This window comes from Phyllostomus hastatus, unplaced genomic scaffold, assembly GCF_019186645.2.
Source record: "Phyllostomus hastatus isolate PE091 unplaced genomic scaffold, TTU_PhHast_1.1 phas_contig_1, whole genome shotgun sequence".
NCBI lineage: Eukaryota > Metazoa > Chordata > Mammalia > Chiroptera > Phyllostomidae > Phyllostomus > Phyllostomus hastatus.
This window is the reverse complement of record NW_025333498.1, coordinates 15,546,871-15,691,049: the sequence shown is the minus strand read 5'-3', so window position 1 is coordinate 15,691,049 and position 144,179 is coordinate 15,546,871. Positions and strand designations below refer to the sequence as shown.

At 35.5% G+C, this 144,179-nt stretch overlaps 1 protein-coding gene and 1 pseudogene across 3 annotated transcripts; both read right to left on the bottom strand.

The window, feature by feature from the left end:
• Window positions 1-26,559: 26,559 nt before the first annotated feature.
• Window positions 26,560-99,842, bottom strand: LNPK (lunapark, ER junction formation factor). 3 transcript variants are annotated; one of them, XM_045858273.1, is made up of 14 exons: window positions 99,718-99,842; window positions 94,498-94,586; window positions 92,927-92,968; window positions 91,743-91,930; window positions 81,250-81,308; window positions 73,764-73,804; window positions 63,538-63,621; window positions 63,402-63,453; window positions 47,247-47,459; window positions 36,464-36,569; window positions 35,151-35,221; window positions 34,168-34,338; window positions 32,574-32,656; window positions 27,453-27,588 (listed from the first exon to the last, which is right to left on the bottom strand). In XM_045858273.1, exons 2-14 carry the CDS (start codon window positions 94,522-94,524, stop codon window positions 27,580-27,582), a joined length of 1,146 nt encoding a protein of 381 aa, XP_045714229.1. In that variant the 5' UTR covers window positions 94,525-94,586; window positions 99,718-99,842; the 3' UTR covers window positions 27,453-27,579. The 3 variants fall into 3 exon arrangements, with proteins under 3 accessions (XP_045714149.1, XP_045714281.1, XP_045714229.1); XM_045858193.1 differs by lacking the exon at window positions 32,574-32,656 and having other exon boundaries at window positions 26,560-27,588; XM_045858325.1 differs by lacking the exons at window positions 32,574-32,656; window positions 91,743-91,930; window positions 99,718-99,842 and having other exon boundaries at window positions 26,560-27,588; window positions 94,498-94,588.
• A 6,974-nt stretch (window positions 99,843-106,816) lies between these two features.
• Window positions 106,817-107,569, bottom strand: LOC123812663 (annotated as a pseudogene).
• Between the last annotated feature and the right edge of the window lie 36,610 nt (window positions 107,570-144,179).

Below are 144,179 nucleotides of genomic sequence, written 5' to 3'. Positions count from 1 at the left end.
ACGAGAAGATCAATATAAAACTAAGTCCTTTAAAAATATTTTTGCATTGTCACCCTTATCTTACTCAGGTAGCATTTACTTTTCTAAATCTTGGGGTTAATGAGACAAGTAACAAAAAATTAAATTGGATTTTTAGAAAAAGGGATTCAAATGGACGGCATTCAGCTAAAGCTTCTTTTTCTATTACTCTGCACAGTGGTGAGCACTACTTTGGTTTTCAACCTCATTACACATCTATTCATAAAGCATGGTACAAAAACTTTAAACCTCAAATGTTTTAAGAATGAAACAAATCATGCATCTATGAAAAGATGAGCATAATGGCTTTTTTGTAGCATGCCTAGTGCACTTCTTGACTGGTCTTGCACAGCATTATTAGCTGAACAATTCCCATTAGCATTAATATGCTCTTAAGTTTCTACTGTCCTATCATTTAAGCAATAATTTGAGGATCAATTCAATTTCATGGGAATTTCACTATTCCAGGCTGATTGTGGCTTTTTGACATGGAGAAATTTAGTTGTTGAGACACTTAAGGTTTCACTGTCTCTTGTGGAGTAATTGAACACATACACACCCACCGTATACATATCATTAATGTCATAGATGAAACCAGATACAAAATAAGGTAGTTTCTGAGGTATAGATATACCAGTCAGCCTCTCGCCTTCCTTCTCTCTGTTTCCAGCTTATTTTCAGACACCATAATGAATAGGTCATCCAGTGAAATATCAGGGTTGGTCCCTTAAGAGATTTAAGAGACACAAAGAATACTTGAGTCCTTGTTCCATTCTGGTTGCTGTCTTGGGTTAAGGCATTGTCTCTAGAAGGTCTCTAGTAAAGACACCAATTTCTGATCTGGGAGAGTTAACCAGAACTCATTAGCAGAGTTCTGTACATGTAGTAGGTATTCAATATACGCTTATTGAATTAAAATAGCACCCATGAGATCACCCATGTGATTTTCCCAATTAGCAATGAGCAGAAGCATCAGAGGACAGAACAAGAGTCCTGAGTGCTGGGGGGTGGGTGGGGGTGTGGGCACAGAGGAGAGAGCAGAAAATTAAAATCCCACCTGAAATTCATAATTCTTATGTAACTAAAAAAGGTTGAGAAAGAGGCTTCATTGTGTGCTGAGCAAACTATATTCTTGACACTAAAAATTACTTCTAGTGACTGCAGAAAGGTTCAGAGGAGTCACCATTACAAACTTAGGCAGCATTTTATATATGCTCATTCATTGGAACTAGGAAAGGCCTGAGGAGTTAGAACATTACACTAAGACTAATAGGTTGTGAGACTTTTTAACTTTGACACTAATAAACCTACAAAAATTTCAGCAAGTCTCATGGCTGATCTTGGAACCTCTTAGTGTTTTGCTGTTTATAGATTACTCTGTTCCTTAGGTTAGCTTCCTAGGATAAGCACTGAAGATGATCAGTTATAATAACCATATAACATACATTAAGAAAATGAAATAGAGGCTCTTCTGCTATAAACAATACTTGTATTTCAAAAAATATTTGCATTCTGCAGTCACAGGACTTATAGGAAAAATAAAGTTAGAAGCAGATCACTAAAAATTTAAGCAACTTTGTTACAAAGACACCAACAAAAAGAATAAACCTAATAAAAATATTTTCACAGTTTAAAAAAATGTCAAGTTAATGTCCTGATTTTAAAAAGACTATTGTAAACAAAGGAATTTTTACCTTGAAAAAAAGAGATAGATATTTTGCCACAATAAAAAAGGAGAGAGGGAGAGAGAGTGTGTGATGGGAGCCATGAAAAGGATTGAGGCTGCTGTTTTTTGGAGACAAGAACAAAACACCCAAACATCAGACAGAATCACACAATAAGCACTTGCAAGAAAAAGCACATGGTCAAACTGCTCACAGTTTGGTCTTTTCCTTAACTTAGTTTGATTGTTTGTTCTGTATTCCATGTTATTCCACAGGTTGCTGCATTCAGCTGTTGTCATTTGGTAAATCTAGCTTGTGTGATCTGAGAACAATTATGTACAACCAACATGACTTCTGAGTCCTCCTGGCCTCATCTCCTATTCACCAGTTGTATGAGAGCTAATTCATGCCATAGAAACATACCTCAGGCTCCACTGGAAAAGCTACTGCCCAGATGTCAACATGGCATTTTTTGAGAAAATGTAAGACATCCAAGTGTCCTATACACATTACTTCTTTAACAATCTAAAGACAGAAGCCTAAACCAAACAACCCCTAAGACCCACCTAGCTCTTCTATTTCAGGGATATTCAATTCTGGAGGCTCCACAGCAATTTTGGTTTTTACTGATAGGTAAATGACAACACCTATAGATGATGTCAATATAGATGACAATAAATGCAGGTACTAATAGGTGATAGACCATTGCCCAGTACCTAAAATCAAAGAGGAAGTTTTCATAAGGACATAATGATTTTGAAATTCCTATGTAACAAGGGAGCACAGTCAAACAAGAGGACAGCTAATCAAAATACCCATGTCTTCAGAAAACAAGTGGCCAAGGTCCATCAGGGTTTTAGATTCAAGAAGAATCTCTTCATTTACAGCCCTTTAGAGACACATTCACCATAGTCAACACATTTTACCCTTTGGGCCTGACCAGTTAATGAATGGCCAACAGACTGTGTCTTGTACTCTATTGCTTTTCACCAAAAGAATTTATCCAGGACTCTTTCTTTTAGTCCCATCTTGATGGTAAACAGCTTACCCTTTTAATCTGCTTTATTCAGCATAAAATATGAAACACAAAATAAAGTCAGTAGTTGACTTCCATAACTGCTTTGTTGTACCTTGTTGCCCCACCTCTGCCCTATTTGAATAGTACTGTATCCCCTTCACATTCCATTCCTTTTAAAAAAGATTGTATTTATTTATTTTTAGAGAGAGGGGAAGGTAGGGAGAAAGAGAGAGAAAGAAACATTCATGAGTAAGAGAAACATTGATAGGTTGCCTCTCACACGCCACCAACTGGGGACCTGGCCAGCAACCCAGGCATGCGCCCTGACCAGGAATCAAACCAGTGACGTTTCAGTTTGTGGTACAGTGCCCAACCCACTGAGCCATACAAGTCAGGGCCACATTCCATTCTTAATGAGGTGGTTTACCCTGCGTACCCAATGAGACTGTACCTTATATAATAAATTCTCTTCTCTGAGATATGCCTGAGAGGACGGTCTATTCAACTACTTAAAAAAATAACTTTTTGCCCTGGCTGGTGTAGCTCAGTGGATTGAGCATGGGCTGGGAACCAAAGTGTCCCAGGTTCGATTCCCAGCCAGGGTACATTCCTGGGTTGCAGGCCATAACCCCCAGCAACTGCACATTGATGTTTCTCTCTCTCTCCCTCTCTCTCTCTCCCTTCCCTCCCTAAAAATAAAATAAATAAATAAAATCTTTTAAAAAAATAACTTTTTAACTGAGAGTGGTCTTAAGGCTGGACATAATTTTCATGCTGAGCTTTCAATTACTTAAAGATGTCACCACAGCATACAGAGGTGTTTATATTTACATATATTAGTAGATCAGCCTTAAAAATAGCCACTCACCAACTTTGCAAAGTGGCTAGTAAAGAAATCTCATTTGTTACTACATATATATTGCTCTTGCTTATGTGTGTTAATGAAATACAGGTGTGCTGAAAATACAACCTGGGAAATAAATAATATAATTTTTAATGCATTAGCATTACCATCAATTACGTGTGCTAATAAAATACATGGAGGTACAATCCATATAATCCCTTCAAGTTTCCCTTTAGCCAATAACTGTTCTCTTCTCCTGGCAAAGCTTCTTACCATAAGTGATAACACTGACTACCTTACTGCATCTTCTCATATTGTCATCCCAGGTGGGAAACAGTAACACAGAAGTGGCCCAAGTCTAGAAACAGAAAACATATGAGGGAAAAGCAAATGGCTTGGTTAGTATAGCATTTGAACAATAAATTTGGCTTTACCTCATCAATGGGATTGTGGTAGAGGTGAGGGGGGAGGTAGATGATGGTTAGAGATTAGAAAAAATAGGGAAAAAATCAGTTATTTAGGTTTTATAGGTCAAATGTTGATATTATATTCAAAAGTAATATGAAAAAGAATTTTCATATATCTTTTACTCCCTAAAATCCAGTCAACTTTGCATTATGGTACATCTCACTCTCAGATTCTCATATACCTCATTACCTAGTCTACTTGATTAAATGTTGTACTAACCTTAAAAGGGTCTGTGTATAGTGGTATCCAAGGCACTGGAAAACCCTCTCTTAAGCCAAAACAACTTGGACTCTATTCTTACAAAAGGAGAATCTCCTCTTGGATATAAACCATTACGTCCATCTCTTTTTCAAAAGTCCCAGGAAAATTTAGCCTATTTACCAATATTCTGGGGTTCATGGATTATTCCTAGAGAATATTTACTGATACCCTACCAACTACTAGGTAATGGGAATACAGAAAGAAGCAAAACATTCAGAAATTCCTAGCAACATGGACTACTTTCTACTGGGGGAAGGGGTGCAATAAAGAAAAATGCAAAAATATACAGTAAGTTAGATGGTAATAGCATTGCTATTGAATGTTAGTGATAATAGTGAAATTTTAGACAATTTTAATGGAGAAAAAAGGAGAAAAGGAAGGTGTAGGGACATTTTAAGGAGGGTGTTGCTAGGTCCGGGAAAGCAAGTTGATATTTGAGTAAAGAACTGTTGAAGTGACTGGAAGCAATAGGCTAGCCCATTTCCTCACCACTCTCCTGGGAGGGCCTGATCTCACAGCCCTAAACTACTTCCTTACCTGCCTTACCAAACATCTGGCAATAATGTCTGACAGCAAAACGTGTTAGTAGAAGTTTATAGAGAAAGCATACTCTTTGTGAAGAGAACCATCACAATGCATGAATTACATATAATAAACAGGAGTCATGAAAACTACACAGAAAAGGCATAAAAATTGATACCCAAGATTCAATAGGAAGACATGCAAAGTAATGGTGCTGCAAGTGCTGAGTGAGCACAGGATGATCACAGAAGAAGGATGTGAGAGGGATGCAGGAGAGAAGGCCCACACAAGGTAGCTGACTAGCATGGGATCTTTTGTGGTGCCACTAACTCTAACCAAAGGTTAAGTGGGAAAAAACAGTTGTTCATTTGTGCCTGGATGTGTAGGAAAAGCCAAAGGAGATGGGAGTGGTAGACAGCAGCAATCTATACCCTTACCTTTCTGGCTTCAGTAGAAGACCTAAAGGACTTCCATTCAAGATGGAGGACTAGGTAAACACAGTATTCCCTCAACCTCCCACAATCATATCAAATTTGCCACTAAGCTATAGAACAGCCATCATCTAACTGCCTGCAATCTAGCTGAATAGAAGTATACAACTAAGGATATAATTGAAAAGCTACATCGAGACTGGTAGGAGGAGCAGAGATGTGGAATGGTCTGGTCCCACACCCACATGTGGCAGATAAAAATTGGAAGGGATATCTTCCAATTTGCAGCTGCAGAGGTCCAGCTGCAGAGGTCCGCCTGAGGAACAAGGGGCACCAGCCCCACACCTGGCCCCCGAGTCCAGGGTCCCAGTGCTGGGAAGAAAATTCCCCGTAACTTCTGGCTGTGAAAACCAGTGAATATTGAGGCTGAGTGAGAGAGAGGGTGGCTGGACTCCCAAGAAGTTCCTCTTAAAGGGCCCACACACAGACTGACTCAGGCTCACTCCCTCTGAACCTCAGTACTGGGAAAGCTCAAAAGGCACCAGGGACATATGAGGAGGAACTGAATTATGTGGCGTCAGGATAAGAGCAATCTGTGGGGTAGATTTCTGCCAGAAAGAAGTGCTGGCAGAGGTCATTCTTCCTTTGATGAACCCTCCCCCAACAAAGGGAGCAGGCAGGCACCATATCTGAGTCTCCATTAACCTGGCTAATGCTGTTGGTCCCACCCTGGTATTCCCTCAGACCCTGCCCCACCAACTTTTGGGCCTACCCAAGCTGTTTCCAGTGGCTTTTCCATATGAAATGGATTGTCTTGGCTCATGCTTCACACTTTCCTAAAATCTCTCAAACAAGCAGCATCTGGTTTCAGCATGTTCCATACCTATTGTGACGTGGCCCCGGCCCAGCACTAGTAGCAGCCATCTGCAGATCACTTTGTAGCTCATGTCAGGTGGCCCTAGGCAGAATAGCAGCAGCTGACCTTGGCCTGCACTCTACTCAGGAGGCCCCAGAGCCAGCATATAGGTGGACAGCTTCAGAGCATGTTGAAGGATCACCCAACCACCTCCACAGTGACACACTCAAGGGGCAGCCTCAGCAAGCACCAGAGCTCCACTGAAGTCAGTCCTGCTCTGTAGAGTAGGCCACTGCACAGCTGATCCTATACAGTGGTTGCTGGACACAGCCAGTCCTTACAGGGAATCAATCTGGGGGTAAATCCCTCCCACTGATGTGCCAAGAGCAATCAAAGCTCAAGTAAAACAGGAGGGTGTACATAGTTCACACAGAGGGTACACCAGGAGTGCCTAGCTTGGGTGATCAGGAGACTACGCCACTGGGGCCTACAGGACACCTACTACATAAGGACACTCTACCAAGCCCGACCTAGACCTCCCTAACACATAAAAAAAAATAGGGAGACTGACAAAATCAGGAGAGAGAGAAACATTCTAAAATGAAAGAACAGAAAACTCCAGAAAAAGAACTAAACAAAATGGAAAGAAGCAGTCTACTAGATGCAGAGTTCAAAACATTGCTTATAAGGATGCTCAATGAATTTAGGGGAAGAGTAGTTGAACTTAGCTAGAACTTCAACAGCATAAAAAAGGACATGGAAACCATAAAAAAGAACCAGTCAGAAATGAAGGATACACTAACTGAAATGAAGAATAATTTACAGGGAATCAACAGTAGAGTAGATAAAGCCAAGAGTCAAATCAGTCATATGTAATATCAGGAAGCAAAAGCACCCAATAAGAACACCAAAAAAATCCAAAAAAATAAGGATAGAGTAAGGAGCCTCTGGGAAACTTCAAGTACATCAACATTCACATCATGGGGGTGCCAGAAGGAGAGGAGAGAACAAGAAATTGAAAACTTGCTTTAAAAAATAATGACAGAAAATTTCCCTAACCTGATGAAGGAAATAGACATACAAATCCAAGAATCACAGAGAACTCCAAACAAAGTGAACCCAAAGAGGCCCACACCAAGATACATCATAATTAAAATGTCAAAGGTTATAGACAAAGAGAATCTTAAAAGCAGCAAGAGAAAAGCAGTTTGTTACCTACAAGGGAGCTCTCATAAGACTATGAGCTGATTTCTCAATAGAAACTTCGCAGGCCAGAAGGTATAGGCAAAAAATATTCAAAGTAAATAAAAGCAAGGACCTACAACCAAGATTACACTACCTAGCAAAGCTATCATTTAGAATCCAAAGACATATAAAGAGATTCCCAGACAAGGAAAAGCTAAAGGAGTCCATCACCACCAAACCAGTATTATATGAAATATTCATGGATCTTCTTTAAGAATAAAAAAATATATAAAAATTATGAATAATAAAATGGCAATAAATACATATCTATTAACAATTAAATCTAAAAAGAAAACAAATAACCAGAACAGAACAGACTCATTGGTACAGAGAACATTTTGATGGTTGTCAAACGGGAGAGGGGTTTGGGGGACAGGTGAAAAAGGTAAAGGGATTAAGAAATACTACAGAAAAGTCGTGGGGATGTAAAGTACAGCAGAGGGAATACTGTCAGTAATATTCTAATAACTGTGTATGGTGTCAGATGGGTACTAGACTTATCAAGATGATCACTTAGTTATGTAATCTGAATCACTGGGGGTTACAACTGAAACTAATATAGTCTTGTATGTGAACTGTAATTGAAAAATAAAAAGTGATTTGCAAAAGAGGAAAACCTAGAGGCACAAGGAAAACCAAAATGGAGGCTTCTTCATTCCATTCAAGAATTCCAAATTTCAGAGAAGATAAGCACCTATATCAAGGGCAGAGTGTCCTGCTAAGAATCAGTTCAACAAACACGCACTGAGAACATACTGTTTGCCCGGCACTGTTGACAGTACCTAACACACAATTAGTCCCTCAGTCAATGTATACAGTCCAGGAAGAAGTCTTTACATCCTTTGTATAAACCAAACCAGCATTTGACCTATGCTCAGAAAAAAACATTTTGAGAGACAAAAAATGTTATTTTTTAATGCTTTCACTGAAAATGTCACTGGAAAGACAAATTTTTTGATGGCACAAAATCAAAGAATTTAGATGCTGGTTTTAGAAATTCACTTACTATTAAAAACAGAAGTGTAATTTATGTACAGAGCCACTTATAATCATCTTTTCTGCTGTTGTCGCAAACCAGCTCAACTCTGCATGGTATCCCAGAAGAGACAGAGCCAACAGTGAAAGTGGAAAGAATGCACACTGTGCTTCACCAAGTGGAGGGGGAGCCAGCAAGCCGTACGGTATTCTTGTTTCAGCTTCTAAAATAATAGTTATAATCCCCAGTAGTGTTTGGTAAAATTAGAGAAAACTAAAGACTGGCCATTCTTCAAGATATTCCTCAAGATATTCTTCAGAATATTAAACAAAAATATTACTATGGAACATTTTTACAGGGTATTTAATCATTTAAAACACACAAGGTAAAGACAGTGTTGCTAGTAAACAACCAACATTAATGAATGAATAATAATGGAGGTGGTGTGATACAGAGAAACATTTATGGGTCAAACTAGGTTCAAATCCTGCCTTCGCTACTTACTAGCTGTGTGACCTTAGATGAGTAAATAAATTTATGTGAACTTCAGATTCCTTATCTATAGGATGGAGATAAAAATTACCTATTTCAAACAATCCTCCTAAGGATCAAATGACAATGTGTATAAGACCTGTCTTACAGCAGGTTGGGTATGTATTTGTCAATTATGATTTTTCCGTTAGGAGACCAGAATATCAGCGTGGCCCCAGGTACTGCTATATATAATTAGATCTTTAAAACAATTACCTATAAAGTAAAATATTTCTATAAACTCTATAAAAACATACACTATAAATTTGCCTATCTAATCTTCTAAATCAGGAAATTCATTTTTATCTCTATCATAAATTAACACAAATATTCAGTTTGGGAAGCTTGAATCAAATTTTACTGTAATTGCTATCACAAACAATTGTGGACCAAACTGCACTAAAATGCATTACTACATACTACACTGTGATTATTTCTAAAGGTTTATCAGAAACCAGATTTAGGGAATAATTTGAATATCCATAAGAAGCAGTCTCAATGTTAACTTCATTGTAAGATTTTCAAAACAATATATTAAGGGAAGATAAAAGATTATGGTAAGATAATGTATATAACAAAGCTATTACTTATTAGAATATAAAACCTTTGATTTACTTTTTTTAGTTAAAGAAGTTAACAAGCTATATATGTGTTATATGTGCTTATAAAGGGAGACGGAGAAAGTAAGTAAATGGGGGAACTTTCATACCACTCTACGAGCTGAGAGCACTTTATTTAAACTGCAGGAAGAAAAAAAACAACCTTTAGATTCCTAAACAAATTAGATTCCTTCCTACTTTTTAAGTTCAGGTCATTCATAAACCATTCATTTTTCTTCTTTATTCCAAAGTAAGAAAGGCCTCTATATTTTTACTGCTCAGGTATTCATTTTTTCCCTCTTCATTTAAAATTTGAGCTTGTCAACACATTCTCAAGACTTTGCACATATGAAAATGTTCTGAATTTCGGAATAACTGAACTATTAGTTTGAATTTAGAAATATGTAACAGTGATTTGTTGTATGATTCTAGGTTTTTAAATTTCTCCATTAAAAGTTAACATTGTTAAAGTAACACATTTTTAATATTCAATTTGCAAAATTAATGAAGATAAAAGTAACCCATATCTTATAACCTAAATATAATTAGTTAAAATTTGCTATATTTTCTTTTTCCTTAAAGATCTAATTTGGTTTACTAAGCAATTCATGAATCAGGCAGCACCCCATCTAGCAACTGGAAGGGCCTCTGAGGAACTGTGCAGAATGGCAGGGTTTTATTGGAAGAAGGGTGAGGCAGGGGAGCTATTATATACAAAAGGAAAGATTAGTTTTTGGCCAGGGCATCCCCTTTGGAGGGGAAGGGAATGGCAAGAAAGTGTACCATGCAGTTGGGGTTGTGGCGGGGAGGGGGAAGGGCCGGTGAGAGGGTCCACATAACAGATTACCTTACTGGTGCTTGCCCAGAAAATTCCAAACTAGTTGATTAAGATTACATTTCTGGGAGAGGTTGAAGCAACAGTTAGGTCAGGCATTAAATCTAGCTTTGATAGCACAGGCTTTAGCACATTGTGGGCCCGTGGTTTCCTCTTCAGCACGAACACTCCTTGTCTATAGGCCAGCCCCACAAGCCCTTTTTCAGTGGTGAAAACCCCAGCATCCACAGGCCCGATGCAGAGGCAGTCCTCTCTGTTAGAACATCTAGCCCCGCCCCTTTGCTTATGTGGCTAATTCATTTATTCATACTTTAATCATTCAATATATACTTACAAAGCACCTACTATGTGCCGGGTACAGTTTAAGTGTGAGGAACAGCACTGAATAAAGTTAAATTTTTGTTCTCATGGAGCTTGCTTTTTAATGGGAAAACAGAAAAAATAATTGAACAATAACTATTGTAAAAACTCCATGTCAGGAGTTGAAGTTTCTATGAAAATAAGTAAAGCGGGGTAAGGACTCAGGAGCGAAGATGACACTATTGGAAGAGGGCCATAGTCGCTCACTCTGAAGAGATGACACCCAGGCAGAGCACTGAAGGGAAGGAATGAGCTACACAGGTAAGTGAAGAACATTCCAGGCAGACAAAGCAGCAAGTGCAAACATGTGAAGGAGAGAATATTCAAGGGCTGTTTGAGGCCCAGCCAGGAAGCCCATGTGACTGGAGTGCAGTGGGCAAAGGAAGGAGTGACAGAAAATGAGGGCAGAGAGATGGCCAGTGGCAGATCACGTAGAGCCTTGCAGACAATGATAAGGAACCTGCATTTATGGGGAAGCCTGGGGAGGGTTCTGAGCAACAGAAGGAAATGATCCATTGTGAAAGAATCCCTCTGGTTGCTGTTAGAGAAAAGAGTGTAGGAGCAAGAATAAAAATGGGAGGCCAGTTAGGAGGCTGCTGTGGAGGCCAAGGCAAGAGACAGTGGTGGCCTGATCTACAGCACAAGTGGTGGAGGGAAAGGGATTTAGGATATGTGGTCAAACGCTACAGTTGGCAGGGTTTTCTGCTGGACTGAATGTGTGAGGGTAGGATGACAGGTAGGTTTTGCCCTAACTGACCTGAGTTCTCAGCTCTAAGATTTTTCTGTAGGGAAGGTCTTCTCTGGCATCCAGGCTAGGTGAGGTGTCCTATAGAAAGGGGGTACTTCCAACATTCCTGCAGAGTATAAAACTGTAACCTGCACACTCCTGTCTTTGTCAGCACTGTATTTCTGTGAGCCACACAAGTATTGATTTGGGTATGCTAATAAAATCCGCCAGGAGCCAGAGCCTCTCTTCTGCTCTCTTCTGTTTTTTCACACATAAAGGAATGCCCACACCAACATGTGGCAAAAAATCACACCAGGAAGGTGCTGCTATTAGCGCCATTTGACTCACGAGGAAACTAAAGCTCAAAAAGTTTAAGTAATCTGTCTAAGGTCACAAAGCTAGAAGCAGAAGAGCTGGGATTCAAACCCAGACCCTGCTTCAGCCGCTAAGAGAGCACTCAGAGGAGCAGAGGAGTCAGTTAAAGAATAAATATGAGGAGAAGATGGGACAAGTGCCCAAGTACACTCTATTCATCCAGAAATTTAGTTGTAAATTTGTAAATTTTGGTGCTTATTTACAATTGAGGACTTCCCATTAAGTGGCAGGTGAACTAAGAAGGCACAAATCAAGTTATTTCAAAACTGAAACAGGCAAAGCCATCCTGAGAAACCATTTTTTAGCTAATACATCCTGAAAACCACCATCAGTGCTGCCAAAATTATTGGAAAACTGTTTCTTGTCAAGCAGCTGTATTTTTAATTCACACTACTTGTCAGTTTGTAATTATACACTCGTATGGTGATCTGATTAATGTCACTCTCTTGTTCGAGACTGGAAGCTGCGTGAGGGCAGGATCTGTGTCTGTTTTGCTAACATCGAGCCCATAGAGCCCAGCTGAGTGCCCAGCACCAGTAGATACTCAATTTGTAACTGTTGCATAAATGGATTGTTGTCACGATTAACTTTTTGAAAAGCAAGAGGCAATGTATAATAAGACCTGTAAGATGTAATATTATTTCACTAGTGAACTCCTGTGGGAAAAGATTCAACAGAAGAAAAAGAAAGACATGAAGATACTAATTTCTGCACTATCTGTGAAGGTAAACAAACAACTGTAGTCAGGATTCTACACATGTGGATGGTAATATTCAAAACAAAACAAAAAAGCATGTGTTCAAATACAGTCATGTGCGTGAGCAGAAAGGAAACTGGCATTTTTTAATTGATGGAACTAAACCCTAGAACTGGCACCTGTCAGCAGATTCTGGTCCCAGGCCCTCCCTTCACCACAGTAGAAGTTGGAGCCTGTTCTGGACTTCAGCCCCACAGCACCTTGTCGGCCATCAGCCCAGAAGTGCCCAGCAAATACCCACTGAACAGGAAGTCACTATTTATGTTTTTCCGCTCTTCAGTGATTGGTCTCCAATACCTCCCACTTTCATCTACTACCCAATCAATTAGGAAGTCCTGTCAATGGCAAATTGATTCATCTGTCCAACAAATGTTTGTTCAGGACCTACTGTATGCCCACTACTCTTCTAAGTGTTGGGTAAGAGTAATGAACTAAACAGACATAGTCCTTCCCTAATGCAAGTCCCATCTTAGTGGCAGAAACAAGACTGCTAATGAATAGACAAATATATGATGTCAGGCCACCCCTTCCATACTGCGACAGATTTTAGATATTTTTCTTCCCAATCAGGGGGCTGACAGTTGTAGTATAAAGTGCAAATCAGAGCTCGTAAGTCCTGATTAAAATACCATTGTTTAAATTTCTTATTATGCACAAGTAGCACTTCCAGATCCCCCTGCTTACCTTTCCTGCTCCCTCTCCAAGCACGCACACAACCCACACAGGGAGACCTTTTCATGACTGCCAGCCACCTCTGTTCCACCCAAATGCTCTCCATCCACCAAACGCCTGATGAAAGAGGTGAAAGGATTAAGAAGTACAAATTAGTAGCTACAAAGCAGTCACATGGGTGTAAAGTACAGCATAGGGGATATGGTAATACTGTAATAACCAATTGTATATGGTACCAGGTGGATACTAGACTTATACATGTTATTTAAATATCTAACCACTATGCTGTACACCTGAAACTAATATAATATTGAATGGTAACTGTAATGGAAAAAATAAACAAAAAATAAAGAAATAAAAATCAGAGAACTAAAACAACAGCAAACAAAAACACCAGAGTGCCTACGTGGCAGGCACCTGCTGGGTTCAGAGCTGTTATTTTCTTCTACGCCCCCTGCACCTCCAGCTCCTAGGAGGTACCGCACTCATCCGCCCGTCGTGCAATCCATTGTGTGGACAGGTGCTGTGCCTCAGTCATCACTCTGCCCAAGGACAGGCCTCCAAGACCCATTTGTGGGGGCAATGTAAGAGTTATGACTGCATTCTAGAAACGACGCTGAGATTTCTGCACTTCCAGTGGCGGCTGGATTGGCCCCTGAGGCTAGGAGAAGCGGCTGCTCTAGGAGCAGGGCTCCATGACTGGGAGGCCCCCGGGGAGGAGAGGGTGGGCAAATTTGTTATTTCTTCCCATTCTCTTTATATATGTAGACACACACATATACGCACATGTGTGTACTTTGCATATGAGACCAGAGCTAAATATACTGCATAACCACATATCCATGTTTCTCTTACTATTAAATCACGAGCATTTTCTCACATTATTAAAAATGCTTTAAAAATATTTAAATGCATTATTTAAACACTCTCCCATTCCTGAACATTTTGGCCATCTATTTTTTTCACTATCATAAATAATTATGTGATGAACCACATTTTACAATGCAGCAGGTTTAAATCTAAAAAGCAAATTGTTGTACAAACTCAATCTCCAGATATATTCTAAAGGAGAAATGGAAGAGGAGATACTTGGGAAAGGAGTGAGAGCAGGCATCCAAGCCCTCAGCGTGCCAGAGTAGGAGGGGAAAAATCTTATTACCACTTGACAGCTGCTTCGTGGTCTGTAAACAGTCAAGGGTTCAAACCTCTCTCCCAGTGACCAGATGTTCATGGCTCTCAGGTGGTACAGAGAGGCTGGTAAACTGATTCAGGAGTCTGATCATGGTCTGTATGAGAGAAGTTTTAGGAGGCCAGGACACCACATGGAGAAACCCTTTCAGACATTGTTTGGTTTGAGGATAAACTGTGTATGTATCAATTTATGAAGCATATAAGCTAAAAGGAATAAAGACTAAAAGAATACCTAAGAGAAAATAGTTAATGCATTACAATGATAGAAGGCAGTGAAACAGCTTTTATAATTTTTCACTAAGTGAAAAATAAGCAGGTATTGGTGAAACAAATTAATTTATGACATTATTGCATAAGCAGGAGGTTAATTGGGGGGAGGTGGCAGGAACAATTAAAGAACAAGCTGTGGATGGTGGTGGAACTATAATATTTATAACATCAAAATTCAGTAAGATACACTGTGATTCCTTGCAATACCACTATCTTATTTTTAAAATTCAACTTCACTAACCTGACAAGTTTTAAGCGATTCTCATATCTAAAACTGATTATTGCTAAAGCTATCAGTAGTCTAAAAACACACAAGATCCACATGCTGAACTATGGTTTTATTTTTTAAAATACTAATTTTGCCACTCACATGACACTGCTGCTTTCTATCTGGCATACAGCTTCTGGTCATGGGGATAATTTGTAGGGTTCTTTAATGCCCAAAGAAAAGGTACTTGAGGTTCAATCGATTTTTTTACATCATTAATCCCAACATTACAGTAATGTTAAGTAATATCTTTGATCGTTGGCCATTCTCCTAGAAGAGAGCTACCACATGTCTGCTCTACTGACTCATGGGCCCTTTGAAAATCAGATGACAGCCATGTTTTCTCTTCCTGGAAAAATGTGCAGGCATATACACCAAATTCTGCGGAAAGTTTCCAAAGGTGCTTGGACTCCCTGCCTCCCTGTTATTAACCTCTATACCAGAAAAAGAAGAATTCAGAGAGAAACAGTAAACTGGCTGACTAAGAGGTGTAGAGGGAGATAAGGGAGGGATGAAAGGTAGAAAAAGAAGTTTCCCGATCCAGGCCAGACTTGGTCTGGAGACTTTCCCTAGTCTGTACCTTTCACAGCAGCTCTCTGCACTACGGACTATTTTTTACAATCAGGAAATTAAAGTTCAGAGAGGTATGTAACTTCCCCACAAGGTCAGACTGCTGGAAAGTGGCAGAGTCAAAATGCAAACCTGCTCTTTTAAGTCAAATGCACATTTCACTTTGTACTTCCTGTCCAATTACTCCTTTTTCGCCTTGGGACTTCTTAAGATAGAGCTGAACTGTGAGACTAAAGGCATCTATCTACTAGACTATGAACTCCCTGAGAGTTGCATCAGTGTCTCATTCATTTAATATCTCCAGGGCCTGATACACAGAAGGTGCTCATTACAGGAGAAATGCTTGTGTAAATTAAAACACTGGTGCAGCGATCCCACAGACACTGGCAGAAGCTACATGAAGGCATATTTTGCCACATTCAGAGGCCTTCCTTGTCAACACTAATATTCCTTTACATAACCACTGGACGCAGATTTCAATATATTTTAAAACATACACGGTAAAACTCTTTTGTTCAAAAACAGCATTTATCCCTTTTGAAGAATAAACTATTCCTAAAACACAAAGTAGCTTTACAACTATCTGCCTAATACTCTCAGGTCAGCGAGTAACATCTTTTGGCAGTAAACTGCTGCATCTTACAAAATCCAAGCTCATGCTGAAAATAAGTGCATAGATTAGGACTATTCTAAAGATACTTAATTTTTAAATTTTCACCATAAGAACTTAAATGCATTTCTGCGTTTGCAGTAATTGCTCTGAAAATGGAAACTGAAGCACCATTTCAACGCAGTAACGGTAATCACTGCAGTGCTTGCCCATGTCATGTTGATGTACGACTGTGTGGCAGAGGGAATCCTTCTGTACTCATACATTATCAAATTTGAGAGCACAATATTTGATTCTGACCAACCTTTAAACTGCCCACAACGTTTGTGAAAAATAGATGGAGTTCTACCTTGGGTTTAAAGAAAAATGAACCCATGTTTCGGAAGCAGGAGGGTCAGGAAGCCAGCAGCAAGGTGAGACGTCAGCACTGTGAATCCCACACTGTTGCAGCTTATCAATGAGGTCTCGTACAATGATCACAAGCTAAAACTGCTGTACTAATGAAGACAAAGGTCTAAAAAATTAGATAGAACCAGCCCTCTGACAGAGGGCAGTGCCTGCTAGACAATAATGCAGAAATAAGGACATAAATCACTCTTTAGAAATAATAAAGCCTATAATGCACAAATTGAATTGTTTACATGTCTATTGAAGATACTGTTAAAAACAGAAGTGTCGGTCGCCTCACCTCTTGTGAGTCGTCTGGACGGCGGCAGCCTCAAATTCAGCCACTTGATTAGAAGGCAAGTCATCTGCTTTCTACCTCTCTTCTTCTAACTCCAAGAATACAGTACTCCTGTCCTGACACACAATTTAGTAGTCTTATACCATCCTGACCTAAGAGGAGTGCTGGACATTCAGGTTTGCTTCAAACTATTACTTACAATTGTTTGCTGGGTGGATAAATTGGTCTTATCAGAATCTACTAAAACCTGACCAGCTGCTGTTGGCGGTGAAGGGGTGGCAGGGTATGAGGAGGGGAGGACAGCAGGAAACAAAAAATCCCCCCTCTTCAGCAATGGCGGTGACTGCCCTTAAATAAATAAAACATCATTTAATTTCAGTAAGCTCAGCCACAGAAGACTGCATTATTGGAAAGATGATCATACAAACATACGATCATGCAAACATGCATGAAGAACCCAGGGCTTCAAAAACCAAAAGAAAAAAACATGCAGAAAACCATCTACAACATCCACCCAGAACACATTTCAAGCATATAAATTTTATTTCAGATTGTACTCAATGTAGATTATTTTATAAAATTCACAGCATCCTAATCCAAAAATTATGTATTCTTTGGCTGGGTGAACAGTCATAGTTGAGAATATAAGTTCATTCCAAAATTTGATTCCTTTCTGTTCCTAGGAAAAATAATTTTTTAAAAGCAAACCACTGTAATTTCATAAAATGTGTCAACACTTGGCAGGGAGGCAAAGGCTTTAGAATTCTTGCTATAGACAGTAAAGCACAAATTGCTTATTTTATTTTTAGAAAAAAATAATAACCTGGGTGACTATAATTCATAAAATATACCACACTAGTGCAAATTTTAATCATTCTTGCCATGTACGGTATGCACTGCCTTTTAATGATTTTTAAGGCAAGTATTCAACTTTAAGGTTTGAATTCTGATGGCCTATCTACTGAAAGCAAAAATAATCTTATTATACTGTGTGAGTGCAAGCATGTGTGTATATCTGGGCTCCACCAGAGAGTGTCAAAAAGCAGCAACTTTACCCAGAAAATTCCTAACTTGATGCCAGTTATAACATTAAATGGGTCAGGAATGAAATAATAAACAAAAAATTTTAAAAAGATTTTTAAACACACCATTCCATAGGTAAGTAAAATATGGGATCAGGGGGTGTAGGAATCTTCCAGAATGGGAGCTTGTTAAATAAACTCAAATTATTTTATATTCGACCTAGAAACCTTACCCAAATGATGGATTCATGTGAATTAGGAAAGACTTCCTACCCTGTAATCCCACCCTAGCATATTGGCTCTATGTCATCTCCAGTTCAGCCTATTCATAGTTATTGAGCATCTCTGTCAGGCACTAGGAATGCAAAAATGAATGACTCCTCCCTCCCATCAGTGTGCTCACAGTTTCCATATTCTCATATCTTGAGCTAGTCCTTCTCACTTTCTAGTCCCAATTCCTGAAACTCAGATAGAAACTCCTACTTCTGTAGCACACCAACCACTAACTGGTGCTGATCAAGCCAAGTCTAACATTTATATGAATCTACTCTCTATCAGGGCTGTCCAACCCGCGGTCCCTGGGGCCACAACTGGCCCAGGATGGCTATGAATGAGGCCCAAGACAAAACTGTAAATTTACTTAAAACATTATGAGGGTGTGTGTGTGTGTGTGGGTGTGTGTGTGATTACATGTTGCAATGTATTTAATGTGTGGCCCATGACAGACAACTTTTCTTCCATTGTGACCCAGAGATACCAAAAGGTTGGACACCTCTTCAACAAACATGCAGCAGACACCGTACCAGGTTTTAGGTTCATTTCAATTTGTGTTGTTTGGGGAGAGGAGGAAAAAATAAAAACTGAGAAACACAGTCTAACTTCAGTGTGTACAGTCAAATGAGGGAGGCCACCAAGAGCAAGAGGTCAGGGCACTACAAGTTACATATAGTATATAAAGTGCAAGCAGAACAAAAAGCAAGTAACTTCATAGGAAAGCTGAAAAAGATGTCACTCGGAAGATTACAGATAAAGCTAGGTCTTAAAGATGTGAGAGTTTAACAAGAATAGCATCATACAAGGCCAGTGCCAAGCATCTCTCAGAAGCATGAAGTATCTTTGATCAGAGCAGGAGGGGGAGTAGTGGGAGAGAGGTCTGGAAAAGTAATTTAAGTTCTGAGGGGCATCCTTACATACCACCTACGGAGTCAGCAATCCACAAATGCGCCTTAGAATATTTTGAAAAATTTGCATTTTAGAAAAGTCTAGCAGCAATGTGAAGGATGGATCAAAACAAGAAGACAAAGGAGTCAACTGGAATTTACCTAAATGGTGATTAAAACGTTATCTGGCCCTTTCCCTACTGAATAATTCAAGAAATTTGAGATTTGCAAAATTCCCCAAACTATAAAACCTGCACTGAGACTCCAGCAGTATTTTCCATTCTGTGTGAGTGTGCATGTGCATGCATACTGCCTATTCAACAGATCATTTGTTTCCTATAGGCCAGACACTAGGAATGTAATGATGAACAAAAACAGATATGGCCCTGCCTTCATATTATGAAAGAATTTCAAGGGGAGGGTGTATGAGTGGAGAGTCTGACAAATGTTAGGCTGAGAGAAGGCTGATGAAGTAACACTTGACTTATCACGAAAATATGAGAAGCCCAAAAGAACATTAGTCTATTTCTTGGAGCTACCAAAGGAGAGAGCTCATAGGTAGTGAAACAGACAAGGACTTCAAGATTTTAGGTTTCAATTCCATTTACAATATCCATAAATTGAGAGGTCTTGATGATTTTTTAATTGAATCTATTGAGGTGACATTGGTTCACAAAACCATACAGGTTTCAAGCCTACAGCTCAACAAAACATCATCTGCACAGAGAGCATCGTGCACCCACCACCCAAGCAAAATCTCTTTCCGTCTTCATCTCCCCTTTGCCCACCTCCACCTCTCCTACCCCCCTTTCCTTCTAGCTAGCAACTCACTGCTGTGTCTTTGTGTTTTGTGTGTGTGTGTGTGTGTGTGTGTGTGTGTGTGTGTTTAAATCCCTTCACCTTCTTCCATCCAGCCCCCTCCTCCCTCCGACAGCTCAGGCTCTTTCATGTATCCCCCCCCCCAATGTCGTTTCTTGCTCAATGGGATTCCGTCCCCTTCCATGGCTGTTGAGAACTACAGAGAATGTACAGGAGTACCTAGAGCACAGTGTCTGACCAAGAGTAGCATTCAAAAAATGTTCATTTAATTCCTCACTTTCTTCACCCGTCAAAATCAGACTAACTAGAAATATTTATTTTCACAAAAACAAATTATTTTCCCCAGTTTTCCTAAACCAAGTGCCAGGGATCTGGTAAAAATCTTTGGCAGCTGAAAATTTGGCCTATTGTCATATAATCCTGGAATAAGAACTTAAAAAACTAATTTATGAGGGAGATTTTTGAGAACACTTTTTAATCTTCTCAGAGTGCTTCCAACTTCTATCAAGTTTGCTGCCAAAGAAAAAGGATGGTATAAATGTTTTTTAAAAACCTACAGAAAAATACATAAAGCAGAAATATCCAAGTTTTTAAAAACATCAAATGATACAGAACAATTTAAGGAGATAGTGTTTTCTTCTAAAGCCGCTGAGCAGCATAAATTAAACCACGTACAACAGAGACCTGGAGAAGAAAGAAGGGGAAAGTAAATGGCATCGAAAACGCAAACTGAAGAGGGGCGACAGGGACACCTACGATCCAGTAAATGCAACAATTTCCAAAAAGGCATTTTAAATAGTATTAAAGCATAAAATTTGGTTTCTGAAGAGGAAAAAAATTAGACTGAGACAATAGTTTATAGATTGATACAATTTAATTAGATTTTCATTCTGTACTCATTTTTATTGTTTACATTCTAATAAAAGCACTTTTCTATTTTTATATATTTATTTACCTAAACTCAGAACCTGAATATATTTACTTATTAACTGGATGGACTTAATACATTTATATCTAATAATTTTGAAACAAGTCAAAGGACAAACTAAGATTTATTTGCCAAACCATCGACACAACCATCTCTGCCTTGCTTCATCTTTGCATAAGTAATTGATTTTTAATAGCTCTTTGGTAGCTCATGAACTATATTTAAATCTCATATAGTTCTTACAATAAAGTTATATTAGATAATAACACTACATTTTCTTCCAATTTCCTAAAGCATCTCTGTTCTCCATGATAGTTTCAAAATCTATCCACAAGTTATCACCATTCTTTGACCCTTTGACTGATTTGCACTTAATCCAACAGGTAATATTGTAATTTTGTAAAGTAGTATTATAAGAAATTTTTTTTTTTTAGTTTTAAGAGAGTTAAGTAGTTGCCATCAGCTGGAAATAGAAGTAAACATGTTACATTTTTAAGTAATTTTTAGCATCAGTATTGACTGGAGGGTAAAATTGGCATTTCAGTATAAAGCATCTTGCATGAAGAGTTGGGATCTGAAGCTCTGGCTTATCTGACATGCTAGCTATCCCTACAATTTTTTGTAAGTCATTTAGCTTTCAGTCACTTGACGTTTGACATTCAGCACAGAGTATTAAATAAATATTATTAATTAAAATCTCCCCCCAACACACATAGGAAGCTATACCTCTCCTGATTCAGTTATGTTCTCCGTAACAAAGTGATTGTGTCTAATGCATAAAATGAGAAAGACCAATTTCAAGAATAAAAGGCACAATTTAACAACTAGCAAAGCCCAAACTGGGGTTCTAACTGGAAAGACTTCAACGTAACAACTATTTATTGAGTGTCCCTGTGCCTATGTGAGTGGGGGGATACTGCAGGTAGAGAGGAGAAAGGCATAAGGAGGTTGGGGATTAGAAAAAGTTTGCATATGCCAACCACAGAAAACATTAGTAGAGCCACATTAAAAGTGTGTGGAGGCAGCAGGGGACAGTGGTGGTAGCTTGTGGTGAGGAATGCCAGGGGTAATTAGCCACAAAATTACACAGGCTTTGTAGGCCTTGTCAGTAAATTTAGACCTCTTCCCAAAACCAAAGAGGAACCTTTAAAGGACTTAAGCAATGGTGTGGTAGTATAATTCAATTTCTAATTTTGAAAACTCATTCAGTCTACAGAGCGCAGAACAGATCACAAGGGCCAAGACTATAGACAGGCAAACAAGTTAAGAGACAGTTTTGAAACAATAAAGGCCTGAGTTAGAAAGCAGTCCAACAGTAATTAATAGCAAGACTTCTGAAGTCATTTACCTGCATTCAAATCCCAGATTTTCTACTTACCAACTTGCTTACTCTCTCTACACTTCAGCTTTCTCTTCTATAATCCAGGTAAAAATCTTCACAGGGTTGTTGCCAAAGAACAAATAAAAGTATATATGTAAACGGCATGTGGCTCGGCACAGAGTAAGACCACAAATGTTTATTATTAATGTATTAATGGGACAGAGAAATGAGGACAATAACTAGAAGATGTTTACGAGACATTGAGTTAAGATACAGGACAAAGGGGAATGAAATTAGACTCATTTCTGGCTTGAATAATGGCTCTATTTGATGAGATGAGAAACACAGGTGTTTCAAAAGTTTTGAAGGTTTGAAGGAGAAGATAGTGTTCATTTTTTAATGTACTGATTATGAGACACATTCCAGCAGGCAGGTGAATATGGTGCTCTGAAGTGAAGGAAACAGATCAAGGCTGGGCGTGCACGAATCAAGAGCGACAGATGGAAATTACGTCCAAGGAGGTTGATGAGAGCCTCGAAGGTATGTAGAATAAAGAAATGCTGACACTAGATAGAAGCTATGGAACAGCAACATTTAAAGGACGGGCAGGGGAAGAAAAGCCTGCAAAGGACACTGAGAAAAAGAGGAGGCTGAGAAATGAGAATAGTGTGAAAATTCAAAATTCAAAAGGAAAAACAGAGTGTTTCAAACAGAAGCGAGTGCTCAACAATGTCAATACTTCGAAGCAGTGAAATGACTGGGAGCTTTCACTGATCTAGCAACAAAGTCTTCACTCACAGAATAAATGTGTCAAGCACTGTGCTAGGCTGAGGCGATGCCATAGTAAATACAACAAATGAGAGCTTTGCACACATTGATGTTGTGAAGATAAACTATAAACTAGTCAACAAAATACTTACTGCATTTGGAATAGTAGAGATTCAAGTGACATAATAGGGAGTAAAAAGCACTTTATATAGGCCACTTTAGATAGGGAGCTTGGGAGGGCATCTCTCTGAAGAGGGAAGGTTTAAACTGAGACCTGAAACGAAAGGGCTTAGAATGGTCAGAAAACTGAAAGAACTCTTTGAGACTATAGCATATTGGTGGAGGGACGGAGAGAAGCCAGGTCATGTTTTGTAGATTATGCTGAGAGCACAGTGAGAAAAGTTTAGATGATGACCTGTTAAGCATGTAAATAAGGAAGTTAAGGTCACTCGAGCTAATAGAGCTTAGCTGTTTGCTTTTTCTCATTTATCCTAGCCTTAATAATCAGAAATAGAACATTTCACCACTCTTAGCCATTAACTGTTTATTACAATAATATCAGAATAAACTTTTCTACTTCAAAGGTAACTATATGATTATGGCATGTTACTTGTTACATTAATTTTACTAATCCTCTTTTAGCCTTCCATATTTCTTTCGAAGACAATTCTCATAATATTTGCTTGATTCTATCACTAAGTTATATTTCTCTGGGGTATTTTCAAGAATTGTGTACCAGAATTTGAATGTTTTATAATAAGAATCAGCACAGTGTTACTAAAACCTGATGAAATTCATTAAAAAAGGTGATATTCCATACAGCCTATATCCCTTACTCTTCAATTCCTATTTCCTTAATCCATGTAGTTATATACATGTATATGACAGATAAGTTAATGCAGAATACATTGGCTTGATTCTGAGCCACTGAATTAAATGCTCATATAATTTTTTTTCATTTCCTTATCTGCAAGAGGAAGAATTTATGGCCCCTTCATATTTCACAAGGTTATCAATAATATAAAATGCTGCCATTTACTTAATATCTATTAATTGTCAGGCAGTGAAGTAGGCACATTACATGAATTATTTTCAATCATCCTTATACCCCCAAAATCGGTATTATTCTTCCCATTTTACAAATGAAAAAAACAGTCTCAGAGATCAGGTGGCTCGCTGAAGACTTCAGAGCTGGAATTTAAGCCCACTTCTGTAATCTCAAACACTCTGGTCACTATACTGCAATGCTTCAGACTATTAACAGAGAGGGTTTCTTAAAAATATCTACCAGATATAAGATTTAATAAGCATGAAGATGAATTTTAAATAAAAATGTAATTTTATTAACTTTTTAATAAACTGTACAACTTAGAAATATTAGCCATATACAATATTCATATATATTCCTCCTTTTCTCATAATACCTTGAATTCAATTTTTTTAATAATGGAGAATAGAGGTAAAAGAAAGACAGAAAACATAACCACACTGTCTTTAAGGCCCAAGAATTACCGTTCTGGGTCAGTTTTTCTCAGTATACCTTTTTAAGATTTTATTTATTTAATTTTTTAGAGAAGGGAAGGGAGGAAGAGGGAGAAACATCAATATGTGGTTGCTTCTCACACGCTCCCCCCCACACTGGGGACCTGGCCTGCAACCCAGGCATGTGACCTGACTGGAAATCAAACAGGCTACCCTTTGGTTTGCAGGCCAATGCCCAACCACTGAGCCATACCAGCCAGGACCCCAGTAAATCTTTAATACACGTTAAATCCAATGAACTACCAGTAACAAACTGCTTTTTCTCACAAACCTTATGTACCTCTCAAAATTAAAGATTACAAATGGCTTATGGTTTTCCTGAATCGGAGAAACCAAATCTGATTAGAATCTCTAGTTGTCACTACTTCTCTGAATTCAAAAAGTAACAAATCCCCACAAAAGAATCATAATTTTCCCTCAGCAGTATCTATAGATTTATTGTATTGTGAGCTCTTCCTACTAAGATTTTTCAGGTAGCTAAGTCATTCACCAAGACTCTGTCTGAAGAAGTCTAAATTTTTAACAAAAAGAGGGACTGGGGCATGCAAGGCAGCAGCTGGCAGATGTGATTTCCCACATTCACATGCAGATAAGCTGGGAGGAACAACTGGGGAGCAAGGCAAAGCACGCAACCTAGGGTTCCAGTTCAGGGAAATAAAGCCTCAAAACCTCTGGCTGTAAAAATCTGTGGGGATTGAGGGAGTGGGAGAAACTCTCAGCCTCACAGGAGAGTTTGTTGGAGAGACCCACAGCATCCTAGAACATATACAAACCCACCAACCCAGGAATCAGCATCTGAAAGGGCATAATCCACTTGTGGGAAGCAAGGGAGGGAAGTGACGGAAAGTGGGGTGAGAGCCAAGCAAGACAGCAAGTGGCACTGTTCCCTCTGACCTCTCCCACATATACAGCGCCACAACGCAGTGATGAGGGTTGCCCCACCCTGATGAGTACCTAAGTCTCCACCCATTACAACGTAACAGGTGCCCTGAGACAAAGAAACATGGCCCAAATGAAAGAACAGATCAAAGCTCCAGGAAAAGAGCTAAGTGATGAGGAAATAGACAACATATGAGATGCAGAGTTCAAAACACTGGTAATCAGGATGCTCACAGTAATGACTGAATTCAGTCACAAAATGAAGGAAGAAATGATGGCAATAGAAATTAAAATAAAGCAAAATATACAGGGAACCAACAGTGACAGGAAGGAAACTGGGACTCAAATCAATGATTTGGACAAAAGGAAGAAATAAACATCCAACCAGAACAGGATGAAGAAACAAGAATTCAAATAAATGAGGAGAGGATGAAGAACCTCTGGGACAACTTTAAGCATTCCAATATCCAAATCATAGGGGTGCCAGAAGAAGAGGAAGAGCAAGAAATTGAAAACTTATTTGAACAAATAATGAAGGAAAACTTCCCTAATCTGGCAAAAGAAATAGACATGCAAGTCCAGGACACTCAGAGAGTCCCAAAGAAATTGGATCCAATTTCTTAATCATAATTAAGTTACCCAAGATGAAAGATAAGGAGAGAATCTTAAAAGCAGCAAGAGAAAAGGAGACAGTTACCTACAAAGGATTGCCCATAAGACTATCAGCTGATTTCTCAAAAGAAACCTTGCAGCAAGAAGGGGCTGGAAAGAAGTATTCAAAATCATGAAAGGCAAGGACCTACATCCAAAATTACTCTATCCAGCAAAGCTATATATAGAATGGAAGGAAAGATAAAGTGATTCCCAGATAAGGTCAAGTTAAAGAAGTTTATCATCACCAAGCCATTATTATATGAAATGTTAAAGGGACTTATCTAAGAAAAAGAAGATCAAAACTATGAATAGTAAAATGACAACAAACCCACAACTATCAACATGTGAACCTAAAAAACAAAAACAAAAACTAAACAAACAACTAGAACAGGAACAGAATCACAGAAATGGAGATCACATAGAGGGTTATCACTGAAGAAAGTGAGGAGGAGAATGGGGGGGAGGGTACAGGGAATAAGAAGCATAATTGGTAGGCCTAAAATAGACAGGAGGAGGTTAAGAATACTATAGGAAATGGAGAAGCCGAAGAACATATATATACAACCTATGGACATGAACTAAGGGGGAGGGGAAATGCTGGACCATGGCAGGGTGGTACAGGGCAGGGCGGGTGGGAAAGGGAGAAAAAACTGGGACAACTGTAATAGCATAATCAGTAAAATATACTTACAAAACATGTTTAAAAGTAAATGTAAAAATAAAAAGAAATTACTGCCAGATCACCTTTATTTGCCTTAACAAAATACACACAAGAGCACAAAATTCACTTATAATATCATCATTATTTTACAAGTATAAATAATGCTCAGAATTCAAGTACAGTCAAGGGCAGAAATATTTCCTATATGTTTTATGTAAACATAAGCTAATTATATACATTATGTGCCTTTGGCCCAGCTGCAAAATAAGAGGCATCAAAAAGAAACACTGCACTTGACTCTTCAATTGCATTTTTACCAAGAATTCGTACCAATGCCTAGTTATAGTTAAAACTCTCGTACTGCTTAATGTAAATGCCTAAATAGACATTTTCCCCCTGGCAAATATCTTGAGAGTAAAAATTCTATCAATTTTTAATGATGAAGTATTAAAAATCTTAATTGAGTTTCATTTCTTAAAACAAACACCATTAGAACTTATTCCTAACCAAAGTTCTTCCTATGTCAAAATGAATATTATTTACAGGTCACGCATATAGAAAACAAGAATGTTATCATGTTTGTTTGCTTTTAGAATGGAAAAAATTTCCAAAAGCTGTCTAAACAATGTGGGTCTTTGGACATTCAAAAGGATCTTACTTCACTGATATCACTTGTCTTTAGTTTTCATATTTAGTAGATATAACTCTGACATATTGAAATAGCCAGGCAATCTGAATTCAAATGATATCAAGCGTATCAAAAAAAAAAGCACCACCTAAAAAGCAGTAACTGACATCAACAAAACTACGAATATCCAGTTGAAGGCACATGGAAGCATTTACTACATTGTCATCAAAGATTCTCCACTCAGTTCAGGATTAGGAACAGAATCAGCTCTGGGAACTGTTGATTTGGCTTCATTCATTGCAGTTTCCTCATTGTCGGTGTCTTCTTGCTTCTCCTCTGGTTCCTCTGTGCCAGGTGCTTTTTCAATCCCTTCGCTTGTCTGCTCTGTATCTGTTACCGCGTCCTCTGTCTGCTCTGTAGTGCTATCAGAAACATCTTGTTCTTCTACAGATTCTGAAAAGACAAAGAGTCAAGACTTCAGAAATACCCAAATGTTAATTGCTAAAAAAGATAAGCACAAGATAAGCACACACATACATGGACTAAGAAACAGTAAAACCTAAAATTTTTTAAATCTTTTTAAAAAGTCCCTTAAAATACATACTTAACTTCCTATTGCTTATTATATATGAATTTGTATGGATGAAGGAAAAAAACAATTTGAAGGAAATAAACCTGTAACATACTTTTACCTAAAGCCCCCTATTTTCATAAAATTTAGGAACTTTAACAATATTTAGGAATTTTCCTAAAGACATATTGGAAGTTGAATGTCAAATCAAACAATGCAGCAACAGAATTATGTGCTATAAGACAACAGCCTGGCAAACAAAGCAAAGGCATTAACTCTCGGGTTATGTTTCCTGAAGGCACTGTCTTCCTTGTGCCCAGGCAACCCTGTGGGCAATGCATAAATATGTACCTTTGCGTGTATACAGGCAGTGCTATTCCCCACACTGATTTCATCTCTATTATCCAAGGACTTAGAAGTAAGTCAGGATCCACCTTCCCCAAAGGCATGACAAGTCTCCCCTCATCCCTCTATGCAAGACAAATCCTCATTATTTAAACTTCTGGGTCTGAATATGCTTCATATCTACAATGCTAGGGAGGGGAAGAGAAGGGTCTTTTGTCCCTGTCTCTATAATAGAAACTAGTTAAAATTCTTGGTCCCTAATCTGAAATGTTTGAGTTTAATTAAATTCAAATCCCTTAATAATAATCAATAATAATGACAATTATATTAAAGCCCCTATAATTCTTTAAAGTTTAAAGAACAGGGGAGGGAAACACAGGAGCATTTTTGTTTTTATAATAAATAGCAACTAATATTCTTGCTAGCAAAATATGGTTAAACCACATCAGCTAAACAAATAAGCAGATTTACCCTCATAGAAGGTCCCTTATGGTATACTACAAGTGTTACTGATTCAAAATTTCTGGAGGAAAGGCCAGTCTACATTAGTAAAAAGTTCTAGTTCAGTTACTGGCATAGTATAATGTGTATGTGTGTGCATGCATGCATGTTTTGCTAAATAAATTTAATTAATAGCTTTACAAAGAAATCATGTGCTATATATACACACACATTAATGTGGAAGTTTTATAAATTCATAGTTTTACCCTACCAGTTTTAATAAATACAAATCATATCTCACACACTCTGTGCCAAAACTAAAAATATTTTAAAAGAATTATTTCTATAAACAAATATTTTAGACTCTAGTTTATAGAATTAACTGCAAAATTTTTTCCAATTTTTATATATAGGATGAAGGCCAAAATTATGGTTAGGAACATCCAACTTAATGAGGTTTTACTATATGAAAATTTCACATAATCACGAAAAGTAGTAAGGAATGGTTCTCAAATTATATTGTACCAAATGTCACAAAAATGCTATTTTTACCTTAAAAGGAACTTAAAAGGGCACTGCTCTAACACTTCAAATCTTTAAAAAGTCCAAGGTAAAAAGTAATAAATTATCTGAGTTTGTTATTTGAATGTTCCAGTGCACAAAGGAAAAGCAGAAACTGCAAATGAAATTCTGTGGATATGTAAATCATTTCTGCTATGTGGGCAAGTAAGTTCTTCAGTAGAAAACTTCAGGAATTACCAACCATTTGTAATTCTACCCTCAAAGAATTTATCCAGGATAGAATTTTAAGTCCAGGACAGAATTCAAGTCATGGTTTTCCACAACTCTGGCCGTAGAGCAATACTTACTTGCCAGGAACCTTACAATTTGTTATAATTTAGTAACCCTTCTGAAACAAACCAAAAAAACCACACAAAATGAAAAAAATAAAAAGCTCAGAATACACGACTCAACTCACCAATAAACGTGTTTAAGTGAACAGAGATGGGCCACATAGTTTGTTATACTGTTGGACAGACTGCCTCAGTACTAAACAGGAGTGCTTTCAAAGTTCATGGTTTATCATATTAAAGCTCTGTGATAGAACTATTTTCAGAAATACATCACTTACTTGAATTCATTTGATTTTAAAATTCTTGGACTTTAAAAATGTAGTTAATACAAAAAGCAGAATTACCATACTTAAATTTTTAAATGTCTATAAAGATGAATTCTAAGAAATACCATTTGCTGTCATAATTCAAATATGGAATTATATACAAAGTTTGAACATCAATGCTGTGTTGTATTTCAGAGATGATATGGAAAGCCAAAAATTGGTGAAATGATAGGTAGGGATTAAACATAATCAAAAAACCTGTTAATGACTACTTCTCTTTCCCCAAGTTAATTTGCAGAAAAATAATTTTAATAGCAGTAACACTATAAAAAACTGGCATGTGCCATGATACTTATAATGCAGAGTTGACTGGTCTAAATGACATAGATACTCACAGTCTGAATGCCAATCCTACTTTGTGACAAGTCACCCAAACAAGATGTAAATGAACGAGGTGTGTGAGAACAGAGAAATACTTACCAGTTTAATAACTAGACCACAGAGCTTTATAATACCATTAAGCATATTCTAAAGATACCTTATTTCTATGGGAAAGTATCATTTGCCCGGTATAATAAAAACAATAAATTTTTTCTGGGAAGTTGTAATTTAAAATAATTTAGTGGTAATAAATACATTAAGAAGATGTCAACATTTGGGCATAAAATACTAAAAGAAATCAGCCTTTGGAGTCATGCCAGTTTAGACTAAAATTAAAACAAAGTTAGCTCCATGATCTAATTCCATCTGCAAGAAACTTTTAAAAATCAACTTTGGCATCTGTAATGCCAGGAAGACAATACATTGCAACATGATAAAACAAAAATGACCCATGAAATTTGTTACATTCCCCACTCCTACCCCTCCCAATAACCTTAAGAGAGAAACTTTTTCTATCAAATCAGCTTCCAGTTGTTTGGGGAAAGCCTCAACTCAATGAGACAACTCAGAATCATAAAACTGAGTGTAATTGTAAAAATCCCACTGCCTCACTTAAAGCCATACACATGCAAAACCATGTAAGAACATCAACTTGCCTTTAGGATTTTAGTCTAGCTCTTCAGAGCATAATTTTCTATGAAACTTAAATAACAGTCTGGCAAAACAATTTCACCTATTTCTAAAGGAGATTATTCTCTCTCTCTCTCTCTCTCCCCCCCCTTCCCTCCCTAAAAATAAATAAAATATTTAAAAAAAATTAAGTAATGATAGAAAACTATTCAGTGAAGGTAATTTAGAAAAGGGAATCCCAAGGTCAAAATTCTCTATGTCTAAAGCATGCATAAACATACTACAGTTAAGTTACATCTTAAATAATTTTTACATAATTAAATATAAAGGTATAAGCTTTTTAGGTCAGGTAAATATACAGAACATGACAAAATTTATATCACCAAATAGTTCAATATCTTAGAGCATCATAACAACCAATACGAATAGAATTTTCCCTACTTCAACATAATCTAATAGTAGTAAAAGAAAGGAAGAACAGAAATCAGATTACCAAGACAAATTTCACCTTATATAAATTTTACTTGTTATTTTTGATGGTACTGATTGATCCCATGAAGTTTATTATTAGCAAGTTATTTCCAGTTGAATAGAAGCTACTTTTTAAATTTAATCTTTATTATATTTTTTCCATTACCATTTAGTCCCTTTATACCCCTTCCCCCAAAAGCTACTTTCTCTTAAAATAATTACATAAAATCTAGACAAATAGATTTCAGTTGAGCAATGAAAATAATATTAACATTTTTCAAACAGGCTAGCCTAAAATCACTATACTAGTATCCTAACAATGCAGAAATTTCATACTCTCTTACCATATCTAACAAAAAAATGCTATATATCAGGTATTTTGGAATGCCTATTTTTTTAAAAGGCAATATTGATAAACAACTTAAATGTGGCCTAGCAGAGATTCAGGCATCACTGTACTATTCATTTAACCATAAAAGAAGCAGAGGAACCTAAAAGCAGTTCATCACTTTGGCATACCATATCTAGTACACTCTTAGACAAAAACAGAATCCATAGTCCTAATTTCTTATGTTTCTCTAATACTCTATTACCAAAGCATTTTCTATATACAATTCTAGAAAAAAATCTAGGAATTCAAATGAGCAATTAATGGGGAAAGTTTCTTCTAGATCTCCTTCTTTGACGAAAACTTTCCAAGATTTTGTATGTTGTTCTAAAGAGTGACCCAAAAATGTCAAAAGCCTTGTGTCTCATTCTAACTGCAAAATCCTGCAGTAGTAGAATCAAGACAAAACTTAGTTTCTAAGTCTCACATCATAGATTTTTTTTAAAAAGCATCTTCTATTAATCCTAGATTACTCATATAAATGGTTTGAAAATATTTGTTGAAAGTAAAATTCAGATAGAAGAAAGTTACCTTTTCTTTCCATAGGTAAAGTCAATAACCTAATCTATAGTTTTTGCTGCTATCAAGGAGCTATTTCCATATTTAAAAATATATAAAAATTATAACAGGAAAGATTTTTTCAGACCTTAAGTTTCTTACATCAAGAATGTAGAAATCAGAACTCTAAGCCCTCAATTACATTGGCTGTCATCACAGAGAGCAGATGATTGAGATGATATGATCTTACTTAACAGTTTGATTTAATCATAAAGATATGTCTCCGGTGTTCAAAACAGATGCAGCTTCTCTGTTCATCGGAAATCCTTCCAGTCATTTACTAAAGGAATCCAGCTTGGAATTGATAACTGTGTATCATACTGTTGAGATAGGACTCTTGGAAAAAAGTTCAGTCTTCTAGAAAGCCAAAGAAGTAAAAGGTGCTCATAGCCATTTTAAGGAATCCAAAGAGAAGTATGAAAGAGTTACTCCTCTAGAGACTATCTTAACCAAATGGAACCACTGCTTCAGTTTCTAGCACTATGAGGTTATCAGACCCTGCCTCAAGTTTTGTCTTCACCTATTAATATTACCTTATTAGGGTTGTATATGAGCCAGTTAGACTTCATTCCGGAGATTTCAGACAGAAAATGAGACATCTGAGGTATTGTTCCTCCTAGATTAGATGAGAAGGAAAGATACAACTGGGTGTTGTGTGCTAACTATCTGTCTTGACCTTAGCAGAAGATACAAAGCATTGGACTCTTAGCAAGATTTGTATTTTGTTGCCTGATTTTTCTTTTTCTTTTTGTCCCAACTATTGGCTTTCAAATATTCATTTCAGCTTTCATAAGCAAGATTACTCATGGAAAGGACTTGAATTTTTCCTCTGGGCATCTTCAGTAAGAAATTCTTTCATTTCTCAGTTCCAAGAGGCTGAAATGGCCAGGCAGATGATTTGAATGTGATGGCATGCAGCTCAGACAGAGCATGACTTAAGCAACAGAAAAAATCTGGTATCTTGTGTTTGGAGTTGATAGTTGATGTTGCAGACTTGGAGGAGACGAACACATTGATTCACTTTTGGAAGAATACAGGCCTCTTGTCATGGCTACCTGTATTAAATTCATCCTGGTATTTGTTAGTAGACCAAAAGTCAAGCCTGTCAACACATGCATTATGGGTTCATTCTTCAAAGTTAAAAAAAAAAAGACACACAAATTTTCATAATAAACTTCTGATATATGAAAATTCAGTCTCATATTTATTCTTGGTTAAAGCAATTTTTCTTTAAATGCAATGCTTCTATAAAGAAATCAAATATATAAAGGATAATTCCTAGAAATTAAAAGGATGAATATTAATTGCTAAATAATGTGAATTACCCTTCCAATATAAAGTTTTCTTCCTATACCAGGTATAGCACCAAAATATCATGACCTGTGTCATAATTTTAGCAATCTTTATGATTCAGAGCTGCTTAACAAGCAGCTCCTCACCTCAGATTAACAGCAAGAAATTGTTGGCAATTAATATATCTTCCAACTTATCATCTCCATTTTTTAGTGAAACTTTCTCAAGAATTCCTAAAATAGAATTGTCAATGAGGTCTGAAACCCAATGAATTCTGATAAATTCTTTCTCTCTAAAATAAGGTTGTTTACATCAAGGTATGTGCCAGCAATGTTAGCCTCGTGAACCAAGATAATTATTTGTGTCAAAGGAACACCAGTCCTATCAACACAGTCATCTAAAGGATGCAAGGATGACTTTCCAATTCCAAAGTTTCCCGCTTCTAATAACGTCTATTAATGCAAAGTTTGTAAGAATTTTACCTGTATAGTTTTTTCATAATTCTTATGAACTGCTTCATTTAAATAAACTGAAAAAAACGATTCCATAAAAACATTACTAGTCAAATCTCCCAACAGTTATTAGAAGAGGTCATTCCACAAACAATGTTTACCTAGCTATTGCTGAATGTTGCTTAACAAGACATAAACTATATTTTAAAACTAAAACACATCATACCAATCAGATAGGAGGCTACCATATCATAGCAATAGCTGATATTTGCATGCTGCAAAATCTGATAAATAAACCCATTCTTATTTAAAAGAATTATGTTGTTATTGTTAAATAGCAAACATCATTAAGGGACAAACCTTTTTAGTTAACGTATCATACCTTCACTGATCTGATTCTCTGATGAAATCACACTTCCTGAGGGCAAGGGACCAACTGAACTTGAGACTTCCACAGCCTGCCTCTTCTCAAAACTGAACTCTGGAAGTCTTGGAGCCTGGGGTCTGGTTTTTCTTGCAGGATTCAAGAAAAAACAGTAGGCACATCGGAAGGCTGCAGAGAATTTCAAAAAAATAAACAAAACCATAAACCAAAGAAAACTCAAGATAAAATCAGATAACTCTCAAAATTACTTTTGCATATAGTCAAAGAACCCTTCAAAAGTTATTCATCCTTGTGAAATTACGCATGGTTTTAGTAACACTATTGCAGGTATCTAACCAAAGCTAATTTTTAAGCATACTTTCTTTTTCTTTTTTTTTAAGCATACTTTCTAAGTATTATTAGAATATTAATTTTAAAACAGAAAAGGTAAATTATATAGCAGGTTAACTAATAACAGTAAAACAATACTAATAATGACCTAAATGTATTACAGAAATTTCATTTCTAGTCACCAGAACCATTAGCTATTTTTAAACCCAGAACCTCACTCATTTGCCCAAGAAAATGTAGTACATCATATTTGAGAAGCATAATTAATTTAGCACAATATTTTTTAACAGTGGCTATACATGAGAATCATCTAAGGAACTTTCAAACCATGCTGATGCCTAGAACCCCACCCCAGATCAAGTAGAGCAGACTTTTTGTACGTGGGCCCTGGACATCATAATTTTAAAAAGCTATTCAGGTGATTCTGTAGCACAGTGAAGGCTGAGAACAGCTGGCCTAGAGGTTGTACAGTGTTATGAGAAAAATATGAATTGTCTTTCCTGCTTCATCTATGTTCTAAAATAAGGACAATATGCCTGACCAATATGTACAGAGACAGTACCAAAAATAAAATGACATTACATGGGGACTGGCATACAATGAAATATTTGAGAGTAAAATATTTTAAATAAGTGCCCAAGAGTTCTTACCAATGTATTCAAATTCTTCTTTCAAAGCCATGCCATTATGAGAAAAACACTGCTGACATATAAGGGCATACCTAAACCAAATGGAAAAATAAACAGACTAGTTACAAATGCAAACAAAGCCCATGGGAGAGTCTACTTTAGCCATCACAGCTAATTTATATTTTAATGTAGCTAGATATGTCATAACATTAAATGTTCTTAGTTAACAATAAATAATACTCTCTAAACATAGTAACAGCTAAAATTTCAACCATTTAAAAATATAATATACGTCATACTAAAAATAAACAAAGCAACAAATTAATACATCCTTATTAAGTTAGCAGAAACATTTGGTAATAGAACACTTAAATTTCAGTGTTTCCTAAAGTATATTCTAGGGGATGACAGAGTATGTGGTCATACTCTGACCCAAGTTCAATCTTATCTGACCGAAGTATGTGGTCAGATAAGATGGAACCTCTCACAGATTCACAGTGAGAAGTCTTGTAGTAAAGAAATTAATTTTGTTTAGTTCAGTCCAAAGGTTAATATCTGTACATCATAATTCCTGTATCTATCCCAGTTACACTTAAACATCTTCCTCATTTTCTATTTGAGTCATTCTATTCTCTGCATATGTACTTAACAAAATATTTATAAAAAACATTCTGTTTTGAATAGCATACAATTTATTAACTTTAAATTCTAGTCCCTTATTAAATTGATAATATTAACCAATAACCTTGTCAAATATCTACTCTACTATTCTAAAAAATTTTTTACTATGACAATTGCTTCACTCACATCATACCTTTCTTCCTACAAGTACTGTAAAGGTAAAATAAGATAATAACTGGAAGAGTATTTTGAAACCTGTAAGTGCATAATGCATGTAAATTGTCCTCATTGTTATTAAAATTATCACCATCACCAAGTCCAGTACTGACATCTATAAAATGCCATTTCTTACAACCTATGAAGTTTTCACTATCTGTGTACTCTTCAAATTTAAAAGTTTTAGTGAAATGAATCAATTTCTCTAAAAATAACCTTACAGTAATATTATAATATATAGAGTTACAATATTTTTTCTGTTTTATATATATATTTTCCATATTTTATCTAGATACTTTGTGCAAACTCCTACTGAAAAGAACAACTGAATATGCACTCTTTTATAAGGCTATAAAGTACTACTTCATTATGTTTTAAAAGAAGGAAACAGGAGCCACAAACCTACAGAAATCTAGTGTGTGCACACCCAACACATACACCATAACCAAGAAACTTTTTCTTCATTTGTATGTATTTACCACCCTGGTAAACATTACCTATTTTGTGGACCATCACCAACTAAATATTCAACAATTCTATCCAAAGCACCTCGTTCTCGGGGGAGAATGGGTCTTGCTAAAGGTGGGCCCGGAGGATGAAGGCCTAGTAAATAAATAAATACATAAAAATGTATAAGCATAATTCAGGTCCCAAGAACTACCTATGCTTGTCAGAACTTAAATGATTTTAACAAAACAAAAATAATATTGATTCTTATAAATCCTTATAGAGGATTCAAATTTTCATTAAAAAGGCTGTATGACAAGAAATGTTTAAATATGTGTTATACCAGAACATAATATAATCTATTAATCTATTAAGACATGAAGCTATGTGAGGTTCTGTATAAACTAATTTTTTAAATGCCACACTTTTAAAAGTATACATAAGAATAAATTAGGGAATTCCACTTTGAACCATAATAGAATCAGAGGGGTCATAATTTACCTTACTACCTAAAATAACTAAAATACTGTGCAAAATACGATGTAACAATTTCAAAGACATTGAGTATCAGGCAATGTAGGATAAAAATCTCTGAGAGACAAAAAGCAAATAAGATGAGCCATAAATTGATCCAGTTGGCTGCCTAGAAAGATTTCCTGGCGACAGCTCAGGGAGGGTAAACCCAGGTGAAGTGAATCCGTGTCCCTGAGATGAGGAGATAAAGCTGGAACTCTGGAGGAGCCAAGCAGTTTGACTTCACAGGAAAGGTAGAAGAGAATGCACAGAGCAAGAAAACCAAAGGTCTGCAGGCTATTCAACAGAGACTAACTGACACATGCATATGAGGAAACTACCTGAGGACAAAGAACTGACCCAAAACATTAAAGGCAACAGAAGCTTACGTGGAGCAAAATGTTGAACATTTTCACCAGCCAGCATGGAAAACTTCCTAACTCACAGGTCACTGGTTAAGTATTGAGGAGTTTTATATAGGAATATAAAAATACCCTGCATCCAGTAAGGGAAAGTTCATGTCTGGCATCAGATCAAAAATTATTAAACTTATAAATATTCAGAAAATTACAACCCATAATGAGAAAAAAACAATAAAAAATGACCCAAAAATGACAGAGATAATATGATTAGTAGACAAATACATCAAAACACTTATGACTATACTCCATATGCTTGAGAATCTAAACAAAAGATACAATGTTAAGTAGAGACACAGAAAAAATTTAAAAGACCCTAACTAACTTCTGCAGATGAAAAATACAGCATCTAGGATGAACAATCCACAGATGGGATGAATAGCAATTTAGACATTACAGAGAAAAAATTAGTAAATGTCATACAAAGTGAAACATAAAGACTAAAAATATTTTTAAATGAAAAAATCATCAGCGAGCTGCAGAACCTAATATACATATGATTGGATCCAGAAGAAGAGAGAGAGGGAAAAGAAAATAGTATTTAAAGAAATAATGCACAAAAATTTTCCAAATTTGATGAAAAATATAAACTCACAAATTCAAAAGTATCAACAAAACTTAAGCACAAGAAACATAATTTTACAAAGGATACAGCATATTCAAATTGCTTAAAACTAGTGATAAAGAGAAAATCTTAAATGCAGTCAGAAAAAGATACATGATGTACAGAGAAACAGAGATGGGAATGACAGCACACTTCTCATCAGAAAAATAAGCAAGCCAGAAAACAATGAAACAGTATGTTTGAGGTTCTGGAGAAAATTGATCAACTTAGAATTCCATATTAGTGAAGAAATATTTTAAAAATAAAGGCAAAAAAGAAGGCTCTTTCAGACATACAATCAGAAACAATTCATCCCAAGAATTACATGACTGGAAATGTTAAAAGACATCCTTCAAGCAGAAGGAAAAGACATCAAATGAAAAGCTGATCTTTTCACCAAAGAAGAAGGATTACCAGAATGGTTACCATGTGGGTAAATATAGAAAACTTCTATTATTTAAATCTTTTAAAAGATAGTTTATGGTTTAAAGAAAAAGTAATTTGTTGTGAGGTTTATAATATATGTAGAAGTGAAATATATAATAACAACAGTACGAAGGCCAGGAGGGGAGAAATGTAAGTATACTGTTGTTAGATTCTTAAACTATTGTGAACTGGTATCCTATCACTTGCAGATAAATTGTGATAAACAAAGCTATATACTGTAAACACCAAATCACTCACTAAAATTACACAAAAAAGCAATATAGCTAATAAGGAAACAAAAATTATAAAATGGAATAAAAAATACTCAATCCAAAAGAAAGCAGAATATGAGAAGAAAGGTAACAGAAAAGACTAACAGAAAAAAAGCACAATAGAACATTTAAACACAAACCTATGCATACCAATCATTGCATTAAATGTGTATGTCCTGAACATCCTCATTATGAGGCAAAGACTGCCAGAATGAATAAAGTAGCAAGACCAAATATATGCTATTTACCAAAAAATATATATGTCAAATAAATTAAAAGTATATGATAGAAAACACATATAAATATGCTGACAACCACTAATCAAAAGAAATCTGTAGTAGCTATATTGATATCAAGCAGAGTAGACAGACTTTACAGCAAAGTGTATTCTCAGATAAAAAAAGTAATTTCATGACAAAGGAGTCAATTTATCAACAGGGCATAGCAATTCTAAATATATATGTGCATCATAACAGAGCTTTAAAATACATAAAGCAAAAACTAATAGAACTACAAAAAGAAATACACAATTGTACTTGAAGATTTCAACAGCCTTCTCTCAACAGTTGACAGAATAAACAGACAGCAAGTCATTAATAATACAGTGTTGATACAGAACAGCACTATTTACTACCAACTTGACCTCACTGACATTTATTGCCACTCTACCCAACAAAAAAGCATATAGTAATGCATTGCTTAATAACAGAGATAGGTTCTGAAAAATGCTTCATTAGGTGATTTTGTCATTGTACAAACATCATATAATGCACTTACACAAACCTATACAGTAAACAGCCTACTATGCACCTAAGCTATATGGTACAATATGGCCTACTGCTACTAGGCTACAAACCTCTATAGCATGTTACTGTACTGAATACCATAGGCAATTGTAACCCAATGGTAAGTATCTGTGCATCTAAACATAGAAAAAGTGCAAGAAAAATATGGTATAAAAGATAAAAAATGGTACACCTGTATAGGTGCTTTCTATGAATAGAGATTACAGGACTGGAAGTTGCTCTGGGTGAGTCAGTGAGTGGTGAGTGAATGTGAAGGCCTAGGACATTACTGTAGACTCTATGAACACTGCTCCACAAGACAAGCTCTCCCCCTGCTTCCTTCCAACAGGATCGGAAATAGGCCACCGAAGTTGTCAATGCTGCTCCATGAACAGGGCTGTGGGCTGCAGTGACTGGAAACAGGGAGGAGAAACCGGCTGGGTAAGGCACAGGAGGCCATGATAGCGACGTAAGGAGGGAGGGGAAGGTGGCCTGAAGAGCAGTAGGAGTAAGAAATCAAGGTGGAGAGATACAGGGACATCAAGGATTGTCATGGCAACATGGTTTTGGCTACTGCATGTTGGAGCAGTGGTCAGATTAATGAACTTTGTAGTATTAAAAAAAAGTGTTTAACACAGAGAGGATGTAGAATTAAGGACTTAATATTTTCACTCTGGTAATTTGTTTTTCGTTCCATTGACCCTATCTGACACAAAGAGCTCTCTCTGGCACTGAGCTGATAAAAGAAATAAAACTTATCTATGCTTTATATCACTACAACCTGAAAATATTTCCAAAGTTCAAGGACAGGACGGCTCCACTCTACCCCATAAACTTTTACTAAAGTGGCAATAGCACTTAACACTTCTTAAGATGGTCCCTGTGGACCTGTGTCTGTGTACAGGATTTTAGTTCCTCAACAAAGGATTTACAGCAACATTCTCTGAAGACTATCAAGCTAGATCGGGGAGGGCTGAATACATTATGCTGGGGGGACCAGCTCCTCTGGGCTGAAACAGATCAGTGGCTGACTGACTGGGATGTAATCTGTATACTAAAAACTGAGGTTCTGAGAGTAAGATGGAATCTGTTGCCAAGTCCAACAGATACTGTTCCCATTAGAGAAAAAATTCCTCCTGAACCACATAGCCTTCCATTCCTTACAGGAAATTCATCTCCATTACAACCTTATGAGACCATCATCATATATGTGGTCTGTTATTCACCAAAACATCATTATGTGGCACATAACTACATTCTTTTGAATGAGCATAAAAGAGATGATATTCTGAGACAAAACAAGTCTCGATACATTTAAGACAATTCAAATAATACAAAGCATATTTGCTGGACACAACAAATTAAATAAAAATCAGCAATAGAAAGGCATAGGAAAAACCTCCAAATATTTTAAGATGAAATACCATATTTTGCTGTGCATAATGTGCACTTTTTGACCAAATTTTTGAGGGAAAAATAAGGGTGTGCATTATACATGGGTGGTACCTGAAATACCTTGTATCTGTCCTTGTATTTTGTAATCATTTGTCACATAAAATTTCCTGTACTATATGTTCAAAAAATGCTAAAATCCCTGTATAATACAAAAAACAAGTATCTAAATATAAATAAATAAATAATTGAATCAAAAAATTAAAACAAAAGTTTTATTTCTTGAAAGTTTGGTCCCAAAATGTGGGTATGCATTATCCATGGGAGCACATTATACACAGCAAAATATGGTAATATACATCTAAATAATAAAGGAAATTAGAAAGTATTTTTAAATAAATAAAAAATTTTAGAAACATATCAAATTATGACATGCAGCTAAAATAGTAATTAGAGGAAATTTTATAACTATATTTCCCTATAACTATAGGTACAGGAAATACCTATAACACTAAACACCAACAAAAGAAGATAGGTTTAAAAATCATGATTTCAGCTTCTACCTTAAGAAACTAAAAGCAAAGAGCAGATAAAACCCAATGTAAACAGAATAAAAGAAATAATAAAGACCAGAGAGAAAACAAGTAAAATAGAAAATATAAAAATAATAGAGAAAAACTGGTTATTTGAGATCATAAAATTGGTAAACCCCTAGCCAGACTTATCAGAAAAAGAGAGAAGATACAAAATACTAATATCAGGAATAAGAGAAATGGCATAAATCCAAATTGTAAAGATATTAAAAATAAGGGCATATTATGAATAAATTTAAACCAGAGATCTTTGTTAGATGACATAGACAGATTCCTTGAAAGACTACAAAATTACCATAGCTGACTCAACAAGAAATAGGTAACTATTCATTTGTTAAAATTTTGTTAACAATTTTTTCATCTCTGTTCATGAGGGATATTAGTCTATCATCTATCTTTAAAAAAAAAAATTAACTTTTGCCCTGGCTGGCGTAGCTCAGTGGATTGAGTGCCGGCTGCAAACCAAAGTGTCGCAGGTTCAATTCCCAGCCAGGGTACATGCCTGGGTTGCAGGCTATAACCCCCAGCAACTGCACATTGATGTTTCTCTCTATCTCCCTCCCTTCCCACTCTGAAAATAAATAAATAAAATATTTTTTTAATTAACTTTTTAATTAAAATCTTTTACAAATGAAACATCAGGTCAAGATGTTTCAACCTGTAAATTCTACCAAACATTTAAGAAAGAAATATCAATTCTACATAAATTTATACATAAAATTGAAGACAAGGGAATACTTCTCATATAAGGCCAGAATTATTCACTGATACCAAAACCAGAAAAGTATTACAAGAAAAAAAACACTATAGACTGATATCTCTAAAGAAAATTGATATAAATACTTATAACAAAATTCTAGTAAACTGAACTTAATAATATATATAAAAAATAAAACATCAAGACCAAGTAAGATTTATCCCAGGAAAGCAAGCTGGTTTAACATTAAAAAATCAATCAATGTATTCCACTAAACAAACAGAGGTTAAAAATACAACACACAAGCCCTGGCTGGCGTAGCTCAGTGGATTGAGCGCGGGCTGGGAACCAAAGTGTCCCAGGTTCGATTCCCAGCCAGGGTACATTCCTGGGTTGCAGGCCATAAACCCCAGCAACCGCACATCGATGTTTCTCTCTCTCTCTCTCTCTCTATCGCCCTCCCTTCCCTCTCTAAAAATAAATAAATAAAATATTAAAAAAAAATACAACACACAAAAGGAGAAACTAAAACCCCTATATAAGCATCTCAATAGATATAGAAAAAGCATTTGACAAATTCCATAATCCATTACTAATAAAAACCTTCAGCTAACTAGAAATAGAAGGGTACTTCCTCAACCTGGTAAACACTATAAAAAAACAAACAAATACACTATAACTAACATTATGCTTTCCTCTTAAGATTAGCAATAAGGCAGCCCTGGCTGGCGTAGCTCAGTGGATTGAGCACGGGCTGCGAACCAAAGTGTCACAGGTTCGATTCCCAGTCAGGGCACATGCCTGGGTTGCAGGCCACAGCCCCCAGCAACCACACATTAATGTTCCTCTCTCTCTCTTTCTCCCTCCCTTCCCTCTCTAAAAATAAATTAAAATAAAAAAAAATTAGCAATAAGGCAAGGATGTAAGTTCTCACTACTTCTATTCAACATTGTACTAAAGGTTCTAACTAGTGTAATAAGGCAAAAAAAAAAAGGAATCAAGATTAGAAAGAAAGAGTAGAACTGTCTTTATTCATAGACAATTTGATAGTCTATGTAGAAAATATCATGGAATCTATAAAAAAGCTATTAGAATTAAGTGAGTTTAGCAAGATTATAGAATATATGATCAATATACATAAATCAATTTGTATTTCTATATATATATAAATAATAAACAATTGAGCATAGTTTTTTAAAATACTATTTACAATTTGATCAAAAATATAAAATAATTAGATGTACATTTAACTAAAAAAATGTGCAACACCTATATACTGAACACTATAAAACAGCACTGAGAGAAACTAATGATCTAATTAAATGGAGAAATATACTGTGTTCATGTAAATAAACTTGGTAATATCAGAAGAGAGGAATGGAGCCCTGGCTCAGTTGCTTTAGCTCTGGCCTGAGAACCAAAATGTCACCAGCTGGATCCCCAGTCATGGCACATGCCTGGGTTACAGGCCAGGCTCCCAGTTGGGGGCAGACAAAAGGGGGCGGACAAGGATTGATGATGTATCTCTATCACAACAATGTTTCTCTTCCTCTCTTTCTCCCTCCCTACTGCTCTCTCTAAAAATAAATAAATGAAATATTTTTTTAAAAGGAGAGAGGAATGGAGAATGGGTAGTGGAAGAATAACCTAGAATTTAGTTAATGATTTATGTCATATAAAAACAGTAACAAGTATAAAGAATTACACATTCAAGCTTTATGAAGTGTAACTCCACAATCTCTCAAAAGTGAAAAGTGAATTGTTTGCAGGAGATACTCTGAACTGAATGACAACACAGAAGAAGGCACTGAGAAGAAAATTGGAGGATAAAATAAATAAGATGTGATGTTTGCCTTTGTAAACCAAGGCAAGATGAACCTAAGAGTAAGATGTACAGCAATGGAGATTTACATGAAAACCTCACAGAAGCCTTTGAAACCAAATGACACCTTGTTAGAACAAGCCTTGCAAATACAAGGATACAAGGTTTTCAAATTGACTATGACAAACACTTTAAAGCATTCAAGATAGGCTTTAGGGTAGGAACATTATATTAATATTTTAAAGAAGAAGAAAAGAGATTTGCTTTGTAAATAATCACGAACCTAAAGGCGGCTACCAACTGAAAAAGGGCAATGATGTCAAAATTAGTTATTAGTAAACAAAATTTAGGTTCTAGAAAAAGTTCTTAGGATTACAAATCAAGTACATTTTTCTCCAATTTTATAAGATAGTTGTTTACTTGTATTAACAACATTCCATCATCACCATCAAAAAATAAACTTTACTGTAGACATTAAGTGTCATCTCTTATCATAAAATTTTCAACTGGAATAAGCATGCCAAGTAAGATTTTATTGTTCAATTAGTTTTCTGTATTTTCTCCCCATCCCCCTCCCCCCGTCCAAATAAGATTTTGAAAGCATTTAAGCTAACTTAACTTTTGCTGGGATATTTTACTTCTACATGTTTAAAATGAAAATGTCCATAAAGGAATCTGAATATATAAAATAACAGATTTCATTAAAATGTCTTAAACTTCTTACATCCTTAGTAAATTTTAAAGTAACACATTTTCATATTCATGCTGTTAAGGATAACAGTAATTAATACAAACATCAAGAGCAATCATTGTAGGAATACTGGTCATTTTTATACAGCTTGGCAAATTATCAAATACCTGCTGCTTATTAATTTTCAAACATATGGGAGCCCTGTGGTAATACACATTAAATTGACTGTCTTCCACAAATATGGCATAATGAAAAAATGAATTATTAATCTTCTCTATAAGAAATCACTTAACTCATTCATACTTTTGGCAATGTATAACCTAAATACAAAGTCTTCTATATAGAAACCAATTAAAAACTTTAGTAAAATGTTATATTGAAATGACCATGAAATTTAGGCCATTATTCCTTCTAACCCTATGCTTACATGTGCAATACACTTATTATTTTATGTAAGTTGCTAAACTTTCATTTCTTTAAAACTAGTTAGATTCACAAATGTATATAATACATGCATTCTCACATAAAAAACATCATTTCATTAAACAACTAAGAACTTTACAAACCATGGATATCTCAAATCAGATTGCAACTGAAAGATGAATAATTTTCAATCAATTTATTTTTTTCTCAATTTCACAAAATATATGGCTACCTTAACGGACATCATATGTCAAGTTTAAAAGTATTTTTTCAATAATTGTTTTAAAAATTATGATTTGTATACATTTCATTTGCAGTCAGATTTCTTAATGTTTGTAAGTTAATAGTTTTCTAAAATCTAATGCTGTTTTTTTTTGAAGGAAGAGCAGGGAAAAAAATCTACTATAACATTAACATTTAGATTGTGTATTGATTTTATTACATAAATGCCCTGAATACCTGATCCAACTACTGACTTGCCTCAAAATCATTACCAATTATGTTAGTAATTAGTCATAAAAATACAAAAATAATCTAAATTAAAATTAAATATCCTAAAATAAAATAATTTACAATGATATTCAAGAACTCAACATGAAAATCTACATAAAATAATGTGAGGTGCTAAAGCAGAGAACTTCCAAGTCCCAATGACATCCCAAAAGAAAACTGCAGAGTAATATAATCTATTACACTGCAAAAATCAGATCTTCCCCCAGTGAGCTATATCACACTAAAAAAGGAGAATTCAAAGGAATGAAATGGTAGTAAATGAATATATTAATTTAATAGGACTTTGTGTTAAATTATCTGTCAGAAAATACTTAGGTTCTTTGGCTTAAAAAAAAAGACATAGCATAATCAATAAAATATAATTAAAAGAAAAACAAAAGATAAAAAAAGAAGACGTTCTCCAACGACAACATACAGATGGCCAACAGACATGGAAAGATGCTCAATGTCATGAATCATCAGAGAGGTGCAAATTAAAACCACAATGAGATATCACTTCACACAGGTCAGAATGGCCATCATCAATGAATCGACAAACAAGTGCTGCAAGGATGTGGAGAAAGAGAATACTTTTTGCATTGAGGAATACAGGCTGGTACAACCTCTGTGGAAAGCAGTATGGAGATAACTCAAAAAATTAAAAATGGATCTGCCTTATGACCCAGCAACCCCATTTCTGGGAAAGTATCCAAAGAAACTCAAAACACTAATCTGAAACAACATAAACATCCCTATGTTCATTGCAGCATTATTTGCAATCTCCAAGATACAGAAGCAGCCCAAATGCCCATCAGTAGACAAGTGGATAAAACAATGGTGGGACATTTACACAATGGAATACTACTTGGCTGTAAAAAAAGAAAAAAATTTACCCTTTGCAACAGCGTGGATGGACCTGGAGAACATTATGCTAAGTGAAATAAACTAATCAGAGAAAGGCAAATACCATATGATTTCACTTATATGCAGAATCTAATGAACAAACTGAAATAATAAGCAAAAAACAGAGACAGACTCATAGAGAGCAGGATGACAACTATTGGAAGTGGGGAGGGGGAGGTTAGAGGGTAGAGGAATTAAGCAAAAAGGAAATGACTCATGGACATGGACAACAATGTGGTGGCTTACAGCAGGGAGGTGGGTATAAGGGTTAAATGGTAATGGAAAAAATACAATAAAAAATCTTTTAAAGACTTCAATGCTAGTCTATATTAATAATAGTACCATATACCACAATGAAGGAATATTCTTCCTGAAATATGTTAAGTAATTCTCATGTTTAAAATATGTGAAGGGTGTAGCAAAAAGCATAAGTTTTTAACAATCATAAATATATTCCAAAAGTGTTCTCTTTTATCCCCATTTTGTAAAATCTGGAGCCATTCTAAAGCTGAATATAAAAAGATATGCTATACTGTTGACTACAGAATACTAAAAAATTTTATTGCCATTTAAACAAAGAAGCCATAACAGTTAAATGAGCTTAAGAAATAGGTTTCAGTATCACAAGGTGCCAGCTGTAAAGAGTTATGGCTAATTGAATATGGAACTCCTGCTTAATCAGATAACTGCTCTGCTATTTCCAAATGAAATGCCATTTCCATACTGTCTGAAAATGGCTCGTTTTATTGGTAACCGGAGAAAACAATATAAACTGTAAATAACATTAAGTGCTCTGTTTACCCATTCCAGGCACTGAAGTGGCAGGGGATCCAAGACGTCTCGGTAACACATTTGATGATAGGGCTGGAGTAACCGTTCTTTCTGGGGGTCCACCAGGGGCTGAAGTGTCCTTTGCTGGTCCAGGAGTGACTGAAACTTGTGGAGGAGGGCCCTGGCTAGAGCTTGCTGGTGTTGGAGAAAGGTTTCTTTGAGCTACAGTTCGCTGACGAATCTCTGGGAATAAGAAGTATATACTAAATTTAATATCCAATATACCACATCAGCCAATATCACAAATACTACTTAAATTAAATAAAGTTTTGTGCCACCAAAAGGCATCTGTAGAGCCAATATGCTTGTAATAAGAAGTCTATAAAATGGAACCTTGAAAACTGACTATAAGAGTACTCCATTTCTGAACCTACAAGTCAATCACATATATTTTACAAACCAAGCCTTGATCTCACTCTATTTACTGATATCACTTGTCAAAATAAATTAAAATAAAATCATCATCCAAGTATGTGTCATGTCTTTTATAGCAGTCCTTCCTAATACATGATAAAGTAAGCATATCAGAATTAGTGAAAATCCTACTGGAAATTGCAGATTTGTTTTTCCAGATAAAAATAATGTTAACTCTATGAAATGAATGAATAAATATATTCTGGAATTATCAAATAATTTATGAGGTAATTAATCTAAGTGGTCATAGAAACGTCAATAAAGATATTCTTTACTATTAGATACCATGTCTGTTCTCCATCATACTATGGCTATCTTTTTTTAGTAAATTTCTTTTTGCTAATATATTCAAAGGAAAACTTCCACCTAAAATAATGTATCCTCATAAATAAATCTTATATTTAGTTGTAGAAATTACAAGATTTTCTGTAATGGGTTGGCAAACGTGCCACATCCAGGCTGCTGCCTCTTTTTGTAGTTTTACTGAAACACAATAATGCTCTTTTGTTTACATACTGTCTATGGCTGCATTAAAAAAGAGTTGAGTAGTTGCAACAGAGACCATATGGCTCTCAAAGCCGTTTACTCTATTTACTATCTGGCCCTTTACAGAAAGTTTTATGATCCCCTAACTCAATAACATAAAATTCAATTCTATCATTCCCCATTCCCACCAATACCTTACTTGAATGTTGATGGTAACATCTCAAGTAAAGAAGCACTTATGGCTTTTTTAATTCTACATATCACAGTGAATTATTACAAATCTTGAAGTAGTGGGCTGAAACTAAAGAAATTAAATTTTAATTGGCATGATTGGCAAAAATGCACATTTTCACAAGCAAAATAGATTTGGACTTTATTTGACAGTTAAAGATTTTCATGAAAAGTTCATTGCAATCAAACGTACAGCTCTAGCATCAGATTTCAATTTACTACAATCTAATCTACTGGTTAAGAACCTCGGCCCAGTGGTCAGAAATGTTTGGTTAGAATCCTGGCTGTTGCTACATTACCCCAGAGGGATTAACTTCACTAAGTCTATTCTTAACTCATAAGATTGCTATAAAGATTAAATAAAATAGTATCTGTAAATTGAAAGCTCACATTTATTGAATAGTTATCACTTCATGTGACCATGCTTTCACACAATTAAATATTTTCAAATGACCAGATAGCTGTAATTACTGGAACCAACTAATTTTCCACTGATCGTTTTTTTTTTCAAATGTAATGGGTTTATTTTATTTTGCTCGTATGCAAAACCAAAGACTCCACCACAGCACAGAGATCATATACTAATCTCTGTAAAAGGCCATGAAAAAGTAGTGTGGGACACACAGGACGTAATGTACAAACTGGAAAAATGGGTTGTTTCCTTGATAACATGATACTACACTGTTGTTGCTGAGGAACACGTTTAAAATAATACTGTGAAACTGAACTGAAGTGTGGCACAAATATAGTACTAAACACTTAAGACCTATATAATTTTATTAACCAATGTCACTCCAGGCAACTTCCAGGCATGCCTTCCAGCACCTCACTTAGGATGGACTTGCCATCTCTAGACTTCAGTGTGTGGGAGGATCAACAATTCTTTGGAAGAATAAAAAATTCACACTTTTGAAATTATGGAGAAGAATTTTAAGTCCAAAACATAGTGGGTTCATTTCTCTTCATCTCCAGGGATAAGTCTAATGATTTATTCAATACCTCATTAAGCTTCTAGTTCAAATCCCAACCCAAACTTGTGACCTCCTGCATTGAAGTTCTTTCCATTGATTAAAACTGATAGGGTCAGTCTGACTCCTAGTTGAAGAGTCTGAGTATAACTCAGTCCAATCAGGCATTATTTACTTTAATAGAGAGAGAAGTTCTACAATCCAACTTATATTCAGCAGTGATGCCAAAATGGTTGTTGTTATTACCAGCAATGTAGTCTCTAACCTAGCCACTGCAATAATAAATTACAATCATGTCATCATTATATAAATAGAACTGTCTTTATATTTGGCTACTTTCATGCAATTTATATAGAAAATTCCAGATTTTACTTGGACTAGTTGTATCCTAATATCTCCTGCAAGTTAGCTAGTCACTTACTTAATAATCACAAGGAATGTGATAACAAGGAACACCTTAAAAGGTAGTTACACACTAGGAGACCCATTAAATACTACAAAAGGTACTGAGATCAATAAAGTCATATTAAGATATGGTCATTTAAATTAATTTTAAAAAACAAGGCATCAAAGATTATAAATCATTTTTAGGTGATTTCAGATAAAACATAAAAAATGACATTTTATTCCAAATAAAATTTAACATTTATTAGACTACATTAAAAGTAGCTATTATATTTTCACTTCTTAAACAAAGACTTGAGACTGCTTCCTCTGAATGTGCATTTACTCTGTGAAAATTAACCAAAGCACACTTTTAACAGCACTCATGTGTTGGAGCTCCAGTGGCACAATCGGTTAGCACACGGTACTTAACAGCACTCATGTGCTGCTGAAAGGTGAGGTATATAACTACCTAGTAAGCAAAGAACATCATGTCTAGCATTCCATAAGACATTTGGTATGATAACTTCTAAATTTAAATCTAGGCAGAAAGATGGGAGGGTAATGATAAGTTTAAAAGGAGAGGGAAAGGGAGAAAACAGTTTCATCATTTTCAAAGGAAAAGCAGGTACCAAAGACAGTATGGTGATTACCAGAAGGAAAGAGGAGTGGCGGAAGGTAGCAGAGGGCAAAGCAGAGATAAATGGTGATGGAAGGAGACCTGACTTTGGGTAGTGAATACACAATGTACAGATGATGTATTATAGAATTGTATGCTTAAAACCTATATAATTTTATTAACCAATGTCACTCCAATAAGCTCAAGTTTTAAAAGTTACATATCAATAGTTAAAAACAGCTAGTGATACAATCTAAATTTATATTTGGAAAAGTGTTATGAAATATTCTGGTAGTCTCAGTTTAAAACATCTAAGATTTCTCAACTTTTAGCTACTTGCCACTCACAAACGCCCATATTATAACTACACCAAAAAGTTTCTAGTACTCACCAAAGTAGCCATATTAGTTATATTCAACATTTCTTGCATTTAAACATAAAACAGCATCATTCTCCGCCCCCAACACACAAAAGATTTACCAAACATTCCACAACAATCTAGTATAGTATCATAAGGAGTATTCCATCAAGTCAACTCTTCTTTTTTTAAAGACTTCATTTATTTATTTTTAGAGAGAGGGGAAGAGAGGGAGAAAAACATAAATTGGTTCCCTTTTGCATGTGCACCCCCAACTGCAGGCCTGGCCCACAATGCAGGCATATGTCCTGACCAGGAATCAAACTGGTGACCTTTTGCTTTGTGGGACAACACTCAACCAACTGAGCTATACCTGTCAGGGCCCCATAAAAGTCAACTCTTGACAGGAGGATGTTTTAACATCCTTATCAATGACCAATCAATAATTTGATAAAAATCACACTCATTGAATATCAGGAAACATCTACATTTTAAATTCAAAATAAAATATAGTCAAAATGTGTTTAAAAACTACTGCCCTGGCTGGCATAGCTCAGTGTATTGAGCACTGGCTGAGAACTAAAGGGTCACTGGTTAGATTCCCAGTCAGGGCACATGCCTGGGTTGCAGGCCAGGTAACCAGTGGGGGCCATGTAAGAGGCAACCAATCACTGATACTTCTGTCCTTCTCTTTCTCCCTCCCCTCTCCTCTCTAAAAATAAATTAAAAATTTAAAAAAAAACTACTATATGTGAAAGACAAATACCATATGATCTCACTTTTAACAGGAACCTAATCAACAAAACAAACAAACAAGCAAAATATAACCAAAGACACTGAAATTGACAACAGGCTGACAGTGATCAGAGGGGAGAGGGGAGGGAATTTCAGGGGAAAAGGGGAAGGGTTTGTAGGAACAAGTATAAAGGACACATGGACAAAAACAAGGTGGGTTGGAAATGGGAGAGTGGTGGGAAGGGCTGGGGGGGTGAGTTGGGATGGAGGTAAAAGGCAGAAAACTGTACTTGAACAACAATTAAAATTAAACTACTATATGATAATAAACAAAAGGAAGAAAAGTTTAAAATAATGATAACACAGGACAGTTGCTAAAGCACATATTCTGGGATCAAACTGGTTTGATTTAAATTTTAGCCCTGGCTGGTGTGGCTCAGTGAATTGAGTGCCAGCCTGCAAACTGAATGGTAGCTGGTTTGAATCCTAATCAGAGCGCATACCTGGGTTGCAGGCCAGTTCCCCCACTGGGTATGTGCGAGAGGCAACCAATCAATGTATCTCGCACATCGATGTTTCTCTCCCTCTCTTTCCACCTCCCTTCCCCTCTCTTTAAACATAAGAAAATAAAATTTTTTAAAGAATTTAAAAAAGAAAAAGAAAAAATACATTTTAGCTCCACCCATTTATTAAATATACATGCAGCCTTTACCAAGTTGATAACATCTCTCAGTTCAGCTTCCTCATAATAAGAATATTTACCTCTTACAGTTTTTATAAAGATTAAATGAGATGATCAATGCAAAGAGCTTAGCCAGCACACAGAAAAATTACTTAATAAGCAATAACTAACAGAAGTAGTACACATCTAAAGGTTCCAGAGATTACAATAAATCAATAGCTAAGCAATCAAGAATTTCTAAATCAATTACTAAAAACAGTTATTGATTTACAAATTAAATGTTTTCCTAAAGCTATCTGTGAACTTATTTAAATGCTTAAATTCACAATATAGGTAAAAACTTAAATCTATAACCCTAGCTTGCTATTAAATAACTCTTGAAATAAATGTGCTATAATACACATAATTATCTCTTAATTTATCAGATTTTTTAAAAAACTTTCACTTACTCATTTTTAGAGAGAGGCGAAGGGAGGAAGAGAGGTAAACAAAAATCAATGTGCAAAAGATGCATTACTAAGAAAGGTATCTTCAAGCAGAAAACTTGCTAGTTATACCACCTGCCGGACTTTAGTTGAGTCTTCTTGTTGTTCTGCTTTTTAAATTAAGAATACATTTTGCTTTATAGCTCTGTATCTCACCCCCAACTGGGGACCTGGCCTGCAACCCAAGCATGTGCCCTGACTGTTACCAGATTTTTAAATGCTGCTTCTTTGCACACTGGTAGGACATTTTGTGTTTGTTTTGGTATTAAGCTGTAGTAGGAAGAATACCATACAATGTTTAGGAGGCATGGATTTTCATCCTACCTGATAGCACCTGTGAACTAAAAAGTCTTTTGTATAGTTTGGGTTTCAAATTTCTTTTTAAGAGTGTTGGCAGAACTACAAATACATTGGTACTTCGGTACTGGTCGTTAAATCGTTCTGGAACTTGTGACAAGCAATGGAAGAGTGCTGAAACCCACCAGTACAGAGCAAGCGATGAGTGATGAAGCACTGTCTCTTGTGGAGTGGCTCTGTGACTCATACAAGTTGTGGCAAGTGCAACAAGTCCCAAGCAAGAGCCAAATGCTGAAACGTTTTTTTTTCTCACCAAAATGCAGTAAGTATAGGATTTGATGAGTTCTGAAGCCAACGATTACCAAGATAAGACTGCACAATCCTCATTATTTCCCTTAGTACAGATCAGGTTTTCTGAACTATTGTGTCTGTTCTAAGTCTCATAAGAAAAAATTTCAATAAATTTTAGTAAGGAGAAAAAAATCTTTATGCATATGTAGAAGCTTAAATTTAGGGTGAATTTGTCTCTTTATAAGTATGACTGAGATATAGTATGGGGATATATCTTTAAGAGAGTTTCTATTTTTTAAAGTATATAAATTTAGGTCTCATTGTTTAAATTCATATAAATATAATTCCTTGAAATAACCAAAATAATAAATATCATGCATCTGACATCTCTTCCTCTCACTTTCAAAATTTATTCTAAAGTCTACATTCACTATAGCATCTTCTTCACATCCTACTCATATCAAGCTCCTTTAAATATAGTTTCTGACCTACTTCTCTACTGAAGTTATTTTCTTAATAAGTTGATGGCTTTTTATTAACAGAAATGACTCCATAGCATCTTCCTCTCCACAGAGGCAAAGTTTTTTGAAAAAACAATAAAGAACTTTCTCAACATTTCACTCCTCAACACAACACAATCTGGTTTTTGTGTTGCTTTGTAGCTACTACAGTATCATCCACCACTGAAGGTTACCATTGCTCTGGTTACATCACCATTATTATTATTAGGGCTGTTCTTTACCAAATCTGTTATCTGCTAGGAACTATATCGGGTGCTTTATGTGAGATTACTACTTTATGTAATATTCAGACCAACTCTTCTCACTTTTCAAAAGAAACCAAAGCTCAGAAGCTAAGTAACTAACTTGCCAAAAGTCTCACAGTAAAATAAGAGCTAGAGCTACAATTTAAACCCCAGTTTTTATGACAAGCAACAATGCCCTCACTCTTTTATATAACCTCTCAAATGCAATGAGCTCATTCGTCTTCTACTTACTTGACTCTTTCAGATTCTGACAGCGCATGCCATCTCTACTACACTTGAACTTTTTAGATGCCAAGTTAGTTCAGCTTTTAACTCTGTTCGTTCCTTCTGTCTTTCTCCCGGGAGCCTTTCTCCAACTATCCTTACATATTAATGTACCCTAGGGTTCTGCCATGGATCCTCTTCCTTTATTTTCTCTCCCTAGACTTCACTCAATCCCATGGTTTCAATAACTGTCACCTATACTTCCCATGATTCCTAATCTGTATCTACAACCTCAACCTTTTTCCTGAGCTCCATATGAAATAACTGTCTATCAACCACACCATCTGACCACCAACCACACCTACTACTCCAATTCTTATGTTCCTTTCTTGCTTAAAACACTAACATCTAACCAGTTACCCAAGCCAAAAACCAAGGCAATACTTTGACACCTACCCCACTCCCCACTTTCCAAATCGGAGTACGTGCCATCAAGTCCTGTCAATCTACTCTTAACCTCTTCCTTTCTCAATTCCTTCACCACAACTTTATGTAACACAGGCCTTTACCTCTTACTTATATTAGATGATGTCCTAATTGATCTCCATGTCTTCAGCCTTGCTCTCTCCAATCCATTCTCCATGTTTAAAAAAAAGTATCCTTGCCAAAATGCAAACTTGATCTAAAAGGCAAAGCCTCCAGTTGCTTTCCATATAGCCTATAATATCCCAATCTCCATAATGTTACATATAAAATGCTTCCTAATTATCCCTCCCTCACTGAAACTCTACTGCTCTTTTCTAGGCATATGGAAAATGAGCCCCTTTAGATACTAAGTTCTCTCTTCTTGTCTTTGTATGTGAAGTAGACCTGGAGAGTTTCTTCAGGTGTGTTCTCAAAGCAAATTGTTATCAAAATTTATAATGCTCTGTGATCCATGCTTATCTTCACTGTAGTCCTTAGCATGCTAAGATTATTTACATGTGCATACCCCTTTTTAAACCAAGAGCTAATGGGAAAAAACTGCGTTTTTGTAGTCCCAGGACATGGCAAGATAATTGGCAGAGTAAGAGCTTAATGAAGGTCTAAGAAACAAATTTATCTTTCTCCTGCATTTCAATATCAAATTTCCAACTGCCTACTCCCCACTTACATGATATAGTAGGGAGAATAATAGCCTCCCAAACATATCCACTTCCTCATCCCCAGAACCTATAAATATGTTATGTTACATGCAAGAGGAATTAAGGTTGCAGATGAAATTAAGAATATTAAATCAGTTGAATGTGTATTGCCAGCTGCACTGAGAATTTCAGCCTAACTTCAGAAGACCAGAAAAAGGTATCTTCAAGTAGAAAACTTGCTAATCATACCACTTGCCTGCCTTTAGTTGAGTCTTTTTGCTGATCTGCTTTTTAAATAAAGAACACATTTTGCTTTATAGCTTTCTCTCAATATTTACTTTTTTCAATCACTTTGATGATTTCTTTCTACTCTCATCTCCTACCTCTCTCAACTTTAAACCGCCTGTACCTTTCAGTTCACCAAGGTCCCATTTGGAAAATTACTATTTTATAACATTTAAACAAAATTCATGAATTCAAATTTTCCTTTTATTTTCTTCTGCTTAACACAATTAGTAAGCAACCACTATGAGTAAGGCTCTACTGAATGAGTTTCAGCACTGCGTATAGAAGTGGCAAACAACAATAATACAAAATTATGAAACACATGCATGCAAGCTAAGTGCCATAAAAAAGAACCAACAAAGTACCATGGAGATTTCAAGAAAGGGGAGATTAAACTTAGTGATGGGGTGAAGAAAGGGCTCATGATAATGGTGGCATTTAAGGTGAACAATGAAAATGGAAGAGGATAGAAATGCCTTTGCTAACCGTATTAAGGTACATGTGGCAGTTTTAGGATAAGGGTCCAAAAGTCTCTGATTTGCCTCCCATCAAATGGAGGAAAGAGGATGTATACGTCCCCTCCCTTGAATCTGTGCTCTGGTACTCTCTGACCACAAAAATGTAAGTGTGCCAGCTTTCAGGACTACTTTCTGTCTCTTGAGCTGCTTACTCTTAGAACCCAGCCACCATATTAAGAGGAATCCCAAGTGACCCCATTAGAGAGGTCCCTGTGGAGATGAACCAACAGCCAGCACCAACTTGTCAGCCTGATAAGCCATCTTGGCAATAGACCCTCCAGCCCCAGTCAGGTATCTCCAATCAATACAAGGCAAGTATGAGCTGATTCTACTAAACCTTGCTGAAATTACAAATCCATAAACAAAACAAATGAATATTGCTTTAAGCCACTAAGTTTTGAGGTGGTGTTACATAATAAATAACAGTGCAGATATGATACTTAAGTAAAGAATACTCAAAAGTGAATTTACTATTTAATAAGGTATTTACCAAATTTTCTTAATCAAATGTACGTATCCCCCAAAACAGCAAAATATAAAGTACCATTTGATTTGCTATCAAAATCAAAAATGATCAATGATTTCTACCTTAATCTCCCATATACACCATGGAATGGAACACGCGTAAGTAAACTCTAAAAACCGACTTAAATAAGTTGTAATCTATTTGCTAGAACCATTAAACTTTTCTGCAATACTTATTGATTTCAAATTTAGCTGTGGCAGGATACAATTGACTTTTCTTTTGTTAATTTCATTAGTAGAGATGCAGTGTTACACACAAGGTAAAAGAAAATGTATAAGTGGCTTCCTTTTAAAACAAATATAGAAAGGTCTGTTAAGAATTTATTTTAGCTATCAGATGGAATTCTTCAATAAGCTTATCAGTCTCCCTACTTCAATAATTCACTCCTATCTGTGGTCATAATCTACTCCTATATCCTTGCCATTAAGAACAGTTGCATGACTCAAGTTCAAACATCCTACTCTCAAACCACACTTAACTTCCCAGCTATTTTGTAAAGGATCAGACCATAAATATTTTATGCTTCGTTGACCATATATGGTTTCTGTTGCATAGTCTTACTCATTTTTGTTATTTTTTAGAACACTTTAAAAATGTAAAACCAATTCTAAGCTCAAGAGCCATATACAAGAGACATTGGCCCAGATTTGCAGGCTATAGTTTGCAGACCTTTATATTAATACTACCAACACCTTCTGACTATACATCATCCCCCTCTCAAGTTCTTATTGCCCTCATGATCATCTTAGATTTCACAATACAGTATATAATCACTCCTTTGTATACAAATTCATCTCCCTACCCCTTTATCAATTTATCCAATCCATTAGGCAAAATCTCAGCCCTGGTTAACACCAACTCTCTGCCTACTCCATGCCTGGTACCCATACAACTAAACACAACGGGGAAACACACAACCATGCTTTAAATTCATGATCATTATCTTTAAGTGGATGTCAGTGTCCCCTGGCAGTCCTGCCTATTCCTCATCCATTTACTCTCTTATTCTCCTAGAAAATTATTTTACATCTCCTCTTCAAAACACCAATATCTGCCCTTACCAGCATGAGTCAGTTGGTTTAGTGTCATCCCTCAAAGGGAAAGGTCACCAGTTTGATTCCCAGTAAGGACACATGCCTGGGTTGCAGGCCCAGTCCCCAGTTGGGGATGTGAGAGAAGCAACCAATAGATGTTTCTCTCACACATTGATGTTTCTCTGTCTCTCTTTTTCCCACCATTCCCCATTCTTTAAAAATAAATAAATAAAATCTTTAAAAAAAAACCCTCCAGAATTCTGGTCAAATAGAGGCATAGGTAAACACAGCTCACTGCCTCACACAACCACAGCAAAAATTAATATCACTCAGAATTGTCAGAACAAACAAATATCACCAACTAAACAAATATCACCCAGAATTGTCAGAAAATCAAGCTGTATGGGAGTTCAACAACCAAGGAATTAAAGAAGTCACACTCATCCGGATGGGTGTTTGAAAGTCTGTGCAAGTGCCTGACATTATTAACACATTTGAAAAGGAGGAATCAGAAGCTGGAAGTGAACAAACTGTAGAGCTGATGGATATGATGTTGGCAAAACCTGCCCCACCATTGTCACCTGTATCATCTTTATACAAGCTTTAAAGAACTAAGTAATATTATGTAAAGTTACAGAACTTGTTTAATGGGGCCAGTGAACAATAATACCTTTCTGGAGCTTCTGACAGTCCATCAAACTAAAAAATTAGAAAAGCATCTCAAGAAAGCATTTTTAGACTTCCGGTCAAGATGGAGGTGTAAACACGGCTTACCTCCTCGCACAACCACAGCAAAGATTACAACTAGACTACAAAAAAAAAATCACCCAGAGTAATCATAAAATCGAGCTGTATGGAAGTTCAACAACCAAGGAAATAAAGAAGCAACATTCATACAGATGGGGAGGAGGGGTGGAGAGGTACAGAGATGTGGAAACACAGAATGGGCAGTCCCACACCCAAGTGGTGGTGGATAAAAATTGGGAGGGATATCTTGGAGGTGAAAGATCCCAAACCCACTCCAGACCACCAAGCCCAGGGTTCCAGTGCCAGGAAGATAAGTCCCCATAACTTCTGGCTATAAAAACCAGTCAAGGTTGGGACAGTGGAAAATTGCAGTATTCTCAGGAATCTCTTTAAAGAGCTGAAAATGGACTTAGGACTTATGCAGATGCATTCCCTCTGGGCTCTAGCACTGAATCAGCAGCTGGAAGGGCACCAATGGCATACAGGAAGAAACTGAAGTGTCTGGCATCAGAGCAATTGCTGGGAGACAGCTTCCTCCCAGACAATGCTCCAGAGGCTAAGCACTGGCACTGTCTGCTTTCTGAGCCAACCCCTACACAGAGCCACAAAGTAGCAACATCTTATCAGAGACTCCATCAACCTAATCCACACAGGTTGCCCTACCCTGGTGATTATCCAAGGTTCTGCCACACCCAACTTACCCGTGTACTATTCTACAATAGCCCACCATGCTACCAAAGGCAGAGAGTCAAAGAAGCTCTACCCAATACATAGAAACAAACACTGTGAGGCTGCCAAAATGAAGAAACAAAGAAATATGGCCCAAATGAAAGAACAGAAGAAAACTCCAGAAAAAGAACTAAACAAAATAGAAATAAGCAATCTGTCAGATGCAGAGTTTAAAACACTGGTTATAAGGATGCTCAAGGAACTCAAAGGGTACTTCAACAGCATAAAAAAGACCCACGCAGAAATGAAGATTACACTAAGTGAAATAAAGAACAGTTTATAGGGAACCAATAGTGGAGTGGATGAAGCTGAGAATGAAATCAATGATTCAAAATGTAAGGAAGGAAAAGACCAATTGTATCCAATTGGTACAGGAAGAAGAAGAAAGAACCCCAAAAACAAGGCTAGGCTAAGGAGCCTCTGGGACAACTTCAAATGTACCAACATTTGAATCACAGGGGTGCCATAAGAAGAAACGAGCAAGAAGCTGAAAGCTTATTTGAAAAATAATAAAAGAAAACTTCCTTAATTTGGTGAAGTAAATAGACACACAAGTCCAGGAAGCACAGAAAATCCCAAACAAGACAGACATAAAGAGGATCACACCAAAACACATCATAATTAAAATGCCAAAAGTTAAAGAGAAAGAGAGAATCTTAAAAGGAGCAAGAGTAAAGCAGGTAATTATCTACAAAGGAGATCCCATAAGCCTGTCAGCTGATTTCTCAAAAGAAACTTTGCAGGCTAGAAGGGACTGGCAAGAACTATTCAAAGTGATGAAGAGCAAGGACCTACAACCTAGGTTACTCTGTTCAGCCAAGCTATCATTTAGAATAAAAGGGCAGAAAAAGTGCTTTCCAGACAAGGTAAAGCTAAAGGAGTTCAGTATCACTAAGCCATTATTATACAAAACGCTAAAGGGAATTACATAAGAAAAAGAAGATCAAAACTATGAATATTAAATGGCAATAAACGTACAACTGGATTCAGATCAAACACTGAATCTAAAAAACAAACTAAGCAAATAAGTAGAACAGAAACAGAATCTTAGATATGGAAATCATTTGGAGAGTCATCACCTGGGAAGAGGAAGACGGAGAATGGAGGAAAAGGTGCAAAGATTAGGAAACACAAATTGGTAGGTACAGAATAGACAGTGGGATGTGAAGAATAGTATAGGAAAATGGAGTAGCCAAAGAACTTACACGCATGACCATAGACATGAATTAAGCGGAGGAGGATATGGAATTGCCAGAGGCAATAGGGGTACTGGGTAGAGGGAGACAAAGGGGGAAAAGTTGGGACAACGTTAATAGCATAACCAATAAAATATTTTTTAAAAAACTCCAACATCTTCCCCATTCTCATTCTCATTAAGAAAATAGATAAAGACAGAAGAAAATTCCCACCACCTACCAATATTTACCCATGTCTTCCCTCTTCATTACGGAGGAACTGTGCACACTCCTATCAAAAGCCACTCTTCCACCTGTACCCTGAATCCCATACCTTCTTGACTCCTCAGGAATGGTTTTCCAACAATTGTGCCCACTCTCTCCTTCATCATCAATTATTCCTTGTCTTCTAGGCCATCTCCAGTAACACACAAGCACGCTATCATTTCTTTCTATAGCATGTTCACCCATACATGCAAATGCTTCTGCCTCCCAATACACATTATTCTACTCCCTTTACTCAAAAGAAATGTCTCTTCAAATTGTCTCCAACTTCCCTACTTCCACACTTTTTAAACCCACCTTAATCAGGCTTTTGCCCATTTTTCCACCCCAAACTGTTCTTTTCAGGGTCACCAAAGACCTCAACATTGCTAAAAAATCGGTCAATTCTTGACTCTCAACGTACCTTAGCAGCAGTTTTTGTCACAGATGGTCACTACCCTGAAACACTCCCTTCCACTAGCATCCAGGACTCGACACTCTCCCTGGTTTCCTATCTCAATGACCACTTCTTTTCAGTTTCTTTTTCTGGTTCCTCTTCATTAGTCCCAAACTCTTAATGTTAGCATGCCCTGAGGTGGCCTCGGTCCTCTTCCTTCTCCACATTTATATCCCTGGTAACTTCATCCATTCTCATGATTTTAATACCATCCACATACTGATGACACCTAAATTTGTATCTGCAGCCCAGAAAATTCCTGTATGCCAGATTCATACTCAACTGCTTCCTTAACATCTCCACTTGGATGTCTGCCTAATAGGCATCTCAAGCATACATGTTGAAAATTAACTCTTTCAACATCTCACCTCCAAACAGCAGTTAATTACAATAGACCTGGAATAACCAGGGATACTGAGACAATACACTCCAGAAGAAAAAACATTTTTTTGGTAAAAAGGTTTTCAGCATCTGAAGGTCAAAACATAACTGTCTGTTTATTCTCCATGGTGTCTGCACATGAGTTAATGAATACATTCTTTTAAATGAACAATTTATTTATATGTGTAAGTGTTAATTTATATGTGTTTATACACACACATTTAAGTGTTAATTCCCCCCAAAAGAATATTTAAAAGCAGTGCCGCAGTAATCTAAAGCAGAAAGACCAGCAATGGTTTTTCTATAATTATGACATATCAGAAAAAAATTTATGTGAATATCAAAGCTGCTAAGGAAAGACAAGTTTAGCTTCTCAAAGGAACTTGTGTTGCCTAAATATTAATAAATACTTAAGAATGTCAGTAAAAGGATCATACATCTGTCCTTTTTTAGTAAGAGAGAAAAACAGATTTTTAAAAATTGCTAGCAACAGCTTTCTGTAATATACCACATTTTAAAAATAAGATTATTTTTAAATAAGATTTAAATTATTTAAATTATATAAAAGATTAAATTATTTTAAAATAAGATTTATTTTCACTAAGATTATTTATAAACATTTTTGAGCCCTGGTTGAGTGACTCTGGTTGGAGTGTCGTCCCATACATCAAAAAGGTTCCGGCTTTGATTCCTGGTCAGGGCACATACCTAAGTTGTGGTTTTGATCCCAGGTTGCAGCGTATGGGAGGCAAACAATCAATGTTTCTCTCTCACATCAATGTTTCTCCGTCTATTCCCCTCCTCCTCCTGCCTCCCTCCCTCCTTCTCTGTCTAAAATCAATGAACATATCCTTGGGTGTCCCAGTTACACAAAATACTATAAAAATTATAGAAACCTAGCCTATAGGCTAAAAAATGGTTTTTATAATTACTAGAAAGAAGTACAATTTGTAGAAAAATTTAAACTGATTGTGAAAGTAGGAGTTTCATTGCAAGTATCTATGACTTATTTGTATTAACCATGTGTAAATTTTCACTATTATCAAAAGAGTAGGCTAATAGTTCTAAAAACCAAAGTCCCACTTATGGAATATGGAAGAGGGTGGGATTCTTGCCACATAGCTCTACTATTTAAAAAACCTAAAATTATTAGTACCCATAGTCTTTGTGGACATTTATAAAAGAATTGACTTCTCAAAGTTCTATATGTCATCCTAACTTTATAAACCAGGTTACAGTTCTGATTATTTATAGTACTAGATGTTAAATTTTAAAAAAACAGTATATTCTATAGTGCAACAAAAACCTTAATCACTATATTATATTTTAAAGAACAGAACAAAGAGGGAAGCCAGTACAAACTCAAAAGTATCTTTTCACATGCCAGCCTTAGGAAAACTTTATGTAACCACTTATAATAATGACTTTAAAATTTGCATAATAATGACATAACAGTGAATATTTCACTAATAACCTGGCAATATAACCCCCCAAAATTAACATTATATAACAGTAATTCAATTTTTTTCTCATTTCTAAATAATTTTCTTTCTAAATAAAAGTGTTATTTTCGAAGAAACTTCAAATTTGATAAAAATCTTCATTAAATTTACCTCAAAAATAAACCATAACAATGTAAGAACATTTTTTAACAACATATTGCAAGAAATACACTTAAAGAAAAAAAACTTTATGAAATATTGGTGAAATTATTTAAATTTCAAAAGATTAAAGCCAATTGTATAAGTTTCAACAGATAACATCTTTATTTATCAACATAATCCTGTAAAATCAAAATGAAATAAATTTATTGCAATCACTCCAAGTCATATCCCAAATTACCAAAAAAAATTACGACAAAAGCATTCTACATAAGTTTTTATATGCCTCTACCACACTTTTGAACTCACTTGGGTAAATATGGATCTTTCCAACAGCAGCAGCAGTTTCTACAAAGTTATTTACCTTGTCCAGGTCTTGCAGTTGCAGCTGCTCCAGCAGATGGTGGCTCAAACTCCTGTCAATTACAATGATGTTACTACAGTGACCTAACACAATGTGCAATTTATAATAAAATAGCAGTGATATATCACAACCTTACCTTTGTTTTCTTTGAGTCTGGATCAAACCTTTCAAGAATTAATTTAGCCGTTTTGTAAGTTTCTTTTTCCATGACTTCTTCAAGCTGAGAACAAAAAGTTCCATAAATTGCCACATTTTAAAACATCCACTACTTATAAGTCCTATTCAAAAAGTGTGTAAGCATAAGACTTAAAATAAACAGCACATTATATATCCAGATAGCATGAAAGACTTCCTATATTCAAATAATTAAAATCCAGAATTTAAAATGACTTGTAACCTCTAATATGTTACTTGTACTTAACAGCTTTACTGCAAGGAAATACCAAATATTACTAATTGTTTACATATAATGAGGAGAATAATTACATGCACCAACTTCAATAATGGAATGTGCAAAAATCTATCAGCCATCATTATTGGAAGTTATTAGACATGACAAGCAAATGACAGGCAATTGCTCAGATTTATTTCCTCATAGCACTTAATGCTATTAATTTAAAGAAGGTCGTTAGCAAGAGCTTTACAAAATAAAATCTCTGTGCCAATTAAGTCCTGTCAGCATCGATTTTAGATTATTTATTAGCAGAAGCAATTAGCTTGCTGCAAATGCAGTGAACACTCACTAACTGAGAGAACAGCCGTGGAATTTGCTCAAATGACTTTAAAAGCTGAAGCTCCCCTCTTTTACTTAGACTCAAACTACTTTAAAGAAAAAAAACATGAACATAGTAAGAATTAAAGTAAAATTTTTACTGACTTCTATGCTCACACTAGGGACTGTAATTAAAACACTTCATTATTATAGCACTTTATTTACAATGCACTCAAGTCACTTTATGGCTTAATACATGGGTTTAATTTTAAAAGTAATCACTAGTAAAGTATCATTTTAGCAGTTATGTCCCAGTATCAGAAAATGTTTACCTTTAGTACAAGACAGTCATAGTTATGACAAATAGCCAATGTGTAGAATAAAATGTTTTTACAATAATTGGAATGGGACCTTTTCCTTATCAGTGACCACAGACTGCCACTTGGATTCATTAAATGCCATATTCCAAAGAACAATTATTTTAAAATGCAACACCGAACACACTTACCAAGTTAAAAATATGCTACTACAATAACAGTTAATAGATTCCTCATTAAAAACTCAATTTAACATTTAAGAAGCTAAGTGCTTAGATGAATGATTTATTAACCTAGGTTTAGTAAACCTAAGACATTTTCCTAATTCAGAAATTCCCAAAGCACGCAAATGAATCTTGTGATGTAGAGGAAATGCTTGTAAGTAACATCACTTTGGAGTTGGGTAAAAACAAAATGAGTGGGGAGAGAGAAGACATTAAGAGGGGATCCTCCCAAAAATGGAATTATCTTCTGGAGGAGAGGTTCCTTGTAGTACAGGCTTCCCCTGTTAAGTGAGTGTTCTAGGAACCCATCTGTATCAGTGTATCAGTTGGTGTTGTGGTGAGAGGCTGCATTCTGCTTCAGTAAATTTGTTCCGAAGACTCTTTCTGAGCGTTTACCCATTTCATGATGTGCTGTTTACGAGCACACCTGCCCATACCACACTGTGTTCAGCAGTTTCTGACCAAAAATGGCATGATCCCTATACCCCACACCTCCTTACTGACCCTATCTCAGCCTCAAGTGACTTTTTTTTGTTTCTGTGGATGAAAAAATTCCTCAAAAGAAAATATTTTGCCTATGTGGAAGGGATGAAACAGAAAACGGCAGAAGCACAATGGTATCAAAACTGTTTTGACCAGGGGAAAATAATGTCTTGATAGGTGTACTGCATCAAATAGAGAGTACTCTGAAGGTGACTGAAGTTTAAACATGTAAGAATACACAATCTTTTATAAATAAATTGTTTATGGGGGGGTCACCCCTCATACATGATAGAATACCTCCAAGTCAACATAATCTACATTGAATATCAAAAAACAATATACCTGATCTCTACAAATTAATTTTTGATATTTTATTTTTTAAGTTTCATTTCTTAATACATTTTTATTTAGACATTTTTAGATACAAGTGTAATCATTAAAACAACACAGAAAACTCAAAACCAAAATACCACTTCATCAAATGATTCTACTATTTCCTGGTACGAGTATTCAACAAATATTCGTGTTTATGTCCATGTACATGTATAGTATCTTAAATAAAATCAATTTTAAAGGCACTAAATGACATAAATCTACTCTACTTTTCTTTTGCATTAATTAGTCAAATTTTTTTACATAATAGCTTAATTAACATACTTATCTATACAACATTTTAAGTGTATAAATAGACATTCTGATCAGTGAAAAGAACTTAAACTTGAAACTTTAAAGTCAGAAAAGTTCTGGATTCAAAGCACAACTCTATTCTTAATCAGCTAGAAATACTTTAAGAGAGTCTGTTAGCCTCAGTTTCTCCTTCTGTAAAACAGATACTTTAAAAATTTCTTCACAGCACTGTTGTGTAATTTAAATATAACAATGTAGGAGAAAGAGGCTACAACAGCACCTAATACAATACATCATCTTCGATGATACCTCAATTATTCAGAATGAGTCTCAAACAAGCAGTGTTTCCAAGTACCCAACATATATTAATCCCAAGATTCAGGAGTAATAAACTGCATTCTCAGAATTCCCTAAATATAAATCACTATGTATTTTTCACAATATTTTGTATATTTTAAATAATAGTGAATGATATAACAAAGAGAAAATTTTTTCTATGATATGGTTATACTGAAAGTTTCAGAGCTTTTTATTTAAGAAAATAATACATAGTTATTTATTTGTTATGAATCAACATTATTTTGACAAGGTTATATATTTTAATAACATGTAACAACTATTTCTACCAGGCATAGACATTTCATCATAGAGAACACTAAAAGGAAACACAAATGTCAAAAAAAAATTTTAATTTTGAAAGATAAGCCTACAAATCTTCAATATTTAAATTATTCTCAAAAAAATTTTTTAAAATACACATATTATTAATTGCCCTGTCCAATATTCTTGACTTTTGTTTCATGACAAATATCCTAGATAAGAAAAAAATTCTTTCATTTTATATAAACTTTGGACAAATTATTAAGAGTGTACTCAAAGGCATCTTCAATTCAGAGCATCAGGGTACATGTTGCATAATTCAAACTCATCTTTTTACAACACTAAAAATAACACTGTTTACACTGGATGCCACTATTTCACATATTTTTTCTGTTAAAATTTTTACAAAGATCTGTAGCCTATGGTGAATATTCATTCAAACACTGGAAAATGCCAGCAAACATTACTGGATAATATAAAAATGTAACATTTGAAACATATAGTGAGGTTAAAGGCCCTACACAGAATCACATGCTGAAATTGCCAATTTAAGGACATCTTTGCTTCCAAAGTTTATTTCATGGAATACCCTTTGCAGGATTTTGTACTTTAAAGTATACTATGTGTATAAATTTACTAATATTTATTTGTAAGAATAACTCACCATTAATAACAGACAGGCCTATAAAACATACTTATAACATGGCCACAAGAGCAAGACTGACTGACTAATCAGACTATTCCACTTCTCTTCTACATGGTCCTGTCCTAGTCCCAGAAATGTCCACATTAACCTATAGCTCTGCATGTCAGCATTCCTCTTGCTTTCAACTGACATGACTGGATTCCTTTGAACCAGTAATATTCCTTTGAACCAGTCATATTTGTAGTTGACTATTAAGCTTTAATTCTCAGAGAATTATAACACTTCTTCCAATGTTTCAAATTTCTCAACTGATTTGTCTAAGGATTTAGTAAATTTCCTGAGAGAGGCCAGAAAGGAATTACCACATAGAAATACTATTTTGGAAAGAGCACTGCATCCTCGTGAAGCCATTTAAAGAGGTCACTTTGACGGTTGTGTTTTGGATCTTGATTTTGAATTGTTTTGATAGGATGCTCATGGATGTAAAGGGATTATGTATTGAATAGTGATTTTTTTTAAAAAACCAAGATGCTTTTTTAAATACCACAAAATATGTGAGTGGCAAAATATACATATCCAGATTTGAAAGTTTTTTAGATAACCAAAGATTAATTCTTAGCTTTATTTTAAAAGGCAAATACATTAAGTTCTTAGATTTAAAATATTGGTAAGATGTTATTCATTTTCCTAATTAACTTTTTAATCAATTGATAATTCATTTTCATTGTTATAAATTACACTTTTACAAATTACATTACAAATCTTCATGTTAAAGAGATGGATCACTAGGAAAACCACCTTTAATAAAACGTGTAGTACTAAATATAACTTATATGTATTTTGTTAATAAAAGAGAAGGTTGCCCTGGCTGGTGTGGTTCAGTGGATTGAGCTCAGGCCTGTGAACCAAAGGGTCATTGGTTCGATTCCCAGCCAGGGTGTATGCCTGTGTTGCAGACCAGGTCCCCAGTGAGGGGTGCACCAGAGGCAACCACACATTGATGTTTCTCTCCCACTTTTTCTCCCTCCCTTCTCCTCTGCCTTATAAAAAAATAAATAAATAAATAAATAAATAAATAAATAAATAAATAATCTTTTAAAAAATAAGTAAAAGAGAAGGTTTAGGAGTCGGTGAATTTTAGATTGACAGTCACTTTTCCTGCAGGCATTTCAACAATAAAAGCATTTTTAAAGCTTTTAAACATCAATGAACAAGATAAGTTTTGACTATATTTAAATTTTGCTCAAAGTAATGTCCCTTTTTCCTCTCATTATCAACACAATCATTAGCTAGCCCTGTGCTACTTCCTAATTCCTGTGCTACTACCCTTCGCACCTATTGTTCTAAACAAAGTGTCAAGCAATTCTAACCAAGTAGTGTTGTTAGGGCTCCAGCAATAAAGGCCAGGGACTAAGTTCCCAGTAGCAACAATATTATAAGCAGCAACAATCAAGTCCATGTAAATTATGTTTCCTACTTTGTAAAATGAGTTAGAACAGCCAACTTATTTTCCTTTAATCATACTGCAAGAAGAATGCCATACTGAACTATTCCATTCGGAAATACTGATGCTTCCTGAACTATTTCAATATACACAACTATTGAACCCTAAACAGAATTTCCCAACTGTCACACCTAGATTAAGCATTTTTCATGTTGTGAGTCCTTCAGGAGCTATTAAAGAAGTAATAAATAGCTTGCCTTGCCCTTCCACAGAATTGTCCAAGTCTGCTCTGTTACTCCATTGAGAGTTTTCCCCAAGTCATACGTTCTCCAAGATTCTGTTTTCTGGTGATGTCATGAGACTAACATTGGGACAGTTCCTCATCGCTTAGGATATTTTATTTTCTTCTTTTCTCTTTTGTCTTTCTCCTCTTTTCTACTTTAATCAGTATTTTCTCCATTTTGATACATGTGGAGCTGGGTTCTGACCACCACTCCAGCCCTTCTTTTTAACATAGCAAACCAAACCAATCATATCACAACTTCTTTATTACTGAGACTCATCAGTATTTCCTCACTTTGTTTCTTTTTTCCAATTACAGTTTACATTCAATATCATTCTGCATTAGTTTCAGGTATACAGCATAGTGGGTAGATAATCATATTCTTTAGTGCTGTCCCTGATACTTCCAATACCCACTTGGCACCAAACATAGTTATTACAATATTATTGACTATATTCCCCTATGCTGCACTTCAAATGTACATGATTAATTTGTAACTACCAATCTGTACTTCTCAATCCCTTCACCTTTTTCACCCAGACCCCTAACCCTCTTTCCCTCTGGCAAACATCAATCTGTTCTCTGTATCTGTGAGTCTGTTTTTGTTTTATTTGTGTGTTTATATTGTTCTTTAGATTCCACATATAAGTGAAGTGTTTCCTTAATTTGAATTCTGGCTGTTCCATAATGTATAGAATGTCAGAAATATAATATAGTGGAAATATTTCTGTTTCAATTTAGGACCATCAGAACTGTTAATGCAATTTTGATAAATACCTCTCAGAACACTGAAGAAACATTAAACAAAACAGATAAGGAATCCTTTCAGAATTAAAGTTCCTTTATTTTTCAAGTACTTAAAACAGTCAAGACCAATGTCTTTTATTACCAATTCACAGAACTATTTTTTTCAAATTAAACTTTTTGAGATAATTATAAATTTATATGCATGTGTAAGGAATAATAAAGTTTCATGTACTCAGTTTCTCTCAATGGTAACATGTTACAAATCTATAGTACAATATTAAAACCAAGATATTGACATTGACACTGATACAATTCACTCATCTTAATTTCCCCAGTTTTGCTTGTGCATGAGTGTGTCTTTGGCTCTATGAAATGTTATTACGTAAGTAGGGTCAATTATCCACCACAGAGCCAACATAAAGAACAACTCTGTGACCAAAAAGATTCCACTCATGGCCCTTTCATACCCCTCCGCTCATGCCCTCCCTCTTTACCCCTAACCCATGGTACCACTAATCTGTTCTCCATTTCTATAATTTTACCGTCTCAGAACTGTTATATAAAGAAATCAACCAGTATGTAATCTTTTATGATTAGCTTTTTGCACTCAGCATAATTCTCTGGAGATTCATCTCAGCTATCACATGTTTCAACAGTTTATTCTTTTTTATTGCCAAGCAGTATTCAACAAGTAACTTGTTTTCTTTTATTGATTATGCTATTGCAGTTGTCCCAGTTACTCCCTATTTGCTCCCCTCTACCCGGCACCTACCCACTCCTTCTGGTCATCCCCCCTCCTTTGCTCATGTCCATGGGTCAAGCACACAAGCTTTTTGGCTACTCTATTTTCCTATACTACTCTTAATATCCCCATCTATTCTGTACCTACCAATTTGTACTGTTAATCCCTGTACCTTTTCCCTCATTCTCCCAGAACACAGACACCATCCCAATGTTCTCCATATTTATGATTGTTTCTGTTCTACTTGTTTGCTTAGTTTTTTAGATTCAATTGTTAATAGCTGTGAATTTACTGCCATTTTAATGTTCATAGTTTTGACCTACTCCTTTTTCTTATATAATTCCCTTTAGCATTTCATACAATAATGGCTTAGTGATGCTGAACTCCTTTAGCTTTACCTTGTCTGGAAAGCACTTTTTCTGCCCTTCTATTCTAAATGATAGCTTGGCTGAACAGAGTAACCTAGGTTGTAGGTCCTTGCTCTTCATCACTTTGAATAGTTCTTGGCAGTCCCTTCTAGCCTGCAAAGTTTCTTTTGAGAAATCAGCTGACAGTCTTATGGGATCTTCTTTGTAGATAATCACCTGCTTTCCTCTTGCTCCTTTTAAGATTCTCTCTCTCTGCACCTGGCTGGTGTAGCTTAGTGGATTGAGCGCAGGCTGCGAACCAAAGTGTCACAGGTTTGATTCCCAGTCAGGGCACATGCTTGGGTTGCAAGCTCCAGCCCCCAGCACCGCACATTGATGTTTCTCTCTCTCTCTTTCTCCCTCCCTTCCCTCTCTAAAAATAAATAAATAAAATCTTTTTTTTTTTTAAAGATTCTCTCTTTCTCTTTAACTTTTGGCATTTTAATTATGATGTGTCTTGGTGTGATCCTCTTTATGTCTGTCTTGTTTGGGATTCTCTGTGCTTCCTGGACTTGCAGGTCTATTTCCTTCACCAAATTAAGGAAGTTTTCTTTTATTATTCTTTCAAATAGGTTTCCAATTTCTTGTTTTTTCTCTTCTTGTTCTGGCACCCCATGACGTGAATGTTCAAATGCTTGAAGCTGTCCCAGAGGCTCCTTACCCTATCCTCAGATTTTTGGATTCTTTCTTCTTGCTGTACCAATTGAATGTCTTTTTCTTCCTTACATTCCGAATCATTGATTTGATTCTTGGCTTCATTCACTCTGCTGTTGATTTCTTGTAAAATGTTCTTTATTTCAATTAGTGTCTCCTCCATTTCTGATTGGATCATTTTATGCTGTTAAAGTACCCACTGATTCCTTGAGCATCCTTATAACCAGTGTTTTGAACTCTGCATCTGATAGATTGCTTATTTCCACTCTGTTTAGTTCTCTTTTGGTGTTTTCTTGTGCTCTTTCATTTGGGCCATATTTTTTTTGTCTCTTGATTTTGGCAGCCTCCCAGTGTTTGTTTCTATGTATTGGGTAGAGCTGCTTTGACTCTGTGCCTTGGTAGCATGGCCTAATATAGTAGGTGTCCTACAGAGACCAGTGGCACTGCCTCCCTATCCCCCAAGCTGGGTACTCAAGGTGTAACCTTCTATGTGGGATGAGTGCTCCCTTCTCTTTAGTTGAGCCTTGATTGCTGTCAGCAGGTCAACGGGAGGGACTTACCCAGGCCACACAGCTGGTAGGACTGGCTGTGACCCCTGGCGAGCAAACAACTTCTTCCATGGCTTGTGGAGGTGGTTGGGTGGTGTTGCACTGACATGTCTGCAATTGTTCACTGGGTACATAGGTTCTTGGGTTTCCCAGGTGGTGAAGGCCAAGGTCAGCCACCAACTGTGTTCTGTCTGGGGCCCCTTGGAATAAGCTTTAAAACAATCTGCAGATGGCTGATGCTAGTGCCAAGCCTGGGGTCACTCAGAAAGAGGTACTGGGGGGCTGGGCTCAACTGTTGCATGTTTGAGTGGATTTAGGAAGGTCTGAAGTCTGCACCTAGCTATTCATATGGAAAAGCCACTGTTACCAGCTTGGGTGGTCCCATAAGTTGGACGTGGTAAAGCCTTAAGTAATCATCAGTTTACCTAAGGGGCTAACCGTGTGAGCCAGGTTGATGGACATTCAGATATGGTGCTGAGGCACTGTGGCTCTTTGTGGGGGAGGAACAATGGCCACTGTCTGTAGTTCTGTCCAGGAGGAAGCTGTCTGCCAGCTGTAGCTCTAATGCCAGATATTTCAGTTCCTCCCCATAAGCCCTTAGTATCCTTCAAGGTACTGCCCCAGTGCTGGAGCCCAGAGGGAGTGGGTTTGAGTAAATCTGTGTGTGGGACCCTCCAAGAGGAGATACCTGAGAATCCCACAGTCTCTTCTGCTGACCCAACCCCCACTGGTTTGTAAGCCAGAAGTTATGGGGATTTATCTTCCTAGCACTGGAACCATAGGCTGGGTGGTCTGGTGTGAGGTTGGGATCCCTCACTCCCAAGATATTCTTCCTTTTATATCCACCACACGTGGTTTGGGACCAGCCCATTCTTCATCTCCATGTCCCCATCCCTCTGTCCCTCCTATCCATCTGGATGAATTCGTTTCTTCAATTCTTTAGTTGTCAGACTTCTGTACTGCTCAATTTTTTGATGGTTCTGATGATAGCTGTTTTGTAGTTTAACTGTAATTTTGCTATGGTTGTGTGAGGAGGTGAGCCATCTTTACCTGCACCTGCATCTTGTCCAGAAATCTCACAGAACTATGTTGAACATTGATCTTAACCATAATAATTTTGATTAATTTCATACAATAATTGTTACATATTACATATTAGACTGAAACATATTGATCATTTGCATCTGATTAAATTTCATTAAATAAGTGTCCATATATCATGATAGTGCTATCAATTACAATTTTCATACTTCAAAAATAATAACAAAAATGTACACATAAATTTAAGTCAAAACCCAAGTTCAATTCATTTCTTAGAAGCTATTATATATCAACCTCTAAATATCTGGGGCCCTTTCTCTTACTCATGGCCCTCTTTCCAACATATACCTGAAGGATGCATTTAACTGGCTCCACAATAGTTACCCATGTAACCAGAGCTGCTGATAGAAAATGAAAAAAAAAAAAAGAAAAAAATTCTCTCTCTTCCCCACCTTTCTTCAGCCTTTTCATGTTAAATTTGACTTTTACAACCAATCTTCCTGATTCCCTCTCTCCTAGCTTTATCATATAAAGAAAACCTGAGAACTGACATAAGTAAATGTTTGGTCCCGTTTTGACTCTAATTAATAATCAATTTGAACACCCATCTTTTTATGACCCCGTCTTATTTTGTCCTCCAGTATGATTCATTTACTTACTTCTCAGCTTCCAACTGACATAGATTCTCAGGATCTCAAAAATCCACTGAACTACTTTTTTCCTGTCAGTCATTAACTAGCAAAAATATTCACAAGTTAGCTTCATCATTAAAATGCTATGCAAAAGCATATTTGTTTCTAGAGAGTCATTATTTACAACATATAAACGTTAATTTTCAGTTCTTTATTAGTTTTATATAAGTTAATTTTAAATAAAAGTTAACTTACTATTTTTTTCTTCTGGGATTTTAAATCATCCAATGCTTCATCTAGAAAACAAGATTTAAACAAGATATCAGATATTAAGATACTTAATATAAGAAAAAACATGGCAAATGATATTCACATTAACCAACCATAAGAAAACTTTCTTATTTTAGTATTTCTCACCAATCTGTACAGATAAAAATTATTTCAATCTTTACCTATATATTTCATATTTTTGCCTATATTATATATTACAATCTAAGTAGAGAAAAAAATTGCCTTAACACAGACTACAACACCTTTCCAAGTTTAAAATATATATATATATTTAAAATGTTTTCAGAAACATTACTATTATTTCTCCTTCCTTTCAACATCCTACCCAAATTCACAAAATTAATACTAAAATTAATATATTAGTAATAAAAATGTTCTCTTTGTTTATAAGGAAAGAAGTGCATAATGTATTTTATTAAGTTACTCAACCTTCAAGATATTGAGCACTAATAAAAGAAAATCTTTTGAAAATTTATAATATATCTGAGGAGGAGCTTGGAAAGGAAGGGACTACTAAGCACTTTTCAAATTAAACTTTTCTAAGATTTATCTATTTATTTAGGTTGTCATGGTGAAGAATCAACTCAAAACAATGTAACTTATAAATGTCATTGTCTGCTTTACAAATATATTTTAGGTTTCTAATTTTTATATAAAAATATTGAACAAGCACAAACAGTAGTACTACTCCAGCTGCACAAAAAAGTTATAACTTGATTTAATATTTTATCAAAGAGAATTTAAATAATTCTTAATTTTTAATTAAATTTATAAATAAAATATTTTCATTGAAGTTGTGGGATAGCAAACATTTGAATATCCAATTCAAAGTATTTTATTTATATGAAAGTCCAATAACATACAAATTTATAGAAAAGAGGATTTTAACATAATTTTTTTTTCAAAATAAATATTAAGGAGTCTTTAATAAGCTAGCAGACTTGTTACTAAAGGGAGGGAAATCTGCTCATCTAACATTTTTAAAAAGAACAGTCATCTTATTCAGGTAAGACAAAGCCAAATATCTGACTTTTATTCCAGAGGTCAATAAACTTTCTCTGTTAAACACCACACTGTAAATATTTTAGCTTTTATGGACCAAAAGGCAAAATCAAAATCAAGTAGGTATTTGTAAAGCAAAAGATAAATTTCTACAAACTTTTTATTGAAAAAAATCAAATATAAAAATAACTGAGCTCAATTTTTTGTAATGGATTTACCAATTAAAAGAATGGAGTAATTTGTGGTGGGGGAAGTAACATTTCACTTAGTTAAGGTTCAAAGTTAGTGTTTCCTTTTATCAAATTGATTGCAAATTTTAATCTATTAATGCTGATCTGTAATGAGATTTTACACATTTGATTTTTGAAAATGTTTTTCCACACAGATAGGTACTGCTAAATACTAAAATTAAATTATTTTAATTGAGCATGTTTACTAATTGGAAGGCATGTATAGAATTCTTTAGATTTTCCTCTTGATATTTACCTTTTATTATTTCACTCATGGCAAATTAATCACTTGTAATTGAAGATTAGTGGAAGCTCCTCAACTGTACAGTTACATGGACTTTGAAATACGGAAATTTACTTTACACTTGTGGGAGCTCTGGAGAAAACTGTCTCAATTGTAGTTTGAGCTCAAGTAATATATCTGCTCCAATTTGTGTTCAATGAAGGCCTTGCTTCTTGTTTTAACTTCTCACAGCATTTTTCTAAAAATTATTTCTTGTCATTGTGCTGCTGTTTTCTAAATGACTTTACGGCAGTACAGATTTCACATTTAGGATTGTTTTGCCTTGCAATTTTAGGTTAAATTCATTAAGAACCATTACGAAGTTTACAGCAAAAACTAATTTCCAAAGCCAGTCAATGTTCAATCACAGACAGTGGTTGAAGGTGTTTCTTCTCAGCAAAACTTCAGTCTGGGCTCTAAGTTCAAAATACCACTTCTGGTAAAAAAGTTCACATAACTAATGACGGTTAAGTCTATAAGAGCAAATGAAGCTCCCCACTGACACTGCCAGTTCAATAACACATAAGTTCAAATATGCTCTGCAAAGTGCTTGCTATTTAACAACACAGTGCCTAACCATAGAATTCAAACACCTTGCAGGGGTGTCCAACCTTTCGGCATCTCTGCACCACACTGGAAGAAGAGGTGTCTTGGGCCACATAGTAAATACACTGCAACACATCTGCACACACACAAAAAAATCTCATAATGTTTTAAGTAAGTTTATGATTTTATGTTGGGCCGAATTCACAGCCATCCTGAGCTGCATGCAGCCTGCCGGGCACAGGTTGGACACCCCTGAGAGTTTCACGACCTTTATAAATTAATCCAACTAAGCCTTTTTATGCTTCACACATATTTTTACTATGAACAGTTACATCTTAGCAGATTCCACTTCAAGTTGTACTGAATTAGTGGGGTTTTTTCCAACTTCAAAAATATTCTCTCCTGGAGTTGCTCTACACAGACTTTTCACAGAGGCTAACTCTTCAGTCACCTCAAGCTCTGTATTAACTCCTCAAACAAACTATAACTGAGTGGTATCACTAACATCTGGCAACTCAAGAAATCACTTGCCTTGCTTTCAAATTGACTATGTTTCTTCCAATGTTCTCAATCCTTCAAGCAATTGTTCTTGCCAAAGATTACTAGTCAAACAAATATATTTTCTCTGAACACATTTCTTCAGCTATGGCGATCAAATGCAATTTAATTAATTCACTGTTGGTAAGTGGCTTTCTTTGCTTTATAAATAAGCCACTCGAAAACTTATTTTGGTTGAAGTTCAATTTTCACTTTTTATTTTTATGAAAAAATTTTGCTATGATGAGATATGCCATTTTAAATGTTCTAATTTTCTGACCATTGCTTTTCTGTGAGTTGGGAATATCATGCTAAGTATTTAGTATAGTAATGTCAATGTATATTTGTATTCTTTTAGTAGAGCTATAATGTCACTGCATAATAAACATGATGCTTTGCATTTTGTTAATGCTGTTGACACTCCATTTTGCTCTAAAAGTACAACATTCAAAGTCCAATTTTCTTTTCTTGTTTTTACATGATGAGTGTGCACTGGTTACAAAAAATAAAATTGTCGCAATACAGAAATACAGTTGGCACTTAAAATGCTGTCAAATTACAACTGTATCACTGTGCTTTGTCACACATGCTGCCAACAGTCTGAAGTATTGAGAGCACCAGATAGAGTCTGTCACGACTACTCAATTCTGCCATCGTAGAATAAAAGCAGTGATATACAAAGCATAAATGAAGGGGCAGGGCTGTGTTTCAATAAAAACAGAAATTTGAATTCCATTTAAATTTGAATTCCATTCAAATTTAACATGTCACAAAATATTATTCTTTTTAATTTTTTTCAATGACTTAAAAATGTAAAAACCATTCCTAGATCATGATCTATACAAGGTGGTGGGCAGGACTTGGCTTCCAGGCTGTAGTTTTCCAACCATTAATTTAATATGTACTAGGTCTAATTTGTAAAGCAAAGGAAATAAAAGCAATAGAGAACAAAATGCAAGAATATGACAAACAGCTTGAGGATATACATATGTATATGTATATAGCCTGACTTGATGCTAAAAAAAATATGTAAGACTACAAGGCAATCTTTTATGAAGTCTATTTTAAATGTACATGCAATATTTGTTCAAATGAATTAGTAAATTTTATAAATAAATTTTCATTTTATTTTATTTTTAATCCTACCTGAGGGAATATTTTTTCATTGCTTTTGGAGAGGGGGAGAGAGAGAGAGAGACATCAATGTGAGAGAGAAACATTGACCAGTTGCCACCCACACACCCCCCAAGACCAGGGATCAAACCTACAACCAAGGTATGTGCCCTTACAGAAATCAAACCTGCAACCTTTCAGTTATGGGTAACACTCCAACCAACTAAGCCACACCAGCCAGGACCCAAAAATAAATTCTTAAAGCAAAAATTCTTTTATATAATAACCATGTCCTGATGTGCCTATTTGTTAGATAAAATACATATTTGAAGGAGAGAGAAAAAAAGCATATATGCCAAACTCAACATCTGGTGATAGAAAATTTCATTTAATAAAAAAAATTTCACATATTTGATTTCCTCAAAAAAGTGTTTCCAAGGACTCTTTTACAGTGAGGTTTCTTGTATTTTTCACTATTTTGTTAGTTCCATGAGGCCAAAGAGCATATTTGTTTTAAACTTCTTACTATTCTCCCAGAAGCTACTATACTACTAAATATAACTAGGAAACAATGCCATAAACTTAATTTCCTTAATCTGGTTTTTGAAAAGTATCAATATTTTTTAAAACCATATCAAATATACTACTTAATGGTTAATCAGGAACTAGACAAAGATACCTGCCATCGCCACTTAATTCAATATTATACTACTATGCCCTAACCCATTAACTAAGGCAAGGAAAATCTTAAAAGAATAAGGATTGAAAAAGAAAAATTAGTACCATCAGACTACATGTGTATAACACTTAGCAGTGTTTATATGCTTTACATGTAGTTCTACTCAATACTTGGCAATAGTCCTGTGAAAACAAATATTTGTTTCCATTTTATAAATTAGGAAACTGAAGTTCAGAGAATTTAAATTTATTTGTAGGACAAAAAGATGACCAGTATAGCTAGAGCAAAAAATGAAAAAAGAAGAGTGAAAGGAGATAAAGTTAGAGAAATGGCATAAGCCAGAGAGTTGGGTTAAGAATTAAGATTTTACTCTGGTTGCAATAAGAAGCCATTCGAAATTTTAAGCAGAAGAGACACAAGATCTGATTTATACCTCAAAAATAGACTGGTTATGAAGCTACTGCAGTAGTGCAAGCAAGAAATGATAATGACCTAATTATGACTGTAATAGTAGTAAAGGTTAGCAGTGGTAAGATTTAAGATAATTTTAGAGGTAAAGATGACAGGACTTTGGGGAGGGGAGAGAATTGTGTTAGATTAAAGGGAATATGGAGTCACAATAGGTACCCCCCATCCTACCCCAGATGATTATACTGAGGCAGGATTAAAGGTCAATAGGGAAAATGCAACAGAAACAGATGATGAATATTAAGGGATAATTCCAGGAAGGGATAACTACAAGAGTAAAGTTCTTGAGATGGCCAGAGTATACAGAATACAGGGCATATATGAAGGGCTTAGCCACGGTGGGATCAAAGTCATTTTTCCAGAATACCATGAAGGATAACAACATAATGAATAACAGACAGAGCTAACTTGATATACAAGAGTATTTGGAGGCAGAGGTAGCTGCCATCTGTCCGTGTACATCTACTTTGTCCATAAAGTGAAACTATAGCAGGTGAGATTGGCCAAGTAGGTTTTTGTGGGGTTTTGTTTGTTTGTGGCTTTTGAATTTTTATTTGGTTGATTAGTTTGTCAGTTTGTTGGTTTTATTTTGGTTTGGTTTAGGGATTCTGGTAAGGAAGTGGGTATTAGTAATTTGAGGAGAAATAAAATCTCAAATAACTCTCTCAAAGAGAAAAAGGTGAATTTACTAGAGAACTATAAAATGGGACTGTATGGCAGTGTTAAGTATATGTTCAATGTTTACAATCATAGATATTTTAAAATAAGCCTGGTCAACATGCTGTATGATTTTCCTCTACCAAATTCAGCCTTCCATTTGCAGGCATAGATTAAGCACATAAATGTTAAACCAAGTGTTAACCAAGATAGGGTTTTACCAGTCACTGATTAAGCATATAATTATATTTAAACAAAGTACGGTTTGCCAGACAAGTAGACTGGAAAAGAGGGCAAAGAAGTTAAGAGAGTCTACAAGGGATGGTCATTGGGCTAGAGCACAGAACCTAAACTAAGTTCAAATCACAAGCAAGCAGGGCAGTTTGAAAGTCATATACCTGTATGATCCTTCTTTGGACCCCAAGTCAAACAAACAAAATATTTTTAAAGAAAGTGATATTTATGAGATAACTGGAAACTCAATGCTTTTATATTTAATATTTTATGATATTAAGAATTCTTTTTAAAGAAACAAATTAACAAACAAAAGAAAAAAAGAAGCCCTCACAGATACAGACAACAGATGGGAGGTTTAGAGAGGAGAAGGGGTAGAGGAAGGGTCAAATATATGATGATGGATGGAAACTGGACTATTGGTAATGAGCACACTATAGTGTATACAGATATCAAATTATAATGTTTTATACCTGAAATTTACATAATGTTATTAACCAATGTTAACCTCAGGATTTTTTTAAATTCTTTTTTAGCTTTTATAATTATTGTATTAACTTTTTCAAGTCTGTTATGGATAGATATATTTGGAATATACCTTAGAATAATAATACAGAAGGTAGATAAGTAGGCATCAGTAAAAATGAAATAAGATTGACCATGAGTTACAGACTGTTTAGGTTGTATGACAGTATATGAGGGTTCATTACATTATTCAGCCTACTTTTCTTTATAGATCTGAAATTTTCTATAATGAAAAGTTAAAACATGAAAAAAAAATAAGTCACATAATTTTATTAAAAATTAAATCTATCTCCTGGCTGGCATAGCTCAGTGGATTGAGCGCGGGCTGCAAACCAAAGTGTCGCAGGTTCGATTCCCAGTCAGGGTACATGCCTGGGTTGCAGGCCATGACCTCCAGCAACCACACATTGATGTTTCTCTCTCTCTCTCCCCCCCTCCCTTCCCTCTCTAAAAATAAATAAATAAAAAATCTTTAAAAAATTTAAATCTATCTTTGGTAAATTATAGCTCATAGTTTTAAGGCCTGAAAATGCTTAAAATCTGTACACATATAGATTTATTTTATCATAATTTGCATATTTCAATACACAAAAAAAGCCTGGGTACTATAAGGTTAAAGAGAAAGATGTAATTAATAAAATAAATCCAAAGATGTATAACCATTTTATTCCAGAATAATGTAAGTTTTCTATAAGATTAATTTAACAAATACAATTTCTCTTGACTTAAGGAAATGAATTATTTTGCTTTCTGTAAGTAAAAATTCTAAATGAACAAGGCAACACAAAGAAAAATAGAACCATCTTGATTATTCATGACCTTTCTTTTTTTTAAAGAATTCATCCTTTGTTTTTCAATTTATTGATTTTAGAGAGGGGGAGAGAGAGAGCTATCAAATTTGTTGTTCCACTTATTTGTGCATTCATTAGTTGATTCTTGTATGTGTGCTGACAGGGAATCAAACCCACAACCACCTTGGGGTATAAGCATGACACTCTTAACCAACTTAGCTACCTCTCCAGGGTTATAACTTTTTTAATACGTCACAGTAAACAACTCTTCAATATTTACTACATTGTCATTGCAATATACCATTTCACAACCTATTATTTAATTAGAAACCAATGCACTATGAGTTTTCTAATGCATTTATAAAAACTTAGAAATTAAACTTACTATTTCTTTCTGTTCTCTTGGAAAAGAAGTAAATAAGAACAGTTCTTATGCTCCAGATGCTACAGAGGAGGCAAAATTCAGAAACAAAAAACATCATTAGGATAAGTAAATTAGAAGCCATATAAAATGAAAACAAATACACATCTCCAAATAGAGTTAGGTCCATTGTTTCCTTTGATATGTTAAAAATCAAAAAGTATTCCTTTCTTTCAGAGACAATCAGAAGTCCACCTGTGCTTTCAAAGGAGAAGTTCTCAATCTAAAATCCATGGACCTTCTGAGGGTCCTCTTTAATTGCAAAAGTGCCTTTGTGTACATAAATGCATTTCTCTGGAGAGACTACTGCTTTTATTATTCTCAAAGGAGTCTATTAACCCTACAAAGATTAGGAACAAATTTTAGAATCCCTTCTTACTAAATAAGCATCAACTCCAAAAATGTATCTATTCCCATGCATTTAGGGAAAAGCATGTTTTCAAAATCCAGAGCATTATATGAATGTAAGTTGCTACTCCTTCCCTATCATTTAACATTGGAGGGATCTTCTCTACTAAATAGAATAAGCTATCTGGAGAGGTAAAAAAATTAATTTCAAAAAAAACATTGATAAGTTAATTTAGCTAAATACTTCCTTCCAAAAACTTTATGATAATAACTGTTTAAACCTTGCATTAATAAGACTGTAAATAATAGTAAAAGAATTTAAAAGAAAATCAAAAACTAATCCTAATCACAAGATTGTTGAGGTCATCTTCTAAATTTAATGTAAATACAGCAAAATACCTCTTTCTTCATAGAACATGGCAGAATAAGTATACAAACATTATTCATCAGTTTATAAAAGAAATACAATGTATCTTAATATAATTTTTGTTTCTTTTTTATTGCTGTTCAGTTAAAGTTGTCGCCATTTCCCCATCACCACTCTCCTTCACCCCACCCACCCTCCACTTCCCACACTCAATCCTACCCACCCTCTGGCTTTGTCCATGGGTCCTTTGTACATGTTCCTTGACTACCCTTCCCTTCTGAATATAAATTTAGGTAAGTATGAAACTTAGTTCATTACTCTAAAATATCATTGCTATTCTTGAGAGTCAGCCTGCAAAGTGGTCACAAATGAACCATGTATCCTGGTATTCACATCTTTGTGTAGTCCTTGCTCACCAGTGTTGATCTGTGTGACCAATAGCATATGGCAGAAGAGACAGTGTGTCACATCAAGATTAAGTTATAAAAGGCTACAGCTTCCATCTTGGGCCTCCTCTTCCACTATCTTTCTATCTCTTGGATTACTCAGTCTAAGAGAAGCCAGGTGCTATGAAATGAGGACATTCAGGGGACTCTACAGAAATGCCCATGTGGTGAGGAACAGAGGTCTCTGGCAAACAACCAGTGAGGAGCTGAAGTCTGCCAACAACTACACGTGTGAGTATAAAAGTAAATTCTGCAGTCTTGGTTAAGCCTTGAGATGATTATAGCCCCAGCCAACAGCTTAACTGAAATCTATACACCCTTCATATGAATAAAAGATCCTGAGCCAGAACCACCCAACTAAGCTGCCTCTCAAGAACTGTGAGAGATAATAAACATTTGTTGGTTTAGGCTACTAAATTCTAGACAATTTGTTACCCAGCAATAGGTTAATTAATACATACTTTTTATATTGTTATAATTTATTTTTATGATCTAAAAACACTATAACCAGCACCAGATTCCCACATAGTATTTGGACAACTATCTACACAGTAATTTAAAAAAGAAAAACAAACAACAACAACAAAAAACCATAAGCATTGTCCTTATTAAGGAAAGAAGGATGAAAGAAGAGGTTAAACATACTTCTCATAACCCTCAAGGATCCTACAACAGTAGAAAAGTACCATAATATTTCTCCACTTCAAACACACTGAAACAACAACAAGCTGAGCAAGATGATTTAGTTAGAAAAAAAGTACAGGGAAAGAAAACAGAGAACACCAGAGAAAGGACTGCAGAGATAGTGACTGGAATTCTGTAAGAAATCAGTACATGTTCTTAAATGAGCAGATACCTTTTAAAAAGCATATGTACTTTTCAAAGTGTGAAAACTACAAGAATTGAAATAGACTCCCTTAATTCAAAATAAAACTTATTAATCCCTCTAGGTGGACAATAAATTCCCTTTTTGGTTTTTATAAGAACTAGTGCAGGAGAAAATGAGCTATCAAATTTCCATATGTCAGTCTTCAAGATTTGAAAAGATACAACATATAAGTGATTCTTTAAGGTTAAATTAAATTCTTGGGTATTTTTAAAATAAAATCTAGAGCCCTGGCTGGCATAGCTCAGTGGATTGAGCGTGGGCTGCAAACCAGGCATCACAGGTTCGATTCCCAGTCAGGGCACATGCCTGGGTTGCAGGCCACGGTCCCCAGCAACCGCACATTGATGTTTCTCTCTCTCTTTCTCTCTCCCTTCCCTCTCTAAAAATAAATAGATAAAATCTTTTAAAAAAATAAAATAAAATAAAATCTAGAAAAGAATTAAAGTACTTCAGGAATCTATTGTTTTAGTTATCCAACAAACATTTTCCTTTCCGAATAATTAAATATAATTTATGAAAAAATGTGGCAACATAATTCTTTGAAGGTATTAAAATACTCTATTGACTCCTACTTTGAGAACAGTGACATAATCAACATTTCTCCCCCCTCTTCTTAGAAATGATTCAAACAACAATGAGAAACAAGACACATTCCTTTTCTGGTAAAATTAACGTATAGCTAAAGTCCAACCCTCCAAATATGTGGAAGGGCTCCCAAAAGCAATGGATATCATGCAGGGGTTCAAAAGAATGAAAGCAGAGAAGGAAAACTGCTTATCTCACAAAGGTAGCAAGACAAACTTCTCAAAGTGTGAAGCCTAAAATCCCTGTTTATAACAATGAAAGTAAGATAACCATGCTACAAGCAGAAATTTCTCAGTTTGGTCCCAGCAATGACACAGAGAAGGCAAAGCTTAAAGAGAAATCATTCATTCTTTCTGCCAAACTTAACCCTTTTCTGCCAAACCACATAAGCCCTTTCCAATTTATTGAAATGTTGTTAGATGAGATTTAAATACTATATGACACTAAAGATGAAAAGATATATAGGTCTCAATATTTACAATTACATTGACTATTTTGTCTGTTTATCTAACTATTCTGCTTTAAAAAGAATAATCGTCACAATCAGACAGAAAAACAAAACAAAACAATGATTTATTTTGGTATAAGGAATAAGGCAGGAATCAAGCTTTACATTTTATTTTTATCTATTTTTCAATAAAACTCAACACTATTTTCTCCCAATGATTTGAAATATCACTTCTATCATATATTAATATAAAAACCATACATAAAATTCCCACTGGGATTTATTTCTGAATTCTGTGTCTCTTTCTTTGGTCTGTGTCTCTATACACTGTACGAAGTTTTAATTAGTAAAGTTTTATAATGCATTTGATGCCTGATAGCCCTCTCCTTTTCATTTTTCTCCTTTTCTGAATGCTCAAGACTACTCTTATGTGCTTATTTTTCCATTAAAAAATATAGATATATGCCAAAATTTTTAAAGTAGGCTGGTATTTTTATTATGATCACACATTTTTTAACTTAGGGAGAATGGGTCTCATTGCAACACTGAGTCTTCCATTCAAGAATAAGATGTGTCTCTTGACTTGTCTGGTGTGTCTCAGTGGATTGAGTGCCAGCCTGCAAACCAAAGTGTTGCTGGTTGGATTCCCAGTCAGAGCACATGCCTGGGTTGCAGGCCAGGTCCCCAGTTGGGGGCACATGAAAGGCAACCACACATTAATATTTCTCTCCCTCTCTTTCTCCCTTGCTTTCCCTCTGTCTAAAAATAAAATAAATAAAATCTTTTTTTAAAATGGAATAGTTAAAAATTTTTTTAAAAGAATAAAATGTATCTCTTAATTAAGTCTCACTACATAATTCTTTTTTTATTATTTATTTATTTATTTATTTATTTATTTATTTATTTATTTTAGAGAGGGAAGGGAGGGAGAAAGAGAGGGAGAGAGAAATATCAATGTGTGGTTGCTGGGAGTCGTGGCCTGCAACCCAGGCATGTACCCTGACTGGGAATCAAACCTGCGACACTTTGATTCGCAGCCCGCACTCAATCCACTGAGCTACGCCAGCCAGGCAGTACATAATTCTTTAAAAACAAATTCTATCATGAATACCTATTAATATTCAAATATTTATCAATATTGCAAAAGAAATGTGTGCAAAATGATTTTCTGACCTACCAAAGTAAATACAGCTGACCCTTGAACAACACAGGTCTGAACTGTGTGGGTCTACTCATATGTGAATATTTTTCAATAAATGTATTTTCCTTAAGATTTTCTTAATAACATTTTCTTTTCTCCAGCTCACTTTATTTTAAGAATATAGTATATAATATTATACATATAACATACAAAATATGTATTAATCAATTGTTCATGTTATTTATAAGGCCTCTAGGCAACAGTAGGCTATTAGTAGGTAAGACTTTGGGGAGTCAAAGCTATATATGGATTTTTGACTGCATGGAAAGGGTGGGGTTATTGCCCTGAACCCCATGTTCAAGGGTCAACTGTATTCTCCTTGAGTAAATATCAGGAAATGTTCACAAATACCTTCTTCTTTAAGAACCAACTACAGTTGTTGAGAGATACTTTGTATTCTTATTAGAGTGTCATGAAACAAATGTTTAACTTTTCTCAAAAAGCTTCAAATTATGTTTGCCAAATTTCTGGCAGGAATAAGAAAATATGTTACCAGCTAGCTGGGAGGAAAAGTGTACAGAAGATACAAAAATCATGTAAGATCAAAACCCTATCTTCAAATGAGTGTCAATTTAGGAGAACAGCAATCTTCAACCCCTGTGCCACAGCACACTAATGTGCCACAAGAATTTTTAAAACATGCAGTACCTGACTATTTTAGTCAGGGGCACTGAACTCTTTTCCCTTCGACTGTCAAATAAAAAAAATGGTAACAGTCAACACAACAATGGCCATCTAGTGTGAATAAATCAAAATTATACCTATTTTTTAATCAGTTGCCTCCCGGCATGCACCCAGATCAGAGACCGAACCCATAACCCAGATACGTGCCCTGCCTGGGAATTGAACTGGTGACACCTTGTCCTATGGGACAACTCCTAACCAACTGGGCCAACTGGTCAGGGCTAGAATTTATTAATTAGTTTACATGTGCTATGAGATGAGTAAGGTTGAAAAATGCTGTAATGGGAAAACAAGAAAACTTAAGAAATAGGGACAGGACCATTTTCCTCACTTCTTTTGCTTAAAAATTGTTCCCATAACCCCATTTATGAGGCAAAATGAAAAAAAAAAAAACCAGAGAACATAATCTTCTGGCAAGATCAACATTTTATGCCAATTGGTCTCTGAAAGGATCTTACAGTGAATGGAACTTCTAGAAAGTTATAATCTGTAAGAATAAGGTATCCAGGAATAAAAGTCTATAAGATTGCTTATAGAGTCCATTGAGGTAGAGACAAAGCTTAATGGTTGTTCATTCTTAGAAAGTGAACCAACTATCAATAATGTATGACTGCCAACACAATGCAGAAATTTTTTTAAAAATTAACTGTAATCCATATCTACCCTCTCTAAGCATAGCCTTAATGACTCCTATGAAATAAATTTGGCACTTATAATTTCAGTTTCACAAGAGTTGAAAAGATCAGAGACACATATATTATTGAATCTAAAAGGCAGAAAAACAATAGACTGGAATCACAGCAAGCTCCTCCATATTACATCGTGAAAAGAAGATATAATAAAATCTCAAAGTATCTTATGTAATATACTGATAATCTATCATAAAAGAAAATTTTGGAATAGTTATGATTATGCCATATATTGTTACCCCTGAATCCATGACCTCTCTGTCCAGTAAAAGCATTTGGAAAACTTAAACTGCAAAGACAGCAGTCACTTTTTTGTGGGTATTGGGTAGATTTCTAAGCTTTGCAATCCATGTAGATAGTGATGCATAAAACAATACATCCGATTGCCCCTTCTACCTCCATTTCTTTAAGTAAACCCTGATCTAGACCTCAAAACTGGGCAAGGAAAAAAGCCCAGGGATAATAAGTTTGGGCGATAACTCACATTACACACAAAAGAAAATGTCCCTTGGTAAGTCTTCCTTCTATCTACAACATCCACTTTCACATTATATTTTATTTCATGCCTTTTGATGGTCATCAATCAGAAGGACAATTCTATTCTTTGTTGGTAACTGGTCTATGCTTCCAAAAGTGAAAAGCTCACTGAAATAGAAGCTGCAGCAGTTGAGAACCAGGTCACAGATGTGAATGAGACAAAGTGAGAAACGGCTCTGAAGTTTAACAAAGCAAGAAATCCCAGATGCAGAGGACACAGAACAGGCAGAGGACACAGTATGAATAATAAAGCTTCATACTCAAAATAGTAGAAAGATCAAACTAAAGTAAAAACAAACATTTTTAAAGAACTGAAGTTTTCCTACTTTTAAAAACAATTAGTATATGATTTATTTGACCCTCCCAAAAAAATGACGTCTGTATCATAACAGCAGATCCAGTAGATTACAACTTGTGGGTATAATTAAAATGAACAATGTTAATTCCCTTTCTAAATTTCGTTTCTCCCCTCTGTTTATGAAAACATAAAAGGGAAACAAGAAAAAGAAGCTCAGTATTATAAAAATCTGCTATTATACCTAAAATAAAAAAGATTCCAAAAGAATTCAAAAGAGAAGGAAAATAAAATGGCAGAGGCATTTATTTTGTAGTATGTATACACTCAATTGTTGGCTCTTTTATGCACATACAAAGTTAAAATTTTATGAGCTCCAGGAGTTCCAATTTGAAAATATGTCCTGCACTAAAGACTAAAGAAACAAAAAAATTTTTATAGTAGTCCCCCCCAAAAAAGATCTTATCCTTCCTCTACATCAAATAAAAAAACCTAAGTATCATCATGATTCCTCCTTTTCCCTTACCTCTTATTTCCTCCCACCAAGTTGTCTCAGTTTTTCTTCAAAAACATTTACAAGTTACCTACTCATCTCCACTACCACTGGGGCAATCCAACCTATCTTCCATCTTTAGATTAAACTTCTATAACAGCCTCCTCTCCATTTCTCTGTTGTCCTCCTCTTACTCAGCCTCAACACGGCTGCATACATGATCCTTTTAACTTAAATCCTATGCCACTCTTCCACTAAAACCTTTACAAGCTTCCCACTTCACCCAAAATTAAATTCAAACTTCTCTCCGTGATTCTCCATGATTCAGATCCTGCCTGCTTCTGCAAGCTCACTTTGTATCACTCTTCCTCTCCATTACACATTCCCGATATATCTATCTTTTGATCCTCAAATAAGTCATGCTCTCTCCTACTTTACAACTTTTGCATTTTCTGTTCTCTCTTCTTGGAAAGATCTCTCAACTCTTAAATTCTGGTTTTGTTTTTAGGACTTGAAGAACACACTGATGTCAAAAAATCAAATACCAAAAGCATATGAAAAAACACTGCTTTCCACCAACCATCTAGAGAATTACCATTAATAATTTGAGGACAATCCTTTCCTACATCTCTCTATGGATATATGTGCTATTATATACTCTATCTATAAATAACATTCCATACGTTCCAACTCTTTCATGCTGGTTCTTTCTCATACTTTAGTTCTCTCCTCAAGAGACCTTCCAGGACCAACCTGAAGCAGCTGATTCCTCTTTTTCACATCACCTTGTTTACTTTTTTCATTGCACTTATCTCTCTCTAAATTACCTATGTTTGTTTGTCTCTTCATTTTTTGTCTGTCCAACTCCAACAGAATGTAAGCTCCATGAGGGCACAAATCTTGTCACTACTTCTTAATCACTAGGATCTAGCCAACTACTTGAACGGATTGCAAATGCCAATATTTACTGAAAAAAAACAGATAATGGCTTTGATTAATATTTGTAAGCTGCCAAATCCTAAATTTATATCTCCTCTTCAGACTTTTCTCCTAGGCTTCATACTCATACTTAACCATCCCACTGGGCAGCTTTATCTAATGTGAACACTGGTATTTTAGTCTCAGCGGTCACCAAATCTATTCCTCCTGAGGTTGTTCACCATATTTAGATGACAGTACCATCAGCAAAATTTCCCAAGCTATAAACATGAATTTTATCTTTGATCCAATTCTTCCCCCACACCCCACATCCAACTAACCACCAAGTGCCTCATGTTCACCTCCTAAATCTCTTCAATCCATCATTGTTTCTCTTCCCTTCTACCAGCACTCAAGTATAAATCACCATGAATCATTTCTCCCCTAGACAACTACAATAACATTTTAGCTTGCTGCTCCAGATCCATTCTTATTCCCCTCTAATTTATTCTCCATACTACAGCCTCAATGGTATCTTTAAAATAACACTATAATCATGTCATATTCCTTCTTTAAGATCTTCAGTGGCTTTCCACTACTCTTAGATTAAAGCCTAAAATCCTTATCATGAACTAAAAGGTCCACAAGAAATATCCCTTGCCTGATTATCTAGACTTGTCTCTATAATCCAGTCTTTAGACTTCTTTCAATTCTTTAAATCTGTCATGCTCTATCCTCCCTCAGGCTTTCAAATATGCTGTTCCTTCTACCTGAAACACCACCCACCATGTCACACCACCCTTAATATACATACTCATCCTTTGGGTCTCAAACTCAAACATCACTTCCTCAGGGAGTCTGTAATAGGCAGAATACTAAAGATAGCCCTCTCCTTCCCCAAGATTTCTATCCTCTGGTTATACAATCAAATAGTAGTCTACTGCTGTGAAGGAATTTTGCAGACATAATTATTATTCAGGTGATTTTAAAATAGAGAGATTATCCCAGTGGGTCTAATATAATCTGTTAAACCCTTAAAAGCCCAAGAGCAGAACAGGCCCAAGAGCAGAACAGGAAGTCAAAGAGATGCCTCAGAATATGATTTCACTCATATGCGCAATATAATGAACAACTGAAGTAACCTGGAAAATGGGTACAGACTCATAGATGGAGAGCAGTATGACAGCTCGTGGTGAGAGGGGGGCGATTAGGGGATGAAGGAATTGAGCAAAAAGGACTAATGGACATGGACAACAGTGTGGTGGTAATTGCTGGGGGGAGGGGTGGTTTAAGAGGACTAAAAAGTATGGAAAAATATACAATAAAGATTAACAAAATGAAAAATAAAAAGAAGTTGGCCAATAAACTGATTGAGTCCCTAAGAAGATTCTCCCCATGGAGATTCCAGGTAAGACTCCACACCAGCTAATAACCTTGATTTAGACCTGTAAGAACCTAAACAAAGAACCTAATCAAGCCATCTGTTCTGACCTTCACAACTGTGATACAAGAAATGGGTGTTGGTTTAAGCCAGTAAATTTGTGGCAGCAATAGAAAATGAATGCAAAGGCCCTTTCCTGACCCCTACCTCCACCCCAGACTGTATGCGTGAGGACCCCTGTTAAATGCTCCTATAGCATTTGATACTTCTCTTTCATAATATTCACCACACTTATTACTTAATTCAATGTATGCAGTCTAAGATCTACAGTCAGAAATTTTGTATTTTTGCATACCATAAAGCATTATAATCCAATGTCTATGCAATTGGTACCCATAAAGGTTTGTTGATTGAATGGACAATTTTTTTCTTCAATTATCTCTCAAAGTTCTCAATCACAACACAATCTCTGTAATGTACTATATTATAAAATATTTCTATTTTAAGGGCCAATTGCTCCTTTAAAAAATATTTTATTTATTTACTTTTAGAGAGAGGAGAAGGGAGGGAGGAAGAAGGAGAGAAACAACAATGTGTGAGGGATACATCGATTGGTTGCCTCTTGCCCTCACACATCCCTTACTGGGGACCTGGCTCACAACCCAGGCATGTGCCCTAACTGGGAATTGAACCAGCAGCCTTTTAGTTCACAGGCCAGTGCTCAATCCAGTGGGTGATACCAGCTATGGCAGGCCAATAGTAGTGTCTAAAAAGAGTGAAGACAAGTAGAATGAATGAAATACATTCAGAATCACTGGGGCTGTTGTTCTTTTTGTTTTACAAATCCTCCCTCATTTGCCTCTACCCATAGTCTGAAATGCCCACTCCATGCCCAATTCGCCTACGGAAGTATGACCATCTGGTAGAGAATTATAAAAGACTGTCATATAAAGCCATTATTACTAATGTAACCAGGTCACATTCCTCAGGTATGCTGGATTGCAAATAAAGGTTTAAAACAGCATTTTACTCTTTTAAAGAAATATTTTTCAAACTGAAAAAACAAAGCAAATTTATTCAATCTGAGACATTGCTTTTTTCTAATAAAAAAGAATGAACATATTAAAACTATCTTGTCAGAAAGATGAAAGGTCAACAAAAAGACAATTTACTTACATCAATGGGAAAGCAAAAAATGGGAGTGTCATGGCAAGTCTTGCTGTAAGTTCATCGGGAAGATACCACAAGTACACAATTAAACATGTAAACAGATAGAGAATTGAGGAGTAAAGAATTAATCTTCCAACCCATAATTTTTGTAGTCTCTGATTTTTTTCCCTAAATTCTTCCAATGCTTGAATTTCCTGTTAAGAGAAAATTACTTTATATTATTAAGTCTCAAATTTATAAAGATGCTAAAATGCTAACAAAATTTTTTCACATGATAGAGAGGTTAGACAGAAATTTTAAATTTCAATGAAATGTGTAATACCTTAATAAACAACATAATATAAAAAACTAAAAGTAAAGTTAAAAATAAAAGTGGCCCTGGCTGGTGTGGCTCAGTGGATTGAAAGCCAGCCTACGAACCTAAGGGTGGTTCAATTCCCAGTCAGGGCACACACACGCCTGGGTCACGGGCCAGGCCTTCAGTGGGGGGCATGCGAGAGGCAACCACACACTGATGTTCCTCTCCCTCTTTTTCTCCCTCCCTTCCCCTGTCTAAAAATAAATAAATAAAATCTTTCAAAAAATAAATAAATCAATAAATAAAAATGCCTATTCTGACAATCACTTTTTTAAATACAATATTAAGATACTATTTTTTACCTAACAAGTTAGCAAAGATCAGATGTATGAAATTAGCATTGATAAATAGTATTTGTTAAACAAGTAATAATTCTCCTGTATAAAGTCTATAAAATATCTGGCTATAAAAATAATTAATAAATATTGAAACAGTGATCTATACTATATTCTTTCAATCTATTCATTGCTCTCACTATTCTCAAGGAATAGCCATATTTAATAATCATAGAAAGCCTAAAAGGCTGTAAAGTTTGCAGACTAATAAAACTTGTTGCAGACTATCTTATAATCTACTTTATCCTATCTGTAACATTGATTTATACAATGCTGTACTTCTAATTTCCTTCAAACACACTCTATCATTTGGCACAGTCTTAATTCAGTGACAGACTTTGGATTTTTTGAGATCATGTAACATTAAAGTTGTCATGCTTCCTCTCTATCATCTCTAAATTCCCATACCAAATTCAGTCTCCAAAATAATATATATTAATATAATATTTATGTAACACCTAAAATGAATTAAAACTCCCCAGAGGCAAAGAACATACCTTATCTATATTTTCCAGAACTTCTACAGTTGAAGGTTTTGTCTGTTATAAAAATAGAAATGAGACAGCATTAAAACTTCTTACTGCACAGAAAAATAAATTCTTACTGCAAATTTACAAACACCATGAGTTATATAATCATGAAAGAACACTTTAATCCAAAATTGTTTTTTAAAATGTTGTCAAGCTTTATATATTACTGTTTATTTATAAATAAGATTGAGATTTAAGTAAAAATTATCATTATAAACAGGACTACATAAAATTAAATAAACATTTTCCTATTTAACTTCCTTTTAATCCTACAAGTACTTTCAACTTTGATACCTCAATTTTTACTATTCTTAATCCCAACAGAACATATTTTTACCAAGAAACAAATTTTTTTCAAAGAAAAATTTTCTTAGATATGACGGCTCAAAGAATTCATATATTAAAAATTCAAAACTAAAATTGGTCTGATTTGCTATTGCTGAAAGTTCACTAAGGACTCTGGAGGTCAAAATCAATACACTACCTTCATTCTGAACTCCTAAAGTACTTTTCTGAAGATCAGATTGTAAAAGGGCATCTAAGAATACTCCAGTATAACAGGGCTTATTTGTTAAAGGTGTTTTTTAAACAACCTAGAATAAAAACCAGCCAAAATGACTCATACACTTGAGAAAATTTTACCAATTATATACTCAACAATCTAAGAGGGTAGTGAATATCAATTCACTGTAGTTCCCAAAAGAGTTGTTAACATTAGGTTGAACCATATGAAATTGCTATTCATGTAAGTCAAAGCTGTTGAATACTGGCTCTTTCATAAGGTTCAACCTAACAAGAAAGACAAAGGAAGAACAGATAAGTTTGATATGTAGGCAGAACTATAAAAAGGTTTATAAAAGGGGGCAGGGGTCAATATAATGCCAATCCAAAACATAGCAGTTCCAGCAGTACTTCAAAACTATATTGTGTTCCAAGTATTACTAAGGTAAAAAGAAGTCCAAAAAATAAAGTAATTTGGCCTAGACTACATTATCTCCTCTTATACTAGAGAAGAGCATTTATCAATATATTTTATATTTTATACCTCTCAAGTTGAGCTACTTCCTCTAAAGTTTTAACCAATAAAGTCAGACTGTATTTTTAATTCTGTTTAACCTTTATTTCCTAAAAGTATATTTCATAACATCAGTAAATATTTGTGATAAGTTTTAAGCAAAAAGATATAGCCTATAAAAACATAAGTATTATATAAAATACTAATTTCAACTACTGAATTTTAGGCACTATGAGAAGAAAACAAGATAACCATTTGTACATAAATACATAAATAGAGAAATAAAAACATTTCATAAGTAAGAGTGAACTAATTCTGTTCAACAGAGACACTGGATACCTACATAGCAAGTACAACTATTAAAGTCCAAATAAAAAACTAATTTATAAGAGAAAAAAAATTAGAGTCAGGGATAATATCAAACTACTACTTAAGTCTACACCACAAAGGGAACCTTTACAAATAGCTTTATTTGACACTTTAATATTAGACTAAAAACTGTCTGTAAAGAAAAGTAACTTACCCTCCATCGAGAAAATAATCCACCCATCTTTTATTTGTAGAAACTGAGCACAATGATAAATACCATCAATTGTCCAAAGGAATTCACAGCTAGAAATGAAGCAAGTATTTTTAAAATTTGAGTTACAACACATACAACACCCACCATAAAATTTAGAAATTGTAATACTGCTTAAAAATACTATAGAAGATTAATTTCTTTGGACCCCTCTTATGTCAAATTTTAATTTAGTCTTAGGATAAAGTCCACCTTTCAAAAAATCCTTTCTTCCAAGCCAGGACATATTTAAAAGTGAAAATAAAGCTGGAAAAGCTTTTTAATGGCAAGAGATTTTAGAAGTATATATTCATACCACTTTGCAATTTTCTGTTCTTTAAAGTAGGTCCCTTTTGCTGTTCTTGTAAGAAAAGTTTTACTATATTACTTTCATTCTACATGATTAAACACAAATTTTTCTATCACTCAGCTGTTTCCCAACTGAACTACTTATTTGGAATTAAAGGTGTATTACAATGTTTTAAAAAACATCACTTTTTAAGTAATAATAGAAAACCAATTGGATTTTTAATAAGAATAGAAGGATTTCAAGGCTACCTGTGATACTGAGCAAATCACTCAATGTTTTTGAGCCTTAATTTTGTTTTCTGAAGTTAGAATTAACAAAACCTTGACTTTTCACAGGATGGCCTCCATTTTCACCATTTTACAGATACAAAAAATTACGTGAAAAGAGGTTTAGTGATTTGTCCTGTAGCTCAGAAGAAACGTGGCCCAAAGCCACTCTGTCTTCAGACTTCTTGGCTGATCACTACTGTTCGACACCCAAATTAACATTTCTTTCTGAAACTGTGTCCAAGTCCCCTTCCCATTAGGTGACCTTCATGTCAGTGATCTGTATATCCCCTTCATTTAGTTGTTTTTCTATTTCTCTGAAATGTACTATCAGCAATATCATATTCTAAATCAAATTACCAGTCAATAATTATATAAATATTTATTCTTTTAAGTTGAACCAGGTTATAGTTACATACCACCAATAAAAACTATTGCATTTCCATTAAAAAAAAAACAAGTTAGGCAATAATTCTTACATTTTTAACAGACCATAAATATAATTTAAAAAATAATGCCAGTACCAAGTAAGTACTCTCTGCAACACTATTTATAGGTTGGAATTAGCATAAGCCATATCTATCTTGAACTTTCTTGATTGGAGAAGTAACAAAGAGACTAATTATTAAATACTTTCACTTACAAAGTAATTTTTAGAAATAGAAATAACTGTAATCTGTCCTGAAACTTTTTGAAGTTTATCAATATAATGAATGCTACAAGTCATATTTATGTTGCAATCTAAATATTATCAATCCTTCAATATTAACTCAGTATTCAAATTTCTAAAACGCAGTTATAGGAAATCCTGGAACTTTAATGAATAAAGGTATAAATTTTGAGTTAAGACATTAAATAGATCTTAAACCCTTCTTAAGATGCTAAAAGTAATCACCAAGAAAGGTGATTGGGGAGGGAAGATTCAGATGAACCACTTTAAGTTGGTATTTTCAAAATATGCATCATCCCACTATTTCGAAACTAATGGATGATGTCTACCAGTGTTTTGTATATGATTGACCTACACATTTTGGTTTGTAACAGAATTACATGCCTCCAAGTTAAGTTTGCAGCCATCACAAATCAGAATTCTTAATATTTGAAAGTAATAACTACAAGGATATCAGTTAAACACTTGCTAAGCACTTATTCTCTAGCAGGCCCTAAAACAAATGCTTTACATGAATTTTATCATTTAGATACTATTATTGCTCCATTTTATAAATGAGGAAACTGAGGCTAGAGAAGTGAAGTAATTTGTTAAAGTCCCAAAGATATTAAGTCGTAGGGTCAGACACAGCATTTTAGTTTTGACTTTAAAAAATCAACTAGTTATACCCAACAACATGAAATCAGAAGTAAAGTCTGCTTTATATATTAGATTGTAATAGTTATATACAAAATGTATGAAAGCACATTTGACATTCCCAAATAGCTAGTAAACAGAGCTATGGAATGGAAAGTGAGTTATAAACACAAAAGACAGTGTTAGTACAGTGTACAATGTAGCCCAATTTCTTCATCTGATTAACTTTGCATAAAGCTACATGGAATAGATGCTAAATGATTTGCCAAAATCATGTGACTCCAGCTAAAGGCAGAACTGGCACTAGAAATCTGAAAGCACTTCCTTTACTTGTTTCTGTATATCACTTTTAAAATAAGTGTAATATGAAATATATGCATAAAATTGCAATTAATGCTGACTTTGACATCAATTATTTGCTTGGAAAACTGTTTTGGTGTTAATGAAGCAAACTATGGCTTAGCCTTCAAGATCCCTGAAGCAGAGGGTTGTGCTTTTCAATTTGTTCTCTAAAACAACATCAGGGTAACAGTCATTAAATGCCATATCCATGCTTTCAGATTCATAATCAAAGAACCAGTCAATCCTCATTGTTTCAGCAATTTTCATATCAAATTGTGGTGTTTGTTAAAGAAGCTGATCTACTATAATACACATGTAATGTTAGTACTTTCCAAAAGACATAAACGCCTAACAAAATGAAATAACTCAACTATTCCTTTATGGCTTTAATTTCACATCTCTTCTATTTTCAAATACCTTTTCCTTCCTTGCCACCCAAACATCTTAACTCCATTTCCTGTGGCCCATTACTATGAAACCTTGGACAAATAAATTACTTGCCCTCTCAGTTACTCAGTATCTTCATCTGCAAAGGAAGGATAGTTTAAGGACCCTCTTAAATGTTGAAAAGCTTAAATGACCTAATGCATTCTGAACTATTTACAATAACTGACCCATGTTAATTTCTCAATACAAATTGTTGTTTTAACTGCTGAGATCGTTGCTGTTTTCTAACCTATCTCTGCTTCCTTTTAACACATGGAAATTACATCGGAACCAAATAACTAGCATTCCTTGCTGAAGCATAAATCAATTTGCTTGCCCTTGAGTAGACAAATGGCTCAATCTCAAGTGGCTGGTCCCCAAGAACTATCCCATGAACATGTAGAGTCTCTTTCCACTCCGATATCACAATGGGACCTAATATGACATTAAAAGCAAGGCACATCTAACATGTTTTCAGTGAATAATAATGGCCCCATATTTGGATTTTTTTTTCTATTAACTTCAATTCACACTGAGATTTGGATGTCAGAATTTCAAATCTTGGGGCATGTTATTTTTAAATTTACAACTCATTTCAAGTGATTAAAATAATGGAGTAGAAAAGGTCTAGGTTCAAAATGTGACTCAACTACATACTAGATATGCAATCTTGGGTAAATTAGACTCTCAAAGCCTCAGTTTCCACATTTGTAAAGTTGCAAAAATATCTGTATTTCACACAGAATTATTGTATGAATTAAATAAAATTATATATTACTTGGCACAGTGTCCAACAAATTATAAGTGTGTATTAAATTGTAGTCACTATTAGTATTAATACAAGAAAACACATGTAGTACAGATAATACATCTAATCTGGAACACATTTCTTTCTAACTTCCTTTAAGAAAGAACCTGTTTCATAATTTTAAAACTGGAAAATAAAATTACAGTTTGTATTTTGACTGAAATTGTATCGATCTCATTCTCTGTAGTACAAAAATTAAGGCAAAATACTCTGCAGATTCTTCCATTAAAATAACATGTAGGCCTTCAACAGCAAAGGAAATTTAGTTTTATGCTTATCAAGTTTAAAACTTAAGTAGAATCTACTCCATCACTATCAGTAGTACCCCTATAACACATTGTACTATTTAAGATTAAAAGTGATTTGTTCTAGAACTCAAACTTTCACATAACTGAAAAGGGAATTCTGAAATATTCCAAACTGCCACATTTATTGCTTAAAAATAAAGTTACTGAAAAGTAGTACACCTCCAAAAGCACCTTTACTATATGATGATTAAGTTATAGTTTTCGTGCTAAATCAATGTTCATTCTTAACTAAATATTACCAAAAATAATTTTGATTAGGAAGATTTCAATACGAAGTTATGATAGCCAATAACTTTTCTTTATAATGTTTTTCAATTTATCAATATATAAACACATTAACAACACTGGGCTAATCTCAGGAGATGACAGAGAAACATAACATTCTAATTTTAAAATGCATCACTCATGTTTTTTAAAATGTGTTCAAAATCAACTTGGTCCTCCTAAAAAGTAACTGTGGACTGCTGAAGACACGAGATTAGGATTCCCAGCCAGTTGGAACAAGTGCCTGAAACCAAGCCCACTCACATCCACACAAACCCCTGTTGAATAGGGTCCGTTTTGTCAATGGTGACACCCAGACCACAGAGAAAGAAGAAAACAGCTGACGCTAGGCACCACAAACCAGAAGCCAACTAGGAAAAGCAGAACGTGGAAAACTCGGTGAGTCACAGGTTTTACTTAGTACTGTGAGGAAACGATCAGCAAAATCACCAATCCCAATTCTCTCTCAACCCCCATACACAATATTAAAGAATTAAAACTACTGATGTAGTTTACATTTTCTCTTCTGCCATCCTTAGGACAAGTAAGCAGACTTGCCCTTCCCTCCAACCCCTACACCGCCCACCATTCCTCAAATAAGGACAATTGTGCTTATGCCTCTCTAAATTGCACAGAATCCACGCCCACACTTCTGGGCCGAGCAGCATGACACTGACAGTTTTCGGTCCCTCCCGATATTTCCAACTCGTAGCGCCTCCGCACAACTCAGAAGGACCCTAGCAAAACAGTAGAAACGACAGCGTAGCAAGGGTCTTCTGACCCTTTGCCTCCATGTAGGTGAACCAAAGAACCGATGCTCGGTTCACCCTAGGCACCCCAAGCCCCGCGCCGAGATCAAGACTGGGAACCACCTCCCTTGGGGGGAGGGGAGGAGGAAGGGGTCTCCAGCACTCCTGAGCCACCCCTGCCATTGTCCTAGGAAATCAGAGGGACCACGCGGCGAGAATGGGTCAGCGCGCAGCCGGCATTCAATTTGAGAAGCCGCCACCGTAGAGCTCTTAGGCCACTCCGCAAGGGGCGGGGGCGCCTGGGAGAGGCAAGCGAGGGAACCGGGAGCGTAGTTCCCAGCAAAAGGCTCAGCGCGCCTCCCCTCTGCCGACCCCTTCTAGTTGCCCTCATTTTAAGCGCTCTACCTTCAAGAAGCGAGCAAAGCCCGGTGCTGGAGTCCACCTCTGCCAGCTTCGGGCGCCACTGCGCAGCCTGCCTCGGGGGCGGAGAGCAAGACTCCACTGACAGAGAGGCCCTGCCAATTCCTTCCCATCAAACCCCGCGCTCCCGCCCCGGGCCAATCGGCGCCGCGGCCGACGCGCGCCGCTCTCCCGTCACGTGACCCTGGCCGGGGCGGGGAGTTGGGTAGGGCAGCGGGACGGTTGCCCTGGGGACGCCCGCTGTTGTGACTTTATGGCCAAGTGAGGTGCGCCTCGTCACGTCTGGGAGGTGCGATGCTGTTTATTTTGACTACTACAAATACTGTTAATTCTAACTCTTCTGCTACCTCCTCCTTTTCTTTTAAAGCCCATTCTGCGAATCTCATTGGAAGAAGAAAATCCCCGAAATTGGTCCTATACCACTTGGAGAGGGGAGTGGGGTGGAAGGTGGAGGTGGGTGCCCTTGGAAGGTAGTTTCTCCTGAAGAGTCGCGTCTGGGCTGTTATCCAGCGGGCAGCCGAGCAAGTCAGCACTACACATATTAGAAGAACCGGTTCCCAAAGAAGCCAGTGGAGAAAATTCACCCTAGCCGCCAGAAGTGCTTGAGGCTCTTATCAGTCAAAAACGTCACAAAGAGTCATTTGAAGACTGAACGCTTACCTCATCTGCGTGTGTTAAGCTTCAAATGCCAAAAGGTTGATTTCAAACTAGATAACAAAAACTGAGTTTTCTTTCTTAAAACTCTTACCTTAAAAACACCCTTTACGTGTCCGTGATACTTGGGCCCACAAATAAACCACCCAGCCTCCATTTGCCTCATTTAAAACATCGCCTGAAAAGCATTTAATTTCCTAGTCAACTGGAAATGACAATCCTAAATAACAAGATAGAGGAATCACACAAGGTAACATGGAAAAGGGTAGAGAAACGTCAACAAACCTTTTGTCATGTTTTATCCCTGCGACGTTTTTAACCCTGTGTGCAAACACTTCCATGGGATTTTTCTAATTTAGTTACACATTCTAAAATAAAAAGTTGGTATAATTTTTAAGGAGTGTAATTGTTTCAGTAGGCAAAGAAAAGAACTGTACATATATCTAGATGGTAAGAATAATTTATCCTGGAAGCTACCAGATAATTTATGGTGGAATTGCTTCTCCTAGCTGCCAAAATCTTTACTTACAAGATGAAGGAAAGGGAACCAAAGTTTACATGTTGTGTACTCTGGGTCAGGCACTTCACAAACCTAAAAGAAAATGAAAACAAGCATTTCACCTATTTTGATATAGAAGTTGAACCATTTTGTTTTTCCACCTTTGCTATTTCAACATACTTTTTTAAAAAAGGCCTGTGCAGTTATGCAGATACTACATCTCACCTCAGAAGCATCTCTTTTCCTAAGAGAATAGGAAAGAAATGCCTTCTGCTTGCTAAAGATTTGTTCTCTGATTTTAACTGAGCCATCAAGGTCTATTTGTAAAGAGGAAGAAACAGAAGGCGGGAGGCAGAAGAGGTAGGAAGATGCAAGAGCTTTCAAAACCTAATCCAGCAACAAAATTCTCTAGGTAAATGCTCTGGAAGAACAGAGATTTGGCCTGTTGAGGGGAGGGAGAGATGTACTGAGTCACTCTTCTAATCCTCCCAACAAACTTTTAAGGTAGGTATCATTTTTAAAATGAGGAAACTGAAGAGTTGAAAGACTATGTCCATTGTTGAAGGTGCTGTTTCACTGCCTCCTTTATATTAAGTGGTAAACGTTTGTTACGCACAGTGAGGAAAGACATTACAAGCTGAGATATCAATGTACTACATGGCTGGACTGCAGGCTACAGGGGTTCTTCTAAATATTTATTGAGGACAAGACCTTGTGTTAAGTGCTGAAAATAGATAAATAAAACAGCTGCTCTAAAGCAACTGACACTAGTGAAAGAAACCTTCAAGAAAACAAAAATACAATATAAAATGAATAAGTACTGTGATAGAGGCAAATGTTCAAGAGATTGGACGATGATCAGCCAGAGAAGATGTGGGACAGCCAGTGAAAGTGGTACTTTAGTTGTGTTCAAATATTAAAGAGTTATTCCCTACTAATCCTAAAATTATTCTGGGATAGATTTCAGGGAAGTGACATTGGAAGAGCACCTTTCTGGTGGGAAAGGAATCTAACTAGCCAAAAGAATTCAAAGGGTCTAGTTAAATAAACGAGCCACATGTATTTAGAGAAACAAATGAAAGTTACTAGAGATAGGTGCTATGAGAGCTTGCAGTGGGATCATTCATTGATCTGGTTTAGGAAAATGTAGGAAAGATCTCTTTGAGGAAGTTACTCTGGAATAAATATCTAAAGGGATCTAATAAAGATGGAGTTCTAATGAAGAAAGGAGAAAAGAAAACAGAGGAAACATCTTAGGTAAAGATGTTTTGTCATAAGGAACATGACAGGCATGATGGATTGAAAGTAGTCCATTGTGGCTAGGGTAGATTGCAGGAAAAAGGTACTACATCGTGAAACACTAAGACCAGACTAAGCAGGACCTCGCTGGCCATACTGAAACCTTCACTTTTCTTGAGAACAAAGTGGGAAGGGGATTTGATCTGATCAGATCTGTGTTTTGAAAAGATCATTCCAGCTGCAGTGTGAGACTATGAACAGGACCAGCATTGGACCATTTAGGATTTACTGGTGGTGATTAATGTTGGTAGTAGTTCAAGTGGACTGGTGTAGGAACAAGAAGATGAAGACATGTTAGGAAAATGAAACAATTTTGGAAGTAGAATGTTAGCTCTTGGTGATGAATTTAGATGTGAGGCTAAATGGGGATTGAAGGAAAGTGAGGAGTTAGAGAAGACAGGAGGATTTCTGTCAGGCTCAGTGAGTAGATACTAATGCTGTCACTAAGATGTGGGAACCCTGAAATGGAGTTGGGTTTGGGAGAAGATGATGATTTGAATTTGAACACACTGGGTTTAAGATGTTTTTGGACTTCAAGGAGAGGTCATGTAAACAGATTATGGATCTTCAGCACTGTGGAGGAATCTGGACTGGAGAAAAAATTATAGTTTGTAATCTGTTGTTTTCTACAAGGTACTTATTTTTTTCAAAATGCAATTATTACAAACAAATGTTTTTGAGTACATTGCAAAAACAAAAACAAAAAACAATGTAGAAGTCTCTAGAGCAGTTCCCCAGACTTCTCTGTGAATCACCTGGGGTCTTTGTTAAAAAAACAAATTCTCAGACCCCTTCTCTGGAAATTCTGACTTCTATATGTCTGGTATGGGGCATATGAATTTGAATTTTTAACATGACCACTGGTGGGAGTTTCCCTGGGCCATTGCCAAGGATATTCAAATAAAAGAACACAAGAGGCTACCTGCATGAAAGTTACCCAAGGTGCTTACTAAAATATAGATTCTTTGGCCCTGCAGACTAAAATTTCTGTGGGTGTAATAGATGGGAGGAATAGAGACAGGAATATTGTACAGTACCAGGCAGTCCACAACTTCACACTCTGCCTTTGAAAGAGGTGTCATGGGCTCACTACCAGGAAGTTCAGAGGAAAGCTGTTATCCTTTGCTGGATGAAGCATGTGTAGGCAGTAGGCAGCCCTCGAAAGCTGCTCTGATAACAACCTTCTAGGCTTCTAACCCAAGCCTCTGTCCCTGCCCACTGAAATAGCACTCAGCCCACTCTGATGCCCTTTTCCACCACTCCCACCAAACCTCATTCTTCCCTCCCAGTCTTCTTCAGTGTTATGCTCCACATATACCCCTCAGTTCAGTAGGCTTTTTTAAGCTAATCTGACCAGGGTTGGGAGGGAAATAGGGTCAAATGCTATGTTTTACTCTGGGAAAGCTTTTTCTTTTGTTCTTGAGAACCTACTTTGGAAGTTTTTTGTTTTTAAAGGCTGAATTGTTTGTTCTCTTTGTAGTCTTGCTATAACAACTCTAAGTCCCTATGAAGCATGGTAGATGCTTCTAACTAGGGACAGAATCAAGAAGAATGGGGGCAGGAGAAGATTAGAATTATTTGTGTGATGGGAAATATAGCAAACACACAGAAATGTTCATTGAGCATGGGCCTGTGAACCAAAGCATCACCAGTTCAATTCCCAAGCAGGGCACATGCCTGGTTTGCAGACCAGGTCACTGGTGAGGGGCCCCCAAGAGGCAACCACACATTGATGTTTCTCTCCCTCTCTTTCTCCCTCCCTTCTCTCTCTAGAAATAAATAAAATGTTAAAAAAAGAGAAAGAAATGTTCATAAAAACAGAAGTGTACTACTTAAAGACTATAACTTAAATACTCATGTAACTCTACTGGTAAAAAGTAGAACATTACCATCATTCCAAAAGGCCCCAATGTATCCCTTCCCTTAAAACCCCCAAGTGCCTAGAGATAACCACTGTCTTGATTATCAGATTATTCACTTTCTGGCTTTTCTTTGTAGTTTTACTGCCTAATTGCTCATTTTTAAACAATATAGTTTATTGTTTAACTCTATATAAATGGAATTATAGAGTAATGTTTTTCACATCTTAAATTTTTTTGATCATTGGTATGTTTTTAAGATTCAGCTGTGGGATGTGGCTGTAGTTTATTCATTTTCATTGCTTAGATCACTATATTGCATGGAAACATCATAATTTATTTATCTATTCTATTTATGGACATATAGGCTATTTCATGGTGTGGACTATTATAAACAATGCTGTTGTGCATGTGTGTTTGTATGCTGGAGCACATAAACACAGATTTCTATAGAATCTTTAACCTTGGAATTGAATTACTGGTTCATAGGGCATGTTTATCCTCAACTCTACAAGACCATGCCAGAATTTTTCAAAATAATTGTACCAATGTATATAACCAAAAACAATATGTAAAAGTTATTGTTGTTCCACATCGTCACCAATACTTGAATCATCTGACATTTTTTTAAAGATTTTATTTATGTATTTTTAGAGAGGGAGGAAGGGAGGGAGAAAGAGAGGGAAAGAAACACCTGTGTGAGAAACAATGATTGATTGCCTCTGGTACATGCCCCTACTGGGGACTATGCCCTGAATGGGAATTGAACCGGTGACCTTTCACTTTAAGGAATGATGCCCAACCAACGGAGCCACACCAGTTAGGGTTGTCTGATATTTTAATTTTTGTCCCATCTAGTAGATGTGTACTGCCAACTTATTTGACACTATTTTGCATTTCTGACTATAAAGAATAGAATCTTTTCATATGAGCTTTGGCTCATTGTTCAAGTGTTTTCCCATTTTTATATTGGATGGGTTTTTTTCTTATTTGTATTAATTGATTATATAGTATGGAAATAAGTATTTTATTCATTAAATGTGCTAGAGATATTTTTTCCACTGTAGGGCTTGCCTTTTCACGCATTTAGTAATGTTGTTTGATGAAAAGAAATTTTTTAAAAAGATTGTAATTATTTATAGAGAGAGGGAAAGGGAGGGAGAAAGAGAGGGAAAGAAACATCAGTGTGTGGTTGCCTCTCATGCACCCTGTGCCGGGGAACCTGGCCTGCAACTCAGACATGTACCCTGACTGGGAATTGAATCCGTGACACTTTGCTTCGAAGTCCGGTTCTCAGTCCACCGAGACACACCAGCAAAGGCTGAAAAGAAATTTTGAATGGGCTCAAATTTATCACTCCTTTCCTTTATGATTAGTGATGCCTGTATCCTGCTTAAGAGATCTTTTCCTATCCTAAGGGCATATTGTCTTCTAAAATTTTATTGCTTTGCTTTTCAAATCTAGTTCTAAGTAAACCTGAAATTAACTTTTTTTAAATTTTTATTTATTTATGTTTAGAGAGGGGGGAAGGGAGAGAAACATCAATGTGTGAGGTCCACAGCCCAGGCATGTGCCCTGACTGGGAATCAAACAGGCAACTCTTTGGTTCATAGGCTGGTGCTCAACCCATTGAGCCACACCAGCCAGGGCTGAAATTAACATTTTATATATGAAGAAAGTGAGACATCTGTAGTCCTCATACCCCTCCACCTCCTTCCAGTGTGGAAGTTTTAACCAGTACCACTTATTGGCAGGTTGTCCTCTCCCCTCTACCCTGCAGTGCTATTTTGGTCATAAATAAAGTAGTTGTATATGTGTAGATTTGTTTCTGACCTTGCTATTCATTCCATTGATCTATTTTATTTTTTTATATGTTACTAGATTCAATATGAAAATATTTTTAAGACCTGGGGGTGAGGAACTCTTGTGAATGAGATTGATCTGTAATTTTTCTTTCTTGTAATGTCCTTTGGGTTTGACATGAGTTATACTAGCCAGTCTCATAAAAAGAGTTGGGGAATATACAACCTTTTTTTTCTCTTCTGTCATTATTTTTACCCATTTATTCTTGTCTCAGAATAAAATTGTCAAGAACCTCCCCCAAATTTATATTTTTATTAACATTTCTTTAATTATGTATATTAACTTAAGGGAGAATAATATTCTTCTACATGAGTTTCCCCTTTCTGGAATTTGGTGTGACTCTATATTTGTTCAACAGTCCTTGTGTGTTTTTTTCAAAGTTTTTATTATTTTTATCATGTAGATCTCATACCTTCCAGTGGGCAGAATTTTAAAGATGTCTTTCCAAGATTTCCATCCCCTGGTTACTAAATAAAACACTACTCTAGAGCCTTGGCCAGTGTGGCTCAGATGGTTGAAGCATCGTCATATAATTGAAAGGTTGAGGGTTTACTCCCAAGTAGGGCACATACCAATGTTTCGGGTTCAATCCTAAGTCTGGGGGCTAGTGCATGACATGCCAGTTTCAATGCACACAATCCTGGATGTGGGCACCAATCCTGGGTCTGGGCACATACGAAAGACAACCAATCGATGCTTCTCGTATAGATGTTTCTCTCCCTTCCTCTCTCTCTGAAAACAATGAAAAAAATGTCCTGTGGTGAGAATTTAAAAAAAAAAAAGCTAGTCTAGGTACTATAGTGAACCACAGTTACAGATGTAATTAAAGGTATAGATTATCCTGAATAATCTAGCAAAGAGAAATTTTCTTTTTTTTATGTTTACCCTTATTTGTTACTCTTAGAAGACCTCATTTTTGGCTGGACTTAGACTTAGAGATAGAAGCTCTCAGAGAGGACAGCCTACGTCTCTTGGCAATTTGTTCCTGGCATTTTTCTTTGGCATCCTTCGCCCTCTTAGCCAAAAGTTTAGCATGCTCAGCAGCCTCTTCCTTATTTTTCTTAGCATGTTGCTTCTTCAGAGCAATACACCGATGTTTGTGTTGCAGGACACGTGGAGTAACAAGACACTGAATCTCAGGTGCTTTGGTTCTAGTTTTCTTACCTTCCTTGTTTAGGGGTTTTCTCACAACATATTGGCGGACCTCATCTTTTTTAGAGAGGTTGAAAAGTTTGTGGATTCTGTTAGCTCTTTTGGGCCCCAGGTGACCAGGCATAGTACTATCAGTGAGACCAGGAATATCTTTCTCCCCTTTTTATTTACAATAACCAAGTTGAGAACACTGAGATTTGGCATCCACAATGCAACCCTGAACTGATTTTTGCTTTCGCTCTCCAGTCCTCCTTGGTCTGTAACAGGAATGCCCCTTGTTCAGCAGCAGGTGGGCATGACCATGGGTAAAGAAACCCTGCTCCATGGGGAAACATTGTTGGTCATTCCCACCATTGATTTGAACTACATAACCCTTCCACTTTTCACCCAGAGCAACAACAGCAACTTCTGTGGCCATACGCTTCTCATAAAAAGTATGACGTTTGCGTTCATCATCCACTTCAATGAGTTTCTGACAGCCAGTGGCTGGGAAAGAGATTTTCAGCTTCATCCTGAAGCAGCCATCTCAGAAGTTTTCTTTCTGGAGTCAGAGAGATGTGGCATAAGAAGGAAGGTGAGGAGATACAAGCAGAAGAGGAGGTCAGAGACATTCAAAGTATAAAAAGGACTTGACCCATTGCTGTTGACTTTCAAAATGATGCAAAAAGATCATAAACCAAAGAATGTAGGCAGGCTCTAGAAGCTGAGAATGCCTTCTGGCTGATAGCTAGCAAGCAAAGGAAAACTCAGTCTGGTTCTGGCCAAGATGAAGGCATAGATAGAAACTCTTCCCTTCCTCACACAACCAAAAGGAAGATAACAACCGATCTAAAATCAATAAACAACCAGAAGGGCCAGAAAATCAAACTGCATGGAACTCTGACAACCAAGGAATTAAAGAAATTGTCAGCCAGAACAACCAGACCGGTAAGAACCTGCAACAAGGCAGTGGACAGTGAGGAAGGGGCCAGCTGAGAGAAACCTCGAGGAGGTTGCAGACTGCGTGGGTGGGGATGGCTGAACGAGAAACTGAGACTCCACAGCTGACTGTGGAGTATGGCGGGGGTTGCCACAGTGGGAGAAACTCCCAGTCTCACACAAGAGTCCACTGGAAAGTGTGCTAGAGATGAACAGGTGAGCCTCATTGTTCCCTCTCTGGCCCCTCCGCCACAGGCAGCCTGCAGTGCAGCAAGGACATTTGCCCTACCTGGGTGAATACCTAAGGCCCCACCCCTTTACAACTTAACAGGTGCCCAAGACAAAGAAATATGGCCCAAATGAGAGAACAGAGCAAAACCTCAGAATGAGAGCTAAGCGATGGGGACATAGCCAACCTATCTGATGGAGAATTTAAAACCCTGGTAATCAAAATGCTCACAGAACTGATTGAGCCTGGTTGAGAAAATGAAAAAAACAAATGAAAGATACCCAAAGTGAAATAAATGAAAATATCCAGGGAACCAACTTTAATAGGAATGAAACAAGGACTCAAAGCAACGATTTGGAACAAAAGGAAGAAATAAACATCCAACCAGAACAGAATGAAGGAACAAGAATTCAAAAAAAATGAAGAAAGGCTAAGGAATTTCTGGGAAAACCTGAAATGTTCCAATATCTGAATTATAGAGGTGCCAGAAGGAGAAGAACAACACCAAGAAATTTAAAACTTATTTGAATAATGAAGGAAAACTTCCCCAATCTGGCAAAGGAAATAGACTTCCAGGAAGCCCAGGGAGTCCCAAAGAAGTTGTACCCAAAGAGGAACACACCAAGGCACATCATCATTAAGTTACCCAAGATTAAAGATAAAGAGACAATCGTAAAAGCAGCATGAGGAAAGGAGAGAATTACCTGCAAAGAAGTACCCATGAGGCTATCAGCTGATTTCTCAAAAGAAATCTTGCAGGCAAGAAGGGGCTGGAAAGTATTTGAAGTCATGAAAGGCAAGGACCTGCATCCAAGATAACTCTATCCAGCAAAGCTTTCATTTAGAGTGGAAGGGCAGATAAAGTGCTTCCCAGATAAGGTCAAGTTAAAAGAGTTCATCATCGCCAAGCCCTTATTATATGAAATGTTGTTCCGGCAAGATGGAGGAATAGGTGGACGCACCATACCTCCTCGCACAACCAAGATTAGAATAACAACAATTTACAGCTAGAATAACACCCAGTACTGATAGAGGATTTATCTGAATGGAAGTCGGACAGCCAAGAAGTTGAAGTAGACCTGTACATCCAGACTGGTAGGGGACGACGAGCCGGGCGGGCGAGGCGCGCAGAGGTCAGGGAAAACTTGGCACGAAACCGGCGCTACAGCCATCCGGCACGCAAGAACACAGTGGTGGTCCCTGAGTACACAAGCTGCGGCTGGCGGACCCAGTGAGGCGGCCTTTGTGGACCAGGGCAGAGCTCGCAGCCCAGGATCCCAGAGAAGGGACTAAGATCTCAGGAGAACGGAACTACCGCCATTGTTTCCTCCTGTCCTCGCTCCCGCCTCCACCCCCGCCCCCACATATAACGTCACAATCTAGCGATTGGGGTGCCCAGCTCCGGTGAACACCTAAGGCTCCACCCCCTACCATAACAAGAGCAACCAGACCGGAAAAAAAAGAAAAAAAAAGGAGAGACAGGGAGAGACATGTTTCCAACAGAAGAACAGATCAGTCCCCCAGGACTCATCCTTTTGAACAACCAAGAAATAGCCAATCTATCAGATGCACAGTTCAAAACACTGGTGATCAGAAAGCTCACGGAATTGGTTGATTTTGGGCACAAATTAGATGAAAAGATGCAGGTTACCATAAAAGAGATGCAGGGAGATACACGGAGGAGAGCCAATAGTGAAGGGAAGGAAATTGGGTCTCAAAACAATACAGTGGACCAGAAGGAAGATAGAATCAACCAAGCAGGAAAGCATGAAGAAATAAGAATTCAGAAAAAATGAGGAGAAGCTTAAGAGCATCCAGGACATCTTTAAACGTTCCAACATCCGAATTATAGGGGTACCAGAAGGGGAAGGGGAAAAGCAACAGATTGAGCACGTATTTGAACAAATAATAAAGGAGAACTTCCCCAATCTGGCAAAGGAAATAGTCTCCTAAGAAATCCAGGAAGCTCAGGGAGCCCCAAAGAAGTTGGACCCAAGAAGAAACACACCAAGGCACATCATAATTACATTAGCCAAGGTAAAAATGAAGGAGAGAATCCTAGAAGCAGCAAGAGATAAGGGGACAGTCACCTACAAAGGAGTTCCCATCAGACTGTCAGCTGATTTCTCCAAAGAGACCTTACAGGCAAGAAGGGGCTGGAAAGAAATATTCCAAGTCATGAAAGACAAGGACCTACATCCCAGATTGCTCTATCCAGCAAAGCTCTCATTTAGAATGGAAGGGCAGATAAAGTGCTTCTCAGATAAGGTCAAGTTAAAGGAGTTCATCATCACCAAGCCCTTATTTTATGAAATGCTAAAGGGACTTATCTAAGAAAAGAAGATAAAGAAAAAGCATGTATAGTAAAAGGACAGCAAACTCACAATTATTAACAACCACACCTAAAGCAAAACCAAAAGAAACTAAGCAAACAACTAGAACAGGAACAGAACCACAGAAGTGGCGGTCACATGGAGGGTTAGCAACAGGGGGGTGGGAGGAGGAGAGCGGGGGAAAAGGTATAGAGAATAATTAGCATAGAATGTAGGTTGAAAATAGATAGGGGGAGGGCAAGAATAGTATGGGAAATGTAGAAGCTAAAGAGCTCATAAGTATGACACATGGACATGAACTAAAGGGGGGGGGGAATGTGGGTGGGAGAGGGGGTACAGAGTGGAGGGGAGAGAAGGGGGGAAATGGGACAACTGTAATAGCATAATCAATAAAATATATTTTAAAAAAGAAATGCTAAAGGGACTTATCTAAGAAAAAGAAGATAAAAATATGAACAGTAAAATGACAACAAACTCACAACTATCAACAAATGAACCTAAAAGAAAAGACAAAAAACGAAAACAAAAACTGAGCAAACAACCAGAACAGGAACAGAACCAGAGAAATGGGCAGCACAGTGGGGAGGGTGAAGGGAAGAATGGGGGGAAAAGGTACAGGGAAGAAAAAGCATAATTGGTAGGCATAAAATAGAGGTGGAGAGGTAAAAATGGTATAGGAAACAGAGAACTTACATATGCAACCCATGGATATGAACTAAGGGGTGGGGGAATGCTGGAGGGTTGGGGGTGCAGGGTGGAGGGGGCTAAAAGGGGAGAAATTGGGAAAACTGTAATAGATAAAATAAAATACACTTTAAAAAAGGAAAAGAAAGAAAACTCAGTCCTACAACTGTATGGAACTGAATTCTGTCAACAACCAGAATGAACCTAGGAACAGATTCTCCTTTGGAGTTTCCAGAAAGTTACATACATAGTTTGCTGATACCTTAATTTCAGGCTTGTGAAATACACAGCAGAAAAACAGCTGAGCCACAATTGCCTGGATTTCTGATCTACAACTGTGAGATAATAAGTGCTGTTTTAAGATGCTTAAGTTGTAGTAATGTGTTATGGCCAGAAAAGAAAACTAATACATACCTTTCTTATTAAGCAAAAATATTTTAGTTGGCTCATCAAGTAAACCTTTAAGTAAAATGATACCAAGAAGGTCGTACTCAAACCCTGTTGATGAAATTGTTTCACCTTTTAGAATACAAACTAAAAATACACATATAGCTAAGGGAAGTGGCACTTAAAACTACTCTCAACCACCTCCTAAAGGTGGGTTGGGTAGACAATACAGAGAGTACTCGGGAGAAGAGGGACAAATTAGAAAAAGGACAACACTGAAGTCAAGAGCTCAGAGTGCAGCAGAATGAACAGTGTGGCTCCTCAACCTCTGCTTGCTCACTTCAATATAAACTCATCCATCACACTCTTCTAAAGCAAATGTGTGCTAAATTTGGTTTCCGTGTTCCAATAAAAAGAAAAAGTAGGAAGTAAAGTCTAGACTGCTGTGAAATAACTTTGAAAATATCGATGTTTTTAATATTGACATTTGTCAAGTGTAACATAAATATTCCTATTATCATATAATTCCAGGGGCCATTTGTATCTGAAAGGCATGGTTTAAAATTTGAATGAGATATTCTGGAATGTACATAATTCCATGTGAACTCAATGTAGTTATTGAAAAAAGAACATTTTCTTCTTACAATGCAAAAATCAACTTTGCTTATTCTGGAATGTACATTTATATATAGCTTCTATGTGTACTTATATATTTATATATGTATATATATGTATAAAATTAAGCAGGTTAAAATAAATCCTTGGCTTGGTGCCCAGCACTTCCAGTACTTCCAAAAGATGGCATTCTAATGCTACCTAAAAAAATAATGATACACATGACAAATCAGGTAGCTGATGAAACTCAAATCTATTGTATGCATGTAAAGCTTACACATAAAGTAAGGAAGATGTAGCTTTAGCTAAGTCATACTAAGATTTATTGTTAATAGAAGTCGTAAGAGTACATGACGTTTTACAAAGGATAAAATATGAAAGACAAATTTTCTGCCTGAGGAGCTTAGTAAAACATGTGTAGGCAATAGCCAACAGGAAAAATATTAAGTCATGGTGATTTACAAAGTGATCCCCAGTGGAAGACGGGGTATTAGAAAAGATGTCCTATAAAAAGAGAATTGGAAAATGCCATGGATTTGGATAAAAGGCAACTGTGAAAGCTTGAAGAATGAAAAAGGGATGAGAAATGAAAGACAAAGTTCTAAATAATGAGGAAAGAGGAAGACAAAAGTAGATGAAAACCCAGTAGACTGGGTGCTGTGAGATACAAACCAATACATGAGAAAGAAGGGAAGATTGATTTGCTTGACAAACCTCTGAAATTAGAAAAGTGAAAATCCTAACTATACAACCCATTTCTTATAAAACTTAAAATCTAGTTTTCCCAAATAGTAAACATTAAACCAAACCTCTTATTCAAAGCTTATTTTCCATCTGTAACATGTACATATAAGTAAAATTCCATACAGATCTGTATGTGGCTGAATTGTGAACAACTTAAAAAAGTTAAGGGTAGTATTTTTGAGCTACAGTGTGATAAGAACTTCACTTTAGAAGATATATTCAAAAGCACTAGTCTTCTTTATATATACATATGTTCTAGAAAAGTCCCAATGCTAAAGCAGTACTAAGATCAGACCTAATATTTCCCTACAAGAGGCCAACTTCCTGTGCAGTGTATGCAGGGCCCAAACCATTTTCAGGTACTACCTTTGTGGACACAGAAGCTATATAGACTTCTCTTTATTCCCCAAATAGGTCATACTCAGGGAATTATCTGTTAAAAATAATTTGTCAAATGCATTTTCTGCATATATTAAAATGATCATATGGTTTTCTTCTTTACTGAGAAGATATGATGAGTGACATTAATTTTCAAATCTTAAATCCTATATAAAACTGTAACCATAAGTATAATAGCTTTCACTGAGTTCTGTGCACTTTTCTAGGGAATGATCAAACCTGAATGTGGTTTTGAGAATTCCTCTGAACTTGCAGTTGGTGTCTGGAGAACTGTACCCTCAAACCTCACAGTTTAGCTAACTCTAGGTAGCAAGCAATCCATCTATTTATGCTCAAAATACAAGTTTTATCTCTCCTTCTACAGGTGATGCTTCCAACATTATTTTAGGCTTTTTTACTTTGTTTTGTTTTGATTGATTTTCTAGGCTGTTTTGTATTTGTCTCATGTTCCATTTAAAGGTTTGTCTGAGTTTTAAGATTTGTAGTTCCATTCTCAAAGCCTTGGCTATTTAACTCTGTGTCTCCCACTGTGGTAAAATAAAAATATGTATTTGGTCTTTGTCCCTGGGTCCTGGCACAGACTCATATAATCCTTGCAATCTCTTATACAAAAGTTCCTTTGTCATGCTAAGGGATGACTGTTGCCTAGGGCCTGGCTTCTAGACAGTTTGAGGATGGGACCTAGTCCCTAGAAGGACCAAACCTTGATTAGAAGCTTAAAACTTTCAGTCCCTTCCCCCAACCTCCAGGAAGGGGAGAAGGGAGGATGATTACCAATAGCCAATGATTTAATCAACCATGCCTACATAATGAAGTTTCCATAAAAACCCCTAACTATGGGGTTCTGGGAGCTTCTGACTTGGTGAACACATTGAGTTGCTGGGGAGGTGGCAGGCCTGGAGAAGGCATAGAACTGTTACTTTCTCTCCGCCATACTTTGCCCTATGTAGCTCTCATTTAGCTAATGCTGAATTGTGTTATTTATAATAAACTTAGAAATAGTAAGTAAACTGTTTTACTTAGTTCTATGAACTGTTTGAACAAATCATTGAACCTTAGGGAGGAAGATTGTGGAAACCCCTGGGATGTAGCTAAGTCATAAATGTGGGTAACCTGGAATCTCAATACTTACAACTAGCATCTGATGTTAGGACAGACTTAGGAGATTGAGCCCTTAAATCTGTTGAGTCTGAGGCCAGCTCCACAGTTGGTGTCAGAATTGAATTGAATTGAATTATAGGATACCCAGTTGATGTCCAGGGTTAGAAAATTGGTTGGTGTGCAGCAAAAAACCCCACCCATTTGGTGTCAGAAGTCTGTGAGTAAAAACAGCTTAACCACACATGTGCATCTCGGTGTATGGCATTATGCTGGCTTATCACAGAATTTGAGGATCATCTCCAGGTCTCTCTCTCCAGGATTTCTCCCACATTCTCCAGCCCACAGGGGTCCTTTGCCCTGATCATCTGATGGGATTCCTGAAAGATGGGATTCCTCTCAAATTCCTAGATGCTCATGCTGCTTCACAGTTCTTACAATTGGTGCCACCTCATGGGGCAAGGCAGAGAGGAAAAAAAGAAATTCTCCCTACCTTCTCGGGGCCCTTGGATCCCTTTTCTCAATTCCTCTGAACACAAAGACAAGAAACCCACTCTACCATGGGCCAGGCCTCTGTATGCCATAAATGAGTTTTAAAAGGGGGTATAACAGAAAAAAAGTTTATCCCCACATTCTCTTGACCACAGTATCCCCTGTCCTGGTCTTCTGGACAGAAAAATAGGATTTTTCTGAGTTTTAGCTGCCTTTGGTGTGCCAGGGGCCCACGCTTAGCTGAAGACCATGAGAAAAAGGAGGGGAAAAATGGGAAACCCACCCCCATACAACTCACCTCTTTAGGTTTTGACTCCTTTCCCCAATATGCCTACTTTTCTTAACTTTTCAAAGTCCTCAGATGGTTGCTTTTTTATTTTGCCCAGAGCTCTCCATTGTATTTAGCAGAGAGATAGGCTTCAGTGGGCTTGTTGCATCCTGACCACTTCAAAAGTTCGCCCTGCACACTTTTTAAATGCTTCCTCCTACAACGATGGTTTTGTAATGTCATTTTCTATAAAGAATAGAAAGATAATTCAGTGTTTTGGTTGATTAAAAATTGCATTACTTACTGTTTAGGAAAATGTTTCAGCTTTGTATTAATATTACGTAAATTTTTAGAATGGTTGTCAAATGTGAGAAAAGTATTACTATCAGGTTGTTAGTTTTTTTTAATAGATATACTATTAGATGTCAGGGCTTTTTAAATTTCTTTGTGCAATAATTAACTTGAAATGCTCTCTGAATCAATGACAGTTATTACCCATATCTGTATTGTCCTTGTTATAATGACATATTATGAGTTTTATATTACTTTTCTCAAAGTAATCTTTTAAGTCAAATCAACAAGTACTTTATTCCTTTTCCAATGTGTTTATATGGCTGACTCCCTCCTCCCATTAATTGTATTAGCAAAAAACCCAAGAGCCTATTCATTACTTCTATTTGAAATGTATCTTTTCCTTCTAGTGAATTCCTGCTTTTGGTGATAACTTGAAATCTTTCTTGTTACAAATACTTCTTGACAACAGAATACTTTCTATTGACTTAATTGCTTATCTTTTTCACTTTTTTTCATATGTGATTAATTATTTTATCTGAAATTTTTCTAAGTTCTTTACAAATAGATTTAAAGATGACAAACAACTGTGCCCCTCATAGAATTCAGATAACATGATAGCAATTTCTTAAATCTTACAGGAATATTTCAAAGTGTCTTTTTGAATTGCAGTTAAAATATTGTATTTGATTTTTATCATGTTTTTGAATAAGCTTTTTGCTTTTTTGTGTGGTGGTTTTTCTTCCAAATCTTTGAAAAATATATTTTAGAGTCTATAAAATGTCCTTGACCCATGTTGCAAGACTTGAACACTTTATAATGGACAACGCATTATATTACATTTAGACTTTTTTTAATCCAAGTTAATATGTGTATGTAAAATACTCCATTTATGAGAGGAACCTGAAAGGAAAATAACTGTTGTAAAATGCCAACGTGGTTAACAACTGTGGAGGCAGCTTTTTCTCTTACCAGATTAAAGAAATGAGCTGCACATGGTGTACATCCTGCACACTTATTAATATCTTTAAAGAGTGCTAGAAGCCCTTTTCCTCACCTTTCATAGCAGCCATGTTGTTGGACAACACTCCATGAATGTTTTCAACCACAAGTTACTATTGTCCAAAAGTTATTCCACATTGTTGAATAAAGCCACAGGCTGGTTTTCAGTTGGTTTAAAAGTTTAAAACTATACAGTTTTCAGTCGCAGCAGTAGAGTGCAATAATGGCCATCTAATCAGTGTTGGATACATCCGGCATAGAATCTACAATAATGAAGCAATATTTGGTGTCTGGTTTGTTTACTTTGTTAACCTTTCCATTATGTGTATGTTTTCTGGTTATTTCTTTTTATTCTTCATAAACTGTTACTTTTCTTCATTTGGGATATTTGTCCAAGTTTTCATGCAAAATTACTTAAATTTAACATTTATTGGATTCCTCTTAAATTTATTTTTTGTATCAGTATCATTATTTTCATCATGACCCCTGAAAATTCCCTTAAAAATGCAATAACATCAACTACTCTTTTTAGCACTTCAAAATAATATGGAATGTTCTTTCATAGCTAATTTTTTATTTTTGGGTAATCTAAGAAAAGATAGTTGTCTTGTGCTCATACGATAGTCACAGCTTTTTTAACATAGTGATGAAGTCTGAAAAACTGTCCAGTGTAAGTAATGTCTGTCCCATTGAAAATAATTTACAAACAAACAATATTTATGACCCTTTTTTTCCCTTGGAATAAGCTAGCTAGAATCTAAGAGTATGACTATTTAAAATATTTTTAAATACTTTTTGATAGCTATCTTTTTAATAAATATCTCTTTTGCTCATTTCATATTCTGTTGATTCTATATAAATATTACTGGGATCACAAGTTTGAAGGAAAAGTCTGTAATTAAATTATTAAATGACATTACTTTTTGTAACAGGCCATAATGAAACACCAATCCTTATTAAAGTCAATGAAGTCATCAACATTAAACCACTGCCAACCCTTGTTGACTATACAAATTGTATTTTGCTTTACTGGTCTGTGTTTCTTCTGCTTTTTCATTTCCTTTTTGGAAGTGTCCTGATTCTTATAAGCTTTATCTTTTCTATTGTAATTTTAATTGTCTGTACTTTTTTGGCTCTCACGAATGCTTTCATGATTTTGACACTTTCAATGCACATTCCAATATAATAAGATAGTTTTTAGCTTTTGTGAATCTTCAGTTTAAATTTTTGGCTTCCAAAAGGATACTTTCTTCCAGCTATGTATGAATGTTAGAATGATCAATAAGCCTGAGGGTTTTTTTAACCCTAAAATTAAAGCACGTAAGGGAACAATTCAAATGTATTTAATTTGCTGCTATATTATGATGGCTGGAAAACTGTGTAACCAAATTTCTTATGTTGTGTACATTGGTTTATTGATGAACATATGCAGGAATTTTGTCACTGGGATACTTGCCTGCACTTTGTTAGTACAACTTTGTATGCTTAGTCCCCTGAACCACCAGACCTTGTCAGGGTAAGATGAATCAGTTAGACTAAGCTATCTCATAATACTTTGGAATGCAGGAAAATGCACAGAATGCTCATTGTTTTAGTGTTGCAACAGATATGTGCCCTACAAACAGGAATTCTGATAAACTTTATTTTATAGAATTCCCACATTAAAAGAAAAAAATGAGTCATATATAATTGCACATGCTGCATTATCAAGTACATTACTGATAGACAAGACTTTTTAATTTTTACTAGATGTTAATGGGTACTCAATATTCCACTTAAATTGTACTCATCTGATGACTGAAAGAATTTTCCACAATTAGCTTTCAGCTCCATACATTGCAATCTTGTTTCTGCTCCACTAATAATCTATTCCCACTACCCAGGTGCCACTCATTTTGTGATAGTCTCTGGCCTTGCACCTTTATACCATCATACCAAGTGAATCGGCAGAATGGTCAATTGGAACATGCCTAGAAGTTATTCTTGCTCTGAGAGGGGTAGTAATCACCACAGGAGTGGCTGTAAACCATGTAAATATATCGCACTAAAGCCAAAATAGTCTATCTCCAAATCAACTGCCCTTAAGCTGGATCCTAAAAATGCTTGAGCAATTGCAAAGCCACCTAGCACAAGAAGTGTGATGGAGGGAAAGCCAAAAGGGAAAGACACAACAATCTTCTCTGGTTGGAATTAGAATATCTTACTGGGGAAAATTTTGCAAAAATATATGATCCTGTGAACACATCATTAGAGTCCCTGTCAAGAAGCTTTGTAACAGTGTCTTCCAAGGAGTTGTGCCACATCGATCTCCTTAACTTCAAGGTAAATCTGTCTCTGAACATTACTTCCAGGCTTTATCCACAATTCCTCCCACTGCCTGGAATGTCTTATCCCTTTTTCTGCACCTGGCAATCTGTACTGTACTTTCAGAGCTTGATTCAAATGTCAATAATTTCCTGAGAAAGAACCTAGTGTATTGGAAAGAATTTGGACTTTAATAAAAGACAGATCTAGGTTTTAATCTTGGCTGGGTCATATGACGATTGTGTGTCACAAGCAAATTACTAACTTCTTTGAGTCTCAATTTCTTGATAAAATATGGATGAGAATATATATACCTTACTAACTGGTAAGAATTTTTTTAAATTTAGCAGTTCATCAATTCTACTTTTTCTCACTTTATTATCTCACCATAGACTGTTAAGAACATTGAGAAAATGGTGTTTAAGGAAGGCTTTATTTATTTCTCTTCTTTTAACATTTTAGTAATTTAGTGATCAACAGAACTGGAACTAGGGCAAAGTGAGTGAAGCATTTGCCTCGAGTCCAAAATATAGCAAGAGCTGTCAAAAATCTCAGTAATCAATATAAATAGTATTTTAATGCAGTATTATTAAAAATTATGATGAATAAAATATCAAAATTGTATATAAAGACAGATCAGTATTACCAATGTATTCCTTCTCTCTTAGATTCTAATATGGCTCATATTAGTGCTGGTGATCAAAACTTGATGAAAGAATTTGAAATGTTATTTTTCTTTATAATTATCCTTAGTAAACTTGAATTATTCTCCTTATATTCAGTTCTTTTTACAGATGCCATCTTTCAATACCTCCAAAAGTAATTTTCTAGCATTAAAGCTGAACCCATAAGATGATATGAGCAAATTGTCTTTGTTTTATCTTAGAAACATTGTGCTATGAAAAAGTGCTTACTGTTTTTTAAATATGTTAATAATTTCTATTAGAGATAACTTCACTCTAGAATAATCTACTCCCTGCTTTCTTACACTGAACGATTTAAATTTCACTCTCAACCTTTTGCACAATGGCTCATTTCAGAGTACTTCAGAGACCTTATGCTTCCTGTAGAAACTCTCCCTATAAATCAGTAAGTTCTTAATTACCATATAAATTATTTAGCCAAATATATTTATGACTGTTTCACTGAAATAATAGAGTAACACACTTCAAATATTCTGCTTGACATGTGCTCTGTAATGTGTATTCTCATATACTGTTGGCGGAAGTATAAGTTGGTTCTTGTTTAAGATCAATCTGAACAACTATCATATTTGAAATATGCATGACACATATTACTTTTATAATTGAAATAATATTTTAAAGAAGTAGGGGTATTTTTTCCCATTCTATCCTTCTAGGTGAAAGAGTACAGGGTCCCTGGCTTCAAGGACCTCATACTTTAAAGTCAAAGGAGAAAAGAATGATATCTTGTGATTTTTACATAGGGTGATATTTTTTAATTGGTTTGAAGTGTGCTTTCGTATTTCAAATATTAATAACTCAGAAAGTATGACAGTCTTAGAAATTTTGAAATTGCCTTAATTCTACCCTTTGAAATTGAAGATAATTTTATATTAAATGTAAATAATATAATATAATATTCCTCAAACTAAGAATAAATGAATCGTTATACTATTCCTTATATTTCTGTTTTTAATTATTTTTGAAAGGGTAATACATGCATATGATACAAAGATTCAAAAGGCAAAATGGTATGTATACAGTGAAAATTGAGTCTCTCTTCCACTCTGTCCTCAGGACTCACAGTTTCCCTGCCTATAGGTAGCCACTCTTGCCAGTTCTTGGGTAGCTTTTCAGATATCTTTTCTAAATACATGATCACTCTCTCTTTAATTTTTTTTACTTTTTATTTTTCACAAAGAGTAGTTCTTCTATACACTATTCTGCATATATCTTAGGAATTAATTCTCAGTCTTTTTAGTGGCTGCATTATACTGAATTTAAAAAATGTAGTAGTCTTCATCCAGTCTTTTATTGATGAAGATTTAGTTGTGCCTGATATTTTTACAATGACAAACTGTGTAGCAATCTATAACCTTGTGTATGTGCCATTTCTTTGTGTGTCAATATACACCCATGAGAAACAATTTCTAGAAGTGGAAATGCTGGGTTAAAGGATATATGCAGCTCTAATTTCAGGAGATATGGCCAAAGTACCCTCTATAGAGGCTGTACTAAATCACCATCCCGCCAGTAATGTGCCTCTTTCCTCATCCTGAACAACACAGTATATGATCACATTTTAAAATTTTTTGACAGTATCACAGGTTTTTTAAAAAGAATTTTTTAATTTTATTTTATTATTTCACTGTTGACACTATTACAGATGCCCCCCATAATGATTTCCCATTGTCATTTTGCATTTTTCTAATTATGAGAGAGATTGAACATCATTTCATGTGTTCAAGAGCAACATTTACTTTCAAGATTTATTACATAAAGAGTGGTCAATACTTTCCTTCTAGATTTGACTAGATTTTTCCCCCAAAACAAAAGAAAAAGCTCCTGCTGAGTTGCAACTTTGTAACATCTGCCATTAAGATAGATAGATAGATGATAGATAGATAGATAAAATACTACAACATCTTAGAATATAAAAGCAGGGATTTTCCACCTTTTCTGGAAGAACTTAAAAGTTCATCTTTGGACTTAAAACAAACATGTGAAGTTTCACTAAAAGTATCTATAAATAAAGTTGGAAATCTCACAATATATAAATCCTCAATTGTTTTTCACAATTCCATGCCAAAATGCAAAATATATATACCAATAAAAAGTTTTTTCAAAACTACAGCTGTGATATTTAGTTATAAAAATCAAACTTCCAAGATTTAGAAAATTTCTCTTCTAAATTTCATTTCTAAAAAGTAAAAGTTTGTCTTTAGAGACTTCTAACATGACCATTGATAAGTAATATAGATATAGTATAAATTTTAATGCAGTATCTATAAATAGCATTCTACATTGTTGCTAGATTTACATCAATGTAGATAAATATTGAATATCAAATGAATATCAAAATAAATGAATATCAAAAAGTAATGTTTCTGTATTTTGTGTGGCATTTCACTGTTGATATTAAATTATATTTCCATCATTACTATAGAAGTTAAATCTTACTAAATAAAACCTAGCACTTGAAATGCATCAAAAATCTCAGAACTTTTCCAGTTAGCTTGTATTGATCATTACAGAAATTAGTACCTAAGAGTTCTAGGTACAAATGTACTTCTTAATATCATTAAATTGAAAATTGGTCTTTCTGTTCCTCCATCACACCCTACACCATCAGCCTCACCCAGAGAAGTCACTCTGTCAAGTTACAGATAAGAAACTCCAATTAATCAGTTCGGCTGGTCACTGGAGTGAAAGATGTCGCCACCAGATTCCCTGTGACCCTGTGTAGTAGCACAGACTCCTGAAATTGAAAGGGAGCCAACTCTAGGAATCATTTAATCCAGACCTCTCTCTTCTTGTAAGGCTCTCACTAAAATGTCTAAGATAGATGGCTTGTCCTTAAAATTCACTAGGGACAGAGATTCTACAATATTACTTTGGAGCCTTTTCTAATGTTTAATCACTATTACTGTCAGGTCAGTTTAAGTTCTTTCCTGCTAGTTTTTCCTCTGCAGACATGGGAAACAATTGGTCAGCAACCTCTTTATAATCACCTTTCTAAGACACAAAGACAGTTACCAAGATGCTCTTCAACCTTTTTTTCAAGATTATATAATGTATCTTTCGTCCATTTTTAATATATCAATATTTTATCTCATTAATAATTTGTATTTCTTTTCATTAAACTCTTTCCATTGCTCTATATCACTTGCAACAGTATTGCAGTAGTTCATTGTAATGCTTTTTTATTTTAATTGTTGTAGGGCAAGGTAACTAGACTTATTTATTCACTAAATAACTCATTGGGTGTTTTGTGCCAACAAGAAAAAAATAGGCAAACTCCTGCTCTCGCGTAATGCGTATTCTAATAGAAGAAATCAGAAATAAATTAAAATGGATCTATAATACAATGTTATGATAAAAACAAGGCATCTTGTATTAATTAGAAAAAGACTAGGCTGCTGTACTATAGATCCAACAATAATTCAGTGGTTTGAAGAACAGGGTTGTTGTTGTTGTTGTCATCGTTGTTGTTGTTGTTTGCCCAACAGTCCAGTGTGACTTCTCTGGATCATCAGGTCCAGCTCCTTGAAGTCATTCAGGGACTCCAGTCCTTCTGTCATCTTTCATCACCATATCTTAAGGTTATTGCCACTCCCTTTATACTATACTCTGGGTCAACCTGAATTCCAACCAAAAGGGAGGAAAAAAGGTAGTGTGGGTGAAGCTACCCTAGGCCCAGAAATGGCATTAATCACTTATACTCCATTCCATTAAGGAAAGACAGTCACAGGGCCACCCTTGGCAAGGGAAGTTGCAGTCATGGTCTAACCATGTGTCCAGGAAGAAGAGGGGAATGGATTTCGGGGAACCAAACAGTATGCTTCAAACACTATCAGTGCTTTCCCCACCCGATGTCCTCAGACCTCTTTTTATCTATTTGTGTGTTTCTGCTTTCAACAGCAAACACCAGGCTATTTTTTACAAGAAGCCAATACTGAAAGTGCCAGCTAACTCTCTTTCCCTCTGGTCAGGACAATTCTGAGGCATAACTTAATTCCAGAGGTCCTGTGCAGGCAAAGGCTGAAGCAACCCTCTATGAGAATAGGCCTGAGATTCATCCTTGCTTGGCTGTATTCTCTTTCCTGCCCTGCTTTCCACATCCCCTTACTGGTTTTCCCCAGGAGTATTTTCTTATAAATCACTTGCACATGAATCTTTACTTGATGGTCTGCTTCTAGGAAACCTAATTGAAGACACAAGGTAGGGGGTTAAAGGTGCTAGCTCATTCTTTGGGTCTTCACACTTAAGATCATGCTCATTCATACATTTGGACAAGTATGAATGACTTAGCTCATAACTATCCCTACTACTATTGGGAAAATAACCTAAAATGCATATTTTTATTATTTTGCTAGGGTCAGATTCATACATAGAAATTTAGCTTTTGTGATGTCCATATTCACAACCTGTTGCAAAAGTGAATGCATCTGTATCTTATTCTATCAAATTAAGCTTCGTAAAAGTAATTAGATTCTTGAAGATAAAGGAAATACAGTTATGAATGGAAAGAATAAGGAACAAAAATGCTCAGTGTTACTGAGCACTGGGTAACCCAACAGGGACATGGAGCATGTCAGAAACAGGATGGATTGAAGAGTAACACCTTTCTGTGGACCAAATGTCATTTCTTTGAATAAGGGCATTGACCACTGAACTATAGAGGAGAAGAGTGTAGGGTGGGAGGGGGGATTCCAGAGGGAGCATTTGGCAAAAGATTAGCTGGTTTAATTTTAACTTAATTAGTTGTAACCATCTATAATAGTTGCCTGTGATCCAAATTAATAAATTAATGCTACAGTTTGTCATGAAGTATTTTTACAATAATATTAAAGTATGTAAATATGAGACTTATTATGTGATGCAGAATTACTAAATTTCATATGAATAATTGATTTAGTAAGACAGAATTTTTTAAAAATATGTTTTCAGTTTAAAATATCACCTTTGATAAATACAAAAATCAGGCTACAGATACTACTTAAAGTAAAATTAACTTACATTAAGATTACCATTCTGCACATTTTACCCTCTCAGATCCTGCAGACTTCTCTCAGAGACTTTTGTGGCTCTGATCACAGTTACATTTATTTTTATGCTTATTAATGCCTATCTCTCACACTGAACTATAAATTTATGAGGGCTATTTTTAATCATCATTATATATCCATCATCAAATATAGTGCATTAATGAGTATATAAATACAGAATAATTTATATTTTAAATAATAGAATATTTACCATCTAAAGTACATGATACAAGCACTATTATTTATTAATATGGAAATTATATAAAATGGATAATACAAATGGTGCTTGTGCATAAAAATGCAAATAAATTATATTCAGTAGAATGCAATTGATTATTGCTCTACGTCAGTGATTTTCAACTGGTGTACTATGGCACACTGGTATGCCACAAGACTTTTTAAAACATGCAATACCTGACTATTTAGTGAGGAGCACTGACCTCTTTTCCCTTAGATTGTCAAATTATAAAATGAAAACAGCTGACACAACAATAGCCCTCTGGTATGAATGAATCAAAATTACATCTATTTTTTTTGGTAGGGTCAACAAAAAACAAAACACTTTATGGTTTGCTGCAGAATTTTAGTAATTAGTTTATATGTACCATAAGATGAAAAAGGTTAAAAATCACTGCTTTATGCATAGATCAGTTTTTGCATCTCTTTGTAAGTGTAATGTAGCTTTCCACACTGTCCATGTGTATGAGGCTCTTTGGATTCTCTTTTGATTTGCTTATAACACTCCACTGGTTCCCTCATTAATTAAAGCGTTAAATAAAATATTTGATATATGTTCATTTTACATTCACGTGACTCATGATTTTACCTTCATCTAGAAATTATACCCTAATCTCAATAATACCTTAAAATATCTTAAATAATGTTAATAGTTTACTATGTATACAAGATATACTGAGGATGAAATAGTGATCTTCATCAGAAATATACTGATGAAGATCACTGTGCTAAACTAGAGCATAATAAAAAAGTGCAGGAACTGAATATCATCATAACACTTCCTTAAAGAATTTTACTAGTCGAGCAACAGAGATTTGTAAAAGAATTATGCATATATGTTTTGCTTTCTATTATTATTATTAATTCATGTAACCACAAAGTACTAGCTCTGCACTGGATCATTGGGGCCCTGCTCCAGCATCCGGGGATTTGCATACTGGAGAAATACTTTTACAGAGACCATCCATGTGAATATTTCAGAATGTTTCTGTTTGCAGTTAAATTCATTCTTTCCTTTTCTGTTTTCTTTGGTTATTTTTATTTCATTCCATTTTATGTGCTTTCTAACTGAAGAATTACTCGATATTGAAAAAAGAGATAGTTCAAGCATTGGAATTTCAACTTCATACATGTTTCAAAGAGTGCAAAAGGTTGTATTTCAGGGGGGTACTAAAATTACATATGATTTTTTTTTTCAAACAAATGCCACGAACTGTATCTGCTAATAAGTTTTGCCCAGCTTGGAAACCAAACTCAGCCGTGTAGTATGAGAATGCCAGATATACGACAATAAATATTTTTGGCATAGTTTCAAAGCTACATAATGCCAGACATAGACATGTAAAAGTAATGGCAAGAACTACAAAGATTATAAAAGAAATAAAGTCACAGTTCGTAATTCATATGATTATGTTCAATAGCAGGCTTAGACAGCTTTTCACATAATAAGATCCACATGTAAAAGCATCAGCTTATTTTACTCTGAAAAAGATAACAAATATTAAAATGGCTTTTAAAAGTAAAATTTTGTTGAGAGCTTGTAAATGTATTTTTGCAAGCTGAAGAATAACTTAAATTGGTTTTTTTTTGTTTCTATTTAGATACCCAATGTTTGCTCCCCTTTTTGTCATGCAGAAAAATTAGGTAATAAAAGAAAATACAATTTCAAAGACTGAACCATCTTTTAAATATTGTCACTATAATCTGTATATTAAAACTGGAGTTCAGGAAGAACACCATTCCCCTACAGTTAAATAAATCGTACATTGCATTTAGAAAAAGGATGAAGGAAATGTAGTTGTCAGATGTTCAAATCTTGATTTGACTACTGAGTACAGATTATAAGGCTCAAAGCCAAAGTGAATAAAATAGTCTGTTGCATCCTCCGTTGCAAGGTGAATATATCCAAGGTTGTTGTTTTTTTAACACAGATATTCTAGCAATATTTCTTGAAATATTTTATTTTAGACCCAGAGAAATCACTCTAAACTGAGTTTTGATGGGTTTGATTTCCAAAGATAAAAGAAGCACACTTTTGTGTTTTCCTTCTGTTTAATTTATGGATTAGAAGTGGTCAGCCATGAGGGTGGGCTAATGAAAAGCAAGACTAAGGGGAAATGCTAGTGAAAGAAGGATGGAAGAAACTGTAGAATCTGAGATAAACTGTCAGTCCCTTAGGCAAGATAAGCCAGAACACCACAGTGCCGAGAACAGCTAGCTCAGGTTTCAGGTCTTGTCAGAAGCAATACTGTGGATTGAGGTTCGCTTTTTAAAAAGGAATTTTGCCAGAATAGAAAATTATAATTTTGTAGGTGAACTGAAAATAGTCATTTTTAAAGATTTTATATTAAATGCAATAAAATGTTTATTAATACTGTAGGTCTATATTGTATTGAATCTTTATTTTGTTGTTTAAAATATAAAAATGCCTTTATTTTCAACCCAGTGAAATTTATAATGTAGAATAAGTTACGTGGCATCATCTGTCAACTATTATAAAAGGAAAATACAATGCTTTGGAAACACTGATTTTTCTTGATTCCAAGTTTTGCCTGACATTTTTAAATACCACTGTAGCAATGCACTATTTGTGTTGAATACATGTATAATGCATTGGAGGTGATATACACTTCTACTTAGATGTGAATGAAAATGTTCTTTACAAAAAGACACTTTCAGATTGAATTCTATGCATTTACACATGGATCCCTTTAATGGATGTTGAGAGTCCTGATTTAGAACTTTTAATAGGCTCGTTTACATTTTGCAAATCTCTACCTTTGAAATAAAAACGCAGTGATCCACCCATCTGCAGACAATTAAGACCAGCAGCCAAGTATAAAAGGGTGGAGAACTTTTAATGGGTGTTTATAGATTGGAAGCACCGACCCCCTTTTAAATGAAAGAGGCCTAAGAAGAAATAGTAAGTGTTAAGGATAACCATGAAATTCATTTAACCCCCCAAGCAGAAGATCTGTTATCAAAGAATTGGCAGGACTCTATTCCTCCCAACTTCAGGTTCTTAGCTTAAGTACTTAGCAAAAGTACTTAGAAAAGAAATATCTTATTTAGAAGTGTTTTGATTATAATTTCTTAGCTGCTTTAAGGTCAAAACACAAGCCCACAGGAAGACCAACAGTAAGGTATGTGATATAAAAACAAATATTTCCATAAAATCTTTGCCCTAACAAAAAGAGAAATTCTTAGTAGGTTTAAGGTGGGAATTTAGGGAATAGTATTTTTTACAGGAAATACTGGTTAGGCGTTTTATATAGGGGGTTCTGCATTTGTGAAGGGATAATTTGCTCTAAAATATGTGGGCAACCAGCCTAAATTCTCTAATTGAGTAGTTTGCTCATAACCCCAGGCCATTAGGTGAATGTAAACTGTTACAGGCTTAGTAAGAAAATAGTCCCATTAGGATTTTTGTATTTGTATGTGGTTGTGGGTTAGAGTAACTGTTTCCAAAATCATGGATTAATGAAAAGCTCTTTTTTCTGAGTTTGCAAATACCAGCTTTGAAATGCTCAAAGTCAAATTAAGCCTAGGATTCTTTTTTCATTGTTGTTGTTGTTGTTGTTGTTTTATAGTTAAAAAAATTTTACAAGATCAAGTCTCAACTATAAGTTCCATTGTAAGTTATCGAAGGAAAATTAGAACTATGTAATTGACTGGTTGTTATTAATCAAGGAAAACAGACATATTTTCTTTGATACTATTATTCAAATACTTTGCTCATGTCCTAAAATTTCCCTTATTGGCAGCTGCCAAGGAACTCGATGCACCAAAAATAGGTATGACTTTTAGAAAATAAAGAGACGTGCAGAAACTCAAGAAATGCCATGTATATGAATCTCCCTTGGTAAGCATGCTGCATTGCAGCTTGTATCTCTGTGAGGGAGAAGACAACTTTATGTGCTCTTCTTGTATCCAGTCTTGGACGCCTATCATATTTCCTTTTCTATTCCCTGATTACTGTTAACTCATCACATTGTTTTTCTTACTAAACATAGTATACATTTACATCCCAGAGCAAGGCAAGGAATGAACCTGAAATAGATGTACAGTATTTCTTAAGTCAATAACTGTAAATACAGAAGAAATTCAAAGGAGGAAAATATCTAACCAAATATATCAGATAAATTTAATAGACATTTAAAATTGAGATAATTCATGTGTTTTTTTTCATGTCTCCAGTTCTCCTTTGAACTTGATTCTAGAACTAATAAAGTCATGGCTAGTATTACATTAAATCTTTTAAAAATTGACTTATACAAGAACTTTTTTCTTAGCAATTAAATAAATAAGAAACAAAATCACAGAGCCCAACACCAATCTTTTACTCCACCTGGGGCAGTCAGTGCTAGGTGTTTTCATAGGCTGTTTAACTTTTTACTCTGTCAGGTTTTCTGTTTTCCATTTTTAAATTTCTTATTTCAAAACATAGCAGTAAACCAATGCTATAAATATATATATTTGCCCAAACAATTTAGTTGACTAAATCAGAATGAAGTGATATAAAAGGAAATATTTAAAAATAAAATTTTTAAAGTGCATACTAAAGTGGAATTGTTCTGAAAGGATTTGTGAGAAGTGGAGAATTAAACTTATATACACACATGAGTATGTGAAGAAAGAAGGGACTTTAAGAGGCCCTTGCTCTACTGTAAAGTATAGATAACTAAGCTCTGTCTATACCTTAAAAGAATGTACTAATAATTTTCAGAACAGTTTGATAGTTTGGAACAAGTCTCTAGAAAATTTTCTAAAAGATATAACAGAGAGAATATATTTCTTCTCTTCTTTGCATTGAGTTGAAACTAAAGTACATGAATAATGAATTTTGGACAAGTTGAGAGATGAGATTTGCTAAAAGGATTGATGATAAAGGAAGTACAAATTGGCTCTGGTAATAACCAAATGGAGAAGAAGAATTTATCTTCAGAATTCTTCCCTTAATTTCTCATTTTCAAACATAATATAATAATACTATAGCAAAGAAAGGAAGTGATTTATCAGATTCTTTCACTTTCCAGTTTACCTATATTTTAAATACCAGCATAACCATGAATTGTGGTTAGAACAGAATGAAAATGGATGTTTTCATGGAGAACAAGCCTACTTGGAATGACCAAAAGATACAGCAAAATGATAATGATAGCTTAGACCTAACAGAAAAAGAAAACTTTATAAACATAAACATAAAATTAGAAACTATCTGTGTGTAAATATGATAAAGACAATCCTAGATGATTTCTCACAAGAGATATGGGTAGCATTTTAAAAGAATAAATGTCCCATTCATCTCAGTTCTATCTTATATATACAATATCTTTAATATTTTATAAAAATAAAAAGCAAGTGTATTATGACACAATATCTATTTTATGAGAAAGAAAATACTATAAGTCTAAATATTCGCTCTTTTGCAGAATGACAGCTATGGGAGGTTTAGGGAGCGGAGGGGTCAAGCACAAAGGAAAAAGGAGACATGGGCATGGACAACAGTGTGGTGATTGCCGGGTGGAGGAGATGTAAGTGGGATAAATGGTAATGGAAAAAATACAATAAATATTTATTCATTCAAATTTACTAAAATGTGGTCTTAGGTTCTTAGTAGTTAACTATAGAAGTCAGTGAGATTTCATTACAGCATTCTTTCTTTTGCAAATGTTAGAAAATTTCCATAATAAACATTTTAAAGATGAAACATTTGAAGATTAGATAAATTGGCATTTGCCAAGTTCCTATTTAGTAATCAAAACTTGGAAAATATTGTGGAATTTCTTCTCTAGGGAAGATTTGTTAGGGGAAGAAATAATGTAGTGAGTGTCTGCTTTGTCTAGTGACAATGTAACAAGAAAATGGAATGAGGCAAAAAGGGAAGTCAGAAGGGAGGGACAAGGCAGCTGTTTTAAGCTTGGTGGCTATTTTAATATTACAAGATTTTGTTCTTCTGATGCTTCCCCACCTCATTAACCTACGTGTCATTCTGAAGTATTTTGCCATGCTCTGATGATTAGAGACTTGCTCACTAACAACACAACATTTTAAATGCAAGCTCTTCCCTGGAGTCGTGGTGAATTAATTTTCAATTAGTTCTCATTAATGAACTTCATTTTTATGGGTCTAATTGCTGTCCCAGCTTCAGAAAATTTAGCAAGCACTTTGATGGGGTTGGATCGGGGCAGCAATAGGAATCAGGAATATCCTGGGTTCTTTTCAGGAGACCTTACTTCAACCATTGTCCAAAACAAAATTTTTAAAAATGTCTAAATTATAAATCAAACACATACCATGCATCTTTCCTAGGGTCTTCAGAAGTAAGTTTCATTGCTAGCTGCAGCTGGTGTTTTCCTTATACCCCCCCAAAAAAAGGCCAAAAGGGAAAAGATCAGATGTATGTAGAAAAATACTCCAGGCAAGTCATTTACTCTTTCTATGCCTTAGATTTCTCTCGTGGAAAAGGTTTAGTCCAAATTGTCTAGATCCAGATAATATGAGTATATAATACTTGGCAAATAATCACAAATGAATCTAATATAGAAAGACAAACTACATAGTAAAACCAATGTTCTTGGGTTCCTTGATGGAGGACTAGGAGCCTGAGTAATATGCCACGAACTAAAAACTCTAGCTGTTTCTAAGAAAGAGTGTGATGCTCTTGTACCAAGACAAGAAGATTTCTATGCTCCTTCCAATTCTATTTTTAGGAACCTACAACTGAGATTGGTGAGATACTCACCACCCACAGCCCAAGCCTTCACCTCCATAAAATTTAATAAACATTTTTCATCCCCATGATTTTTCCAAGAAAAACGGAGTTTGTTGATAGCTTAATCCTTTGGTGTTTGCTGTTGAGGAGGCACATATTTTAACATACACTATGATTTTAGAATTAGAAAAAGTTATATAATAGATGTGTATTTCTTAGTTTATGGTGTGAATTCTTTCACACAGAAATTATTTCAGTATTTTTCATTAGGTATTTATTGAGTGCTGATTTATTCATAATACTGAGACCTTTGGATCATATCATTAAAAAAAATCCAAGAAACCTAGAAGATGGGGGATCCCGTTCTGGTGAAATGACAAAGTAGTTAAGATGAATGCAATAGATAAATAAGTACAAACTAATGCAATAGAAGTTACAAGGGGAAGTGCTCAAGGCATGTAAAATAGAGTCAATTATGATGGCCATGACCCTTTGCTGGTGATTTATTATCTTTATTTACTTCCTTCATCAGCAGTTTCTCTATACTGCTGATCATTTTCTTTTGAAAACAAACTCAGATTTTAATTCTTTTTAAATGAGTGGTATCTTATAGACAGAAGAATTTCCTGGCATTCAGCTCTTCGACCCAGAAAGGCATAAAAATAAAATTGGGGATTTTTCTATGACAGTGTAAAGACAATGACTTCCATGTAAATCAGCAAGAAATTGGAAATGTGAAACACTTCATTATGCCCATCACCTTTAAAGATCTGGAACATCAATGTGCAGATTAGATATAATCCATAAAAATATTAAAAGAATGATAGATAATAATACTGTACATTATTAAATGTACAGGAACAAAACTAAGATAAATAAGTGGTCCATTAGTTAATGCAGCGAATTAATGACAATTTATCAATGCATTTAGGTATAGTTAATCTTTAATAAATATGTGTGTTTTTAATAAAATATTGTCTAATCAGTTACAAACTTAAGATCTGGAGTCTGATGATGGTATAGCAGAAAAAGCTCAGGTTTTAGAATCAGACAGACTTGCATTAATCCCACTTCTGACATTTATGAACAGGTTCTTGGGCAAGTTTCTTAACTTCTCTGAGTCTCAATTTCATTATTGGTAAAGTACAAGTAACAATAATGAGGATTAAATGATAAGCACTCAATAAAAATGAACTATTGCTATGATATATACTCAGCCGAACATTTGAAAGCAAGTCTCTCTAGGAGAAAAAGGAAAGTTTCCTTACAAAATCATCTTATTAGTGAAATCAATAAAACATTGTTATTAAAACCACCAGGAATTTGGAGACAACAAAATAAGAATTATGTGATGCCATTACTTGGCTGCATGGTTGCCAATTCAAAAAAAAAAAAGTGATGAGATGTCACCAGTTCCCAAATCTCAACTTCTGGCACAAAAATAAAATATTTAATATTATTCTTTAAAAGATTTTATTTATTTAGTTTTGCAGAGAGGTGAAGGGAAAGAAAGAGAGAGGGAGAGAAACAGTGACGTGAGGGAAACATCAATCTGCCTCTGGTATCACCCCAGCTGGGAACTGAACCCACAACCCAACCCAAGCATGTGCCCTACCTGGGAATCCAACCCACAACCCTTTGCCTTGCAAGATGACACCCAACCAACTGCCCCCACAATGGTCAGGACAATCATTTAATATTATTTATTGTGTCTCCATAATGCCACTGAAACAAACACCAGATTATTGGGTCCTACCTTTTGTCCTAACAGGACCTAAACTATCCTGAGTTAAAATCAACAACATGCATGTCCTGTGTCTTCACATGAATAAAACGTAAGTATACATATGTGGTTTTATTAGATCAGCTGGAAAAACAAACTCCCCTGAAGGCAGGCACCTATTTTCTACATATTCTGATATGGGAAACGTCAACTCCCTTAAAAGAACCACTGTTGAAACTAGCTTCTCCATGTATTGTCCTAACTCAACAATTTTTTTCTCACATGACAAATGTTTTTCCAAAACATTAAATACCTCAGGATCTCCTATTCTACTCATAATGTTCTTATAAGATAAATGATTTTTATTACTTTATTTTTTGGACATAGGTACAGTACAGTAACTGAAATTCAAATAGTATTACTAGAAGAAAAGCAATTAAAACTGAATAAAACTTTAATTCTGACTCTGCAAGATACTTTTTAAAATAAGCCATTTTACCTTTGGCAAAACTAATTGCTCCTATTCTAGCCTAAGAAAATGTCAACTACTTTGTTTTCATTTTTTTAAACAATAGAAGATGTACATAGTTTCAAAAATTGAAAAGTTCAAAAGGATTAGTTCCCCTCACTGATCTCCCAATTAAACTTGACTCTTAAATTGGATTCCCTATTCAGTCATGGACATTATAAATGTAATTTTACATTGACTCACCTTATACTAAGGTAGATAGATAGATAATTTAATATATTAAATCAGAGTAAATGAACAAATAGGACATAAGGTACTGTCTTTTGTGACTGTAGTTTTGAAGAAAATATCTAGAAGAAGAATATTGTATTATAAAAAGATCGTAAAGAAAAGTTCTGAAAATTATTTCACTTAAGGTACTGTTCATATGAAGTCAATAGTAGAATTGAGGCAAATAGCATAAACACCTATCCAGCCAGAGCCAAATAACCAGAATTCTTTGTAGTCAATGATAATTTATATTTCCATAGATGATCATTCAGCTCTGCAAGATGCAAGCACCTTATGAAGCACAAAGCAGTATAAATCTGTTTGACTTAGTCTTAACGTTAAAATCATCTGATTGTATTCTATTTCCTTGAAATATATGATCCAGAACTAAAAGCTTCATATGTGTGGCAATCTTTGTTATTTAATATTCACTATAATATTTCATTATCCTTAAATTCTTTAAAAGGAAAAGTTCCCTTTAAGTTTAACGTGGAAATAAGAGGACCTGTGGAGAAAAGGAAAGACAATACTTGCCTACAAGGCGTTATGAGTAAGAACTCTGATTGTCCTCATTCTTGAGTACATACACTAAGCAGTTCTAGCTTTTTGTTATTATTGTTCCCTAATACATATAATCAAACATCTAGATATTTCTTAATAGATTTTTATTCCATAAATGCCATATTTAAATTCATATAAATATTTCAAATTATTAAAGTGCAGCTATTTAGATATTTTATACAAGAAAAATCATTTTAGTAAATACAAGTAATTGTGCTCAGATATCATAAATGTGCATTAAACATTTATGGTACTCAGTTTTATAAGTTAACGATTTAATACCATTTATTGTTGTTTTACATAATTTAAGTAATTTCTTCAGAGCTAGTTACCTCTATTTTTTATATCCATTTTAATAATTATGCAGTTTGTGATATGAATAACCACCTTAAAACCTCTTTCTCTGATGTTATTTGGAAGATAAAATAACACAGAAAATTATTTTTAGTATAATTTGCTTTGAACTTTTTAATATTTCAAGCATACTAAAATGTTTAATTATTAACAATTAATTTTGTATATTTTATGTATCAAATTAGAATATTTCTGTTTTGACAGACAGAAACCAAAGGAAGCAAGAAAACGCACAATTACACCAGAAAGATGTTATGTCGTCCAATACTCAAACACCACAGGGTATGTTAAGAGAGCCATTAAAACCCATTCTGTTGTGTTATGATGACATATGGTAGGCTTCTAAAATTGACAGAGTATTTTGCTGTCTACTGACTTGTATCACAGTCTTAATAATTTTGTGTGTGTGTTTTTCTGGAGGGAGGGCCTTCAAATATCTTCTTGTTTTTATAAATACTTCTGAGAACTTATGAAGTATTAATCTCTATTAGGTGATTCTGATTAAGAAAACATTCAGAAATCACATTTCTTCTGTTTTCCTTATAGTTCTCTCCTTCACTCTACCTATCCTCTCCTTGTTCATTGGTGCAGCTTCTTTGTTCTCTTCCTCTCAGTCAAACTGAATTTTTAAAAAGATATTTTCAAAATAGATTAGGGAAGACATACACTTGTTCAGTTGTGATATCTGTTTCTCATGCCTGACCTAATACATTGTGCATTACCCTTGGCCTTTCACACATGCTGCAACTTCTCTGATTTTGTTCAAGACCCACAGGGTTAGCTCTGCCGGAGCACACCTTCGACATCCACAATGGTACTGGAGTCACTGTCACTTCACTTCAGCTTTATAAAATATTCAGTGTATGCCCCAGAAAGTGTTTGCTATATAAATCACACTTCAATATAGTTTCAGAATATGGAATGTATTTCTAAACCTTAAGGAAGAAGATAGAATCTCATCTCAACTTCCACATAGCCAGGTCAGTGTGTGGCACTGTTTTAAAATGAAATGAAGGTTTTCAGAGTCTTATAAACTCAATTTCAATGTTCATGTATATACTTTCTAAATATTTATTAGGATACTCTGTGTCTCTGATAAACCATAGTAGGGCCTCCTCCAAACCTCCAAACACTTGCCATCAGGGTCTGAAGTACCCCATGGGTCCTTTGTTCTGCCAGGTGCCGATTTTTTTTAGGGTGTTATATTTAGATTTCTGAAAGAGGTGTCAGTAATACTTAGCTCTAAGCCCCTCATTTACTCCCAAAGGGGCCAAAGAGCAATACATATTTTGAGATCAATTACTCTCTCTCCTTGGTTTAGAAGAACCTTATTGACGCAATCTCCGAGACCAGTGATCTTGGTGAGAGATTCCAGCCGTGCCAAATTCCTTCTTCACATGGTGTAACTCGACAAAGCACAGACACGAGTTCACCAGGCAAGGGATAGCTGCAGTGTTAGTTGCCTTTAGCTGATTTTTTTCCTCCTGGTGCGGAGGGAAGACTCAGATACAGCATGTTTAAGATCACAGTCCCTGGGTTTAGCCGGACTTGGTTCAAATTTCACACATTGTAACTGTGTGACTTTGGGCAAGTTAATTAAGCTTAACTTTCTCCTCTATAAAATAGTTAATAACCACATGTACTTCATAGGGCTTCAATGTGATAATGCAGGGGTGTCCAACCTTTTGGCGTCTCTTGGCCACACTGGAAGAAGAGTTGTCTCAGGCCATGCATTAAACACATCATGACACGTAATCACAAAAAAATCACATAATGTTTTAAGTAAATTTATGATTTTGCATTGGACTGCATTCACATCCATTTTGAGCTGTGGGTTGGACACGATGAGCAATCAGTAAGCATTGGTTATCATTTTATTCATTTTTTCAACAAACACTTAACACCTAACTACAAAGTATTTTATAGATGGAGAAACTGAGGCACAGAAATCTGATGCAATTATCCAATTACTGTTGAGGTAGAACTGGAACACAAACGTCCTAATGTCGATTTTTATCTCACCAGGTTAAGCCTGTTTTCTTTTTTAATCCAATGTTAAAAGCCCAATAAATTTAGGAGATAGCCAGCAGCTTCTCAAAAATGAAACATTTTAAAGAAAAGCCTATTTCTTATTTTTATTTTGTGATGAGTATAATAATTTCAAATATGTCTAAAATGTGTTCTTGAGCAGAACAAAATAAGATTGAGATGTATATGTGATTCACACACAGACACACACACACAATGCCAAAAAATCTTTAAAACACACAAAAATCTTTACCTGTGTCTCATACAATCTAAAAATATATGTCCTTTTGTCAATTAAGGGCCTAGGATCTTTATTTCTTTATTGTACATATTGTCTTTCTTTCTTCATATAATGAGATTCTTATAAATTTTAATCAATACTATATAATATAGCAAATAATCAATAAAGACAAACAATGAGTGAGGGGCAGGAGGAAAAAGGGTCCCTTTCCATTGATGATTTATTTTCTCAAATGAGTTCTTACTCCCAGAGATTGTTTAACAATATGAAGTTATTATACTAAATAGATTAACCCATATTCACCCTACTAAATACTGATTTTAGATTCCCTATGGAACAAATATTACTTAAATGTGTAATTTTCATTTTACTACAAAATTGAAATTTCAAGCTCTATAAGCCCAGAATAACTTAAGAATGAATAAAAGCCTATGAGATGAAATCACATTAAATATAAATGTCCTCACATATGCTAATAGATATCTAAACATATATGATACTTGGATTGTTTTGCACAACAATGCAAAAATATGTTTATGTTAAAAGTGATAAAATCAATCAATAATTATTTAGTGTGATCACTAAAACACTTCACTGTTTATTCCAAACCAACTCAACAGTGAGAAAGTTTCCCACTAAAAGCAAAGAAATTAATTACATTAAAGCTGTCCAAAGAATTTGACCAAATTTGATTAATGCTCTATAGGTGGATTTCACCAAATATCTTTAACCAGAATACTAAGGTTTGATGGAATAAAGTAGACCCACACTTCCTGACATGAATATTTCAAAATGTTGAAACTTGATTTTTTTCTAAATCCCTCTACTTGAAAACTATAATATACCAAATTAATATGAAAATAAATTTTGAAACAACCAGGAGTTAAAATATGTATTTTGAATGACAGCAGTTCTACTAGCTAATAATAATTTCTTTAGCTTATATAAAAGCCTCTTAATGAGTCCATGATTGTGCATGTCTGATGCAGATAATTTATTACTGGAAAAGCAAGATAGTCCTGGTGTGTGCAAGTGCATTTAAAATTTACTCTGTTGTGAGATATAACCTTGATAAGAAAATAAAGTGGAAGTGAATATTATAAATGACAAGACTTTTTGCCCAAAACTGGCACTTGACAGTGTCACTTACAATAACAGTGAGTCTTTTAATCTACTTAATTCCTGAAGTATCTCATCTGTTGTACGTGGTACTTACCAGTTTTGGGTCACATTATAGCAGATATAAGCCTAATATCCACTTTTATGTTCCTCCTCCTCTGCTACAATAGCAGTTTTGAAGCTGATCAAAACAAGATTTCTCCTCATTAAATAGGAGTTGAGATGAATCCATTGATTCATTTCACATATTTTCATAGAGTGCCTATTATGTGCCAGCCAGGAATCTGTGCTAAGAAAAATCTAGTCCTTGCTTTCATGTAGTTTAGAGTCTAGTAGAAGAATAAGACTTCTAACAAATAATCACAAAAATAAGTATATAATTTAAAGATGATTACATGTTATGAAGAAAAATTATAGGAAACCATGAGCTACAACAGGGAGACTAATTTAGTTTGGGGGATCAAATTTCTGCAGATTTGACATTTAAGGTGAGAAGTAAAGAAAGCATGTGAGTTGGCTGGGAAACCTAGTGGACAAATAGAGTGGAGTTTGTGATTAACTCCCTCCATATCCCCTTACCCCACATACCCCATATACATGTAGTATAGCTATATGAACCACAGATTTGGGTTGTATAGAGAGCCTGTGCTCATCTCAAGGCCTGAGCCTCCCCACCCCGATTGGTACACCATAACTCCTTGTCATAATGATTAGTTCACAGTTGGACTGGCCTAAGCTAATCAGTATAAGACAGACTTCAGGTTGAAGTAATTGATTCTTAATGAGCATGTGACCTAAGTTGAAATAATCAGAATGATAATCAGGGATTCCTTTTGAAGATGGAAGGGAAAGTGCTGCTAGGGAACTAGCTGCAGCCATCTCTCTACTAGAAGAAAACATGGCTTAAAAAATAAAGCCAACATACAGTAGAGAACCTGTATAATCACAGTGAGATAATGTCCTGATGATGTTATGAACTGAAAGTCAAACCAGCCACTTGGTCCATCCAACTTGAGTTTTTTCACTAATGGCTACTATAAAGCATTCTGTTAGAGGCAAAGAGGATCCTTGGTAGAAGAAACAGCCCATGGGAAAACCATAAAGCAGGAAATAATGTGATACAATGTTGGATACATCTTGTTTCCAAAATAGATCCATTCCTTTGCCCCCTAAGAACACTACATTCCTGGTCAACTCCAAAGCTGTGCTCAAACTGTTCTCTCTGCCTCCGGTATTTTTTCCACCTGCAATCTGCCCATCAAATCCTACCCATCCTTCAAAGTCCTGTTTAAGTACTTCTCTCTCCATAAAGTCTTCTCTAATCATTCTTACCCATACCAATTTTTTCCAATCTCAGTTTCAACATCTGCTATAGCACCCAAACTCCATTCCCAAACCTGTTCTCCAATGTACTTTTGCATCTGTATGCCTTTGCCCAGCATATTTCATATTTCCTCAGCCTTGAATGAGCTTTCTTACACCATCTATTGAAATCTTATACCCTTCAAACGTCTTCTTATATATAGTCAGGGCTTTCTTTTGAAGACGGAGGAGAAAGGAAGCCCACCTCTCTTGGACAGCCTTCTCTAATCCCCTAGTAGGACATTGAGCATGTCTGTTTCTCCCACTAGATTGTTCCTTCTTGAGGACAAGGACCATCTTTTATTTAACTTTGTGTTCCCACTGAATCACTACAATGGAGACACTAGAGACAAATATTTATTGAATGAATAATTAAGTGAATGAATGAATGAATAGATGGACAGATTCTTCTAAATATATATTTATATGTGTGGAAGTTCTTAGGAAAAAGTATCAAATTTTTGATCCTCTCAGTGCATAACAATACACATGTGTATTGTAGGAACTAATATAAATACTTATTAAATGAAAAAACTTACATGTGTGATGCTAGAATTTCAATAATCAGAAGTATGAAAATTTAAGCATATCTGTGGTTGATGTTTTTCTTTCTTTTTAAACTGAAAGCTATAGACGACCATTTAGTCACTTTTCCTTTAATGTCAAGAGTTAAGCACATTCTTTGCTCATAACGTAAATCAACAGAGCTATTACAAAGTCTCTGATGTACAAAGATAGGGAGCTAACAGAAACCAGAAGTGTTGTTCATGTGATTATGCACTAAATTTTGGTGAATTTCATTTAAATAGCAAATAGCTTCAGCTACAAATACTGGACTAAAAGAACTCAAAGCCAATGTTTACGCCCATGTATGCAATGTTCTTTTGAAATGGCAAATACTTTTACACTGAGAATGTTTTTCGTTATGTTGTTTTTTTAATTTGCATTCATCTTTTTTTATTTTATTTAAATTGTTGTTGCAGCACAATTTTCTATCTTTTACTCCCATCCCAACCAACCCACCCAATCCTCCCCTCCTCCCTCCCATTTCCACCCGCCCCTAGTTTTTATCCATGTGTCCTTATACTCGTTCCTGAGAATGTTTTTCAATGTATCAAGCTGGAAACTTAATTGTTTTATCACTTTCTTTAGAGTTAGTAGCTTCAGATTTTTGATAGGTTAAGATTTTTGGTGCTACTCATACAATAATAATTGGCAAATTATGCCAGTTTAGGAATATAATTGGTACAGATTTTTTGACAAATTAATGACAATTTGACATTATCTATGCCAAATATGCAAAATATAAAATATGCATAAACTTTGACCTATTGAATTCACTTTTAGGAACCCATCCCAAACAAAAGCTCACGCTGAAACAAAGAAAAATGTACAAAAATAGTTTGATGTAATATTATTACTGGTTAGAGACAACTTAAATAGCCACCAGTAGGGGAATGGCTATATAAACTGAAGTATTTTGATACACAATACTATGCTGCTGTTAATAAGAACAAAGTGAATTTGTATTTATTGATATGGAAAAATGTCAATAATAAATTCTTGCAGAAACTGGGTGGTGAGTACTTACTCTTCTCTCTGTTTCTTTGAATGCTTAAAAAATTCCATAATACCAAGAATTTTTTTAAATATCACCTACAGTTCCACTTCTATTTAAGATCTAGAAAGCTTCTAGAGACTATCACTTCCATCCGAAGAATAAGGAAAAGACAGATAAACTATAAAATCATAATTTTTCTTAAATCCATTAGAGAGCTGAGTACATGAGGCATCTAAATGAACTAAATCCCTAAGAGTAACAAACCCTTCCAACGAAAAAAGGGAACACATGAATTTTTGTCTATGGCAGGGCATGGGAGGAAGGGATGGCCACCACTAAGGTAGGTAAGAAGAAAACAACTAAGCTTTTATTTTTTTTCTTTTTCGTTGTTTTCCTATTACCATTGTCCTAATTTATTTTCCATTTGTGCCCCCTCCACCCAGCCCACCCCTTTAGCCCACAGTCCATCCCCTCTCCATTGCCACAACTAAAGTTTTAGCAAAGTTTTAGAAGCTGAATATGGGCTAGCCCATCAGTTTAGAATAAACGAGAACCCTAGACTTCTACAAGGAACCTTGTACTTATTACCAAACTCTTACCCACCAAGTGGTCACAAGAAAGATTGGGGAAGACCAAGAAATAGGATAGAGTCCCTTTGGTGGCTCAGGCATGCAGATAATAATCAGCTCCCATAAAGGAGACGTATGAAACAGCCCACCTCCCCAAAACCATCTCTCATACAAAGCAATAGCTTTGAGCAGCTAAGAGAGAGGGAAAGGGTTGCAAAGCCTCTCATGCAGGGACCCAAGCAAAGGTCCACTGCTTCTGGGGAAAGCCCTGTTCCCTGGGGGACAGCTAGAAAAACCTACTGAGTCTGGTACTCTGCAGCAACACAGAGTAGAGGTCTTCTTCAGATGAGGGAGTAATAGGAAACTCTCATTTGCTAAAGACTCAGTATAGATGTCCTGAGGTCCATTCCTAACCTTCATATTTTTAAAAAACTTACTGAAGTTACGCCCTGACTGGTGTGGCTCAGTGGATTGAGTGCTGGCCTGCGAACCAATGGGTCGCTGGTTCAACCCAGTCTGGGTTGGGGGCCAGGCCCCCAGTTGGGGATGGGTGAGAGGCAACTACACATTGATGTTTCTCTCCCTGCCCCCTCTCTAAAAATAAGTAAATAAAATCTCAAAAAAAACTTAAGTTACTAAGATTAGTAAGTTACTAAAATTAGTAAGTTACTAAAATTATTCTCAACAGAAGAGATCTGTTGAGAATAATTCTATGTGAAGTCATCAAATAATTCCATGTGAATAACTAGAGAGAATTCTATGTGAATTCATAGAGAATTCTATGTGAATAACTCTATGTGAAGTCATCAAATAATCATGGAGAATCTTGCAAGTAGTCACACACTGAGTTTCTGACTCCAAACCAAGCTTGATAGGATACATTCTCTTCTTATTCAAAGAGGACCCGTAAAAATGATGGTGATTATGTTCTTAAATTGAAAGGACTAATGTCTAGTAAGAATCTTCCCCAAACACTGTTCGCATCTAAATACAGCTTCTTGGCTTGTTGAAGGCCACTTGATGTGGGAAAAACATAAGATTTGGTATCCCCCAGAACTTTTGCTGTGGGACCATGTGCAGAATACTGGGCATTAGTTTCCTCATTTGTAAAACAGAGGGAGGCAGAAGTAATGCTTACTCTGTGGTTGCCTATGAATATCAAATAAGCTCAATATGAAAACAACTGGCCCTATACTTGACATATGAATGACACACACTGCAAATGTTCACGGCTCTCTCTCCTCACCCACCACCACCCTACTGCTGCATATTTTGCTGTATGAACTTAGTCACTGTCTACAGCTCTTATTTCTATCTACCAGTCTTAGACTGAGACTTTGATCCAGAAAACCATATTCCTCATTCATCTAACTAACCTATCATCATCCTTTCCTTCTGCCTCAATGCCCCAAAAGATTTACTTCTTCAGACCTCCTTCAGGATCCATCATAACTGTGTATGTTTGTCCACTGATGCTATTTTTAATCCTATTATAACAATTGCCATTAAGCTGAAGTTATTTCTCTGTCTCAGTGAATAAATGGCACATGGGAATATTTCTAGGCAACAGATTGTCCTTTACTTAGACATTTTCTACAATTTAATTCTTCCTCGGTTCATCTTCCTTTTATTTATTTATCTATTTATTTATGTTTAGACAGAGGGAAGGGAGGGAGAGAGGGAAAGAAACTTCAATGTGTGGTTGCCTCTCACGAACCCCCTACTGGGTACCTGGCCCACAACCCAGGCATGTGCCCTGACTGGGACTTGAACTGGCAACCCTTAGGTTCTCAGGCCAGCACTCAATCCACTGAGCTACACCAGCCAGGGCTCATCTTCCTTCTTAAAACAGAGCTAGAAATACTATCTCAGAGCTAGAAGAGAAGTTAGAGGACATCTAGCCCATCCCCCAAGAGGGGCTGGTCAGCCAGTTAATGGCAGAGCCGAGACTGAAACCCAGGCCTCCTGCCTCATTCTATCATTGTAAAGTGATTTTGAAAAATCAAGTAACTGTGCCCATCTCTATATTTTAATTAAAGATCTCAAAAATGTGTAAAGATGCATGATGAAGGCTTTTATGGATGAAAGTATATCAAGATCCCTGAGAAAAGAAGCTGTATTAATCCAAAGTTGTAGTAGCATTCATTATTATTATTGCTATTACTAAAACAACTGAATTGTTTTAGTTAATTTTAATATTGTACTCTGGTAGATTAAAGATGGCCTCAAATTTTTTTGCTACCCCTCCCCTAGATTTTGGGCTGACCTCAGTGACCTGCATGACTCATGAAATATAGCAGAAGTGAGGTCTTGGGACTTCTGAAGCTAAGTTACAAGAAATCTTGCAGCTTCTACCTGAGTCTCTTAGAACACTGTCTGACACCCTGAGTTGTCATGTAATGAATCTAAATTTACAA

Bases quoted from the DNA above. Each gene is read 5' to 3' on its own strand.
- LNPK (XM_045858193.1), bottom strand. From the start codon at position 94,524: ATGGGTGGATTATTTTCTCGATGGAGG. The intron at 73,805-81,249 runs GTAAGTTTAATT...CTTGTTTTCTAG, and splicing joins CAAGAGAACAGAAAGAAATA to ATGAAGCATTGGATGATTTA. The intron at 36,570-47,246 runs GTAAACAGAGCA...TTTATTTACTAG, and splicing joins CACTTCAGTGCCTGGAATGG to GCCTTCATCCTCCGGGCCCA.